This window comes from Rhinolophus hipposideros (genome assembly GCF_964194185.1).
Source record: "Rhinolophus hipposideros genome assembly, chromosome: X".
NCBI classification, from domain to species: domain Eukaryota; kingdom Metazoa; phylum Chordata; class Mammalia; order Chiroptera; family Rhinolophidae; genus Rhinolophus; species Rhinolophus hipposideros.
In genome coordinates, this window is record NC_138046.1 from 88,762,477 (window position 1) to 88,904,898 (window position 142,422).

The 142,422-nt window shown below is 45.7% G+C and overlaps 5 protein-coding genes across 9 annotated transcripts in view; 3 read left to right on the top strand and 2 right to left on the bottom strand.

Annotated features, from left to right (window-relative positions):
• ELK1 (ETS transcription factor ELK1) overlaps positions 1–9,734 on the top strand; it is a 14,185-nt gene extending 4,451 nt beyond the window's left edge. Inside the window, exons 2-6 of one of the 3 annotated variants that reach the window (XR_013992937.1) lie at positions 2,794–3,067; positions 5,096–5,545; positions 6,456–6,637; positions 7,306–7,407; positions 7,492–8,852. Coding sequence is in view for 2 of the 3 variants with exons in the window: in XM_081042523.1 (XP_080898649.1) it covers positions 2,858–3,067; positions 5,096–5,545; positions 6,191–6,637; positions 7,306–7,407; positions 7,492–7,590 (1,308 nt within the window). In the remaining variant the exon portion in view is untranslated. Of the gene's footprint in view, positions 1–2,793; positions 3,068–5,095; positions 5,546–6,190; positions 6,638–7,305; positions 7,408–7,491 lie in introns of those variants that run through there. The other 2 variants (XM_081042523.1, XM_081042524.1) reach the window with 2 other exon arrangements.
• A 3,192-nt stretch (positions 9,735–12,926) lies between these two features.
• Positions 12,927–19,980, top strand: CFP (complement factor properdin). The gene is made up of 9 exons (XM_081042520.1): positions 12,927–13,334; positions 13,413–13,563; positions 14,749–14,924; positions 15,393–15,563; positions 15,700–15,891; positions 16,081–16,254; positions 16,509–16,700; positions 16,852–16,963; positions 18,380–19,980. Exons 1-9 carry the CDS (start codon positions 13,073–13,075, stop codon positions 18,534–18,536), a joined length of 1,587 nt encoding a protein of 528 aa, XP_080898646.1. The 5' UTR covers positions 12,927–13,072; the 3' UTR covers positions 18,537–19,980.
• Positions 19,981–22,786: 2,806 nt separating this feature from the next.
• On the top strand, positions 22,787–68,769 carry SYN1 (synapsin I). 2 transcript variants are annotated; one of them, XM_081042515.1, is made up of 13 exons: positions 22,787–23,305; positions 34,114–34,171; positions 34,274–34,365; positions 35,790–35,946; positions 36,119–36,208; positions 62,881–62,943; positions 63,712–63,854; positions 63,953–64,027; positions 64,123–64,225; positions 65,384–65,524; positions 65,847–65,934; positions 66,029–66,620; positions 67,673–68,769. In XM_081042515.1, exons 1-13 carry the CDS (start codon positions 22,929–22,931, stop codon positions 67,806–67,808), a joined length of 2,115 nt encoding a protein of 704 aa, XP_080898641.1. In that variant the 5' UTR covers positions 22,787–22,928; the 3' UTR covers positions 67,809–68,769. The 2 variants fall into 2 exon arrangements, with proteins under 2 accessions (XP_080898641.1, XP_080898642.1); XM_081042516.1 differs by having other exon boundaries at positions 67,711–68,769.
• TIMP1 (TIMP metallopeptidase inhibitor 1) lies at positions 54,267–58,327 on the bottom strand. Of its 2 annotated transcripts, none has more exons than XM_081042525.1 (6): positions 57,941–58,327; positions 56,944–57,065; positions 56,147–56,226; positions 55,739–55,865; positions 55,402–55,526; positions 54,267–54,541 (listed from the first exon to the last, which is right to left on the bottom strand). In XM_081042525.1, exons 1-6 carry the CDS (start codon positions 58,189–58,191, stop codon positions 54,371–54,373), a joined length of 876 nt encoding a protein of 291 aa, XP_080898651.1. In that variant the 5' UTR covers positions 58,192–58,327; the 3' UTR covers positions 54,267–54,370. The 2 variants fall into 2 exon arrangements, with proteins under 2 accessions (XP_080898651.1, XP_080898652.1); XM_081042526.1 differs by having other exon boundaries at positions 56,944–57,072; positions 57,941–58,200.
• Positions 68,760–79,748, bottom strand: ARAF (A-Raf proto-oncogene, serine/threonine kinase). The gene is made up of 16 exons (XM_081042519.1): positions 79,623–79,748; positions 78,149–78,303; positions 77,889–77,992; positions 77,022–77,124; positions 76,777–76,931; positions 76,567–76,665; positions 74,957–75,098; positions 74,826–74,853; positions 74,601–74,746; positions 74,306–74,508; positions 71,789–71,965; positions 71,644–71,690; positions 71,008–71,126; positions 70,628–70,759; positions 69,534–69,668; positions 68,760–69,335 (listed from the first exon to the last, which is right to left on the bottom strand). The coding sequence occupies exons 2-16, from the start codon at positions 78,242–78,244 to the stop codon at positions 69,201–69,203; spliced, it is 1,821 nt and encodes a 606-aa protein (XP_080898645.1). The 5' UTR covers positions 78,245–78,303; positions 79,623–79,748; the 3' UTR covers positions 68,760–69,200.
• Positions 79,749–142,422: the final 62,674 nt, after the last annotated feature.

The following is a 142,422-nucleotide window of genomic DNA, read 5'->3' on the forward strand; positions in this document are numbered from 1 at the left end:
CCTCAGTGACCACTCTCCCCTAACTACCCTTTCAAAAAGAACTCCTTCCTGCTTCATTTTTTTGCCATAGTTCCATCACCATCTGACATTCTTTACTTGTTTATCTTGTTTCTTATCTGTCTTCCCCACTAAAATGTCAATTCCACTAGAGCACCTGGCTCACAGTAGGCACTCAATAAATGCTTGCTAAATAAATGAGATGAAAAGAGGTAAACACATCTGAGTAAGGCACATTACTAGAACTCTTAGTAGGGGTCAAGTGGGAAATATGATAATAAACAAAACACAAAACCCTGTGTGCTATTGAGCAAACTGTCAGATTTCACCTTCATCGATAGGTTTTGTTGCCACTGAAAGAGGAACTGCTAAAATTGCCTGTCTTCGCCACCAGGAGTCACACTGAACTCTTTGTGCCTCTGAAACAAGCAGGCCTTCGAAATAAACTGAATGAGGGCCCCAGTGACAGGACTCTAATCTGGACCCTCCGTGGCTTTGTGGCTTGTATAATTGCCTAAAATTGTGTCTGCTGAATGAACTTTAAGACAGCTCAGACATAAGAGGGTCATTCGGTATATTTAATTACAGATTAAAGAATCAGGCTATGAATAATAGAGGGAGGTTCTTTGAAACCTGATTTGGAAGGTCTTTTTCTTAACCCAACAGTCCCAGGCAGTGGACAGTTGATTAATGAAAGCTCATTCTGTAAGGAATAGGAAGCTTATGTTTATTTCCAGTTGGCACTCAGCAAAGAGAGCAATTATGGCAGGGGACAGGGAAGGTCCTATTTTCTACGGGACACACTGAGGAGCAGTCAGTGTGAGGGGCAATTTAACCTAATGGTTTAAAAGTTTAGACAACTGCAATCCGACTGCCTGGGTCCAAATTTTGGCCCTGCCACCTCGAACTGTGTGGCCTGTAGACGTCATTTAGACATTTTGTGCCTTGGCTTACTCCTCTGTAAATTAGCAATCTTAAGAGTACCTACTTCCCAGAGTTGTGATGAAGGAGAAATGAGTCAATACCTATAAAAATAGCAGTACAGGTCTGCATGCCCTTATCTGCATGCCCTTGGAGCCAGATGTGTTTCAAAATTTTGAATTTTTCAGATTTTTAGAAAGGTAACAAGGTGCACATACAAGAGGTTACATAACACTCTGAGTGGCTCTGTAATCAGCCACATTCAGATGTCTGCAGCAAAACGCATGAACAGTAACACTAAGTCAGGATCAGTAAAGACCAGAAAGGACCTTGTTTTGTTTCAAATCAGGTTTTGCTGCCAAAAGAGTTACAAAGAAGCCTTCTGTTCTTAGAGCGTTTGGGATTTTGTAATCGTGGGTAGGGAATTATGAGCAAATCAGAAACTAATATTTGTTTAGAGCTTATACCCCAGGCATAGTATATTTAATCTGTACAATAATCCTATACTAGGTGGTATTATTATTATTATTATTATTATTATTATTATTATCCCTATTTTACAGATGAGAAATTTGAGGCACAAAGAGGTTAAAAACAGGCCCAGAGATCACACCACTAATAAGTTGCAGAACCAGGATTCCAGCCCTGGCAGTCTGGCTGTAGCGCCTGGGTGATGGTCCGGTAGACCATATTGCCTGATTGGAACAATGTGTGGCACATATTAAGAACTCAATAAATAAATGGTAGCTATGGCTGTTATCAAGAAGGAGAACATATAAGGACAGTAATAGGTCTGAGGAGTGTGGGTAGAGGGACAGAAGAGAGCAGGCATTCAGTTTCAGGAAAGCTTCATAAAGCCGAGGCCCCTGGGGCTTGGGCTTCAACGATGAGGAAGACTTCTAAGCAGAGGAAGGGAGCCCCACATGGAGTGAACAGCCTTTGCTAGAGGCTGGCAGAGGGAACCTCCCGAAAACTTGACGTTTGACATGGTAGAAGATGCAATTGAAAGCGTTCAGGTGAGGGCCATTATACAAACAGACTTCTGTTTCTGCTGTAACAAATTATCACACACTTAGCTGCTTAAAACAACACAAATTTATGTTACAGCTCTGTAAGTCAGAAGTCCAGCACAGGTCTCGCTGGGCTAAAATCCAGGTGTCAGCAGGGCTGCATTACTTTCTGGATACTCCAGGGGAGGATCCGTTTCCTGCTCATTTGGGTTATTGACAGAATTCAGTTTCCTGAGGTTGTAGAATTGAGGTCCTTGTCTCCTTACTGGCTGTCAGCTGAGGGCCGTCCCCAGCTTTATGAGGCTACCACATTCCTGGGCTCAGCCCGCTTTCATCTTCAAAGCCAGGAATGGCAGGTTGAGTCCCTCTCATGCTTTGAATCTCTCATGCCTCTTCTGTCATCACATCTCTCTGAGCTGCGCTTCTGCCTCTTTCTTCTTTTATTAATAAGAGTTTATGTGATTAGATTGAGCTCACCCAAATAATCCAGAATAATCTCCCTATCTTAAGGTCTGTAACCTTATATTCATCTGCACAGTTCCTTTTGACATGTAGCATAATATACTCACAGGTTCCAAAGATTAGGATGTGGACATCTTTGGGGAGACATTACTTTGTCTACTACAGTCTGCCCTCTGGCTCCCAAAGACTCACATTTGTCCCACGTGCAAAATTCATTCACACTGTCCTAATGTCCCCCAGAAGTTTCATCCCGTTCCAGGAGTCATCCAAAGCCAGGCTGAGGAGCTTAGAATTTAGTTTGAGGGTGTTTAGGGAATGATGACAGGGTTTGGGGGCAGAGATAGAAGCAAAATGGCAAGAAAAGAATCCTCCTGCTGACTTCTGCCCCATCCTGTGTCCACAGCCTCTTGGCTCTGAGCCATCTGCCCTCCAGGTACCCCTGGGATGGCGTGAGCACTCCCCCAGCAATGGACCCCTCTGTGACGCTGTGGCAGTTTCTGCTGCAGCTGCTGAGAGAACAAGGCAACGGCCACATCATCTCCTGGACCTCACGGGATGGCGGTGAGTTCAAGTTGGTAGACGCCGAGGAGGTAGCCCGGCTGTGGGGGCTGCGCAAGAACAAGACCAACATGAATTACGACAAGCTCAGCCGGGCTTTGCGGTACTACTACGATAAGGTAAGGCCTCAGAGCAGGGCTAGAAACCCCAAAATTTGTATTTCATTCTCTTGTCTTAATCACTATAGCTGTAACTTTGAAACCAATATTAAACTTTACCAGTACTTACCCCATCCTCTGGTGCTCTCAGACCAGTGTTGGACCACTGCGTCCCTCCCCCGCCAGACATTTTTCTCTGTTATTTTCTTATCTTACTGCTTTGGCTAAAACCTTCAGTCATGCTGTCCCACCATGCCCCACACAATATTTTGTTTTCTTTCCTTTTTCCTATAACCAAAACTTTTGAAATTGCTGTTAATAATGACTCTTCCTCATCCTGTCCTCTGGAGCCCCTGGTCCAGTCCTAGACTCCCCCCAGTTATTTCATAATCGGCTCTTATTCCAGAATAAGAATTCTAGAAGATTTTTTTTTTTTATCCAAAAGATCCTTATTCCTAGAATCAAAACCTCCATGATAATATCATACTAACCTTCCCTTATCTCATCCTCTGGAACCCTCAACATTTTCATTAATTGTTTTCTTTTCTTCTGTTATTCCTTTAGCTAAAATCTCCAAAACATCATGTAGTATAATACCAGCTCCACACCCCATCCTCTTCAGTTCTCAGAGCAACACTGGTCCACCCCAATATTTATATCAGTTATTTTATAATCTTATTCCTATAGCTAAAATTTTAAATTTTCCTCATCTTATCCTCTCAGACTCTCAGACCAGCACTGGATTCCTCCCCTTCAAGTATTTATACAAGTTATTTAATTTTCTTATTTCTTTACCTGAAACTTCCAAAACAATATTAATGACTATCTCTTTTCGTTCCTTTTCTGCGAACACAAGCCTGTGACTTACCTGACCAGGGTTAAGATGTCCCCAGGCTAACCTCTGCCTCCCCAGATGCCTGTTATCCCCCAGCACAACCCTGGACCTATGCTGCACACCTTTAATCATGTATAGCATGCATTCCATTTTCGGATTTTATTCCTTTAGCTCAAATCTCCAAAACAGTGTTAATAACGAGGCTGCCTCGCTGTGCTCTGAGACCCCAGGACCATCTGTGAAACCCTCCAGACCTATCCTGAAATACCTGAGACATGCTCTGTGAGCCACCCAAGCCAGCCTTGAGGTTCTCCCCCAAATTGATAGCAGTATTTTCATGTTCCTGTCAAGTTGCTATGAGCAGCTGCTATGAGTTGTATCACTCCGTTTTCAAATCGCCTTCGCTTAAACCTGCCCAGAAGAATTAACACGGCTCCTCACCCTGTCTCTCATAGTGACTTTGCCTGTTCCATGTCTGTCAATAGCTCTAAATAATCCTCTCTATTAGTCATTTATCACCACATTCTTTTACATTAATTTAGTCTCTTCGAACATTTATATCAATTACTTCATTTTCCTGTCTTACTACATTAGCTAGACTCCAAAACTGTGTCCCGGCAACCACCCCCAAGGCCTGACCCCGTTAACCCAAGACACCCCTGGTTTTTGGAGCCAGAAGGAAAGCCTGCTCCTGTACCTACTGCCCTAGGTGGGCCCCATCATTGAGAGGAGCCAATGGGTGTGTGTGGGGAGGGGTGTCTGAGGTGGGGAATTGATCGGAGAGGTGGACATGAAGAGTGACAGAGGGAGACTTGGAGGGGGTCAGATTGGAGAGAGACAGAGAAAGGGGAGAAGAGCAGTAGACTAGAGGAAGAATTGTGGAGGGAAAAATAGAAAAGGGGGAGAAACTGGGGAAGAATCCAGAGAGAGGAATAGGGATGGGGAAGAAAGAGAGGGAGATGCTGAAGGAGGATAAGTGAGGAGCCCAAAAATTGAGAAAGAGACAGGTGAGATGTGAAATGGGCTGAGAGGAGGAACACATGGGGGGCAGACATGGAAGCAGGACAGTATCTATATAAAAAGATAGGAGAGGGGCATGAGGGAAGAAAGGCACTAGGAGACCTACCCCTCCACCCCCACAGCCCCAATCGACAGCCTCCTTCCACCCTGGCCCTTTCTTCTAAGGCCCCCTATCCTGTCTCCTCCCTTCCCAGAACATCATCCGCAAAGTGAGTGGCCAGAAGTTCGTCTACAAGTTTGTGTCCTATCCTGAAGTTGCAGGGTGCTCCACTGAGGACTGCCCACCCCAGCCCGAGGTGTCTATCACTTCCTCTGTGGCAAACGTGGCCCCCACTGCTGTACATGCCGTCCTTGGGGACACTGCCTCCGGGAAGCCAGGCACACTCAAGGGTGCAGGAATGGCAGCCCCAGGTGGTTTGGCACGCAGCAGCCGGAATGAGTACATGCGCTCAGGCCTCTATTCCACCTTCACCATCCAGTCCTTGCAGCCACAGCCACAGCCACCCCTGCATCCACGGCCCGTTTCAGTGCTTCCCGGCACCGCCCCGGCAGGAGTCGCAGTGCCCCCCTCAGGGAGCAGGAGCACCAGTCCTAGCCCCTTGGAGGCCTGCCTGAAGGCTGAGGAGGCAGGCCTGCCTCTGCAGGTAAGGGCTGGAATATGAAAATTCAGTAAAAGGAGGGCTGTACAATTCCCAAATGAGGAGGGGTAGGACAAGGGACATAAACGTCCACTTAAAGGAGACATGGTAGAAGGAGGGATAGAGAAGTCCCCTTGGAGAAAGGGTTTGGGGAGGCGAGCGGTGCAGGTACTGAGAAGGAAGATGAAGGGAGCAGTAATTAGTAGTAAGCCCAACTCATAGTAGGTGCCCTGAACGGACGTGTATGTATTTGCTTAATGCACTGGTTCTCTCACTTCACTCATCAGAATGGCCTGGAGAGCTCACAGGTTGCTGGAGCGCACCCCACCCCCAGTTTCTGATTGTGTGGGTCTAGGGATGGGCCCAGGAGTTTGCAGTTTTAACTGGCTTCCAGCTGAGCTGGATGCTGCGGTCTGGAAAGCAAATTTTTTAGAACCACTGCTTTCATGACTTGAGGGAAGTATCCCCGAGAGTCCCCCCCCCCCCCCCCCGGAGGAGAGGTTGCCCCAGAAGAAACCCAGCTTCCTTGGCTAAGCCCCAGTCCTGTTGGAGTAGCTGCTTGGATGTACGAGCAGTACCAAGCCCTGCTTTCCAAGGGAAGTCATTGGCTTCGCTACCCCAGCAATCCTTACACGCCCCTTCCTCTCCCAGGTCATCCTGACCCCGCCCGAGGCCCCGAACCCTAAGTCAGAAGAGCTGAATGTGGAGCCCGGGTTGGGCCGGCCACTTCCCCCAGAAGTGAAAGTGGAAGGGCCCAAGGAAGAGTTGGATGTGGCAGCCAGTGGGGAGGCAGGGTTTGTGGTAGAAGCCGCAAAGGCCGAGCCGGAAGACCCTCCCATGGAGGGCCTGCCGTCACGGCTGCCCACAGTTGTTATGGAAGGTGCAGCGCCAGTGGGCGGCCTCGGGGCTTCCACAGCTTCCAGCACGGAGGTCGCCCAGCCTCAGAAGGGCCGGAAGCCCCGCGACCTGGAGCTTCCACTCAGCCCTAGCCTGCTGGGTGGGCCAGGACCCGAACGTACTCCAGGATCGGGAACTGGCTCCAGTCTGCAGGCGCCGGGGCCAGCGCTAACGCCATCCCTGCTACCTACGCACACATTGGTGAGTGCCCAGGGAGGGGCGGGGCTGGCTCCCAGGAGGAATGGGACTGACGCAGGGCTGGACAAGAGGCCTTAGACTGCGAGGGCCAATGTGGTTTTCTGAGTGAGTGGGAAGGTGCAGCCCACAACTGCGATTGGCTGCGCTGAGCTGGAGGGATGGATTAATGAAGGCCGAGCAAGGCTAAGGCTGAGGGATCAGTGGTCAGAAGGAAGGGCAAGTCAGGAGTTTTGTGGGTGGGGACCGAAGGACCAAGAGGCCTTGTGTGGGAACTGTTTGTGGGTTGGGAGGTGGCATGAGGAAACTGAGCGGGGCTTTTTGGTCTGGGATTTGCTTAGTGGGCTTCCTGTGAGGTATAGGGCTGGGACGGAACAGTTGGAGGTTGACCCTGAGATACTGGGATGACTGTGAAGTTTGGGTGGGGTCTTCTAGGTGGTCTTGCCCAATGAGGCTGAGGTGGGCTCTCAGGAGTTGGGAGGGGTTGTTGAGGTAAAATGGGAGAGATGTCTCGGGCATGGCCTTAGCAGTGAGTTATGGTCTAGGCCCGTGCCCTTTCGGGGAGTGACCTCAGAAGTCTGAGTTGGAAATCTGGTGGCGCTGGAATCAAGCTCCTTCTGTTTTCCCACACCTGCCCTCTGCCCACTTGATCTCCGACCACCCCTTCCCTACAGACCCCGGTGCTGCTGACGCCCAGCTCGCTGCCTCCCAGCATTCACTTCTGGAGCACGCTGAGTCCCATTGCACCTCGTAGCCCTGCCAAGCTCTCCTTCCAGGTAGGATCCCCTCCACCATCTCCGAGAGAATGAGAGACACTAGCATGGCCCCCATCCATGACCTCTCCCTATTTCTGTCCCCAGTTTCCGTCCAGTGGCAGCGCCCAGGTGCACATCCCTTCCATCAGCGTGGATGGCCTCTCAACCCCCGTGGTGCTCTCCCCAGGGCCCCAGAAGCCATGACTACCACCACCACCCATTTCTGGGGTCACTCATGCCCTGAACTTCTTTCCAGCCAGCTGTCTCAAGGAGAAACAGTTCAGCTGACTGGTGCTCTGGTCATGGTGGGGTGGGGATTCTTGGGAAGAAGGATCTCTAACTAACTCTTCCACAGAAAACATACTTCTTTTTTCTTGGTCAGTCCCCCAGTGGCCGCCCTTACACGTCTCCTACCACGGTGGTAGGGGCGGTTTATTTATTTATTTTTTGAAGGCCACTGGGAGGAGCCTGGCCCAACCCTGGGTGGTGAGGACATCTCCCCAAGCTCCACATTTTTTTCCCCAGAGTAAGACTATTGGGGTCTGGCTTGAGAAGGACCTTTCTTTATTTATTTCTCAGCCTGCCCTTGGGGAGCTGAGGGAGCCCTGTCTCCATTTTGGGGTGTGAGTGGAAGAGCTAGCTTGTTGTAGTTTTTTATTCCTGATTATCCCCAAGGGTCCAGGAAGAATTTGTGCCGTTTAACGGTTTGGAAGTCTTGACCAAGACAGACTCACATCCTTGGGAAAGGAATTCCCACCCCCCCAGCCTTTCTCTCAGACAGCCTGTCCTTTGTCAACCACCTTTTTGGCCAGGGATGAATGTCCCTTTTGTTCTTCTCCCCATGAGAAGCCATTCCTGTGTCTGCCAAAATTCCTGGGGTCCTGTCTCTTACCTCCCAATGGAGGGTTTTTTGGGGGGAGTGGTCCCCGTCTGGGGGGCCCCTCCAGCCAGTACTCCAGGTCTCCCTGTCCCCCCACCCCTGCCATTTTGATAGTATAATCTATTTTTAAATGGGGCTTTTCAATAGGGGAGAGGGGGCATCTCTTCCTATATCTGAAATGGGGTGGGTGGGAAGGAAGGGATTTGGGGGGGGAATCTTCCTGCCACCCCCAAGTGTTTATTTTTGATACCAAACGTGTATTTTCAGCTCCCTCCCTCCCAGCCCCCCAATTTCCTGCGGGCGGGTACAAAGGACCCTTTAAGTGTCCCTGGAGTTGGGAGGGAGGAATGGGGGACATAAAGCCTGTCCTGTCTGATTTCCAGGCTGGAGAGGGTGGGTTCAAAGGACTCTTGGATTCACCTGTCAGCATCAGCCCAGTCCAGGCCTAGGGACCTGGAGGTTGGTGATTTGGGGGGACAGTGCTACACCTGTCGCCACTGTTTGTTTTACTTCCTCAAAAATGGATCTTTTTTTCTAAGTCCCAAAGAATGGGGAATTGTTCCTGTAAATATATATTTTTAAAGGTGATGCTGGAGGCTGCTAGCATTTTTTTTTTCCTGAAGCCATGGGGGCTAACCGTGTATGACAGGCATGACTGTGTGTGAAAGATGGTGAGGGCGTGAGATTGACTGTGAGAGAGAAAGCATTATGGTGTGTGTCAGAAACAGTAGTAGAGACTGCAGATTGGTAACCCAGTATGAAAAAGAAACTGTGGAGAGCTCTGTGTGTGTGTGTGTGTGTGTGTATGTGTGTGTGTGAGAGAGAGAGAGATCATGTGAGAGAAGGGAAGTTGTAACCACAAACTTGACATTGTGTCTGTGAGAAATTGTGGTTGTGTGTCAGGAAATCACTGTACAAATGAATGACTAAGGTACTGTACAACAAAGTAGTGCTGTGTGTGAAATAATGTTTACGAGAAGGTAGTGGGGACTGTAAACCAGTCATTGCTTGACAGGCTACTGGTGAGCAAGACAGACTGAGTGATCAAAGCAAGGTGTGAGAGCCTGTGGGGATGAAAGTGTGGTAGATAGAGCTTGTCAGGCACTGTGTGTAGGTGAGAAACTTCCCTGTACGGAAGCAGGTGACTCAGTGTTGGGAGATGAATTGTGTATGAAACTGTTCATGCAAGGCTGTCCTATCAACTAAAGTCATGGGAGCACATGTGTGAGAAGTGAAAATGTCAGTGAAGCCAAATTTGTGCCTGAGACACAAAATATGAGAACGCTTGATTGTGTGTATGAAAACTGTTCATGTGAGACTAGCAAAGACTGTGTGAGAAACTGAGAAAAACCTGGTGGTGCCTGGGAGAGTATGAGAGGCTGTAATTATATGTGTGTATACCTGACAGTAGCGGCAAACTGATTTACAGTTACTACTCCAGTCTAGCCCCACAGGTTCAGGGAGTGTGAAAAGTGTGGGAAAAAATCATGGTGAGACAGAGTGACTGAATCGGTCCACGAGACCGCATAACTGGGGTAAGAGATGGTAAGTAACAATACAAAGTCAGCGCTGTTGATGACTGAGCAGTATGTGAGAGTGTGTGGGTCTGCAAAACATTGCATAAGACTAACTCAGAGGCTGTATGTTTGTGAAAAACTGAGAATGTGAGACTAGAAGACCACGGGATCATTGTGTGTGAGAAACTGGTGAGGCTGTAATTGTGTTTGTACATGATGAGCTGACTGTATGAAGAAAATGATGGTGTAAGATGGGCCGTGAGAGACTGTGTGTATAAAATGTATTGAGAGCCTAGTAGCAATTGTGAATTAGTGACGACAGATGTCAGAAACTGACTGAGGGAAAGTGATCGTGCCACTGAATGGGTGACTGAGACAGTGACTGAGACAGCGATTGATTGTATGGGTCTGTGTAGAACTCTTTGCAAGAGACTTCAATAAAGGCCACAAATCAAGGACTGGTATATTGGAAGCTGCTTGAGAAGAAATGTGAGACTAGGTGACTCAGACAGTGTCTGAGATACTGTGTGATGGTGTATGCGTGTGAAACTCTTAGCTATATCTAAGCAGACTGCGGGTGTGTTAGTAATAAATGGGGACTTGAGTGTGAAGAGGTAGGAGAGATGGTGATTTTGTGTGTGTGCAAGGAATTTCGTGAGAAGCTAGTGGTGGCTGTAACTCAGTGACTATTTGTGTACGTAACAAAATGATGGCCTGAGTGATTGCAACATAAAAAGGTGTGAATGTTTGTGTGCATGTGAAAAACTGATGGGTAAGAGTAAATATTGGTAATACTGGCCCAAATGAGACAGGCTGTAAGACATGACCATGTGTGTGAATTCTTAGGAGGAGAGAGTCGTAAGACTGGGAATCAGTGACAGAGAAAAATGACTCCTTGAGTGAGTGACTGAGAGAATGTCTGAGAGGCCGTGTGGTCAACTATGTATGTGAGCCTGTTCGTAAGAGACTACAGTAGCGGCTGTAAATCCAGAACTGTGTAACTATATTTTTAAAAAAGAGAGAAAATGACCGAGACCAAATGAGACTGCATGAGAGACCAGGAATCAAACGTGCCAGGCCTACGAGAAAGCCCTTTTCTGTTTGTCCTCTCTCTCGGCACGTCCCTCCTCCTCAGGCCCTATGCTCCACTCCTGTTAGTTCTCCAAAACTGGTAATGCTGGACTTCCCCCGGGCTTTGCCTGAGTTCCCTTCCCTCTTCTCACGAGCTCTGGTCCAGTCCCGGTACTTGAGACACTATTTACTCCACCCCTATCATGCCCACTTTTTTACCTCCAACCCAGACAGACTCTTCCTCTTGGCACTTCACAGAATCCCTAAAGTTTTTTTATTTCATTTATTTCTGCATTTAGCAGATGTTTATTGAGCCCTTCAGACACAGCAGTTAACAAACCAGACTAAAATCCCTGCCCTTGTGGAACTGGTATTTGAGTGAGGGCGAGAAACAGATAAATATATCAAACAAGATGGCAGTGCAATAAGTACGTGAGACAAGACTCTCACTCTTTGTTTAAATAAGAAATCTGCGCAGTCATTTTATTGCCCAAACATGTGGGAGAAGATGAAAGTGCGGACAATCCTTTTCCACAGGGAATCCTATGAGTATTTGTACAGTTCAGAAACAAAGAAGATCGGTTATAACATTATTACCAGGGCAACGGTGATTAGATAAAGCAGCCAACCAGAAGTACAGGTTTCTTGAGTTTGTTTTCACAGGATAACACAGCCCTGTTGTCTAACGGCTTTGAATAACAAGACCTCTTTGTTCAAAGGAACACTTTCTGAGACAGGCTTTTGTTATCAGGAAACAACATATCTGAATGTCAACACACCTTATCGTCCATAAAACAAGATTAATATTCTTGAGAAAGTTCTGTTTTAATGTTAAACCTGACCCAATCAATTTCATTTACTTTGTTTTAATTTGCAGAATGGTATTTCTCCTTCCGTGAATGCAGGGGAAATGACATTGCATTCCTACCTTTGTTAGACTCTTTATTGTTATTCTAAAAGTCTTGTTGTAAAATTAGCTCTGGAGTTTCACTCATTAGGGCTTATAAAAAGATAGTAGGTCCACGGAGCTCAGTTTTACCTGCATGGAAAACGGGTTTTATTAACAGTAAAATAGGTTTTCTCCATGAGACCTACAAAGGAAGAGAGGGGTCAGGGACTAGAATGATGGTTCTTAAAGTGTGGTCCCCAGACAAGCAGTGTCACTGTCACCTGGGAACCTATTCAAAAATGCACATTTTGGAGCCCAACCCCAGACCCACAGAATCAGAAATCAGAAATGGAGGTACTGCCCAGCAGTTTGGGATTTAACCAACCTTCCAGATGATTCTGATGCACAATAACGTTTGAGAGCCCTTGGGCTAGAGAGTGATGGGGTGCTGTACATAAAGGGTAGTTGGGCAGGCCTCTGTGAGAGAGGGGACATTTATTATCTCCTTTTAGAGCGTAAGCCTTGAAGGCCAGGATTTGGGGCTGTCTTGTTCTCTGCTCTGTCCAATGCTGAGAACAGCATCTGGCACCCGTAGGTGCTCAATAAATGTTGAATAAATGTATTTCACAAAAAGATTGTACAGCATGCCAGGCACTGTGCTAAGGACTTCAAAAAATCTGAACTCAGAATCTTTGCAACAAACCCTATGATACAGGCTCAGAGATGTCACCTGCCCAAGTTACACTGATAGAACATGACCCAACCGGTGCCTTCCCAACTACCCCCTCCTCAGGCACTGAAGATGTCCCCAGCAGGGCCCCTGGGGACTGGTATCCCCAATTCACTCCCAAATCCTCCACACACTCACTTCCCCTTCTCACTTCCCTTGTGCTGACCTCCCTTCCCCTTGCTGACACAGGGGCCTCCCTTTCAGGAAAGAGGGTGGGTTAAGTCAGGATGGAGGATGAAGCAATTACCTTAACGCCTTCTTCACCCCATGAGGATGGACATACTGAGCGTGCCACACTCATTTCACCCTGTTCAATGTCCCCATGAGATTGACTCTGTCGTGGTAGAGAGTGTGTATTTTACAGGTGAAGAAACAGCCTCAGAGAGGTTCAAGTGACTTGCGTAAGGTCACACAGCTAGAAAGTTTGTCTTGCTCCAAATTCCTTGGCTCCATTTCCCTCAGTAAGAATTTGTACAAAGAGCATTGATTGAATGCTGAAAGGTCGCTAGGTGGGGCTTGGGGTGCCAGGGTTACAGTGATAAACAGCATGATGAAGAGTGAGACAGGAAGTAGGGAGGGGAGAGGAGAGGAGGTGGCTCATGGGCAGACGTGACACGGGAGTGATGGGAGCTGAAGAGACCTGTCCAATGCTCTCCCCTCCCCCCTGCTACCCTTTGCCCTCCCAGTTCCTCCTGCCCCTGGTTCCTCTTTTTCCACTGACTACCAGAATAGGTCAGCTCATAAAGCCAGGCCACCTCTCTGGTCGGGCTGCAGGGGCACTGCTCAATATGCCCGCCCCAGCGCAGGCCTCTTGGTTGCTGTTGCCGCCGCTACTGCTGCTGCTCACCCTGCCATCCACAGGTGAGTAGGTGAGGGTCCAGCTGGCCCCTCAGGCACACCATACCCTTGACCGTGCCCTCCTCCCCTTCCCTGTTACAGGCTCAGACCCTGTACTCTGCTTTAGCCAGTATGAGGAATCCTCGGGCAAGTGCAAGGGCCTCCTGGGGACAGGTGTCCGTGTGGAAGACTGCTGTCTCAACAGTGCCTACGCCTTCCAGGAGCCAGACAGCAAGCTCTGCCAGGCATGCAGGTTAGGGGGAGCCTGGGATTAGGGGGAGGCAGGAAGCATGGTCTGTGTGGCAACCCAGAACTGGACCCTTTCCTTCTCTGGTATTTCTAAGGGTGGCTCAAGGGCCCTGATCATGACCATAGCTCAGGGTTTCTCAGCCTCAGCTCTATTGATATTTAGGGCCAGAAAGTTATTATTGAGAGGGCTGACCTGTGCATTGCACGGTGTTTTGTGGAATCCCCAACCTCCCACTAGATGCCAGTAGTGACTCCTCGCTCCAGTTGCAACAACCAAAATGTCTCTAGAAATTGCCAAATGTCCCCCTGGGGTACAAAATCACCCCTGGTTGAGGACTACCATAGCTTACGTGTATTGAGCATTTCCTGCATACTGCAAGCGTTGTGGGTGGGGTGCAGCTCAAGTATTTCTGAAGGTGGCTCAAGTTCCCCAATTGTGATGACAGCTCATATTGACTGCTTACTGTATACAGATGCATTGTGGAGATGGGAGAGTTTGGGGAATTCTGAGGGCAGCTGCACGCCTCTAATTATAATGACACATCGCATCCATTGAGCACTTTCGGCATACCGGATGCATTGCCGAGGTCAGGGACAGCTGGAGGATTTCTGAGGGTAGCTCTCGTCTCCTAATCATGATGCCAGCTTACATGTATTGAGCGTTTACTGTATGCCAGACATATTTCCTAACTGCTTACTGTATATCACAGATACACCATGAGGCCGGGGAGCTTGGGGATCTTTTTGAAGGCAGCTCTGTGCCCCTCGTCATGTCGTCAGTTCACATCTATTTAGCATTATGCTGTGCAGATCTGGGGTATTTCTTACGGGGTCTCTGAGCTCATTGGGATGATGGCTCCTATTTATTAAGCACTTCCTGTTTGCATGATGGTGGCCTGACAGCAATTCTGGGCCCCTAATCCAAGGACAGTGCACACCTGGCACTGTCCTTGGGGGTACTTCAAAGGGTAGCTCCAGGTCCCTGATCGTGAAGGTAAGTGATAAGTACTTACTGTGTACCCACCTCTCCCCATTCAGTCCCCCAACATCCCTAATAGGCAGGTACCCTCATCAATCCATTCTGCACATACTTATCCGACACGCCCGCTTATGCCTGCCCTTGCTCTGCAGTCCCATACACCATCCTGGCCAACTCGTGCCAGGATGGGACGTGTGTTCCTCTCTACAGGTCCCCACGATGGTCGCTGTGGTCCCCGTGGAACCCCTGCTCAGTGACCTGCACTGAGGGCTCCCAGCTGCGGCACCGGCGCTGCATAGGCTGGGGTGGGCAGTGCTCTGAGAAGGTGGACCCTGGGACCCTCGAGTGGCAGCTGCAGGCCTGTGAGATCCAGCCCTGCTGTCCTGGTGAGGAGGATCAGCAAGGCAGATGTGCACTGCCTGTTACGGGCACTGGGAACAAGCGGGGCAGACGCCCTGAGGGTGGCACTGTGCCTGCTATTGGCGAAGCTCTAAGGAGGAGGCAAGCGGGGCTGGAAGAAAGTGGTGGGCAGTGAGGTCATAGGGGATCTTGATCCTCGTGGGCCACAGAGAGGACGTTGGCTGTTATTCTGAGTGATGTGGGTTGTGGGCGGAGGAATATGTGATCGGACTTGGCCTGTGACCTCCTCGCTGTCAAGAGGACAGACTCTGGTGAGGGGTGAAGCAGAAGGACCAGTGTGAAGGTTACTGCGACAGTCCAGATGAGCAAGGAGGGTAGAACAGGTGTTACAGAGCATGTGGGGATAGGATTAGTTAATGTGGCCATATGAGGAAGCGAGGATCCCTGAATGACACCCCCACCTCTATCCTGTCCCCCTCTCTTCTCTTCCACAGAGATAGGTGGCTGGTCTGACTGGGGGCCCTGGGCGCCTTGCTCTGTCACCTGCTCCAAAGGGACCCAGACCCGTCATCGAACATGTGATCACCCCACCCCCAAGTGTGGGGGCCACTGTCCAGGAGAAGCAAAGGAATCAAAGGCCTGTGACACGCAGCAGGTCTGCCCCAGTGAGTGAGGGCAACCACAGGGCACTGATGCAGGTACCCAGGATGGGTCTGCAGGTTACAGCAGGGAACTGCCAGGGTGGGAGGACTTCAGCACGCATGACCACACTTGGCTTCTCCCTACCCCACCCCATCACAGCACATGGGGCCTGGGCTGCTTGGAGCCCCTGGGGCGCCTGCTCGGGCTCCTGCCACGGTGGACCCAGCGCACCTATGGAGAGACGAAGCCGCACGTGTTCTGCACCTGCACCCTCCACAAATCCTCCTGGGAAGCCATGCCCAGGGCCAGCCTATGAGCAGAGAGGCTGCAGTGGCCTGCCACCCTGCCCAGGTACCCCGGCATGAGGCCTCTGACACTCTGCTCTTGATTCGGGCACAGATGCTCTGCATTTCAGGGGATAGAGGTCTTAGACCATGTGACCATGGAGCTCTTTGTTTGGGGGTGGTCTGCCTCGGGGGTCTAAGGGCTGAGGGGGGAGACTGAGATGGCCTTTCTCCTCACTCCTGTCCCTCTCAACAGTGGCTGGGGGCTGGGGGCCATGGGGCCCTGTGAGCCCCTGTCCTGTGACCTGCGGCCTGGGCCAAACTATGGATCGACGGGCATGTGATCACCCTGTGCCCCAACATGGGGGTCCCTTCTGTGTTGGTGATGCCACTCGGACCCACATCTGCAACACAGCCGTGCCCTGCCCTGGTCAGCACCTCATGATGTACCATTTCCAAGCCTAAGCCTCCCCCCCCCCCCGCCCCCGCCCAGTTCCTGCTGCTGATGCCTTGTTCCTGCCTCACAGTCCTCCATTTCTGGCCCTGATGCCTTGGTTCCACCTCTGATCCCCCATTCCCACTTCTAATCACTCCCACTCCCTCCCCCATCCCTCATCCCTTCCTTCGAACCATGTTGCTGGCTCCCTTCTTTGGTGCGAGCCCCTGCTGCCCTCGTCTCTGCAGTGAATGGAGAGTGGGGGCCGTGGGAGGAATGGAGCACCTGTGTCCGCCCAAAGATGAAACATATCAGCTGCGAGGAGATCCCGGGCCAACAGACACGCTTAAGGAGCTGCAAAGGCCGCAAGTTTAACGGACATCGATGTGCTGGGGAATATCAGGATATCCGGCACTGCTACAACATCCAGCGCTGCCTCTGTGAGTGCCTCCCAGACTGTACTGTGAGGGTGGGCAGCCCATGAAGAGACAGGAGGTTTCTGACTCTGATGTGAACCCCGTATCCCTACAGCTGCTCTCACCACCGCGAGACCACTAATTCTGACTCGGTAAACCCATCCTCTCATTGCAGGGAAAGGCTCGTGGTCGGAGTGGAGTACCTGGGGGCTGTGCAAACCCCCGTGTGGACCCAACCCCGTCCGTACCCGCCAGCGCCTCTGCGAGGCCTCACTCCCCAAGTTCGCGTGAGTCGGGGGGGCAGAGAGCCGAGGAAGGGATCATGATATTGCTATGTCAGCAGTCAGAGTGGGAGACTTGGCTACGCCCAACCAGGGTTTATAGCACTGGCTTAACGTACCTGACTTGCCAAGTGCCACTTCCCAGCTGAAGGAAGAGGGGAGCAACTGAAGAAGCTGAGAAAGAAGATAATGAGGGGAGAGTTAGCAACCACTGTGGCCCTCAGTCACTCATCCAGTTACTCAGCCATTCTCCCATTCACTCCGTTCTTCACGTGTCCATTTGTTCTGCTCTCTGTTACCCGAGCTTTGATTTGCTCCTGCAGTCACTCACTCACTCATGCTTCCATTCACTTTTTCATTCCTTCAGTCACCCATGCCGCCATGGGGGACTTGATGTCTCACTCAATGTCTTACTGCCCCCAAGCACTCTAAGGCTTTTCAGCAGCAGTTGCCACACAGATCCCGTGGATCTCCCGAGGGAACCAGGTTGGCAGGGCCCTGACAGAGAACATATGAGGAATGGTTGATATGTAGAAAAAGGACTGTCACCTCAACTAGGGTCTAGAATGCTGACCAGGCCTCCCCTGGCGGGTAGGGGTCAAAACTGTGAGCAGAGTCCTGGACACAGGTGATCAGCCGCCCTAAGTGATTCCCAGTGTCCAGGGTGGCCCAGGTGTTGGAGAGGGTTAAAACACCAACTCATCTCTTTCTTTCCTCATACATCAAGCTACTAGATTAAGGGCCTGTTACCATCTCATGGAAGACCTATCATCTGGAAAGTGGTCTCCAGTGGTGGAGTTTAGAGTGGGTCCTGAAGATGAGTTAGGGGTGTTAAGTGGAGGCATGAAGGACTTGATAAAGAGAGGGAATGAATGGAGAAAGGGCTTATTGAGAAAATCCGAATTAGAGTGAATGGAGGAGTTGCCTATTGGGAGAAATAACCCAGGCAAAGACCATTCTAGACAAGGGACTGAGTCTTGATAAAGTGAGAGGAGAGAGAGAGATTGCCTTGGGACAGGGATTTGGACCCAACAACAAGGCCTTGAATGCCAGGGTAATACATTTGATTTTGTTCCAATGGGCAATGGGGAGAGATGTAAAGGGTTTTGGCTGTAAGAGACGGTAGCTCATGTGACAATCAGCAGCATTTATTGAGCACTTACTGTGTACCAGATCACTCTGAGCACTTTACCTGAATTAACTCATGTATCCTCGCTCAGCCCAATGAAGTGGGTTATTGTTACTATTATTATTCCCATGTTTCAGATGAGGGAAAGTGAGACACGGGGAAGATAAAGAAATTACCCAATATCTCACAGCTAAAAATAGTGTGGGGCACACAGTAGGCACTCAGTAAGAGCTTGTTGACTGCGTTCTTGCCTTCCCTGAGCTTCTTCCCTCCATTCCCCCCTACCACCTCAGGCCCACTGTTACCGCGGTCGAAGGTCAAGGTGAGAAGAATGTGACCTTCTGGGGGAAACCATCAGCAGTATGTGAGGTGCTGCAGGGGCAGAAGGTGATGGTGGAAGAGAATCGGCCATGTCTACACGTGCCTGCCTGCAAAGACCCTGAGGATTAGAAGCTCTAATACCTCTCTTCCCTCTGACTCCCTGACCTCCCACACCTCAATAAACCAGCCTCTTCCCCAAGAGCGGGGCGATAACATTTTCTAGGCCAAAGGGCACACAGTACCAGCAGAGTCACAGTGGCCTGTTGTGGAAAACAGTATTTTCCACTGTGGCTACAGTTTGGCAGGAGTAAGGCGAGTATTCGAGTATTCGTCCCTTTGCTGCTGCCAGAGCCCCAGTGTCTGCCCTCCACCCCCACCCCACCCCACCCCACCCCACCCTACCCTGCAGTGCTTGGGGCCACCCAGAAAGTCCCTCTGCAGAATTCCGTGTTTAGGGTTTCCTGTTTGGCTACTTGCCTGGGCAGGCACTTTCTGATTGGCCAGTGTGCTTGTTACCCATCTCCCCACCTCCTGAAGCTCCCTAGGTTCCCACCCGTCAAAGCCTCTCTGCTGGCAGATTCCACGTCAGTCCTGAGGTGATTGGGGTGGGCGCCTGGCTGCTCCACAAGCACCTGCACCCACCCACTCCCAACAGCCCAGCTCCAGCGCTGCAGTTAGCTGGGACAAATAGCTCCACGGGGCCGGAGTGGGGGCGGTGGCAAGGAAGTGCCTGTGAGAAGCTAGAATCAGCATCTGCCAGGAGGAGCCCAGACACACCCAGACACAGATTCCTGTTAGCATTGTTTCATTCATTCAACACTTATTAGCGTTTACTGTATACTAGAGCTAAGTCTGAGCATCTGGGGTGGAGGAGGGCTGGTAGAAGGTGAGGACATCTATGCGAGGGAATAGAGTCAGAGTAGGTGATCCTTTCCTTTAAATATTCAACACTTACCAACACCTACTATATACTAACAATAGTCTTAGACATCATGAGGGGTAGGGAAGAAGAGTCAGAGTGGTTTGTGTCTCCACAGTGCAGAGAACATACCCAGACACTAATGCTCTTAGCATTTGGTCATTCATTTAGCACTTACGAATGCTGGGCCCCTTGTAATGAGACAAAGCATAAGAATCATCATAATTATGGTAATAGCTAATACTTAGTACTTGCTTTGTGCCTGGTAGTGTTTTAAGCCTCCATAGCATGAATTTGTTTAATCCACCATGAACCTGTAAGGATCAGTAACGTCCCCATTTACCAAGGAGGAAACCCAAACACGAAAGGTAATAGGCTGGCCATTTCTGAAGCACCATGTCAGGAGCAGAGTTTGGGACTTCGTGCTGTGAATGGAGGGGCATCACTGTGGGAGAGTTCAGGTGGGAGATTTGTGACACCCGGAGTCTGTCAACATGCTCACTTCCCTGGGTTGATTTCCCCTTGTGTAAAATGGGCCAGTTGATGGGTTGAGATGAAGACGGGGTTGATGAATATTTGGTTATCTTGGGAGGAATAAGCCAAAGTGAGGGGTTCTGGTTGCTACTACAGAATACAAGAGAGCGTTTACAAGACAGTGGAAGTTCGTGTGTGTGTGCATTATGCAGCACATATCCTTGTGCCTGTGTGATGTGCAGACCTATGGGTCTGTGCAAGAATTAAGGATGTATTGAGTGTGTGCAGTGTGAAGTTACAACCATGTGTGCACCATAACAAATGTGTGAGTTTAGGGGGGGTGCACATCAAGGCAACATGGATATGTGTGTGTGTGTGTGTGTGATAAACATAGGTACAATACTGATTACAAACATGGCGTGTGGGTTTCATAGTCGTTCACCAGTACACAGCAAAGAAAAGTATTCTTGGAGCCTCTTCTGTACACTCATTCCTGCTGGAGAACATGGAAACAGTGTAGAGGAGCCTTACCTCTGCTTCAAGGAGTTGAGACACCTCTGGGGGGAATGCTCATTCTTCTGCAAAACAGTCTACAAAAAATTAATCTCTGGAAATTGGGCCACCTGGTGAAAGGGAATGACGCTGAGGTCCACAAGTACTAGGAACCTGGAAATGGGGCCCCTAGGAAGAGGCAGTCTAGCAACAGATTCCTGAGAAGCCAGAAAAGTCTAAACCTGCAGTAGTTCCTGGCCCCCAGAAAAGGCACCATGGGTCCAGCACAGCTTGTTTGTTTCAGTTACTGAGCAAAAAAACTGGACAGCACATATTGGAATGTTGGGAAATGCCCAATTCGTGGGGAGTTTCCCATGTGGGGAATGCTGGGATATGGAATGCCAGAAAGGGTGTTGGGAGAGAGGGGAAAAGAATGGCCAAAGCCAAGGCCTGGAGGTTCGACTGAAGCTGTCTGGGATGGAGGAGGAAGTAAAGGATGGTTTGGAAATATTTGACTTGACTGGGAGCCTCAGGGAAGAGGGGATGGAATCTGAGTCCTGGGGGAGGGGACTTCCCAGAGACCCTGGTCACAGATGATCCCTGACAGAGAGGAACAGGACATGCCTGGCAGAAGTCACAGCACATGCAAGGCTAGAGGTGGTCTCCCCCCACCTCCTGCCGCCCCACAGATCGCCTTAGAGGTGAGTCAGGTGATCATTTTTAGTTTGTAGGCAGGCACTCTGCAGACCCCACACCATTACTACCTCATTTAAACAGGCCAATGATTTAATGAATTAAGAGTGGACACGTGAATAAGTGGATGATTCATCTGAAAATCCTGCGGGCGGAAGAGACTCCTAATCTGCCTACTTCTTGCCGTATCTTCTTTCCCCTCAGTTGGTCTCCCAGCATCGCTCACTATGCCCACAAGGGCCTGCTCAATCCTGTCCCTGCTAGCCTCCCTGACCCCATCTCCTGCCAAATCCCCTCCTCTCAATTTGCTCCAGCCACACTGGCACCTCGTCTGGCACATTCTTAAAAAGAAAAACCAATGTGTGGATCACAAATTGAACGTGACCCTTTGGGAATGAATTGGAATTCTTGGGTTCCTTCATCTATAAAATGGAAATGATATTACCCACCCCATATTATTGTTGTGAGGATTGGATGAGACAATACATTTCTCAAAACAGCTCAGTTAAGCATTGGGTACAATCAATCAAGAAATAATTATTTTGAAATGAATTTGTGCTTTCATTGTAGTCAGGATCTCACAGGAGCAGACAGAATGACTTTCACGGCCCACCTCTACCTGGACTATAAAAGTCATTTGCTTATGTGGCAAACATTATTTGGCACCAACTGTGTGCATACCATAGGATGGGTCTGCCTCTGCCTGTAGAAAGTTCTCCGGTGCAGGGGGAGACAGCCATGGGCACTGAATACCAGGTGGTAATCGTGATTTTTGGCAGACGAATGGGGGCGTACAGACGGAGTATGTATGTAGAGGGGGATAGATGGACACACATCAGGGCTAGAGCTTCAGGGAATGTGCCGGTGTGGCTGATCTACGTTCGTTATCGTCTGTGGGTATGCCTTTTATCTGGGTCTGCATACTCGTGTGAGCTTCCCTGGTTCAGTGTGTTAGTGTGGTGCCCGTGTGCGTGTAGGCGTATACACGTGCATGTATGCATGCATGTCCATGTGTGTTACCCTGGGCTTGGGTGTGTATAGATTCCTAGATTGGTGTGTCTTCTCTGTCTGTACATGCCTCCGTGTGTTTCCTTACTTTTGTGTGTGTCATTCCCGTGCGTCTCCAGCCCCCCAGGGCAAGGGTGTGTACCCCGCCCAAGTGTCCAACTCCGCCTGTCTGTTGCTGTCTACGCCACCCCCGCATGCCTCTCTGCCTAGCTGAGCCTGTGTAGAAGTGGGAAACTGATCACGCTGCGGGGTATTGCGTGTGACCCCCACCCCTCGCCCTGAGGGAGTTATTTTTGTACTTTCGTGTCTCTGTGTATGCCTCCATTCCCACGCCCCCATACATGCCTTCTGTGGTGAATATCAACACTGGAAACCAAGTATCTGCGGAGGGTCCTGCCTGTGGATGCGACTGAGTATGAAGACCAGGATGAAGTGGGGTGGGGGGCTTGACTGACCACCCACCCCAACCCTTCGGACAAGCACCTACCCCCGCCCCCACTCCCCAAATTGCGCATCCCCAATCAGAGGGGGGGAGGGGAACAAGATGCGGCGTGGCGCGTGCGCACTGCCACCTTCAGCACCGCGGACAGCGCCTTCGCCCCCGCCAGCCGGCGCGCGCCACCGACGCCCCAGCACTGAAGGCGCGCTGACGTCACTCGCCATTCCTCCACAAACTCCCCTTCCCGGTCGCCTTGGTCGCGTCCACGCCGCCCGCGGCCCTGCCGGACTGCACCACACGGGGCACGAGATAGGGGCGCACGGGCGCGACCATCCGCGCTGCGGCGGCCGCGACTAAGCGCTGCCTCAGTCTGCAGCGGGCAGCGAAAGAGTCGCGTCGTGCCTGAGAGTGCAGCTGTGCTCCTGGGCTCGGCGCGGTCCGCCCCCGCGGCTCCTGACCAGACTGCTCCTAGGACCCCCTGCCCCGCGCCGCAGCCATGAACTACCTGCGGCGCCGCCTGTCGGACAGCAACTTCATGGCCAATCTGCCAAATGGGTACATGACAGACCTGCAACGCCCGCAGCCGACCCCGCCACCACCTGCTGCCCCCAGCCCCGGAGCCACGCCCGGTCCCATGACCGCCACTGCCGAAAGGGCCTCCGCGGCCGCCCCTGTGGCCTCTCCTGCCGCCCCTAGCCCAGGGTCCTCCGGGGGTGGTGGCTTCTTCTCGTCGCTGTCCAACGCTGTCAAGCAGACCACTGCGGCCGCGGCCGCCACCTTTAGCGAGCAGGTGGGCGGCAGCTCTGGGGGCGCAGGCCGTGGGGGCGCCGCCGCTAGGGTGCTGCTGGTCATCGACGAGTCCCACACCGACTGGTAAGCCACTGCCCCAATGTCTCTTCATGGGCCTGGGTCCCCAGATGGTTCCGTGATGAGCAATTATCGAGCACCACTTGTGTGCCTAGCACCTGAGACCCCTCGCCCAAACCCTTTTCCTTTAAATTTTTATGCTGGCCGCTTCCTGTGTACCCCGCCCTTACCCCACCCCAGATTCCCTCCATCCATACAGGGAGAGGTTATGGGGCACCTGCTGTGTACCTCCTACCCAAAAGCCTTGGCTTTAATGTGTCATGTGAACATTTGAGAGCAGAATGTTCCCTGCCCCCCCAATCCTCGCACCAAAGGCCTTATTTATCCTCTAATGGATCTCGTGAGCATGTATCAAGTACCTGCAGTGTGCCTCAACAGGAGCCTTTCTCCAAGGCCTTTGGCTTCATGAATTTTGTGATCATTCGTTGAGAGTTTGACATGTGTCTGGTCCCCTGCAACCCTTGCCCTAAGGCCTTCTCTCTAATAGATCTTGTGAGCATGTATCCAGAGTGAGCTGCGTGTCCGACCCCAGCCCTCTCCTCAAGGACCTTTAAAACTAGTCAGTGAACTTCGAGTGGCTGCTGTGTATCCCACCTCAGCTTCTCACCAAAAGTGTTGCCTTTAATGGATCCTGTGAGCCTTCATTGAATGCCTTCTGTGTGCCCCAACTCCGGACCCCCTCTCCAAGGGGCCTATTTCTCCAAAGAATCTAGAAAGCGTTGATTAACTGTTTGACGTATGCCCCGTCCCCAAACCCCTTTCTCAAACATATCATTTTCCTCAAATGAGCATTTTTCAGCCTTCTGTGTGTGACTCATCCTCAGACTCTCTCCCCAAAATCCTTTTCCTACAATGGCTCTAGAAGGCATTTATCGAGTGCCTCCTTTATCCCCCATTTTCAAGCTACTTCTTCAAAGACCTTTCCTTTGATGGACCCGCCTAGCACTTATCAACCGCCTACTGTGTGAGCCTTCTCTAAAGACTCTTTTCTCCAGTGTAGTCAGCAAGCATTAATTGAGTGCCTTCTATTTACCCCATCCCCAAACCCTTTCCCCAATGCCTTTTCCTCCAGTGGCTTCAGTTTGCATGTATTGAGCACCTTCTGCACGATCCAAACTGAGACCCTCTACATAAAGGCATTTGCCTCCAATTAATACAGTAATCAGCTATCTAGCACTTGCTGTGTGTACTATTTCAATCCCTCTTTCCAAAGACCTTTTCTTTTTAATAACTCCTTGGAGCACTTGTGGAGCACCTGGTGTGTGCCTGATTCTGTGCCTTCTCCACAAAAGCCTTTCCTCCCATAGATGGAGGATGAAGCTTACGTAGATCAAGTTTCTGCATCCCCACTCCCATTCCCCAAAAGACTTGTCCTCCAATGGGTCCAGTGATTGTATTCCCATCCCTAGCCCCACCCCCCCAAGACCTTTTCTCTTAATGGATTCACCGCGCATTTATTCCTTATCTGCCAGGTGCTCAATTCTAATCTCCTTCCCCCAAAGGCCCTTCCCTCCAATGGGTTCTGTCAGCATTTATGGAGTGCCTTCTGTGTGCTCTGTGTTCACTCTTCCTCCCCAAAGTCCTTTTATTCCAGTGGATCCAGTACCTATTGTGTGTAGGGAGTACACCCCACTTCATTACCCCTAGGAGAACCTGCATCAATCATAAAGCCTCTCCCCAGGCTCCTTTACTTTGATAAGTCCAGAGCCCAAATTATAAAGGTTACCCCTTTCCCACTCCCTTCAGTGTCCTTAGGATTCCCTCTCCCAGTCTTAAGTCCATACTTCAAAGAGCCTTTCTTCTATTTAAGCCGCTAAACACGTTTTGAGCACCTACTAACTACGTAAGAGCCATTCCAAGTCTGGAAGTTCTGCCCCTAGCTCAAGAACTCCCTCCCCAAGGGTCTACTTCAGCCTAAATTTATTGAGTATCAGCTTTTTACTGGTTAGATAACCCCTCCCCCCCAGGAGCCCTTACCCAGCATCCTTTCTCTCTTTTCAGAGCCAATTATTTATTTTACAGATACTTTTCATGTGTGAGAGTGGGAGGCATTTGTTAAGCACTCCTATATACTAGGAAGACCCCTCCTTCAGTTTTTCTTCCTTCTAATCCTAATCACCAGCTGGATTCTCTATACCTTTTCTCCTCCATTTAATGCCACAATTAATGAACACTTATTGTTTAATGAACACTTATTGTACACTACTAAGTGTTTAATGAACACTTATTGTACACTACTAAGAACCCCATATTCAAAGCCTCTTCTCCTCCCCCTCTTGTAGCCCTAATTCCCCCTTCAACAGCCTTCACCCTGCCTTCCACACTACACAATCCTAAAAGCTCATAATGTGCACCTACTGTATGCTGGCCAGGTCCCCTCCCCCACTCAGATGGCTATCTTCCCAACCACTCCTTTCTCCCAATTAACCCAATGAGCATTTATTAATCTCTTAGTGTATTCTGTTCAAACAACCACATTCCCATTCCTACATCAGATCCTCCAGTCTTTTCTCTTATCATTCCACAAAGCATTTACTGAATACATGCTATAATTCCTTCACCAACACCCACTCGCACAGATGCCATCTTCCTGGCTAAATTTGCTTCACTGAAGTCAACAAACCTTTATGAGTCCCCTCTGAATATTGGTAACCGTCATCCTTCAGACCCCTTCTCCACTCTGACCCTCCAGGCAGGTTCTTTGCTGCTTTTTCCTTTATTCCTACAAGCATTTATTAATTATCTACTGAATACTAACAAGACCCTTCCCCTTCCCATAATCATAACTCCAGTGTTTTGCATTTTTTCTTCTAATTTGTCCAGGAAGAATTTATTGAGAACCTGCTGGATTCAGTGAAAGATTCTTCCTTCCCCTTCTGCATTGCAGAAGCAGCCCCCTTCCTTTATCCCAGCAGCTGCTCCAGTTTTTTCTTTCAGTCAATTTAGCAAATGTTTATTTAGTGTCTACTATAGGTGGGGTAGGACAGATAAAAGGAGAGTGCTTATATACACCAGCTCAGTGTGGGGACAGAGACCTCTGCGTCACCAACTTGCAGACATTCAGAGCTATGCAAGTTTTAGGGATCTCAGCCTGGAAAAAGAGAGGCGTTGTGCAAACTCTAACGAATTGTACACATAAAGTCTGATGCCTTTCCCACCAAATCTCATTGTCATTCCTTTCTGACTCTCAAGTCCTCTGCAATTGAAAGTTGCAAATTCTGGAGCTGAGGCTCATCTCCCATTTGTAGAGATAATTTAGTTCAGTGTTTTTCAAACTGTGGGCCATCTATTGGCTTGTGACCAGCATTTCATTTTCTTAATGAAGTAGGATGAATGAAAATAGAAAATAACCAAGTATATTGCACATAATAAATGGAATTATTATTTAGCAAAACTGTTAATCCCATATGAAATATAATCAATAATACATGCCATATATTATATATGACATATACTAATAATACATTTATTATATAATGGGTTTACGGTATATAATACATGTATGTATGTATATTTTGCTTCATGAAATGGAATAAAATAGAATAGGAAGTTTCAGACTCTATTGCACATAGTAAGGGTAATTATTTTCTGAAACTTTCATTGTAATTATATATGTACATTTAAATACATACTACTATACAGTCTAGATACAGCTACACATAATATGTAATAAACAATATATTGTATGTTATATATCATATAAGACATCCTATATTATATTATCCAATATTGTATTTACTATATAATATATATGTGTCTTATATAATATATATTATATATGTAGGGTGGGTTCTTATGTAAATATGTATATGGTGGGTTATATAAACTATATTTATTACTGTGGCTTCTTTTCTGAGACTTCCCTGAAAGCAAACCTTGAGACTCTGAGATTTGCATGCATATTTCTTAGGGAGAGCTCTGGGGAACACCTGTTGTGGGGGAGAAGTGGGGGACGCAAGAGTTGGCAGAGGGAAAGGCTGAGCTTTGATGCAGCCACAACAGAGGTCTCAGCCAATCCTCTGGGGGGCTCTGGAGCTGGGATGACCGTCCAGAGCTATCCTAATGGGGGGCGGGGTGGCCAGGCTTCTGCATTCCTGCATCAGTCAGTCATGGGCTACAGGCGGCCCCCTGAGAGGAGGGACAATCTTGGGGAAGGCAGATCAGTGCTGCAGAGGGCAATTCCCAGGGTGGGATGGCACTGTGAGACTTTTAGCAGCAGCTACTCCCAGGAGCGGGGGGGATAGATGCAAAGGCCTGGGGAGGAGGGTGAGGGTCTGGGTGGAGTACACGGTCCACCCCTTGTACTGCTCAGATTCACTCGCTTCTTAGAGTACATTCACCCGATCTGGGAACAGCATTTCCAGGACTGTAATTGGCCTTGTTTTCTGAGAGAAACTTGAAAGTGCATGGTTAGTGAGACCAACGAGAGCCTCCACTGCTGCAGCTGATAAATGTGGCATAAATAAATAATATGTGTTGTCTCCTTCTACTATACATTCTAGATTCCCCTCACCCTCAGCTGGTACCTGTGTTGGTCTCGGTGGCTCACCTGGTGCATGATCCGTCCCCTCATCCTTGAGACCTCCCTGAGCCCTTGGTCCCCATGCTCTCTTCAGGCTGTGGCTGCTACATTTGTCCATGCGCTATCAAAGTTGAGCAAGAAGTACCAACATGTACGCAAGCAGATCACCTGGGTGCCTCCCTGCCCCCCTTGTGTAACAGCAGCCCTGCCTCCTCCTGACGATCAGGGTCATGTGCCAAGACAGTGACTCCTCCTCGTGTCCGTTGGTGTGTGAAACCTTCCATGTCCGGGTAGCAGTCAAAGCTTAGAATGTAATGGGAGGCTTGCTGTGTCCCCTGGTAGCAGTGTTCCTCCTTAAAGAACCAGGACCTTTAACCCTGTAGAGCCCTGAGGGAACAGAAAACACACATTCCAGATGTGGATCACTGGGATAGGTGGTAAGCTGGGCTACTCCCACTTTCACTTCTGGGTTCCCAGACCCATGTACGCACATTGCACCTATTAGAAACACAGCACGAACAATGGTCATTGATTTAGGGTGTACACGGGGTTTTGGAGAATGGTGCCCCATTCTTGCATGGTATCACCTCCAAGCTGGGGGGCTTCGCTGTGGCTACAACAAGTTGTTCCATCACTCTACCAGGCCAACAGCTTCTGGGTAGTGTGGTGTATAATGTCATCGGTTGATTCCACGGTCATGGGCCCACTTTTGCACCTCTTTTGCTGTTTGATGCAATGTTATGTGGGATCCCATACTCGTGGGTCAAATACTGTGTAAGCCCTTGGACAGCAATGCTGGCCAAGGTCCTGCAGTTAGGAAAGGAAACCCCATATATAGAATATTCCATTCAAAATTAGTCATTACCCTTTACGGGATGGAAAGAGCCCGATGTAGTCAGCTTGCCATAGAGTAGCTGGTTGGTCTTCATGAGGGACAGTGCCACGTCAGGGACTCAGTATTGGTCTCTGTTGCTGGCAGGTTGGACATTCAGCAATAATTCTGTAGGCCCCACATGTAGCCTCTGTGTCTGTTACTCTTACCACTTCATATGTGTGCCCGTCTGCCAGCGCTGGGATGACGGACTCCAGAGGCTGGCTGACGTCATCAGCTAACTCATCTGTCTACCTGGTAGCTTAGTGCCGCTTCCATGGCGGTTGCTTGTCTGGTGGGTGTTAGCACACAATACAAAGATCTCTGCTCCTCACTCTACTTCATCTCCACGCCTATATGTCCACCTACATTTTTGTGTCCCAGACCTCCTTGTTCCAGTTTTCCAATCGTTTTTCTTCAAAGCCTCTGACTAATCAGCCAAGCCATTCACCACTGCACATCAGTGAACATATATTCTAATCTTGGGCCACTTCTCTTTCTCCACAAAGTAGGTGAGCAGGTATACAGCGCAAAACTTTGCCCAGTGGGGGCTCTGCCACTATTTTCAAGGCCATTCCGAGTGGGCCGATAGTGCAGCCACGGTCCGCTTTTGGCTTCCAGCAACACACCATGCCAAGCCATTTGTGAAGCAAGCTTCGGCTTTTTCTTCTTTCATCCGCTCGTTGTCAGGAGGCCCCTTAGGGAGCTGAGGGAGGCATGAGCACAACAGTTCGGCTGACATGGACATCTGGGCCACCTGCTCAGGCAGCTTGGTTGGTCCTACTTGGGCACAACCCTGGCTGCTGGACCTGTTTGACTTTATTAGTTGGCAGGCCTGGCACAACCCAGCTGATAATGGGCACTCTGGATGCACACTTGCTAGGTGCCCGATGGTCAAGCATTCTGTCTCTAGCAGGGCCCACTGCCGCGCCAGGATTTGTTGCTCAAAAGGCATGTAATCCTCTGCTGCAGATGGCATGGCCTTGCCCCGGATGCCCAGGGGCCTCCCGCTTGAGCTTCCCGTTAGCTCCACACTGCATCTCTTCCCACTACTGACGCCTCCACTGTCGTAGGACCTGCCGGATCATACGGCCTGAGGGGCAGGGCTGCTTGCGCCACAGCCTGGACCTGCTGTTGAGCCCATTTCTGTTCTGGCTGCCACTCCGGGCTGGCAGCCTTACATGTCACCTGAAATATGGGTCAGAGTAGTATTTCCAGATGTGTAATATGCTGCCTTCAGGATCGCACAAGACATACCAGATGTTGGGTTTTTGCCTCATTGTGGGAGGTGCAAGATGCAATGCATTATCTTATTATTTGGACTGCTGTCCTGGCATGCCTTGGACCACGGAATCCCTAAACATTTTGCTAATGTGATAGGCCCCTGAGTCTTTGGAGGTTTTACCTCCCACCCTCTGGAGTGCATGTGTCTTATCAAGGCAGTGTACTAACCACCTCTTGCTTATCTTGCCCAATCAATATGATGCAATCAATATAGTAATCCAATGTGATTTTCTGTGGGATGCCCAGATGGTCCAAGTCCCTTTGGACTATATGATGACACAGGGTGATAAAGATAACATAGTCCTATGGCAAGACCATGAATGAATGCCATTGTCACTCCCCCTGTGAGTGTAAAACATTTCTGATCCTCTTTTCTGATCAGAAAGGAAAAGAATGCATTCACTAACTCAGTGGCCACCTGCTGTGCCTGAGGTCTTCTTACTCTGTTCTAGGAATGACAGCATGTCCAGTACAGTAGCTTCAACCAGGCCTACTACTTAGTTGAGTTTGCAGTAGTCTACAAACATTCTCCAGGATCCATCCAGCCTCCTCAGGGGCCGAATTGGTTAATTCATTGGAGATATGATGGGACTAACACTGCTGCGTCCGTTAGATCTTTGAGTGGCACTCATTTCCACCATCACCCCTAGAATAGATACAGTATTGTCTTTGATTTCCTGTTTGGATTGGAGAAGCGGGGTGTAGTTTCAGAGGCATCCATTTGGACTTCCCTACTACAATAGCTCTTACCCACAGGCCAAGTAACCCATGTAAGTGTTCTGACAACTACAGATATGTGCGTTCCAATTATGCATTTGTGAACTGGGGAAGTGCCCACCAGATGGGTCTGTGGACGCAATGGAACCACTGTGCACAGGACCTGGGCCAGGACTTCATTTATTACCTACAATTACTGTGCTCCTCAACATGGCTGGTGCCACTCTCACCAGAATCTTCCTCATTGATTTTGTAAGTTGGGTATATCCTCTGGGCCCTCCCATTGAACATAGTCAGCTGGTGAGTTTTCCAGACTTTGGTGGAATATCTACTCTAACATGTCTCCTTCTCTGGCCCTTTGATCCTTTCCTCCACAGTTTACCATAAAGTTACAGCATTTCTGCTTCACTTGGTGTGAGCCGTTGTTTTCTCCAAGTTTCCATAAGCCATCCAGCAGTGTATGAGTAACATCTGCTAGAGTCGTTGTCAAGGTTTTAAGTTCTGTGTCCCAGGAGGGTGCTCCACCTGCATGTTCCACCCCCTGGATTCATCATCCTCAAGATCCCGTCTCATGCATACTTTCCCAGCTCCTGCCAAAACACATCAGCCAGACTCTTCAGCTTCCGTGTATTTTTGCTTTCCTTCCTTTGCAAGCTCACAACCTCTCCAGTCAGGTGCTAGGATTTGACCCGGGTGATGGATCTGGTTGCTGAGAGGGGAAGGAGGAGGGTAGATTCTGAAAGGGGCAAGCATTGTTTTATGAGACACCTGCTTCATTCGAGGCTTCTGCATTATCTTCAAGGAGAGGGAAGGTCTATATTTTAACAAGGAGGAGTGGGCTACTTCTGCAGGTGAATCTTTAAGTTCAAGGAGTTACATTCATCTTCCCAGGTACCCCCATGCCAAGTCTCAGGGCCCCACTCCTGTCCTATTAGGGCCCTGAGTATGCATAGGACACATCCTGGGTGTGAGAAGTCAACCTTCTCTGAAGTTCTACTACACTTGCAATTAAGTCCTAAGCCTGTTCCTCCCCTCTGACTACTCTCTGGTTGCAGAAGCTTGGGATTTCCTACAATGCAGCCAAGGGGGGGGGGGGCGGCCGGTTAGCTCAGTTGGTTAGAGTGCGGTGCTCTTACAACAAGGTTGCTAGTTCGATCCCCACATGGGCCACTGTGAGCTGCGCCCTCCACAACTAGATTGAAACAACTACTTGACTTGGAGCTGATGGGTCTTGGAAAAACACACTTAAAATAAATATATTTTTTTAATGCAGCCAAGGAGGCCCTCTGGCTTTTACATTTTGCTTTGAGTTGGTGATTATTCACCCTGAGCATGTCAGATCTTTCTTCAGCTAATCAATGGTGTTTAGTGAGTAGTCACCCAAGTCTGGTTACCATTTCCCTCAGACCTTTCAATTACCAGGGATATTTCACCAGCTACTGTATTCCTCCTCTCCACCAGCATGTCATTACAGCCCACCATCAGTAAAAGTTACTGCTCCTCCAAAACCGCAGGGGCCTGCACTGTCATTTTCCCACTCGGGAGAATAAACTCCACACTGCATCTCTTCCCACTACTGACACTTCCAGTATCATGGAATCTGCCAGATTTCATGGGTCAGGTGGCGTTTTGCTTGTGTCATAGCCCAAACCTGCTGCAGAGCACTTTGTGTCACTACTCCATGTCAGGGGCTATCTGTGCTCCACCCCCCAACAAGTGATGGCTCCCCCGCTTGTCTGCTGGCTGCTGGGTGACTCAGCTCTAGAATGGCATTTGTGCTTTGACTTCTCTGGCCCACTGTTTTAGGTTGGGTTTTCTGGAAACAGGTTTTGAAACAGTTGCATGTCGGAGGCTTACTGGGGAGTGCCTTTGGATACGAGAAAGACTTTGGTATCAACCCCTGTAAGGAGGGCAGGGTGGGGCAGGAGGAGCTGCTCCACCATGTGGCTGCATCAGTGGCCTCAGCTGTTCCTAGAGGGAGCTCTGGGGCTGGGATGGTCCTTCACGATCAGCCTAGGTTGAGGCAAAGAGGCTGGCCTTCATACTCCCTCAGACCACATATAAGCCATGGACTGCCCGAAGTAGGTATAACCTTGGCCAAGGCAGTTCCCTGCGACAGAAGCCAATTCCCAGTGGGACACAGCTGTGAGCTGTCACCCTGATATTCAGGTGCATTGGCCCCAAAGAGGACATCTGAACAGAGCCCCACAGTACTCACAACCCTTATGGTCAAAAACGTTTGAAAAATAGTGATACAGTCTACACTCATCTCCATTTTATAAATGAAAAATGCAGTTCTAAGAAAGATTCTTTCCCAACACTTGTGAGGGGTCAGTATCAGTGATGGAGAGAGAGAGAGAGAGAGAGAGAGAGAGAGAGAGAGAGAGAGAGAGAGAGAGAGAGAGAGAGAGAGGGAGAGGGAGAGAGAGAACTGTGCTTGAGGTCTTTTAGGTATATCAGTCAAGCCACTAGGGCCCCTTTGTGCTGTGTGTGTGTGTGTGTGTGTGTGTGTGTCCGAGACCCTGATTGTATGTATGAAGGTGACCCCAGGAGTGCCTTCTCCCCTCATCTCCCTTCTATGGGAAAGCTGATTGGGGATGAGCTTCTGTCTGTGAAGAAACCTGTCAGGTAGGAATCCTGAGCCTGGGGGAAGATGTCCCTGGAAACCTGGTCCCGCTGGGGATGGGCCGAGGGACAGTGACATAGCAGTTAGTGCTGTGCCTACGGCTGCTCCTCCTCCTCTCCTTCCTATGGCTTCCCCTCCTCCTTAACTGCATTTCTCCTCACCTCCATTATTGCTGGCTCCAGCTTCTATAGAACCACCACCAGCCTGTGCCCCTCAGTCTGCTCCTCCTTTTCTGATACACGTGCCCACCCGTGGCTGTTGTGTTCCTCATGGCACACAACCACACATGGTGAATGTGCTTCTCCTTGGGAAAGGGCCCGAGAGCAGAGAGATGCTTCAGGCCGCACAAGCGGCCTCAGGCCCTGAGACAAACCCAGACAGACTGCATATGTATGTATTCTTTACGGTTCTTTGACATTTACAAACCTCCGTGCAATTTCAAAGTATGTTACAGTTTACAAAGCACCCCTTATTTTCCAAAGCTTTCCAAAAACATTACAATAGCAGTGTGACGAGCAGACCATACTTCGGCAGTTGCCTGCTTTCTGGGGTATAAGGACTAATTTTAAAGCTTGCAATGGTCTTTGACATTTATACACCTCCACGAGGATTACTTTATTGTTTCTTTATTGTTCACAAAGTATTGTTTGAGTTTTTCAAATTATTTCAACAATCATAAATCACTCTATGGTTTCTCTAGTGGCACCACAGGGACAAAATGGGCAAAGGACGGGCCTGGGTTCTGTCTTCCTGAGATTTGAGCATTGATGAATGTGCTCTCCTTTTCTCTCCAGGGTGAAATACTTCAAAGGAAAAAAGATCCATGGAGAAATTGACATTAAAGTAGAACAGGTTAGTTGGAGCAGGTGGACTTGAGGGTGAACTGTCCAGATTGCAAACCCAGTGGTCATTTTTGTGTGATGGGAGTGAATCACGGATTTTTTTCCTTTCCAGGCTGAATTCTCTGATCTCAACCTCGTGGCTCACGCCAATGGTGGATTCTCTGTGGACATGGAAGTTCTTCGGAATGGGGTGAAGGTTGTGCGGTGCGTATAAAAAGGGTACCTTGGTGTGATGGGAGAGGCCTAAGGCCTCCCTTAGAGCTGAGGCAGAGTCCCCACTTCCCCACCCATCCTTCTGTGAGCAAGAACTTAGGCACAGTACAATGGAATGTTATTCAGCCACGAGAGAGAAGGAAATCCTGCCATTCTTGACGACATGGGTGGCCCTGGAGGACACTATGTTCAGTGAGATAAGTTACCAGAGAAAGACAAGTACTGCATCATGTCCCTTATATATGAAATTGTAAAAAAGCCAAACTCATAAAAACAGAGAGTAGAATGGTGGTGACCAGGGCCTGGGGGATGGAAGAATAGGAGCGATGTTGTTTAAGGGCACATAAATGGTAGATAAATAATCCTGGAGATCTAATGCACAGTATCGTGAATACAGATAGCAACGTTGTATCATAATGATCAAACTTGCTTAGAGGCTAGATCTCAACTATTCCTGCCACAGAAAATAAATAATAGTTATAAGACATGATAGGCAGTGCTCACTAATGCTACAACGGCAATCACATTACAATATATAAATGTATCAAATGAACATGTCATACACCTTAAACTTACACAGTGTTATCTGTCAAATATATTTTAATTTAAAAAAAAGAGCTTAGGAACAGAATATGGAAGATAGCTTCTCTTCTGAAGAAAAGTCAAGGATCCCAGAAGACCACAAGCCAAACTTTTCAGTTATTAACTCAACAGACGTTTCTTGAGCATCTACTGTATGCCAGGTGCCACTCTCAGCATTTGACATTCAACAAACATTTATTGAGCACCTGTGGTACTCCAGGAACTGTTCTACGTGCTGAAGACGTGGCAATGAACAAAAAGACCCCAAAAAACACCAAAAAAAACCCCACAAACCCCTCTGCCCTCATGAAACTTACATTCTACCATGGGATACACACATATATAAATAAATAAAAGAATGAAAAAGTGCTAAGGAAAAATATATAGAAGCAAAGGGATGTAGGGATTTGGGCTGGTGGGCGGGTCTACAATTGGGGTAACAGACATTTGAGTAGAGCTACATGCAGCTATCTAGGGGGGAACTGTTTCAGGCAGAAGGAACAGCCTATGTCGAGGCCCTGAGGCTGGAATTTATTCTGGGCAGCATCCTTTGAGGACAGCTAGTAGCCTGAGAGACCTGACTAGGGAAGCTGCAAGCTGACCTTGTTGAGGAGAGGAGCAGGTAGGAAAGGCTTAAGGGGGAGGGGTTCACCAGATGGGGAAAGGGTAGAAAGGGTGCTTGTAGGGGAGGGAACCACTTGTGCGTGTGTGCTGAGGTGAGAAATCACTTAGTAATGTCTAGGAGCTGTGGAGGTTTAGAAACTTGGTCTTTGTTCTGAGGGAGGTGGGAAGCTTCTAGGGGGACCCTCAACACTCCTACCCCTGAACCCCAGGTCTCTGAAGCCAGACTTTGTGCTGATCCGTCAGCACGCCTTCAGCATGGCGCGGAACGGAGACTACCGCAGTTTGGTCATCGGGCTGCAGTATGCTGGAATCCCCAGCGTTAACTCTTTGCATTCTGTCTACAACTTCTGTGACAAGCCCTGGGTGGTAAGTGACAGGAAGGATGCTATTGGCACAGGGAATATCTCATGCATGCAGGTGGGAGCTCGAAATCACTGTGATTTTGGGGGGACTGAGGAAGTGTGCAAGCTTGGACTCCCAGTTTGGAGACTTCCCCCAGGTGAAGGACTTGCTGACCCGTCTCTCCTGACTCTCATAGTTTGCCCAGATGGTTCGGCTGCACAAGAAACTGGGGACACAGGAATTCCCTTTAATCGATCAGACCTTCTACCCCAATCACAAAGAGATGGTGAGTCTGGGGGAAATAGAATGGGCAGAAGGGAAAAGCATCATGCCTACTGCAATAGTATTGCCAATGGATGTGTTACCAGTGGTATGCTACCAGAGAGCACAGCTGGCATGTGCTTGCAGAGGGCGAAGTTGCTTTGGGAAGGGTGTATTAATACTGTGAATTTAGTTATGTGGTTACAAGTGTGATTTAAATCATTAATCCTATTATATACAGTATGTATTCTCTTACCAGTATTAAAAATTGACTTCTAATGTAAATTAACAGAACTAATATAATGAATCAGATTATATTACATATAGAAATCAAATCATTGTTACTAACATTATCAAATATTCCTTTTGATAGAAATGTTACCAATGTCTCAAATTAGGATTGGCAATAAAAAGTATCAATAGCAATGTTATAAATTAAATTGCTTACAAATAGTAATTAAATTGTAGGTTATTATTATATTGATTATATATATTATTATATTGATTATATATATAGTGATTATATTATCGTAAAATATAATCACTAATTTTACAAATTATCACCAATACTACAAATTTATGTTACTGATATAAATTATGAGTACCAATGTTATGAATTAAACTATAGTTCCCAATACAAATTGAATAATCAGTACTAGTATCATCAAATATTATAACTATTATTACAAATTATTATCAACATTACAAATTATAAATTATCAGTCCCTGTTTTGAATTATATTATACTTAATAATAGAAATTGTATTATTACTAATATCATCAAATTAACTAACGTTACTATTTATTACCAGTGTTACAAATTAAGATTATCAATATACGTGATTAGCACTTATGTTGTGAATTAAGTTATAATTACTAAAAGAAATTAAACTATTAGTAAAACATTGTAAAATGTTGTTAGAAATTATTGCCAATGTTACAAATTAATATTACTAATATAAATTATGAGTATGTTATTAATTATCTTATAGTTACTAATATAAATCATTATTAATATGGTTAACATAACAATTGTTATCATAAATAATTACGAATATTAAAGTTATGATTAGCAATATAAATTATGAGTACAACGGTTAGGAATCAAATTTTAGGTACAAATAGAAATTGAATCACCATTATTAATACCATCAAATTTTACTACTAGTTTAAAATTTTTTAACAATGTTACAAATTACATTTATATAATTTGTGTACGAATAATATATAAATAATCATCACCAGTTTTATGAATTAAATTACAATTAAGTATCAATATTGACCCAACATTACCAACTTACTTAAATGACATTGGTATTAATATTAAAAATTCTTATCTGTATTACAAATCATGGTCACTGATACAAATTGGCAGTGTTATGAATTGAGTTTACTTCCAGATGAAGATCAAGTCATTAGTTTTTAGGAAACCAAATTTGTTTATCATTATTATTATTCCACATTCTTTGAGAGACCACATAGTTGATTGTGATTAATAGTGTGGACTCTGTGGCCAGAATTTCTTTATTGGAATCCTAGCTCCACAGCTCACTAACTTTCTAACATAGGAAACATCACTTAAATGCTTTGTGCCTTCATGTACTCATTTGCAAAATGTGGGTAAGAATAGTTCTTGCTCATAGAATTGGTGTGAGAATTAAATTATTTAATGAGTGAAAGTGATTCCAACAGTGCCGCTAGCATATATGAAGTTGCTACCTATTCCCTTCTATTCCTAGTTTGTTGAATGTTTTTATCATGAGAGGATGTTGGACTTTGTTGAATGCTTTTTCTATGTTTATTGATATGAGCAAGTAGGCTTTTTCCTTTATTCTATGACTATGGTGTATTACATGAAGGGATTTTCATGCAAGTCGAGCCACACTTGCATCGCTGGGCCAGATCCCACTTGCTCTGAGGTATAAACTCTTTTATATGTTGTGGGATTCAGTTTGTTAGTATTTTGTTGAGAATTATGGTAGGTGTATCTATAATCATAAAGCATATTGTTCTGTAGTTTTCTTACAATGTCTGTCTGGTTTGGGTATCAAGGTAATAGTAGCCTCAGAATGAGATGGACAGTGTGTTGCCTTTCTTCTATTTTTAGGAAGAGTTTGTGAAAGATTCGTGTTAATTCTTTTTAAATGTTTGTTAAAATTCACCACTGAAGTATATTTTATCCGTTAGTATAGCCATTCCACCTCCCTTTTGGTTACTATTTGCATGGTAAATCTTTTCCCATCCATTTACTTTTCTTTTCCCCCCTACTTCCGCCTCCCCCCCCCCACACACACACACTCTGGTATAAGCGCTGTTTCTCAGTCTAGTTGTGTAGGACACAGCTCCCTGGCCCATGCTGGTATTACAAGCCTTGCGCTCCCCCCCTCCCCCACCCGCTGAGGCAGTCGGTCACCAGTCGTCCATGGGACGCTCAGGGCAGCTCTCGCCCACTGCTGGCCTCTCAAGGCAGCACTGGGCAGCTTGCGGCTCCGGCTGATCACAGCAGTCCAGCTCCAGGGACAGCTGTTGTTCAGAATCTTAGCTGTAGAGGGCGCAGCTCACTGGCCCATGTGGGAATCGAACCGGCGACCTTGGCGTTAGGCACACCACGGAGCTCCAACCACCTGGGCCACCAGGCTGGCCCATCCAGGCTGACCCATCCATTTACTTTCAACTTATTTGTGTCTTCGAATCTAGAGTGTGTCTCTTATAGAACAGCATGTAATTGGATAATATTTTTCATCCATTATGCCTAGGTCTACCTTTCAATTGGAGTGTTTAATTCATTTACATTTACTGTAATTAGTGATAAGACAGAATTTCTATTAATAATTTTGCTATTGGTTTTCTATATTTCTTATGTCTTTTTCTGCACTCCTCCATTAATGTATACTTTTGAGTTAAGTAGATTTTCTTTAAGGTTTATTGGGATGACAATTGTTAGTCAAGTTACAAAGATTTCAATTCTGTAATACATCATCAATATATCACATTGTGTGTTCACCACCCAGACTCAGTTCTCTTTCCATCACCATATATTGGATCCCCTTTACCCTCATCTACCACCCTCCCTTACCCCCTTACACTCTGGTAATCACTAAACTATTCTCTGTGTCTATGAGTTTGTGTTTCCTCATTTGTTTGTCTTGTCCTTTTGTTGTTTTCAGTTTTGTATACCATATATCAGTGAAATCATATGGTTCTCTACTTTTTCTGTCTGACTTATTTCGCTTAGCATGATAATCTCAAGATCCATCCATGTTGTTGCAAATGGTACTATTTCATCTTTTCTTATGGCAGAATAGTATTCCATTGTGTATATATACCATGACTTCTTTATCCATTCATCTATCGAAGGACACTTTGGTTGTTGCCATGTTTTGGCCACTGTAAATAAAACAACAATGAATAATGGAGCACATATATCTTTATGGATAAATGTTTTCAGATTTTTGAGAGTAGATACCCAGGAGAGGGATTGTTGTGTCATATGGTAATTCTATTCGTAATTTTTTGAGGAACCTCCACACTGCCTTCCATAGCGGCTGCACCAGTCTGTATTCCCACCAACAGTGTATGAAGGTTCCTTTTTCTCCACAGCCTCTCCAACACTTGTTACTATTTGTCTTGTTGATGATAGCCATTCTGACTGGGGTGAGGTGATATCTCATTGTGGTTTTTATTTGCATTTCTCTGATGATTAGTGATGTTGAGCATTTTTCATATGTCTATTGGCCATTTGTATGTCCTCTTTGGAGAAATGTCTCTTCAGGTCCTCGGCCCATTTTTTAATTGGATTGTTTTTTTGTTGTTGTTATTGTATGAGTTCCTTAAATATTTTGGATATTAGCCCCTTATCAGAGGCGTTGTTTGCAAAAATCTTCTCCCATTCGGTTGGTTGCCTCTTTATTTTGTCGATGGTTTCTTTTGCTTTGCAGAAGCTTTTTAGTTTGATATAGTCCCATTGATTTATTTTAGCTTTTACTTTGTTGCCTTAGGGGTCAAATTCATAAAATGCTCTTTGAACCCAAGGTCCATAAGTTTAGTACCTGTGTTTTCTTCTATGCAGTTTATTGTTTCAGGTCTTATGTTTAAGTCTTTGATCCATTTTGAGTTAATTTTGGTACATGAGGACAGATAGCAGTCTAGTTTCATTCTTTTGCACGTGGCTTTCCAGTTCTCCCAGCACCATTTGTTGAAGAGGCTGTCTTTTCTCCATTGTATGTTTTTGGCTTCTTTGTTGAAAATTACCTGTCCATATTTATGTCAGTTTAAGTCTGGGTTCTCAATTCTATTCCATTGGTCTGCATGTCTGTTTATCTGCCAATACCACGCTGTTTTGATTATTGTTGCCCCGTAGTACAAGGTGAAGTCAGAGAGTGTGATACCTCCAGACTTATTATTTTTTCTTAGGATTGCTTTGGCTATTTGGGGTCTTTTGTGGTTCCATACAAATCTGATGATTTTTTTGGTCTATTTCTTTTAAAAATGCCATTGGGACTTTGATGGGGATTGCATTAAATCTGTACATTGCTTTGGGTAATATGGCCATTTTAACTATGCTAATTCTTCCAATCCATGAACATAGGACCCTCTTTCCATTTCTTTGTGTTTTCTTCAATTTCTTTAAAAATGTCTTAGTTTTCAGCATATAAGTCTTTCACATCCTTGGTTAAGTTTATTCCTAGGTATTGTATTCTTTTTGTTGCAATTGCAAAAGGAATTTTTTAAAATTTCTTTTTCTGAGATTTCATTGTTAGTATATAGGAATGCAATGGACTTTTGTACGTTGATTTTGTAGCCAGCGACTTTACTGTATTCCTTCGTTGTTTCTAATAGCTGTTTGGTGGAGTCTTTAGGGTTTTCTGTACATTGCACCATATCATCTGCAAAAAGTGACAACGTAACTTCTTCATTCCCAATTTGGATGCCTTTTATTGCTTTCACTTGCCTGATTGCTCTGGCGAGGACTTCCAACACTATGTTGAAAAGCAGAGGAGATAGGGTACAGCCCTGTCGTGTTCCTGAATGTAGAGCAAAGGGCTTCAGTTTTTCACCATTAATTATGAGATTAGCTGAGGGCTTGTCATAGATGGCCTTTATTGTGTTAAGGTATTTTCCTTCTATACCTATTTTATTAAGTGTTTTAATCATAAATGGATGTCGTATCTTGTCAAACGTTTTTTCTGCATCTATTGATATAATTATATGATTTTTGTCCTTTATATTATTTATGTGGTGGATCACATTGATTGATTTGTGTATGTTGAACCATCCTGTGCCCCTGGCGTGAACCCCACTTGGTTGTGATATATAATCTTTTTAGTGCACTGTTGCATTCGATTTGCTAGAATTATGTTTAGGGTTTTTGCATCTATATTCATCAGAGATACTGGTCTCTAACTTTCTTTTTTTGTGTTGTCCTTACCAGGTTTTGGTGTCAAGGTAATGTTGGCTTCATAAAATGAGTTAGGGAGTATTATCTCTTCTTCAATGTTTTGGAAGAGTTTGAGTAGGACAAGTATTAGATCCTTTTTGAATGTTTGGTATAATTCACTAGTGAAGCTGTGTAGTCCCAGACTTTTGCTTCTGGGAAGGTTTCCGATGATTGATTCAATTGTCTTACTGGTGATCCATCGGTCTATTTAGATTTTCCAGTTCTTCATGGTTCAGCCTAGGAAGTCTATATGTTTCTAATAACTTGTCCATTTCTTTTAGGTTATTGAATTTGGTGGCATATAGTCCTTCACAGTATTCTTGGATGACCCTTTGTATTTCTTTGGCATCCGTGATAACTTCCCCTCTTTCATTTCTGATTTTGTTTATTTGTGTTTTTTCTCTTTTTATCTTAGTGAGTCTAGCCAAGGGTTTGTCAATTTTATTAATCTTTTCAAAGAACCAGGTCTTTGTCACGTGAGTTTTTTCTGTTGTCTTTTTGTTTTCTATTTCATTTAGTTCATCTCTGATTTTTATTATTTCCTTCCTTCTGCTGACTTTGGTTTTCATTTTATCTTCTTTTTCTAGTTCTTTAAGTTGTAATGTGAGGCTATTTATCTGGGATTTTTCTTGTTTCTTGAGATAGGCCTATAATGATATAAATTTCCCTCTTAAAACTTCTTTTGCTGCATTCCAAAAATTTTGGTAAGATGTATTTTCATTCTCATTTGTTTCTATGTATCTTTTGATCTCTGCTCTTATTTCTTCTTTGACCCAGTTGTTCTTTAAAAATATGTTGTTTAATCTCCACAAATTTGTGGGTTTTTCCTGCTTTCTTTTTGCAGTTGATATCCAATTTCAAAGCCTTGTGATCAGAGAATATGCTTGGTTTCATTTCAATCTTTTAAAATTTGCTGAGGCTAGTTTTATGTCCCAGTATATGGTCTATCAAGCAGATATTTTCTAATGCACCATTTTAGTTATCTTCTTTCTTTTCCATGTCTTTTTTTTAAATAAATTTTATTGGGGAATATTGGGGAACAATGTGTTTCTCCAGGACCCTTTCCATGTCTTTTTAAAAATTATATTCTTAGTAGTTTCCCGGGGGATTACAATTAACATCTTAATTTATACCACTCTTATTTAATTGATAATAATTTAATTTCAATAGTATTTTTAAAATTTCTTCTTTATAGCTTTGTTTCCTCGCCCCTCCTTTGTGCTTTTATTGTCATTACAAATTACATCTTTACACATCATGTACCCATGAATATAGACTTATAATTATTGCTTGATGCCATTGGCTTTTAAATTAGATGGAAGAAAAAAGCATTGCAAACAAAAAAATGCATTCATACTGTCTTTATATTTACCTATGTGGTTACCTTTATAGGTACTCTTTATTTCTTCATGTGGATTTAAGTTACTAAGTAGTGTCATTTCATTTCAGCCTGAAGGACTCTCACAGTATTTCTTGTAGAAGTATGCTAGTGATGAATTATCTCAGTTTTCGTTTATTTGTGAACGTCTTAATTTTTGAAATATAGTTTTGAAGGATATAGAATTCTTAATTGACAGTCTTTTTCTTTCAGTGCTCTGAATTTTTCCCACTGCCTTCTTGCCTTCAAGGTTTCTGATGAGAATTCAGCTATTAATCTTACCAAGTATCCCTTGAATGTGATGAGTCACTTCTCTCCTACTACTTTCAAGATTCTCTCTTTGTCTTTGGCTTTTATAAGTTTGCTTATGATGCATCTAAATGTAGATCTCTATGAGTTTATCCTGCTTGAAGTTCAGTGAGCTTCTTAGACGTATAGATTAATATTTTTCATCAAATTTGGGATATTTTTAGCCATTGTTCATTCAAAGATTCCTTATTGCACCTTTCTCTCTCCTCTCTCCTTTTGGGACTCCCTTTATGTATGTATTGATATGTTTGATGGTGTTCCACAAGCCGCTGAGACTCTGCTCATTTTGTTGATTTTTTTTTTAATTTCTGTTTCTCAGATTGGATAATCTCAGTTGACCTATCTTCAAATTCAGATTCTTTTCTCTGCCAGTTCAAATCTACTGTTGAGCCCCTCAAGTGAATTTTTCATTGCAGTTGTTGTATTTTTCAATTCCAGAATTCTATTATTTATAATTTCTGTCTCTTTATTGATAGTCTCTATTTTAAAAAACACTTTCTTATACTTTCTTTTAGTTCTTTAGACATGATTTTCTTTAGTTCACTGAAAATATTCTAAATAGCTGACTTGTAGTCTATCTATTAATTCCAACATCTGGGCTTCCTCAGGGACAGTGTCTATTGATTGCTTTATTTTTCTGTGTTTGGCTCATATTTTATTGTTTCTTTGCATGTCTCATAAATTTTTGTTGATAACTTAACATTTTAAATAATATAATGTGGCAACTCTAGAAATCATATTCTTCCCCATCCCCAGGGTTTGTTTTTGTTGTTCTTTGTGAGGTATTTTTAGTGATATTCCAGAACTAATTCTGTAAAGTATGTATTCTTTGTCATATATGGCCACTGAAGTCTCTGCTCCAGTAGCTTAGTGGTCAGCTAATGATTAGACAGATATTTCTTTAAACACCTAGAACTAGTAAGTCTCCAAGTCTTTGCTGATGGGTTCAGTGTTCATGTGTGTGCATGCTGTTAATGCTCAGGCAGGCTGTTTACAACTTTGCCTTAACTTTACTTCCAACTTGTGCAGAGCCTTCAAATCAGCCAGACATCCTGGGCATGCACACAGCCTTATGCATATTTGTGGCTCTCTAGATTCCTAGGAATATGTCAGAGGTTTTCAATCACTTTCCTACGGAGATCTCATTATCCAACTTTTCCTGTTAGGTTTTGTTCATCAGCTTGTGGTTTGTCCTAATTGTAATCACTGCCTCACACACCTGCTATGTTAAACAGCTGCTGCTGATTGTTTCTGAAAAGTATGACCAGGCAAAGCTGTCCACACCAGATGAACTCTGAGTCAGGTCAAATAGACAAGTCCCAAGTGGAGTTTTCTAGGAAAGTGTCAGACAGTTCAAACAAAGATAGTTCTCTGAGAATGGAATTTTGAGGGGACTCCAACCCTGTTCTGCCTACTCCTGTGGTTGCTAGGTTGCTGGTTTTCATCAGGATTGCAAGGCTGTTGATTTTCAAGGCTGTTTGTTGAAGTGGGGAGAAGGGGATGGAAACAGGGAAAGTTCAAATGCCACAAAACTCACTGCTCTTAAGAAGATTCAACCATTTTTTTTTAATTGTTCTAGACCTTTAGTCCATTTTTAAAGCTCTGACAAAACTGATTTTGACAATTTTTACCAGTATTCTCATTGCTTTTATGGAGGTTATAGGCCCTTACTCTAGCATTTCCACTGATATCACCTCCAGGCATTTCTTGTTCTTTCACTGCCTCAGCCCTAGGATAATGGTATCTCAAAGTCAAGATCTGGCAGCCAGATGTACTCATTGCTACTAGAATGTCCTTCCTTCTTGGCTCCCTCGCTGTACAGAACCAGAAAAAAATACACACACACACACACACACACACACACGCACACACGGTGCCAAAAATTGTATACACATTTTAAGAAAGGAAAACTATATTAAAATTGTAATACTCAATATATACTGGGGGTGCCAAAAATGTATACACATGACTTGTATTCATTTTTTGTTATTGGTATGTATTGAGTATTACAATTTTAATACAGTTTTTCCTTTCTTAAAATGTATATATATTTTCTGGCACCCTCTGTGTGTGTGTGTGTGTGTGTGTGTGTGTGTGTGTCTGTGTAATGTTTTCATACTGATACTTCCAATTGTAATTCAACACATTACACAGTTCCTTCTACCTCTCCTTCATTCTATGTTTATATTTCTCTTCTCTAACAGTGAGAACCCTAACCTCCAACCTCATCAATATACTTACTCATTTGTTCAATCCTACAATACACAGAAAGTATTTTTAGAATTCCAACACCCATACCATTGTGAAAAACAAACCTAGTAAGATAGAGCTTAAGATTTGTTTGCCCTTTTTATGTCTTTAATTGAGAAAATACAGTCAAAGTACTGCATTCATAAGTTACTTGGTTTAGTTCACGTTATTTCTCATTCACCATGGTTATGTTATTCAGTTTATTACAAATGTAGTTTGTCTCTCTTTGTATTAAATTTCAGTTTTTCCCTATCTGTGCTGATTTAATTATATATTTTTTAAATGTAAGACAGCATGATTCCAAATCAAAATACAAAAAGGCATATACAGATACAACTTAAAACCTAAATAAAATGGACAATTTTCTAGGGAAACACAGTTAACAAAAAATGGCCCAATTAGAGCGTAACAGACCAAATAGAGAAAGTCATTAAGGAAATATCCCATTAAAAAGCATCAGGCCTAGCATTATACTCTCTCAAGATCCATCCATGTTGTCACAAATGTTCCGATATCATCTTTTCTTACTCCCGAATATTATTCCATTGTGTATATATACCACAACTTCTTTATCCATTCATCTATTGAAGGACATTTTGGTTGTTTCCATGTCTTGGCCACCGTAAACAAAGCTGCAATGAACATTGGAGCACACATGTCTTTATGTATAAATGTTTTCAGATTTTTTGGGTAGATACCCAGGAGAGGGATTGCTGGGTCATATGGTAATTCTATTCGTAATTTTTTGAGGAACCTCCACACTGCCTTCCATAACGGCTGCACCAGTCTGCATTCCCACCAACAGTGTATAAGGGTTCCTTTTTCTCCACAGCCTCTTCAATACTTGTTACTATTTGTCTTGTTGATGACAGCCATTCTGACTAGGGTGAGGTGATATCTCATTGTGGTTTTTATTTGCATTTCTCTGATGATTAGTGATGTTGAGCATTTTTTCATATGTCTATTTGCCATTTGTATGTCCTCTTTGGAGAAATGTCTCTTCAGGTCCTCTGCCCATTTTTCAATTGGGTTGTTTGTTTTTCTGTTGTTGAGTTTCATGAGTTCCTTGACATTCTTGACATTCTTGACAGTTCCTTGACAGCTTTCTTTTTGACATTTAAATTTTTCATCAGTCTGAAATTGATGTTCTTGATTTTAGCACTCTTACAAACATCCTTATTACATGTATTATTTAACACTTCTCTATATGCATTACAGAATGGCCCTCATATCCATTCACTTACATAACACCATTCTCAACATAGCGAGCAAGGAGCACTCTCACAAACATTTTTTATTTCATGTGTTCATTGAAATTGATTTTCATATGCAGTGTGGTAGGTAGGAATCCAATTTCATCTTTTTCCTTACAGGCAACCCTTTTTCCCCCACTGATCTGGTATGCCACCTGTGTCATATACTAAAAATCTCATTTATGTGTGGGGCAGATTCTGGACTCTCTGCTCTAGTCCACCGGTCACTTTCTCTATACCTGTACCAATGCAGTATTATGTTGAAAACTATATTTTCTCATTAGCTCCTGATATGTAATAGGGCCGTCGCACCTCCTGGCTGTTCTGTAGCTGTGTAGAGTCTATTTTTGTCAGGGACAGAAAGAACAGAACTTCAGAAGCCAGGAAGAAGAAAAAGTTAATGGTGGGTAATGGTGGCGTGTGGTGGAAGAGGCCTTAGACTTCCCACAGGCCAGCTTGCCATCCCTATTTCTTCTTTTGTCCCCCACCCAGAGGGGCAAAACCTCAGCCTGGAATTGTGGAAGCAGTTTTCCCCCACCCTGTACTTTGAAGCTCTGGTGGGAAGGTTGCCCAGCCTCAATCATGTGGTAGAAGACACATATCGGGACTCTGGCTCTGGTACCCCATTTACTCCCATCCAGGATGTAGAGCGTAAGGAATCCTCAGGGCTGCTCAGCTTAGTCAAGGTTAGGGTGCATGGGAGGACTTTGTTAAGCACAGTTTGACTTTTCTGCGGCCCAACTTCCCTAGCCTGGTGATCTGCTTACATCAACCTAATCACGTAGACGTAGGGGTAAGAGGTGCTGTGGGAATAGGAACTTCACCTCCCTTGTCACCTGCACTCCAGGTGATTTGTGGCTCAGCAAATATTTATAGAGGGTTCACGATGTGACAGGTGGAGTCTGATCCCAAGGTTTCTCTGGATCCAGTCCCTCCCCTGGGCCCAAGATTCATGCTCCCTGTGCAGTAAGGAAAAAGAGGGTGCTTTGGGGTGAGAACCAAGAGGGTCAGGGGTGTGGGGACTGTGCAAAAGAGGGAGGGCAGAAGGGAGTTTGGAAGTGAAAAAAGAAGCGGGGAAGATGTGTCATAGGGTGCAGGGTTTTTTTGTTGTTTTTTTTTTGAGGGGCCAATTTTATTGAGATATAACAAGTCCAGAAAAGGGAACATATCAGAAGGATGCAGCTCATTAAATTTTCACAAAGTGAACACACTGCTGTCACCTGCACCCAGATCAAGAAACAGAACATGATCAGATCCCCAGCACAGTTAGCAGTTGGTCTTTGGTCTTTGGGAGGCTCGAGGGGACGGACAGTTGTGGAAGGTTAGTGGGATTAGGGCGGTTTCGGAGCTTCAGGAAGGTGGAGGGTCCCCTGCTCACTGTGGCTGAGTAGAAGTTTGGACCCAAGGCGGGAGACTGTTGTACCTGATGATTCAATAGCAGATACTGAGTCACCAGGGATGGCCACCAAGTTCATTGGTTTCATGTGCTTCTTGCCAGTGCTCAGTCAAGCAGATGTCCCTCCATAGACAGTGCTAGGCTGGGGTTCAGGTAGGTGTTTTTGCAGGGGTGGCAGGGAAGCACCTGGAGGTGGTTGGGCAGAGCATTGTCGCACATGCTTCTCATAATTTGTACTCCTGGAAGAGAAGAGCAGCAATGACTAAGGGTGGGCAGAGGGGGCAGGGTATGGCACATGGTGAGACAGAGAGGAGTAGGGAGCAGAGCGGAAAGAAGACAGCAAGGATGGGGAGCAGGAGGAGGGAAAGTGAGCGGGAACAATGAGAAGGAGCAGGGGACAGGGAAAAGAAGTAAGGACTGGCAAACAGGAGCAGGGAGCAGAAAGAACAGGGGCGAGCTGGCACTGTGGCTGCAGGCATACCTGAGAAGCACACTCAAGACCTAGTGACATCCTTTCCTGTGGATGTTCAGGAAGCCTCCCTGATATACTCCTTCCTGAGCCACTTTCAAAGACACACCACTCATTTCCTGAAGTGCAGGTTTCCATCCCTCAAGGAGCCTAGAGGGGGCAGACACCATGCCCTGTGACCAGATGTCCCTTGGCTAGGACAGACTGTGACTCCCCTCCCAAGTGGTCAGTCCGAAAGATTCAGGACACTGTAGGTCAGGAACAGAATGTGTTGTGGTTGGCTGAAATTAGGAAACTCAGTGTCCTGGGGTGGTGGGTACTTTGTGAGAGAGTGTCCCAGGGAGGGGACACTTTGTTCCCCTCCCTGGGGCAGAGGAAGGCCTGAGGATGAGGAGTCCATGTAAGGTGAAGACAGGCTGGCTGAACTGTGATGAGGAATTCCTAAAGGGGAAGCTCTCCTCATAATGTCACCACAGCTGTTCTTGATGGGCATGCAGACATAACCACATTATTCTTCATTTTCAGATACTTCCATGAGCCAGAGGTTCAGGAACCCTTTAGGAACCTTGATTGTCTGTGAGGCAGGAAAGGGACACTAAGGCTGAGGAGCATTTATGGGTTGAGGGGCTGGGATCTGAGTATCACATCCAGTAGCCTTTGGGTCTCAGAAACCCACCACATTCACTCAGCTGGAACAGTCAGGGACTTGTATTTTAGTGGGGAGACAAGTGTGAGGAAGAGATGGGCAGGATACCCTGGTGATTTGAACTCATAATGCCTCATGGTCTCAGTGAGGAGGATGAGCCCCGGGAATTAAGCCGAGGACTAGAGTTGGGAGAAATGTGTCAGGGTACCCTCCAGGGTTCAAGCATTCAAGATTTTCTCCATTCCCTAAGACTCCTGAAAACAAAATGAAAAGTTTGCAGAGCACCTCCCTGCCAGCCTCTACCACTTCAGTGGGCTTGAGCCACACTTCTGGAACCTTGCTGTGAGCCCCTGTGCTGGGGGCCTCTCTGAGGCCTGCCCAGACTTACCCCTATCTGAGTTACAATAAACAGCATGGGGGTGTTGTTGCTAGTACCTGAAGGGCTACCTAAGGGTGGTCATGGACAAAGCCAGGAGCAAAGCAGGGACCGGCAGGAAGGTGGGACTCATGGCAGAGCCTGAGGGATACAGGGGTGGGGAGCAGTTGAAACATAACCGTTCCCCAGCCTACCTCACTCCCAACCAGGAGAGGATCCATCTAAAACTACTGCTTTCTAGGGGCCTGGGTCAGGAGGAGGCCCCCATGCTGCAGTGAGGGAAAAGGACACTGAATCTGGGTGTCCCACATTGATACCGATGGTCCCACCTCCACCCGTCAGAGCTGTAGCTCCCCACAACAGTTCGGCAGGAGGCCCAGGCTCAGTGGTGGATGGTCAACAACAGGGAGGTACAGCCTGGGCGTTCCTGCCCACATGAACCTTCTATTTTGCTCTTTCAAGAGATCAAAACTTCCGCCTTCTGGGGCAGCCGGATGGCTCAGTTGGTTAGAGCGCGAGCTTTTAAACAACAGGGTCACCGGTTCGATTCCCACATGGGCCAGTGAGCTGCGCCCTCCACAACTAGATTGAAGGACAATGACTTGGAGCTGATGGGCCCTGGAGAAACACACTGTTCCCCAATAGTCCCCAATAAAATATTTAGAAAACGAACAAAGAATAAAAACTTCAGCCTTCTATTGGAGTAGTGATCGGTAGTTGGGGAGGATGTTTGGGGTTCTAATAGCTTCTTATGCAGACTTTCAATTAATCTTTTTCTTAAGTTCCACCTTCACCCCCACATCCACAAAGAACTTGTGCCCTAATCATTTCCTTTGGTGGGACGCTATAGAGTCATTGGAGTTGGTCCTCAGACTTCACCACTACTGGCATAGGAGGTGTCCAGGGCTGGAGAGTGAGACATCAGTGTCAGTTACTATTGATAAAAAGATAGGGCTAGTCTTATAGAAATCTACCTCTTCGTTGGTCATGGCGGGGGTTGACATATGGAGTAATATATTGGGAGCTGTTCCAGCAGGGAGATTTTCCACCTGGAAATATCTAAGGATGGGGAAATGTGTCAATGAGGGTTAAGCAATAAGGGCTATATGGATGGGTGGAATTTTATGAATGGAAAGAATTTCAAACAGGCTTATCAATGAGCTAGATCGCAGTGGTGGATATTTGTGAATGGGAAGATTCTACAAGGGGGCTTATCAATGGGAGTACTTTGGTGAGCATGTATGAATGGGGAGGGAGATTTGCCAGTGGGTCAAGATCTATGAATGGGGAGATTCGTCAATAGAGGTTGTCAGTGGGAGTTATGTCCTAGAAAGATATTTATGAATAGGGAAATTTGTCAACTGGGCCATCAGTAGGGGATATGCCAATGAATGGATAGTTATGGAGAGAGATGTTTGTCACTGGAGTCCATCAGTGGGTGATGGATTGCTGCTGGGTATTTGTGAACAGGGAGATTTATCAGTGGGGGTCATCAATGGGGATATATCAGTGGGGTATTTATGAATAAGGAGGTAGTTCAACAGAGGTATTTGATAGTGGGGTATTTGTGAAAGAATGATTTGTACCGTGAGGAGAGGGGAATTTTCAAAGGAAAGATTGACCAAAGCTTAGAGATTTGTCACCTGTAGTCTTGGCGACAGAAGGGATTTATAGACGTGATGGTTTGCCCACAACGAGGACTGCATAGTAGGGAACTTTATCCCTGGGGAGTGGGGTTGTCCTTAGGAGTCTGAAAATGTTGGTATTTTTCAGTGGGAGGATTTGCACACTGGGAAGCAGCGTACAAGCATCATAGTAATAAGAAAAACAAGTGAGCATATTAGATATGTGTAACACCTCTGCGGGAGACTGTCACATCACAAGTTAAACTAAGGTTTCCAGGGTGCGGTAAATTATTCCTACTGATGTTATATATTATTTCCAATATTGTAAGTTATCATTCCTGCTATTTAACATTATTTGTAATATTGCAAATAATTATTACTGATAAGAATTATCACTACTGTTATACATTAAATTATATTTATCATACTACTAATAACTAATACTCATAAGTGCTATGTGGCTAGCACTGTTCTAGGCACTTTACATGTATGACCTCATTTAATGCTCACATTGTGCCTATGTATTAAGCATTTTTTAATCCCTATTTTACAGGTGAGGAAACTGAGGCAAAAAGAGGTAATGTGATTTCCCCAAGGACACAGAGTTAGTACATGGAAGGGGCACGATTTAAAAGCAAGTGACCTGGCCCCAGCATTCATGCTCTTAATCACTACACTACACTACACTACCTGTCTAGAAATTAAACCACTGTTAGTAATATTGCACATAGAGTTATTGTTATGAGAACTTCATGTGTTTTGACCTGAAAAAATACCCAAGGGGAGAAGACACCCATGGATCACCCTCCAACCCTAGCCTCTGCTTTGGAAGGATACGGGGTAGGGACTGTGAGGCGCCTTTTTCAGGGAGAAGTACTGAGGTTCCAGTGAGGGAAGGACCAGCCCCCAGGCGGTCACCCCCACGTACTTCCTCTCCGGTATTAGTGTGTCTCCCCAGCAGAGATTTACACACAGACACTCCAAATGCTAGAGTGGGGATTAACTCACTTTCCTCACTTTCGTGGATTTTCTAAAAGAGTGATTGGAAGATACAGTGACCCCAGGACTGCAGATATCCTGCCAGGAACTCCTACCAGGAACTCTGGCCAGGGTGGGGGGCAGGCAGCCTTGTACACTGCTCTGGACACTGTGGAAAGACCTGCAGTCGGATAGCCCTGTCCATGAAGCACTGATGTATTGATCTGGGGCACCACCTGTAGGTAGGCAGGTTGGCAGAATGGCCTCCACACTGGGCTCCATCCTTTCATTGCCACTTTCTACATCTCCTTCCTCCCCAGGGTTAAACCAGCTGAGGGCTCAGGGAACCCACTGGGGTCAGGGAACCGCCTAAGAGTGCAGGCAGCTGTTAGTACTAGGATTCGGTGAACTGTCAGGAGCTGCCAAACTCTTGCAGGCAACTGAGGCAATAGTGACATGGCCACCAGGGCCAAAGCAGGGCCCGCGCCCTTCCCTTACAGTTACACCTATCAGTGAAGGCTGCCAGTTAGCCCTTTTGGCGGCTGGGGTTCAGATCCCCCCAGGGCATAACCCAGGAATAGATGTTGATGTAAAAATTGCTAGACTGAGGTGCTCTGCACCGGCAGATGAGCAGTGGGTGTTCAAAATGCACACATCCCGAGCTAGGACATACCTTGGGCCCTGGGGGAACCTCTAGGGATGCAAAAGGACCGGGCCACAGAGGATCCAGGGGCCCCTCTGGAGGAGACCTGGGTTCGTATTGGCAGGAGCAGTGGGTAGTCTGATGGAAGGGAATTGAGGCGTCCTTTTCTCCACCAAAGAAGATATTTTGCAGCTTTTTTTCAAGCAGATTCAGAGCAACAGGTCACTGGAGGGTTCCACGGAATGTTTGCACCAATCTAAATTTCTGGTTCCCAGGGCCCTCAGCTGAGTGAGGACCTTCAGAGTGAAAAAGGCAAGAGCCAGGGACTGGAAGGGCCTGGGACCAGCTGTGGGAGCAGGAAGGCCTAAGGAAGGGAATGTTGGTTCGGAGGGTCTCTAGCTAAGGTTTTATGGGGGAAGATGAGCCAGAAAGGTGAGGCTCCGACCTAGAGGCCCCAGTTTCGGTGAGGGGACAGCTGTATAAGGGGAGGCGTGGGGGGGTGGCTGAGCTAACGTACCTGGTTGGTTCTGATTCTGAACCCTTATCTGCACTTCACTGCTGTCAAAGTTGGTCAGAGAAGTGAGGGAAGGAGAGGTGGGAGAAGGGGGAGAAGGGCAGAGATTGGGGATTTCCAGATCATACCTTCTTCCCATCCTTCCTATTCCCCAAACAACCACTTCCAAGGAGTCTCCTGCAGGCCATGGTAGGGGGCTGTGGCAGGGCCACCCCTTCTTCCAGAGTCCTTGGCTGGGTTATGTGGTTGGGGGGGGAGTCTCAGACCCCAGGGGCGTTTTCCCTTTCATTCAAGTCAGACTCACAGTGTAAGACCTAAGGGTGGGGACAGTAACAGCCACAGACTTGGACGGGGCAGAACGCCCTCACTGGATGGCATCAGGACAGTGCCCGAAACAAGGAGAACTGTTAGCCCATTGACGGGGCATTTGTCAATGAGCCTGTGGACCGGAGGGATTTGTGAACAGGCGAATTTGCCAGTGAGGTAGTGATTTGGCAGCAGTGGGTAATTTATGAACTAGAGAACCTTGTGCAAATAGGAATTATAAATTAATCAGTAAAATGTTTTAAAGTATGGAGTAGAGAGATTATCCAGTAAGTTGTGGTTGGTAACACAGGTTAAATTGCTGACATTGCAGATCACTAATGCTAATGCCAATGTATAGAATTATTACCGATACCTCAAATTTTATGTAAAATATGAAAAGCCAACATTTTACACCGCTCATCCCCTCAGCATTGGCCCCAGGGTAGTCCCACCAGGTCATCTTTGACATAAGTTTGTTCCCAGACACTGCACAGGGACACTGCCTGCTGAGTGGTAGGTTTTTATTTCATTGTCTAAAAGAAAGAAAGACAGGAGTGGGAAAGGGGGTGAATACTGTGCAGGTTTTGGCTTCTGCTGGGGGCAGAATTCAGGCGGTCCGGGGCCGCAGGGACTGCCAGTTGCACATCCCTGGCTCCCGTGGCATGCAGGCAAGGTGACGGCTCTGGAAGCCCTTGTCAGAGCCTGTGAGGATCTGGTCTGTCCACAAGCAGTGAGTGTCACTCTGAAGTTTGCAGGGGATTGATGAGCAGGGAAACACCTGGAAGAGGGAAGAGACGCACATCTCTGAGGGCTTGTCCTCCTGCCCCGCCCTCCCCGACAGAACAGAACTTCCCCTCCTCAGCTTTCAACACTGAGCTGCTGGAGAGACCTGGTATCACTCCACCTGGGTACAGACTCAAGAACAGCCTCCCACTGGGGGAGCAGTCATTGGGTTCGGTGATGTGACAGTAATCTAGCAAAAGGATCCATTTCTTGGTGGCTGGGCACAGACATAAGGGTCAGTCAGGGGGATCTCCTGAGGAACTGTCCCATGGGATGAGGAACAACTGGCAGCAGCAGGGAACAGCTAGCGGGTGGGGAACGTAAGCATAGGAAGGAGCCGTGGAGCTCAGACAGTCACTGGGTCAGCAGACATTCAGGGCCATCAGGGAACAGTCCTGGATAGTCAGAAGGGCAGTGTAACTCGCCCTTGTGTGTGGAACGGTCACAGCTGGAAAGCAACAATCAGATGTTCTGGGGAAGAGTCAGTGGGTTGGGGAACAGCACTTTGGGTTCTTGGAGAACATTCTAGGGAACCAAGAAACAATCCCAGGGGGTCAGGAACAGACATCAGGACTATAGAAGAATAGCAAAGGAGAGTTAGAGGGACAGGAAGCAGCCAGAAGGTCCAGGGAACAGCGAATCCTCAGGTATCAGAAGCCACGCCAAGGTACAACCAAAATGTTAGAGGAACGGTCTCAGGCCTGGGGGAACAGCAAGAGAAATCAGGGGCAGCCCAAGGATTTGGGGAGCAGCCAAAGGGACAAGGAATGGCTAGAGGGAACAAGAAACAAGCCATGGTTTGGGGAAGAGTCCAAGGAGCACTCTCTGGGTAGTGGGCAGGGCCCAGGCACTCACTGTGCATTCCTCACAGCCAGCGGCATAGATCTTGGTGAAGCCCCGGCGCTGAGCAGAACTCAGACTGTTCCAGGGAACCACGAAACTGCAGGTGGTGATGTGCAGGTGCCCTTTCCACAGTTGTCCTGCGTGGGGGGGGGGAGGCAACAGGCAGCTTCTGATTGGCTAGGCCGGGGTCAGGGCGGCGCCTAATTGGCGTCCCTGGAGCACAGACCCGGCTGGGGGCGGTCCCCATTTCAACTGGGACCCTTCCCTCAGAGCCTTGCCGGGCCCAGGATGCCCAGCAGCGTCTGAGGGACGGTTGGGCGTGGCCCAGGGCGAGGGGGCGGGGCCTCACCGGCGATGAGAAACTCCTCGCTGCGGTTCTCAGAACGGTGGAAGTATCCACAGACGCTCTCCATGGCCGGGGTGTAGACGAACCGGATGTCATGGGCATCCCCCAAGGCACTGAACCCCTTGAACATCTGTTGATGGATGAGGGGAAGAGTCTCTTTTGCTGACATAATCCTCCCACTCTACCTTCTTCGTATACCAGCATCCTGAGATCACAGCTAACTTCCTGCTCACCAACCAACAGCCAGAGGCTTCTCTCTCTCCCTCTCTCTCTCTCTCTCTCTCTCTCTCTCTCTCTCTCTCTCTCTCTCTCTCTCTCTCTCACTCTCTCCTTCCTTCCTTCCTTCCTTTATTTTTTTTTTGACAGGGAGAAAGATGTTAGGAACTGCTGAGGAAAGGGTAGTAGGGATACCTTGGTCATTTTGATCTCGTAACGCTGGTATAAGGTGGTCTGGTTGACTTCTGCGGTCCCCACGAACTTGGCCCTGATGACTGCCGGAGAGGAGGGGGTAAAATGAGTCAAATGAACTGCGTGAGCCAATAAAAATTAAACGATCACAACAGTCATACTAACAAAGCACATACTTGGATATCAATCACTGGATGCCAAACAACACACTAACAGTTCTGTGCATTGATTTACTGAGTGCCTACGCTGCCAGGCACTGCTTTAAGCCTTTTTCATATATTCACCACGTGTTCATTCACTCAAATATTCTAGAGTGCCTGCTGTGTGCTAGGCACTGTTCTGGGTGTTAGGGACACAACAGTGAACAAAACACAGAAATCCCTTCCCTCTGTGAAGCTCACATTCTAGCCAGAAGGAGGCAGACTAAACACAAGCAAAAATAGATCAGTCTGTGGGATGTTCGAAGGTATTAAGTATGACCGGGGACTTCAGAGTTGGGTAAAGGGGATCAGGAGTATTAGGGAACAGGAGTTAAAATTTTGAGAAGGTGACTTTTGAGGCAGCCACCCAGATGGATACCTGGGGGGCAGGGGGTACCAGGCTGAGGTAGCAGCCAGTGCAAAGGCTGTGAGCCGGGACTGGGCCTGGAGTAATCGGCACCACCAGGATGCCGGTGTGGTGAGCAGCGTCAGGGCAGGGCTGAGTTCGGGACTGTTCTAGAGGTGAGCCCCGTCGTGAAGCCCAATGGACTGAGGCAGAAACCAAAGCACAGAGCATGTGGGCAGAGCAGGGTAACTCACCAAGGTCGGAGCTACAGAAGGCCATCTGCGGGTGGGGTGGGGCACAGGTACAGGCCCTGCCGGGGGCTGTCAGCCACAGCAGCAACAGGATGCCGGAGGCCAGGGGCGCAAAGGGGGCCATGCTGGGTTCTGCACAGGTAGAGGTAGAGAGGAGGGCTCAGGGAGGCCCCCAGCCCAGCTGATCCTCAGATTTGGGCAGGCCTCCCACCCCTTCCTGTCCCCCCCACCACCAAGCAGCCTGGAGGGGGATGAGGTGACTGTACTTGGGATTAAGGGGTTGGGGAGCTTGGGGATTTTAAGTGGGGGTGGGGATTTGAGAGCCCACAGTTTAGGGGGGCAGGAGTTTCAGAGTTGTGACATTTGAGTGATTTAAGGGACTGGGTGAGTGGGGGAGATTATGGAGCTGTGGTGTTTGGGGATTTAGAGGGGTCGAGGAAGTCGGAGAGTTGAGAGGAGTGGGGTGAGGAATGTGAGGGTTTTGAGCTGGAGGAGTTTGGGGGAGGTTGGGCGGTTCAGAGCTGTGCATATTGAGAGATAGAGGAGGTGGGGGTGTTGAGGGAAGCTGAGGGATTTGGAGGAGGTTTAGGGTTTAGGGAGTTGCAGGACTTGGGGGGTTTAAGAGGGTGGGGGTGCCTGAGGGATTTGGGAGCAGATGAGTCTCCAGGTTTAGGGAGTTGGGGATTTAGGAGTCTGGAGGATTGGGGGGCAATGAGGGAATTCAGGGCAGTTGGCCGCTTAGGAGGCTTCTGTTGTATTAGGGTTTCAGGAGTTTGGGAGAGTTGGGATGGATGTCAGGGGTTCGGAGGAGTTTGAAGTGCCGGGATTGGGGCAGCAGTTCCAGCACCCTCCCCCCCTTTCCATTCACCAGTCCAGGGTCCTGGTATCCCCCCTCCACCCCCACCCAACCAGGCTGAGCAGCCAGGTGTCCGGCAGCCGAGACAGGAAAGCTCGAGCTCTGCTTTAGGCCCTGCTGCCACCCAGGCAGGCCCCTGCCTACCTTCGGTGTAGCTTCTCTGGGCGCTGGGTCTGCGGTGATGGCGGCAGGGCCAGAGCAGCGGAGGATAAATGTCCACTCGAGGGGCGGGGGTGGCAGTAGTGCGGAAACCACAGGCCTCCAAGCTTCCTGGACGCATTACTCATCCGCCCACCATCAGTGGAGGCCAAGGGGCGGGCCGAGGGCTGCCGAAAACGGGCTTCACCCTCCTCTCCCTCCCCCTGAGCCTCGCCCTGGTCATCCCCCTCCCCCATCTCCAAATCGGCCCCAGTCCTTGTAGGCGGCCTCAATGGAGGGCTTAGAGGCAGGATTCCCCCAGTGCAATTCCCTAAAGCTTCCAAACTTTCTCCAAAGTCTATCCAATCACCCACAAACCCACAAACTCCCCATGGCAGAAGCCTGAATTAGTTCATCCTTCAGTGAACATTTCTTGTGCACCTACTGTATGCCAAACACACACAAAAATTCCTCTCTGGAAGGGTGGTCGGTTAGCTCAGTTGGTTAGAGCGTGATGCTGATGACACTAAGGTTGCCGGTTCGATCCCCGCACGGCCGCCGTGAGCTGCGCCCTCCTTAAAAAGCAAAGAAAAAAAAGCAAAAATTCCTCTCTGATACACCCAACGTTCTGGTGAAGGGGTGGGGAGGCAGAGAGGAGGCTAAGTAGAAGTAGTGGAGGGAGATAAAGCAGGTGAATGGAGGAAGAATATAATCTGGGGTAACTGAGGCATGGAGAGATGAAGTGACTTATCCAAGATCACAGTTAATAAGGGACAGAACTGGGATTTGAACTCAGGTGGCCTGGAGCCAGAGCCTGGGTCTTAATCCCTCTCAAAAAACACAGGCAAATAGTCAGCATTTACATAGCACCAACTGTGTACGAGGCAGTCAACATCATTTATCTCACTTAAAGCTCACAATGGGTGGACCTAGTACAAGGTATTATGCTAAGTGAAATAAATCAGATAGAAAAAGACAAATGCCGCATGATTTTACTTATATGTGGAATCTTAAAAACACCACCAACCAAACCAAACAGAAACAGACTCATAGGTAGAGAACAAACTGGTGGTTGTCAGATGGGAGGAGGGATGGGGGGTGGACAAAATAGGTGAAGGGGATAAAGACGTACAAATTTTCAGTTATGAAATAAATAAGTCAGGGGACTGCAATGTACAGCACAGAGATTACAGTCAATAATATTGTTATAACTTTGCATGGAGACAGATGCTAACTAAATTTATCACGGTGATCATTTCATAACGCATAAACTATCGAATCACTATATTGTACTCCTGAAACTAATATAATATTGTATGTCAACTATAATTCCATTTTTTTAAAGCTCACAATAAGCCTCTGAGATGGGTACCAACATTATTCCTATTTTACAGATGAGGAAATAAGAGGCATAGAGGGATTGAAGAACTTTCCCAGGAACACAGGGAATGGCTGGGATTTGAACCTAGGCCAACTGGAGCCAGGATCTTAATCCAGGCTTGGCAAGCAGGAAGATGCCCGTGAATTAATGAGCATTGGGGTGGGGGGAGTTGAATGGTGGTGAAAGAGGCCAGTGAGTCAGGAGAAAACTGATACCCTCCCGTCCTGCCCTGCCCCTTCCCCACCAACCCCCCACCAACGCCCTGGTAGACGTAGATGGTGGGGTGAGGCAATCCCTGCCCAACAGCTTCCAGATGCTGCCTGAATCTTCCCTGGGGTCCTGGGAAAGGGCTCTGAGGGCTGATTAACACCCTTTGTTAGTTCAACGAGGACAGACCAATAATAACAATAATGGTAGTTGTTAGCATCACTTATTGAGCACTTACTGTGTACTGTGCCCTGAAGTCTTTGTGTAAATTCTCTCATTCAATCGCCAATACCCCCTTGCTAATTAAGCTGAATTAACTCAGTCAACAACCAGATCACCACAATAAAAACTACCACCAGCTCTTGAGGAGTGCTTACTGGTTATCAAGCACTGTTCTATAATCTTAGTATTTTATCTCTCAGTCAGTCCTGATTGCCTCCTTGTTAATTAGTGTTGGCTTACCAATAATAGTACCCAGCACTATTATAATAATAGTACCCAGTACTTTTAGAGAATGCAGATTTCCTGTGTGCCAGGTATTGTGCTGAGCATTTTTCACGACAACTAATTGGTTCATCACAACATCCCTGTGAGTTAGAGACTGTTCATATTCTCATTATACAGATGAGGAAACTGAGACACACAAAGGACTGAGTGATCTGCCCAGGAATGAGAGTGAAGAAATTACTCTGAAGTGGGGGCGGAAGTAAACGAGGAATCTGGAGAAGCTGATTGTGAAAGTGGCGGAGTGAGAGTGAATGAGACAGGGGGCTGAGTAAGTCAGTGTCGGGACCAAAGAGAGAAGTGAAAGAAGGGAAAGTCCTGCTGCAGCACTTCACTGACCCAAAGCTGATTCTGACGCCAGCTTTGTGATTCTGAAACATGAGTCAGCACAGAGTTTCGCCGACTGTCTACATGTGAGGGGTTGTGTGGATCTGGTTTATTGTGCAGGTTTTGAAGCTGGTAGGGTTTTGTGGAGGGGTGTCCATGTGTGTGACCATCTAAGGAGCAGGGTGGGGGCTGTGGGGACCGTGGGGCCCACCTGGGTATGCAGAGCGGACACCTGGCAATCCCCAGAGCACACTAAGTGCTTGTGCCTGATTGTACCCTTTGTACAGATCAGGAAACTGAGGCCCAGAGAGGATTAAGTGACCTGCCTAGGGTCCCCCATGGCCTTAGGAGGAAGAGAGGCCAAGATTCAAAGCTAGGGCTCTCTAGGGGATCCCAGAGTGCAGGGATCCCTGCACGCAAATGTGTGGGCACACACAGACACACGTGCGGGCACACACAGACACACATGTGGGCACACACAAACACACGTGTGGGCACACAGGCACACATACACAAGTGTGGGCACACAGACACAGATACACATGTGCGGGCACACACAGACACATGTGCAGGCACACACAGACACACGTGTGGGCACACAGGCACACATACACAAGTGTGGGCACACAGACACAGATACACATGTGCGGGCACACACAGACACATATCCACAGTGTTGTGTTCAGGCTCAGGTCCAGAGGAAATAAGGAGGGTGTAGGAAAAGAGGAGCCTAGAAAAATTTGGGCTTGTGTGTGCGCATTTGTGCACAGCTCTCTGCTGTGTCTCTGCCTTTGAGAGTCAAATGTTTGCCTTTAGGTGGTGGTATGTGTGGTGTATGTGTGGACCTGGGTGTGTTGTGTAGCCCTGTGTGTGTGTCTTGCTTCTAGGAGTTGTGTGTGCCTCTGTAAAGCGGGTCTAGGTTGCACATATCCTTGTGGATGTGTTGCTCCCCTCTGTGAGCTGAGAGTGTTGCCTGAATGCTACGTCACAAATCACGCGCTGCTTCTGCAGTGTTTCCCTGCAACACTACCTAGCCGATCCTCACGAGCCCGACCCAACACGGTTCCTCTCAGCGCCCCATTATGACGACAGTCATTTGGGAAATGAGGAAGGTGGGAGTGCGGGAAGGAGGGCGGGCAAGGCCTGAAGGTCAATCGGTCACCCTGAGCCTGCGGGCTTCCTGTGCCTGTCGGGAACCGCCACCGCCCTCGCCACCCCTCCGGGAATACCATCTCTACGCTGTGGGGCAGCAGTCTGCACAGCAGAGGGAGGGCACGGCCGGCCCCACGTGCGTCCTGTACTGTGTGGGGCTGGGGTCGCCCAACTCAGCTCCCTCTCTCCCGCCCAGGATCAGGGAGACTTGACATATCCCTGTACCTGAATGTGTGAGCAAATGAGTGTGTGTGTGTGTGTGTGTGTGTGCGCACGCCCATGCACACACCCAAGTGTTGTGTGTAAGCTTAGGAGGGATGTGGGTGTCTCTAGCTGTGTGTATGCCTCTCCGTTTGTACACATAGCAAGGCACGTTGTGTGCATGTCCCTACATACTTTTAGTGTGCCCAGGAGTGTGGTGTTGGTCTCCGTGTTATGGGTCTCGGTGGTTCTGTGAATACCTAGAAGTGTGTGTACCTCTGTACGTGGTGTGGGTCCCTCTGTTTGTTGTGAGTTTGCCTAGGAGGGTTGCGTGTGTGTCCGTGAGTGTCGACTACGTGTCCAGTTCTGTTGTGTGTGCCTGTCCGAGTTGTGTGTGCCTTTGCGTTCTGTGGCTGTGCCTTGAGGGTTGTCTCTGTGTTGCATGGGTAATCCTTCATGTTGTGTGTGCCCCTCTAACTGTTGCGTGGATTGGGGTGGTGGGAGGAGGGCTGTGTATGTGTCTGCACCCAAAATAGTTAAGTGTGTGCTGCTGGGCAAGGAGGCTGGCCTGGAGCGCCGGCCCCCGCCCCGCACGCTGAGCGCTGGGCTGAAGGACTGGGTGCCGGTGCAGCTGGAGAGCAACGTGGGCTCTGGAGCCTGTGTGGGTTGCAGGTCTCTCCGTCTCGTGGGTCTCAACCTGCGTGGGCATCTCTGGCTTTGGTCGTGTAGATCTGAGTTCTAGGGGTTTGTGTGTGTGTTTCTATGTTGTGTATGCACGTGGACAAGGCTAACGTGCAAGGCCTGGTTGAAGGGTCCAGTTGCTACATGCTCACCACCACAGCTCCAGGCATGCACACTCACTTTTCTCTCATCCAGTCACTGTATAAACAAACTTTCCCTTTTCCGGAAAAGGCTCCCACCCTTATCCAAGCAGAGGCAGAAAGTCTGGGACTTGGGGGTGGTTGGGGGGGGGCAGACAGACAGGGCTCTGGGTTTGATTTTGAGTTAGGCAGCACTGTGTGAGCCCCAGCTGCTGTATGCCTGTCTCTGACCTGCCTCTTCTGGGAAATGGCTCCTAATGTGGCTCCCGCTGGATGGGCGCCCCTCAGCACCACCCCAACCCTGGCCATCAGCCCTCCTGCCCTGACCGTGCTCTGCCTTTCCATCCTACCAGCTCAGCAGCACCACATACCCCGTGGTTGTGAAGATGGGGCATGCACACTCCGGGATGGGCAAGGTGAGTCCCCAAGTGCGGTGTGTCCATGTGTGTTCGTAAATGGTGTATACTCCTGGCATTGTGCACATGCATGTAGATGTATATTGTATATTCAATGCACATGGGTCATTTTATGTGATTGTGTGTCCTGTGGTGTTTTTATCTATTTGTATCCTTTCCCTCACATCCTTCGATTTTGTTGGCCCAATTTTGTATCATGCACTCAGCCAAGTTTATGTGTGCTGTTGTTTTGTTAGTGTCTGTAGCATTCTGTGTATACGCATGCCTCTGTGCTGAACACACCCCATGTCATCTTTTACATTCAAGCGTCTTGTGGTGCTGTGTGCTTTCTATACATCTGATTTGGTCTCTGTGTATGTAGAAAGCAGACTTGTAATTTTTATGTTGGAGTGTGTCCACGCTTCTCTGTTTGTATGTTGTGTGTACAACTGATTTTGTGTCTGTATGCATATACCGTATATACACACAATTTTCATACAGCTTTATTAAGATATACTTCACATACCATAAAACATACTCACATAAGGTAGACGATTCAGTAGTGTTTATTATATTCACAGAGTTGTATACACCCACCTTTGTGTGTGTGTACATGTAAAAACCAGGAGGCCCAGTATTATGCCTGTGTGAGTGCCTTGGTGTATCCACCAAATTTTTATGTACTCAGCTCACCTGTGTCATTTGTGTGCATACCCCTGCTTGAGGCAGCCCCACCACCCACTGCTGTGCCACCCTGCCCAGGCCCTCATCCCCACCCCACTCCCACAGGTCAAGGTGGACAACCAGCATGACTTCCAGGATATCGCAAGTGTCGTGGCACTGACCAAGACATACGCCACTGCCGAGCCCTTCATTGATGCCAAATATGATGTGCGCATCCAGAAGATTGGGCAGAACTACAAGGCCTATATGTGAGTGGAGAGACTGAGGCCCGAGCAGGGGTCCCCTGCCCTGCCCTGGGTGGCCCAGGTCCCCTTGAGTCTCTGTCCTCTCTCCTTTTGCCCACCAGGAGGACATCAGTGTCAGGAAACTGGAAGACCAACACTGGTTCTGCAATGCTCGAGCAGATTGCCATGTCTGACAGGTGGCTGGCCCGAACTCGGCAGGGAGGGGACGTGAGGGGGGGAGTGTGGCTGCCCAGTGAGGCACTGACAGGCTCCTTGCCCTATGTCTTGGCAGGTACAAGCTATGGGTGGATACGTGCTCAGAGATTTTTGGGGGACTGGACATCTGCGCCGTGGAAGCGCTGCATGGCAAGGACGGAAGGGATCACATCATTGAGGTGGGAGCATCCAGATTTGGTAAGAGGAATAAAGGGAGGAGCAGGTGCACGGCAGAGGACTCCATGGCCCAGAAGGTCCTCAGCAAATGGCAAAATGTGTAATAAACTGTAAAGTGCCTTGTGAGCTGGGACACGCTGGCAAATGGAAAAATACTTAGTAAACTCTAACCTGCTTTGCGAACTTGGACATCCTTAGTGAATAGCAAAATACTCGTTGAACTATAAAGTGCTCTGTGAACCGAGCCCATTTGGTAAATGGCGGAGCACTTAATAAACTTTAAAGTGTTCTGTGAACTGAGAGGTCCTTGGCGAACAGTAAAGCACTTTGTAAATTATACTTTGTAAAGAGTACTGGCTGATACTAAAGCGTTCTGTAACCTGTAACGTACCTTATAAAGTAGGATGTGCTTGGTGAACAGCAAGGTGCTTTATAAAACTATAAAAAAGGAGCTCTGTAAACTGGGACGTCCTTGTTATTCAAGCAAAACACTTTCAAAATTCTAAAGCTCTTTGTAAACAGCTGTGCCCCTGGTAAACAGTAAATGCTTTGCAGAGCACTTTCTAAACTCTAAACATGCCATATATTTCACAGTCCTTTGTAAAGGGCAGGGAGCTTTGTAAACTGTAAAGTACCATGTCAACTACAAAGTTCTTTGTAAAGAACAGAGCACCTCGCAAACTATAAAGCAGGGCTTAGCAAACACTGTCTGTCAAGGGCCACACAGTGCGTATTTTAGGCTTTGCCGCCAAACGGTATCATTGAAGCAATTGAACTCTGCAAAAGCAGCCACAGACAATATGTTAAAAAAAAATAAGGTGGCTGAGTTCCGATAAAACTGTATAGACATTGAAATTGAAATTTCATGTAATTTTCCTGTCATGAAATCTTTCTTTGATTCAAAAAAAAAAATATATAAAACCCATCCTTAGCTGGGGGGCCATACAGAAACAGGCGCTGGGCCAGATTTGGCCTGTGGCTCCTCATTTGATGACTCCGTACCTTGCAGATCAGCCTTCTACACACTGTGCCTCAGTGCCTCTCAAACTGAAGCTCATTTCCGTGGCGGCCACCATTCTTTCTGCCAACTTACTTTGTCACTGTCACCCTCACATGCACCTCCTACTTCTCTCCTCACTCGGTCCCTTTTCCTCCCCAAGGTTGTGGGCTCCTCCATGCCACTCATCGGTGACCACCAGGATGAAGACAAGCAGCTCATCGTAGAGCTCGTGGTCAGCAAGATGGCTCAGGCCCTGCCCCGGCAGCGGGATGCCTCCCCTGGCAGGGGCTCCCACAGCCAGGTCAGCTAGGGGTGGGCATGCCAGCCTTGGGTCATGCTGTGTCACAGAGCACATCAGCAGGCTAAGGGTGTCGCCATTATGTGTGGTGGCAATGACCAATTGTTTTAAAAATTGATAAATAGCTGCTACCCTGACTTCCCCTGAATGCTTCCCGACCCCTCCCCCGGGAAGGAGTCCCCACCCAACAACCTGACATCCCCTCAGCTCAACCACAAACACAGGCAATACCCAGCACACAGGGAACCCGTGTTATTCTGATTGGCTGATGCTCCACTGGCTGGTAACTATTTTTAACCTCTCCTGCTCCACTCCTCTACCGCAGACTTTGTCCCCAGGGGCCCTGCCCTTGGGCCGCCAGACCTCCCAGCAGCCCGTGGGGCCCCCTGCTCAGCAACGACCCCCACCACAGGGTAAGTGAGGGGCCAACTTCCTGGACCCCTACCATTCCGCAGCCCCCCCTGAACTTGCTGGCTTTCACATGTGTACTCTCTCTCTGTCCCTCAGGTGGCCCTCCACAGCCAGGCCCAGGCCCCCAACGCCAGGGACCCCCGTTGCAGCAGCGCCCACCCCCACAGGGCCAGCAGCACCTTTCCGGCCTTGGACCCCCAGCTGGCAGCCCCCTGCCCCAGCGCCTACCGAGTCCCACATCAGCGGCCCAGCAGCCTGTGTCCCAGGCCCCACCGCTGACCCAGGGTCAAGGCCGCCAATCCCGGCCGGTGGCAGGAGGACCCGGGGCACCTCCAGCAGCCCGCCCACCTGCCTCCCCATCTCCCCAGCGACAGGCGGGCCCCCCACAGGCTACCCGTCAGACATCTGTCTCTGGTCAGGCTCCACCAAAGGCCTCAGGGGCTCCACCGGGTGGTCAGCAGCGCCAGGGCCCACCCCAGAAACCACCAGGCCCTGCTGGCCCTACCCGCCAAGCCAGCCAGGCGGGTCCCATGCCCCGCACTGGGCCACCCACCACACAGCAGCCGCGGCCCAGTGGCCCGGGTCCCGCTGGACGCCCCACCAAGCCACAGCTGGCCCAGAAACCTAGCCAGGACGTGCCGCAACCCACCACCGCTGCTGCCGGGGGACCCTCGCACCCCCAGCTCAAGTAAGGGGACCCCCACAGCAGCCCTTGCCTTGCTGCTCCCAAAACATGCTCCTGTACCAGGAGGGCAGCCCCAGCTCCCAAGCTCCACAGACCCAGATCCTACCCAGGGGTCCTGAGAGCTCGCTCCAGTCTGGGCCAGACCCCTCCCATCCAGAGAGGCTCCTGCCCTCCATCCCAGGTCCTTTTCCCTCCATCCCAGAGACACAGCGCCAGAATCCCAGAGAAACCCCTTTCAGTTCAGGCTTCCTAATAGGTCCTGGGAGAGTCCTCTCTCCAGCCCCTCTGGACCCACCGCAAGCACCTTGCTGACCCTCCTTCCGTCGGGCCCAGCCCACTAAGTCCTCCTCCCATCTCAGAGCCTTTGCTGCCAAACTTAGCCTCTTCCTGCCCAGCCTGACCCCTCCCAGCCAAGGCCCCACCCCACCACACCCCACCCCCGGCCCAATTCGCAGTCCTCCCATGTCACTTCACACCCTTTCCAGTTGTCTGCATACTTTTCTTCCAGTCTAGGCTCCTTTCTGCTCCATCCCCAAATTCCTTCTGGTCCTTCTCAGTCTCCTCCCAAATCATGCCGCCGCCCCCCCTGCCTCTTGTGGTCCATTCCTCATATGCCCCCACTTTAGCTCAAGTCCTCACTGCCCCATCTCACTGCTCCCCTGTGGATTGTCCCCTCCCTGCCTGTCCTGGCTGGAACCCCCCCACTCCCTCCTACACTTCTCACCCTTAGCTTGGAAACGGCCCTGCCCCTCTTCACCTTTATGTCAAACCCCTCCCAGTCGGAGCCTAGATTTGAGGAGAAAATTCAGCCCAGGACTCTTCTCATGAGTCCCAGACTTCAACATGGATCCAAGTACTCCCAGCCCTCCTGGGGCTCCCTGACTGCGTCTGACAACCCATCAGGGTCCAGGCCCATGCTGGGGGGGGAGGGTCACAGGCACCGCCCCAGGACCACAGGGGCAGGGCTGGGGCCGGGCCTGGGGTAACGTTGTGTTTCTCTCCCCCTCCTCCCTTCCTCTCCCCCCCTCCCACGCCTCCACCTTGTCTCTCTCTAGCAAATCCCAGTCTCTGACCAATGCCTTCAACCTTCCAGAGCCAGCCCCGCCCAGGCCCAGCCTTAGCCAGGACGAGGTGAAAGCTGAGACCATCCGCAGCCTGAGGAAGTCTTTCGCCAGCCTCTTCTCCGACTGACACCCCACCCTGAGAACCCCCAAATCCCTGGGCAACCCCTCTCTGGGCCCAGAATCCATTTCTCACTTTTGGAATCTCCAACTGTCCTGGTTCACCAAGATCCCTCTTCTCAGAATGCCCAAATCCCTCAAGAAACCTCTCTCCCGGTCCTAAACCCAGTTCTCACGTTTGGAATTCCCAAGACCTCTGGAAGCCCACTCCCGGTCACCTCAAGACCTACTTCTCAGTTTCAGAATCTCCAAATTCCTAAAGACCTCCACCCCTGGTCCCCCAGAGTACGTTTTCCTTCCCAGAAGCTCCCAAACACCAGGCAACCCATTCTGGCCCCAACACCACTGTGTCCCCTCCTGGAGCCTCCCCTCCTGGAGCCCTGAAATTCCCAGAAAACCCTACTCCTGGTCCCAGCTCTCTCAAGCACACTTTGTTCCCCATCAGAATTTCCCAAATCCTTAAGAAAGCCCTACCTTTGAGCCCCCTTCCATGGATCTCCTGTTTCTGGAGACCCACCTCCTCAAATGCCACCCTCCAGCCCCACAAGGATTGCCCTTCACCTGCCCCCAACCCTATTCAACACATTGAGAGCTCCTCCCACTGCTAGGATCCCTCAGTTCCCCAGGGACCCCTGCCCCACTTTCCTGCCTCCGACAGCTGTCCTTAAATATGCAAACTCTACCCATCCTCCCAGAATCCTTTGCACACAGAAGGCCAGTGGTCCCCCACTTCCCCACCTTTGCCGTGATGTCTGTGTCTGTGACTGACGTGGCCTCCTCTTGTGCCGTGCTTGGCATATGTGGTCCTCGTTCATCGTGCCGCCTGTGGTGATGCGTGCAGTGGCGCTGTTTGTGTGGTCCGCACCTCCCCCTAATCTCCACTCCTCGCCTGGACTCATCCCCACCCTCCAGCGGCTCTGAACCCCACGAGAAGAGTCGGGAAGCAAAATAAACAAGCAAAGGCCCAGCAGAATTCTGTGCTTCTTGGTAAAGAAAGGAGGGAGTCCTTGAATGGCGGGGGAAACTGGGGACCCCCAAATCCAAATGGGGTGCTGGGGACCCCAAAATCCAGTGGAAGGCACATCAGGCACAAATTCCAAAGAAGTTCCGAGTGGAATCCCTGCCACAAATCCCAGCCATTGGAGATGGAGGAGCTCCCAAATTTAGAAGTATCCCCAAAACCAAGAGGAAACCAAACTATGGAGGAGGCAGGGGTTTCAGTCTTTGGGGGTCCCCCAAATCCAGAGGAACTGGAAAAGCACATGGAGACACCCTCATCTCCCAGGGCAGGGATGGGGGATCCTGAGGCAGTATCAGGGCAGACAGAACATTGATTGGTTGGTGGGCAGGGCTCCTTGGCGTGGCAGGCTGAGATTGGCTCCCTGGTGGCTGGGGGCGGGGCCTAAGGCACAAGGCGGGCTGCGCTGAGTAGGCAGGCGGGTAACTCATCAGCCTGGGTGCGGTGCAAGGAGGGTTCGGAGGCACTCCGCTCAATCTTGGGGAGTGACCGCTGCAGCAGCTCAATCGTGGCCAGGATCTGGGGGCAGGTGCGCATGAGGAGGGGTGTCCAGAGCCACACAAGTGCCCCAACACCACCAGACCCCATCCTTACAGAGAAGCATACACACACATTGCACACCTCTGAGCCCTGAACACGCATGGTTCACACACCTCGGAGTCTTCCTCCTTCTCAGAGTCCCCTCCCCAAGGTGTCTAGCCCTGCTACCCGGCCTACCTGGGGGAAGAGAGGCCGCTCCTCCCGCTGGAACTTGAGGCAGTCAGACAGCAGACGCCGCATGGCCTTGGGGCAGTTGCTGGAGATTTTGCTGAGGTCCGGAGACAGATAGCCACGGCCCACCATAAAGATAATCTGGGGGTGGGGCACAGGAATGGCTGATCCGGGCTGTGAGACCCAGGGGAATTTGGGGTTTCCAGGGACTTGTAAGGGTCCTTTTGGGGAACTGGGGCATTCTGGGTATTGGGGCTCTGAGGATTGTGGTATCTTGTGAAGCCAAGGATTCTGGGTCTCTGAGGCCTTGGAAGGATTCTCTGCTTGCAGAACACTGGGATTGAAGCTCTGGGTAAGTCAAGGATTGCAGCTGTCTGGGGCCCAGAGGATTATGGATCCACAGATTTCTAGGGGGCTTAGGGACCTGGAAAGTACTGGGTCAGGGGGAAATGTGAACTTCTGGGTCTGGAGGGAGCTAAAGGATACCAGCCCTCAGGAGCTTGTATTGCTGTGGGGCTCTAGGGCCTGAGGACTATGGGTCCACGTAGCCTGTAGGACTATTGGTATCTGGAGCCTAGAGGATCCAGTGTTTCTGAGGGCCTGGGAAATTCCAGGCCTTGAACCTGGAGAACTGGGAGAGTCTGGGCCCTAGAATATTGTGGGTGCCAGGGCCCCAAAGCCTGTCGGACACCCAAGGCCTGAATGATTGTGGGTATCTGTGAGTATTCCAGAAGTACAAAGGGATACTGTTTCTGGGAGAAATGGGATTCTGGGATTTGGGTATTTGCAGGATTTTGAGTACCTGGGCCAAAGGACTGGCAGTTGTCTAGGGGTCCAGAGGGCTTCTGGGTGTTTGGGGGCCTAAAGGGATTCTGGCTATAGGGGATTCAGGAGATTCCAGACTTTGAGGACCCAGAGAATTGTGGATGTGGGGGAAGGAGAGGATTCTGGGTATGGGAGACCCAGAATATTCTGGGAGTTCAAAATTTGGGGTTTCTGGAAGAAGTGTGGCATTTTTGGTCTGTGCAAAGGAGATCTGGGGTTTGGTGGCTGAGGGACTCTCCTAGCCTGGGAAATTGCGGGTAAGGTGTGGGGCTCACCTGGTCACGGCTGCCAATGTGGCTATAAGGCAGGGAGCCGGTCATGAGCTCATACAGCACAACCCCATAGGCGTAGACATCTGACTGGAAGCTGTAGGGGTTCGGGTCCTGCATACGGATCACCTCAGCCGCCTTCGATAGGCCAGACCAGGCAGGGGGACCATGGAGGTCAGCAAATGGCCGGCCCATAGTCCTAGATCCCACTAGCCACACTGGATACAACTCAGAGCCCCCCAGAGGAGGTGACACGTGAGCAGTCCAGACACCCACACCTGGCATTGGCATCCCCATCCCCACTTGGCCCCCCCACATCCCAGCCCTGCAGCCCACATCCCTATATACTCCCAGTCCAGCCCCGGGCGCAGCCTGGCCCAACTCACCATCCACAGTACAGAGCCTGATGGCTGCTCTAAGGGCTGAGCCCCGCTCCACCGCGTCTTCACCGTGGCCAGGCCAAAGTCACCGATCTTCACTGTGAGTCCCTCGTGTAAAAAGATGTCCACCGAGGTCAAGGGCCACTACAGAGACTCCCAATAGCCATGCCTCTCACTCTGACCGGGAGGCTGTCCTTTACGCCTCCACACCAGGCATGCCTCTGACCCTGACCAGAAGGCCCCCAGTGTCACACAAACCCGCCACAACCTTGACTTGAGTGGGGAGCAATTATGAGTGCCCCCTACACTTGGCCCTGGTCACTCCCTACCAGGAAGTCCCCCTCAGGGCGCCCATACCTGCCATGCCTGTGACTGATCAGAAACTCTGTAATGCCCTCCACAAGGTCACCCCTCAGACTCTCACCAGAGTCCCCAAGGACAGCACCTGAACAAGCCACAACTCTGACTCCTGACCAAGAGACCCCCATTACAGGCTCCCCACGAGCCCCAGCTCTGCCGTCTGGCAAAGGCCATGTGACACATGTCCCTCCCTGTTCACTCCCAGAAGCACCCCCCCACACACAGAGCCATCCACCTAAGTCTTCACCCCACCCCAGTCCTTAGACGGGAACAGGTAGATACTGTTCGACTTGAGATCTCGGTGGATGATGTTCTTGGCATGGAGGTAGCTGTGGGGGTGGAAGCAGGTGCAAATTGGCTGGGTGCCACCTCATCTCCCTCCCCAGTACCCCAGCCCCCTCCCTCATCCCTGGGCCGGGAGGCTCACTCCATGCCCTGGGCCGTCTGCCGGGCCACATCTATGAGCTGGACCATGTCGAAACGCGTGTCGGCAACATGGAGGTGGTGGTAGAGGCTGGAGCCCTCACACCACTGTGTGATGATGGCAAACCCAGGCCGGGTCATGAAGCCCATGAACAGCAAGATGTTGACGTGACGTGTCTTCCTGTAGGCAGGGAGGGCGGGATCAGGGCAAGGGTGTGGGTACGGTGGAAGCAGCAGCTGTCACTTTCTGAACATCAGGAATGACACCGCACACTGCTGACTTCTGTCGTCATTTCCACCCTCTTTCAGGAGGCTCAAGGCCAGACTGTGGCCAGAGTCAATGAATTTGTGCGATGTGTTTGCTGGGCTGACTTGACGAGGGGGCGTCTGTCCTGAGCTGCCTCATCCGGGTCTCCCAGCAAGAGCAGGACGGATGGATTAGCGCCCCCACACCTCCGCAGTCCAGTAGCACCTTAACCATCAACACCTGCCACACCCGGCCCTGACCAGGCCCTGGGCCTGTGACCATTTTACAGACAAGAAGGTGGAATGCCAACCTTCTTCATGGTATAGCATCACAATATCGATAAATGCCAGGTAAAAATATCAGTGGTGTGTGATTGTATCCTGTTAATCACCACGAGAGGCTCAGAGGTAAAGAGCTTGGGGTCTGGACTCAAGTTAGCTCCTGTGTTCCAATCCAGGCTTCACCAGGTACTCACAGTGCAACCTCAGGTAGACACTTAACCTCACTGTGCCTCATTTTCCTCAACTGTAAAACTGTGGCGATTATATTAGCTACCTTATGGGCATGTTGGGAGGAGTGAGCAGATAATCTGTAAGGGACTTAGAACAGCACTGAACACAAGTAAGCCCTCTGAAAATTTCACTGTCCTTGTTGTTACTGCTCCTGGGTACCTGGCTCCCTGTCATGTATGAATAGATCCGCCCTAATTTAGAAGAACCGTCATTCCTTAAAGAAGTATTAACTCCAATTATAGCAACACAAATGCAAATAGAGTTGACCCTTGAACAACACGGGTTTCAACTGCACGGGTCCACTTATACATGGATTTCTCTCAATCAATACCTGTATTGTTTTCAGTCTGAGGGTGGGGTCCGTGCATGCAGACCTCCAATGGTATGCACTGATCTACGCTATTTTATATAAGGGACTTGAGCATCTGTGGATTTTGCTATCTGAGGGGGGGGCCCTGGAACTAAGTTTTAGGGGAGTCAAAAGTTATACACGGATTTTTGACTGCGTGGGGAGGTCGGCACCCCTAATCTCTGCGTTATTCAAGGGTCAACTGTACCATCAATGACGCCCTGCCATTTTGTCACGTCAGAGCAGATAATACGGCACATGAGCATTCTTCATAGCAGTCAGATTACGGTTAAAATAGTAATAAAATGCAAATTACCAGCATGTTTAAATCATTGCTATTTCACAGAGAGAAAGAAGTTTTCTTACTGTGGCATCCATTATGAAGATAAATGTTAAAATAGCATGAGGAATGGTGATAACATCAGCTCTGTAACGTAATTGTGCCCATTTGTCAGAGGGGAAAGCCCATGCTAGCAACCCTAGGAATGGCAGTAACTAGAATGGCAAAAAGGGAACACCAGGCTTTCTCGGTGCAAATGAATTAATATAGTATTAATGCTATATTGAGTAACTATAACCCTGAATTAAATAATGATTAAACAACGGTTATGATTATAGTTAATACAGGTGACCTCTGAACAATGCAGGGGTTAGGGGCACTGACCCCCGCCACACACATGCAGTTGAAAGTCCACACATAACTTCTGATTCCCCAAAAACTTAACTACTCATAGCCGACTGTAGACCGGAAGTCTTACTGATGACACAAACAGTTGACCAACACATATCTGTACGTTATATGTATTATATACTATATTCTTACAATAAAGTAAGCTAGAGAAAAGAAAATGTTAAGAAAATCATAAGGAAGAAAAAAATATGTGTACAGTCTTTATTGGAAAAAAATCCATGTATAAGTGGACACAGGAAGTTCAAACCCATTGTTGGTCAAGGGTCAACTGTAACACTGTTCTTTAAATGATGGCAGTTTTATAATTAATGACAAGACTGTAACAATAAACATAATACAAATGATGCAGGACAAGCAGAGAAGGAAGGAAGGCTGCGAGCCTTCCTGGCGATGCAGTTCACTAGCGTGATGCTACTAATGGCGTCGTACGGCCATACCCATTGCACGGCAGGCCAACGAGAAGACCCATGTTTTGGCGGCAGAGCCACTAATTAATATCAGTATTAACCCAAACACAAACAATAACATCATCAGAGGTCCTCTAAATAGACCCATTTCCCAGAGGGGAAAGGCATGCCCTTGATAACCAACTTACGCTTACGGTTATCACACGACACAAACATGGGTGACGTGCAGAAGCTCCCCGAGCACAGCCTTTCCCCAGAGGTGCCAAGGCCGTGCCTGCTGCCCTCGCCCCCCTCCACATACATGGGCAATCTCACCTGAGCACCTGCATCTCGTTCTTGAAGGCCTGCGCCTGCTCAGCTGTGGGTTGGGCCACCTTGAGCACCTTCACAGCCACATCGCCATGCCACCGCCCGCGAAACACGGTGCCAAACGAGCCCGTCCCGATCCTCTTCAGCAGCTGCACCTCACTGGGTGGTACCTCCCAGTAATAGCCCGAGTCCCGGTACCCCAGATTCTTCTGTGGGCCATATGGGCGGCATCTCAGGGGCCTGCCCACTCCCCGTATCACTCAGCCTGTGGTGCCCCCCACAGGTTCTCCCTGGAGCTTACCACTTTCTTCTTGTCATCAGCCACAGACTTCCGCTCCCGCTGTTCTGACGGGGACTTGGAATGTGGGGACTTCCTACCCGAGGACACGCTGGCCGGGCTGGGGCTCCCCCGGGGGGCTCCATCACCACCACCTCTACTGCCAGCAGCTGTGATTGTGGAGAGAATGTCAGTGGACGCCAGTGCAGTGGGGAGGGGGCGCTCAGGATGCAGGCAGTGGGGGCTCACCGTCAGTGTTGAAACTCTGGGTACTGAGCTGGAAGAAGAGGGACAGGGTCAGACAGAGGGCGCTGAGGCCAACAGCAAAGGTTCTCCCCTCTGCCCAGTGGTCCCCCGACACTGCCCCCCTCGACACCCACCTGGATGAGGCTAGAGTCCATGGGGGCTGTGGTGCTGACCATATGGACGTTGGGGGTCGATGTGGAGCGGATGCGCTGGAGCGGGGCATTAGCCGGGGTAGAGAAGGGGAAGTGCTCAGCGTCACGGTGCTGGGTGCAGGAGCTGCCAGGGGAAAGGCTGTGGAATCACTGTCACATGTACAGAAGCAGCCACGCCACCCTCGTGCCGTCCTAAACATGTGTTTAGCTCACAGAGTAAATATCCCGTCATTACTATTATTCATTTGTTCTAGAAACATTTATTGAGTGCCTGCCATGTGACAGATACCATGCTTGGTAGTGGAAATAAAACTGGGGGCAAAACAAATAAAGGTTCTTGCCCTCATGTGGCTGAGTTCCAGAAAGGAGAGAGAGAAATTAAAAAAAACGAAATATTTAATCTGTCTGATCGATTCAATAAAGAAAAAAATAAATCAAAATGAGGAGACAGAAAGTGTCACTATGATGTGAGGAAAGGCTTCTTTCTCTAAGGATGTGATGTTTGAGCAAAGACCTAAAGAAGGGACAGTGAGCCACACTGTGGGGGAAAGAGTAATATATATCATACTTTATAACAATATGTACTATTCAAATATATTATGTACTATATAATGTATAAAATATGCTCTATACTAAAATGGCAATGTTTCAAAATATACATATTATAATGTTATATATGTTCTACATACATGTTCTACATATACATAATGTTACAAAAACTTTGTTTTTTAAGGAGGGCCCAGCTCACAGTGGCCCAGGCAGGGATCGAACAGGCAACCTTGGTGTTATTAGCACCACGCTCCAACTGAGCTAACCGGCCACCCACAAAAACATTTCTTAATGTTCCCTTCCACTATTCTGAAATTCATCATTTAATTAATTCAATTACATCCCCAATTAAATATAACATAATGCCCTAACTTTAGTATTTTATATATTGTATGAAAATATATGATGCTCTACATTATACAAAAATATTATAAATATAACATATGCTACATTAACATATACCGTACAAGTATAAACATTATAAAATATATAATATAGACATAGAAAACACATGTTTTATAAACTTATGATATATTAGAGCAATAATCATTTTAATATAGAAATACTATATAGTCTTATAATACTTAACATAAAGGAGAAATAAAAGGGAATTTATGACAAAATATATATATTTCAAAATGGGAAGGCCTGAGCATGATTATACTGGAAGAATTAATAAAGTAGTTAGATGCTTTGATGTACATATACATACATACGTATATATTTATAATTAATAAGGAGAACCTTTATACTCTGTATCAGATCTTGTCCTAAGCACCTGACATGTCTTAACTCACTTAAGCCTCACCAGAACCCTATGTGACAAAAAGTAACATTATCCCCTCTTTACAGATGAGAAAACTGAGGGCCAGAGAGATTAGGTGACTTGCCCAAGGTCCCACCGCTCCATGCCCTTACTCATACTTGTAGGTGTCCAACAAATGTTTGTCAAGTAAATGAATGAATAAAGAATGGCTTGTGGTCTACAGGGGCCTCCAGATCTTTCTCTCCCGGCAGCAGCTCTTCAGCTAAAGTATCCCTACCTGGGACCCTGGGGGGTTAGCGGCTCATTCAGGGGGCGGTTCAAGAGAGTCTCATGCTGTCTGGAGCCTCCGGACAAATCCTGGACACTGTGGTAGAACCTTGAGGACATTAAGGGCATAGAGCAGGGGACAAGGGTCAGCTCTCTGTAACAACCTTGTGGCTGGGCATCTGTCCTCCCGATCCCCCCATCCACCCCAGGCCAGGCTCACTGTCGGCGGTTGGTACTCATGTCTACACAGACTGTGGGGACCTTGGAAGAACAATGCTGGTGGAACTTGTAGCCACAGGTTTGGCAGCGGAAGCCATGGAACAGAAACTTAAGGCAGAAGTCACAGAACGCCAGGCTGAAGAACGTCTTCCGTACCTGCTGCCACAAAGCAGGGAAGGTTGAGGCCTGGTCAAGGACCCTCCCCCCACGCCCAGGGTCTGCACCCACTATCCACCCTGCACTCACAAAATTGTGCATGGTCAGTGGGACGTCTTCAAGGACCTCCACAATGAGCTCCTCGCCATCCAGGGGGGCAATGGCAGTGTCCCAGGAAGTGACTGTCTTTCGCCTGCAGGAGGTATGAAAGGAGTGAGTGGGAGGGTGGACAGGGCCTCGGGGAGGCAGGGAACCCCTAAAAGTACCTCCGAGTCTGCATCCACGGAGCAACATCTACCATGTTTCATTCCCATCACGGCAACCCTAGGAACTAGCTACTATCCTTACCCCCATTTTACAGATAAGGAAGCTAAGGCTCAGAAGGATAAAGTGACTTGCCCAAAGCCACAAGGGACTATGAGTAGCAGGACAGTGTGAAGAGGCCATGCTCTTAACCACAAGGTGAGAAGCAAATGAGATGGTGAATAAACAAGTAAATCTCAGAAGTGCTAAGGAAGCCCCTGAAAAAACAGCTGATGAGGCATGAAAACAACAAATACATAGCAATGTGTGAATTGAAAAAAAAAATTAAGGAACCTCAGAACAGAAGAATAAATGGAAGGTCAGCAAGGCCCAACTCAGCAATGGGAAAATGGAGGTAGCACAGAGCTAACAAATTGATGAAAAAGTGAAAGAACAAAAGAGATGAACTCTGGGAGGAGGTGATGGAGCAGGGTGGAGACTTGGGGGTCAAAGAGAGAGTGAGATGTTAACCTTACAGGCCAATAAACTAATGAAGTAATGAAACAAAAGCTGGATGGACTCACGAATTCACTGAACTAAGGCAAGACTAACAACAGAGACTCCACAACAGAGAGCAGGAGTCGGATGACACTGAGGAGGGGCTGGGAGGCTGGGCACCCGGCAGGCAGAGGATGAGGTGTATGCCACACTTACCCCTTGATGAGCCGGTAGACCACGCAGCAATCCTGATTGAGACCCCGCACCTTTAGGGCCTTGTCTAAAGAGTCGTAGACACTCATGCCATCCCGGACAGTCACCTGTGCAGATGTGGGGGATCATTGCCCAACAGGGGCCCCAACTAACTCTCCCACCCCTCGACCAAAGCCTCCTCCCAGCCCCAGTTACCCTTTTGACCCAAGATTTACAACTGGGTCCATCCACACCCCTGCCAGGTTTGCTCCCTTCAGACTCACTACTGTGCGTTGCTTGTTGGGCAGGTATACTTTGACAGTGCCCACTGCCCGGGACGGCTCGGCCCCGTTGGCAGGGGGGCCCCGTGGTGGCTCCATGGAGCCTAGGACTTTGTCAAGACGGCCTGAGGCGGGGCTGGGCAGGTGCCATGGGGCTCCTAGAAGACAGAGGAGGAATTCAGAGGTCCAGTAATGATAGTCTGGAAGCACAGTGGCAGGAAACAAAAAGAATTTCAACCTCCAGGCTCCACGTCACCCCCAGTAGCCTAATTTCCACACAGCAGCCCAAGGGAGCCTGTTAACACTTTGAAGCCGATCCAGTTCCTCCTCTGCTCAGCCCAGCCAAGATCTCGGATTCACTGCATGGGGCCAGGTGGGGGTGGGACGACACAAGGAGAGACAGCACACACTGTCCTGGAGGAAACAGGAGTACACAAGTCTGTGCTGGGGGCTAATGGGGAAGGCAGCCCACGGTGCACTGGGGCGTGTCAGGTACATAATAGACACGAACAGTGTCCCAGCTTTTTAATGGATAAGGGGGTTACCAGACACTGTGCTGAGGGAGGAGTCACAGACAGAGTGAAGGGGAACGAATGGAAGATCATCAGCTATTGCCCTTAGTTTGGGGAATATGGGGATTGCACCAAAGAGTGTTCTTAAGGGTACTGTGGGCACCCCTAAGCCCTGGCCTGCCATAATGATGGCAGGCTCACAAACACTGTTAGGTGGCTAATGGGAGTCACCAGACTGTGACGGAGATCACAAGGCTCAGCAGACATTATGCTGAAGGAAGATGTAATAGAGATCACTAGAGACTGTAATGGGGAGAAGAATGGATAAGGTGGTCACTGGACACTGTCATGGGGAAAAGGAGGATAATGGTGAATCATTAGTCATTACTGAGGTGAGATGAATGGAGGTAAAGCAGGGAGGCTCCAAAATTCTCGTTGACAACTAGAAGGGGTGACAGACATATTTCTGGTGATAATGGAAGGAGGCTGGTGAGGGTTAAGGAGTAAGGGGGTAATCCTCAAACATTCTCCTAGTGGGTCAGACAATGATCCAGAAGAAGCAAGCGAGTAGTGAGCCGCGTCCCCATGCATTCCCCGTTGTTGGTAAAGAAGGGTCATCAGATACCTTAAGAAGGTTTACAGGGGATCTGGGAACAACACACCACAGCCCTGGCCCCATTCAGCCCTGCCCCGCCTACCGAGTGCCTTCCAACTCTGCGCAGGCGTGCTACTATACGCGACGGGCGAAACCATCCCCCGCAGCCTTGCACCCCTATTCCTGTCTACCCACCACTACCCCCCGCTGTCGACGATGGTCTCGCCCCGGGTCAAACCACTCCTCCGGTTCCGGGCAGGGGGCACCGGGGCCCAGGCGCAGCCACCCTGGAGCTAAGCTTTCCGTCCCGGCTCCTTGCCCATGCCTGGCGGTCGCTCCAGAAACCTAACCCTGCGGGGCCCGCCCTCACCTGTCAAGCTGCAACGGCCGCAGCCGCCTCCATCTTGGGCCTGTCTTCTTGTTTCCTCATAGAGTCCGCCTCCACCGCCCCTCGGACTTTCGCCATTGGCTCCACAGGACTCAGCCCTCTATCCTTATTGGATCAGGGTCACGCCTATCAAGGCGAGTTAGGCGGAATGTGGGTCTTGTTCCGGATTAGGAGGGGCTGCCTGAAACGTCAGGGTCTGGGGCAAATTCGCAAGTCCGGAGTCGCGCAGGCGCAGTCAAGAGACCTGCGTGCCAGGGGCTTTAACCCAATCGTATCGTGGCAGAATAAAGCGGGGCTTTTTTCGGTCAGTTGGGTCTGACTTTAGGGCTTCCTGAATCTGGGCGGAGGATCCTTAAATGCCCCTTTTTGTTCCAGTGACCCGGAGGCCTAAGTAGCCGGTTGGGAGTTTCCTGGGTCTCCGTTTTACCGTCTTTGAAATGGGTTGGAATCAGATCAAATAGCAGCAACGTTTTCCAATTCTGAAAGACTGAAGTCCTAGCCTTAGATAACAGCGGGTCTCTAGTGTGGGGGTCTGGCCCTAGGAAGAGCGGCCTGCTGTTCCGAGAGCTGTCCTTTAGGAATGGGGTTGATAAGTATTTTGTGAGGCTAGTCATAGATGGCCAGGTGAAGAGGGGAGGGAAGTGTGGACCTGGAATGGGACACAAGTGCAGGGAAATGTATGGAGGAATTAAGGGGTAAATACAATTTTTTAAAAGATGACTTTTACCTGGTGTGAAAAGTGAAAGAGACTTTCCACCCTCCCTTTTCTTAGAGCATTTCCTTTAGAAAACTTGTAAATTTTTTTGTCCCCTCGAGATGTATGTAAATCTTTTTACAAGCTAAATAGGCTTCCTGCCAGTTTTACAACCCAAGGATGTTGTGGTCATCTCTCTGAAATGTAAACATCAACAAAGATAGCGCCCCATCTCCGTCAGGTAGGAATTTGACCAACGCGTCTGGCTCCAAGTTGTTAGCTGCTTGTCAGAGAGATAGGTGTTTTATTTTTTCCTTTGGATAAAGACAGATGGCTACCCCAGTTACCAGGTAAATTTGAGATGAACTGTGTAGCAAAAGGTACTGTCAAGTTCTCTTACTTAAGGACAAGTTATTGCCTTTCTTGAGAACATGTATGTAATGGCTTGTATCTCCCCAGCCATTTAAAGGATGAGGTTTTACTGTCCTTACAATCTCTTTAGCGAATTGCTTGTGATGCACATTGCAGTCTGGTTTTACACTTTTTGATAATACAGTGCTACGTCGCTTTCGTAATGTAATCCGTTCCGGAAGACCGTTCGAGTTCTGAAACGTTCGAAAACAGCCGACAGCCAGGCATCTGGATCCTGCACTCAGAGGAAGCCGCGGGACATGTTCGACGTGTTTGAAAACCGAAGCATTTACTTCCGGGTTTACGGCATTTGTAAACCGAAATGTTCGTCAACGGAGACGTTGGAAAACCGAGGTACCTCTCTATAACTATGTAATTCTTTTCTACCTCTGCGGGGAGGATTCACCGGTTGGCATGAGATTTCACTTTTAATTTTTTGAACAGCCTGTTGTTTGAAGTGACTACATTCTCCTCTTTGGAGCCTCAGCATCCCTCTGATGAAGTGGGAAGGATCAGAGAAAGGTCATTAGGTGAGGGAGCCTCAACATACTTCAACTTGTATTTATTAAGTGCTTTCTCTGCCTATAAGGAAAGAGACAAAAGTTCTGCTTACTAGGTTGTCATATGACCTCTATTTCCCATCGTTTCTTTTCTATTAGGATCTTCACCATTCAATGGCTAAAATGAAAAATACTGCGAATAAATACCACATATTTATGAGAATGTGGAGCAATAGAAACTTTCATGCATTGCCCTTGGGAGTGTAAAATGGTACAACCACTTTGGAAACAGTTTGGCATCTTCATATAAAGTTAGACATACACATACCATGCAATCTAGCAGTCTCATTTCTCAGTATTTACTCCAGAGAAATGAAAACATGTCCAATGGCGTGCTCGTAAATGTTTAACAACCAGCTGTCCAGGAAAAAAGCTCTAATTTGTAGTGTTTGCCAACTAAGACATAAACACTCCCACCATGGCTTATTTCAAGCTACTAATATGACACCACTGAACCAGAGTTGAGATTTGCAAAATTGGCTCTGGTGAGCCAGGCACAGCGTGCTACTGCAATGTACCCACACAAAAATTTGTACTCCAATGTTCATATTAGCTTTATTCATAATAGCAAAAAAACCCCTGCAAACAGACCAAGTGTCCAGCAACAAAAGAACTGACAAAGAAACACAAAAATTGGATCCTGGAATACTACTGTTAACCTAAAATTAGAAGGCCAAAGAGAGAGGCAACGAGCATTGATTTGAGATCCAAAGAAGAGCTATTTGGAAAGCACTGATTCAGGCAGAAACCCAAATAGTGTTCCCATTAGGAGGCAAGGCAAGAAGTATTTATGAGAAAGCGATGGGGAACAATTACATCAATAGAAGGAAGGCATTTCTGTAATTGTGAATCAGCTAACAGTGATGCTAATGCTAAAGAATGTTTTGAACTTTTCAGTCCATTAGTCATAGTATCTGCTTTCTTGTTATCTTTGCAAACAGTTTTTTGGGGATTCCATGTTGCTTTAGGTCCAGTCCAAAGGTTATTTTGCCCAGTTTATGAATCCCATAGGTTTGAGGCGTAAGATGTGCAAGGCAGTTCCTCTGGGATAGCAGCTCTGACTCCATTTTAAAGTGGCTCCGTTTATATTATTTTTCACACTACTCAGCAATGAAAGGCAACAAACTACTTCATGTGTCTATCTTGCAGACATAAGATCGAGTGAAAGCAGCCAGACACAAAAGAGAAATACTGTATTATTCCATCTGTATGAACGTCTAAGCCAGGCAAAATTAATCTATAGTGAAGGAAAGCAGAGTAGTTGTCTTGCGGGAGAATTACTGAGAAGGGCATGAAGGAACTTTTGGAGGTGACTGGACAGTTCAGTATGCATTTATCAAAATTCATCAAACTCTGTACTGAAAATGGGTACATTTTATTGTATGTAAAATATACCTCAATTTAAAAGAGCATGGCAAAAAAGGGGCTTCAAATATAATGTTGAATTCTTACAAATTCTTAGTGATTAGAGATTTTTTTTTAATTCTCTTTTCTGATTCGAAGCCCTAGAGCCGGCATCCCCATCTCCCAGTGGAGCAGCCCTGGCACCACATGGGGTCAGAAACAACTATTGGAGCTCAGTGAGGGGCTCCAAAAGGAAGAATAATGTCGGGGGTGGGGAGTGCATTTTAAATTTCATTTCATTTGAATATTATTTAATTTATTTCAGAACTTTAATTTCTAGGCAGTATTTGAAGACAGACTTCTGGCTCCGTTGCACAACGTTTACAAAAAGGTAAGCAAAATTCGACATGCTGTGCCAGAAAGGAGGGACATCCGGAGGGTGGAAGAGGGTCATGGCTCACTAAAGGGCAAAGCTTTCTCCCTCAAGGACTCACTCCAAACCCATCCTAACTGGCACGACTTCAGCCAAGTACTTCACAGGTAGTTAACAAGTCATGAAGGCCTTTAAAGTGATTTGGGTTTTTATCATCATCATCATCATCATCATCATCATCACATTAAAAACCATCAAGCGCACCATATATTAAAACCTGAAGTAGCTGATTATGGTTTTTCTGACATTCCCCTTGAAATTATCCACCTAGAAATTTTAAAAGATTTTAAAATGGTTGTTGGTTTTTATAATTGTTGATTTTCAATTCTTTGAAACATGTCTGAAAAACATACAAAATCTGAAGTGTTCACCAACCACTGTTGTAACCCTACCCGTTTCACAGTTGAGCGAATTGAGGTTCAGGCTGCCCTAACCGGAAGGACAGAGGAGAGAGAACTCCAGCAATTCAAGTTTGGTAAAAAGTGTTTGAACAAGGGTGTAGGCCAGGGACACGCCCCTCTGTAAGGAATCTTGGATCCACCCCAGCAGTCCAGCGTGCCTGAGGCTCTCCTCTAAACCAGCCACTCCCATTTCCCACCTTCACCACCCTCACCCGCCCTGCCGCCGCCTGGAGAATGCCACATCCGAGAGCCCATCTCAGCCTCCCGCTCAGCTAGCTACCCGTGTCGGGAGAGGTGACCACGCACAGACCGAGACAAAACTGAGTGCCTCACTGGCCCAACTGAGCTGCCTCAACTATCCGCTCCGCTAGGCCCCCGAGGCGGTTTGGAGTGAGACACTCAGTGCTCCAGGTCCCCGACAGGCAGCGAGGTCACCCAATAGCGGTGCAGTGGAGGGCGGGCTTTGGGATGCCATAGGCATTGATAGGCTCTACTTCACCCTAGCATTTAGAACGAGAAGAGACTGGACTTTGAGACTCCGAAGAGCCACTGGCAGACCAATAGCTACGCAGAGGACGTGGGCTTTGGGTGTCCCAGCCAATGGGAGTAATTGTCCATGTAAAGCAGAGTATGGAAGTTTCCACTTTTGAATATTCCTTGAAGAGATTTTTAATACACAATCCTGGGGTCAAAATGTGGAAAATTTACAAGTGAACCTAAACATTCCTTTTAACAGTCCTTATAAAAAGTCTTTCTTAATCTAAAACTATTCTACAATAAAGGTTTATTTTTTAAAGTAAAAAAAAAAAAAAAAAAGTCTTTCTTAACAAAATGCATTGAGCAGTAATTTGAATTTGTGGTCACTGCGATCCAAATTGGTGAAAGTCACACTGTTAAACCAACAGACAGGGTTCTTTTATTTTCGATTAATTTTTTAACAGTTCATTATATGATATATATGATATTTCCATGTGTTCATAAAATTAAACAAGTGTGCAGGTTTGTATATTTTCAATTTCCAAACCCAAGGATCAAATGAATAGAAAAAAATTATTGTCAGTTACCTCTCAATAAAGGTGGGGGGGGGAGAAAAACTAATAATTAAACCAAATAACAGTCCTGTAATTTTTTTATTAAAGATTTACTCTGATGAGGAAATTCTGTGGTGAGTATGATTATTTCTTATAAATAAAACAAGGCTCAAGTATGAAAATATTTAATAGTCAAGCAAAATGATCAATATAAACCTACAAGCTGAGCAGTGAAACCCCCTTTGAGATGTAATGGACAGTGACAAACACCACTGGTCCTCCCAGGTAGCTCCTTTGGTAGGAATAATAATCTGATATGGTCCTTGGTAATTTTTAAATTTTTAATTAATTAATTAAACTGACAACATTTACCCAAAGGAAGTGATTCTGAAATGTCTACTTTCGGTTTTCATCAGCAATGCATTTGGTACAAATTTTCTCAGAGTTAACATATTTATTCCAAGCACATATAGACTGATCCACAGTCCCATCACAGGTGGAAAAAAAAGTTTCATATCTGTTGGCTTACCTCACACATATTTGATAAATCTCTATTCAATTTATAAAACCACTGTAAATGAGATGTCAGACCAATGTACTCCAAGTAAATTGTCATTATTTCTGGATAAATGACCCACATGTGTTCTTTATATCATTCTTGACACAATGCACGTTATATATAATCCTTTGTATATATAAAATAATTCCTTATATATAAAATAATTCCTTATAGATTTTTTCACTTTATATATGTTTATTTGTATTTTTAAAAAGCATAATGGGCCCCTCCTCTGTGCCAGGCACTGCCAAGAGATTAAAAAAAGACATGGTCTCTACCCTCATGGGGTTCCTGAGCTAATGAGGACTTCAGCCGTAGGGAGAAAGTTTCTAACAGGCTCTGCTGAAGGGATATTGGATGCTGTGGATCCCTGAAAAGTCTTCCCCGAGGAGGGAGCATCTGCGCAGTCCTGAGTCTACAGCTGCATTGGCAGGTGGGGGTGTCTCTGGCCAGTGGGTACAGAATCTGCTCAAGAGTAAAGTGGCCACTTCTAGCCATGGTACCTGGAACTCAGGGGAAGAGAGGACAGGCCTGAGTCAAGTGGCCTTGGGATGGAGGAACCGCAAAGGGTCAGGCATAGGAGGCAGGGGAACATGCATCATTGCCCCTTATCCTCCCCATGGACGCCAGGGCTTCTACTCCCAGGGTGGGGGTGAAATTGGTATCCCAATGTGCTCAGCTAGGTGTCAGGGGTACTCCCAAAGACAAGCTGGAACCTGGGCCTCCTCACAAGGAGACAGGCTTGAATGACTGTCATTGGGCACATAAAAACCTTGGGCATTGTGTCACGTCCTGATGGTGGATGTAGTAGCCCTGCCAGTATGTCTGGGGCCAGGCTCCTTGGCAGTTCAGGTCCAATCCCCCCAATTCCAGTTTAGGGTGAGCATGCCAGGCACGTCAGAGTCCCTCTTGCAGGCTCAGGGCAGCATATCTCTGCGGCGGGACACCCCTTCCACCTCGGGCTGGGGAACGATGAAGAGAGTTAGCGGGAGAGAGGTCCCGCTCTTGTCCGCCCCCCCATCATCTCCACCAGTATGATCCCGCACCTCCTGGCACCATCTCGTCCCTGGGCTCCATCTTTAACCCTCTGACCAATTCGTTACACTTTTTGTTCCATGTAGATGTTGTGTACCATCATGTGGTATGAGAAAATCAATTCTGAAGTTACCCAGAATGCCTTAAGACTTGACCACTGTCTGGAGTGTGTGAGTATGCCTATGTCCTGCTATGTAAATGTATGACCTTGGATAAGTTGTTTCCCCTCTCCGTGTCTCTGTTTCCTATCTTTAACATTTTTAAAAGTACTTCCATCATAGGCTTGTTGTAAGATTCTGTGAACTAATCTATATCAAACTTTACACAATGCCTGATACACAGTGACGACGCGATAATTTTCAGCTATTTCTGTTATCACTATCATCACCATTAATATTATTAAAGTATCAAAGCAAAGATCTATGTCCCTTGGCAGAACTCGTTGGCTGATCCAAGTTCAAGGATGCTGCCCAGATTACAAGTGATCAGATTACACGTGATTAAACATCCCCGGTAGAAACCAGTATGAAGGCTACTTTCATTTCAGAAGGCTCAGTCCCAGCGTTGACAGATGTTTTAGCAATTCTGGTGACCTGCAGGTACCCAGCTCAGCCAGTCCTATGTCTTTGAGGAGGTCTGCTCCTTTCCTTCACTTCCTTCCCGCTCCCCCACCCTCCACAGGTACCCCTTAGAAGGTTTATGAAGTTCCCTTTTATCCTAATTTTCTGGGAATTCCTTTTTTTTTTCTATCAAGAATGAATGTCACATTTTTTTGGTTTGTTTGGTTTTTTAGATTTTTTATTGGGGAAGGAGAACAGGACTTTATTGGGGAACAGTGTGTACTTCTGGAACTTTTTTTTTCCAAGTCAAGTTGTTGTCCTTTCAATCTTAGTTGTGGAGTGTGCAGCTCAGCTCCAGGTCCAGTTGCCGTTGTTAGTTGCAGGGGACGCAGCCCACCACCCCTTGCAGGAGTGGAGGAGTCCAACCGGCAACCTTGTGGTTGACAGCCCGCGCTCCAACCAACTGAGCCATCTGGCCACCCAGGAGCTGAGCTGCAGCTCATTGACTTTATTCTAGTTGCGGATGGTGCAGCTCGCTGGCCCTTGTGGGAATCGAACCAGCAGCCCTGTTGCCCAGAGCTAGTGCTCTAACCAACTGAGCCACCCATCCACCCCTGAATGTCAGATTTTGGGAAATGTTTTTCTGCATCTATTTAGATGATCGTATGGTTTTCTTTTTTAGTTTGTTATTGTGGTCATTGTGATGAATTACACTGATTGATTTCCAAATGTTAAACCAATTCTGCATCCCTAGGATAAAACCCACTTGGTATAAGATATTATAATGTATAATATAAAATATTTTTTAAATATGTTATGGAATTCAATTTGCCAAAATTTTGTTTAGAATTTCGCATCTTTGTTCCTGAGGGATATTGGTCTGTCATTTTCTTTTCTGGTAATGTCGTTGTCTGAATTTGTTATAAGGGTAACACTGGCCCCATAGGATGAGTTGAGAGGTAGTTCCACCTCTCCAATTTGGGGGGAACATTTGTGTAGACGTTATTATTTCCTCCTTAATATTTGGTAGATTCACCAGTGAAGTCACCTGGGCCTGGAGTTTTCTCTGTAAGAACATTTTAAACCACAATTTCAATTTCTTTGGTAGATATAGGGCTACTCAGGTTATCTTCTGGAGTGAGCCTTGGTTCAATTTTCCCATTTCATCCAAGCTGTTAAGTGTATTGCCATAAAGTAGTTAATAATGTACCCTTATTATCATTTTTAATATCTGAAGAATCTGTCATGTCACCCCTTTCATTCCTGATTTTGGTAAGTGGTGCTTTTTTCCCTCATCAGTGTGACTAGAAGTTTATCAATTTTATTGCTCTCAAAACAGCTTTTGGTTTCATTGGTTTTCTCAATTGTTTTTCATTTTTCTGTTTCATGGAGCTCTACTTTGATCTTTATTAACTCCTCCCTTCTGCTTACTTTAGGTTTAATTTGCTCCTCTTTTTCTAGTTGCCTAATGGAGAGGCTGAGATCATTATTTGAGATCTTTCTTCTTTCCTAATATAGGTCTATTTCTTAAACACTACTTTAGCAGCATCCCACAAATTCTGATATGTTATATGTGTGTTTTCATTTAATCTAGTTTTAAGATTTAAAAATTTTCCTTTTGATTTCTTCTGTGATCCATGGGTTACTTAGAAGTGTGTTCTTTAGTTTCCAAATCTTTGGGGATTATCCAAGGATCTTGCTGTTACTGGTTTCTGCCTGCTGGATCTGTCCATTTCTGAGAGAAGGGGTGTTGAAGTCTCCAACTATGATAGTGGATTCATCTGTTATTGATTTCTTACTCGATTCATTTTGGTCAGTGCACATACTTTGTATGACTTTAATCCTTAATAAATTTATTGAGATTCTTTTATGGTACAAACTATGGTCTATATTGATATATGTTTCATGTGTACTTGGGAAGAACATATTCTGATATTGTTGGGTGGACTGTTCTATAAATATCAGTCAGGTCAGGTTGATTGGTAGTGTTGTTAAAAACTGAATTGTGGGGCAGCCGGTTAGCTCAGTTGGTTAGAACGTGGTGCTGATAACACCAAGGTTGCTGGTTCAATCCCCGCATGGGCCACTGTGAGTTTCACCCTCCTTTAAAAAAAAGCAAAACTGAATTGTGTTCCCCCCAGATTCATACATTGAAGCCTTAACCCCCAATATGACTATATTTGGCAATAGGGCCTTTAATGAGGTAATTAAGGTTCAATGAGATGATAAGGATGGAGCCCTAATCCAACAGGACTGGTGTCCTTAGAAGAAGAAGAAGAGATACCGGGGATGCACACACAGAGAAAAGGCCGTGTAAGGACACAAAGAGACTGTAGCCATGTATAAACCAAGGAGAGAGGCCTCAGGAGAAACCAAACCTGCCGACACCTTGATCTTGGACTTGCAGCCTCCAGAACTGTGAGAAAATAAATTCCTGTTGTTTAAGCTACCAGTCTGTGGTATTTTGTTAGTGCAGCTTGAGCAGCCTAGTACAGTATTATTCTACTACTACCGTACATCCCTGTTGGTTTTCTGTCTACTTATTCTCTCAGCTTTTGCAAGAAGGATATTGAAATCTCTATTTCTTCTTTCAGTTCTATCAGTTTTTGTTTCATATATTTTGAAGCTCTGTCATGAAGTACATGCATGTTTAGAATTGTTATATTCTCTTGATTAATTGACTGCTTTATCACTATGAAATGACCTTACTTTCTTTGCTCTGAAATCTACATCGTGTGAATTCATATAACCACACAGTGTTAGCACAGTGTATCTGTTCCTATTCTTTTACTTTTCACTTATTTCTGTGTGTTTCTTTTAGGCAGCATAGAGTAGTGTCTTGTTTTTGTTTGTTTGTTGTTTGTTTGTTTTTATCCTATCTGACAATCTGTGCCTTTTAATTTAGGTGTTTAAGACCATTTATGTTCAATGTGTTTATTGATAAGGTTAGGTTTGAGTCTATCATCTTGCTATTCATTTTCTATATGTCCCAGCTGTTATTTGTGCCCCTTTTCTCTTTTTCTGCCATTTTTGGATTGAATAGTTTTATGCATTGAAATTAAGGAGGCAACTAAGGAAGGTTACTTGAAGGTGGAAGAAAGCAAGGCAGGGATTGGCTTACAGGATAGTTAACAAGGTTATGTGCTTTCCTGAGGGTGGTTATGCTTACTTCGAAGGTATATTAACCTAGAAGCACAAAAACAATGACAGGGCTTGCTTAAGGCAAAGATAAACCTTTTACTTTTTACTAAAAAGGTTGTATGCCTGGGGCAAGACTACCTTCTGTGACCTGCGCAGTTAAGAATTTATGATTAGATCACCCTGTAAGGTTACATCTGTAGAACCCATTTTTCATTATTATATTATATTATTTACTAACATATATATCTATATGGGTAGAGATAGAGAGAGATATGATGTGTGGATGAAAAAAAGTTCTATGGAAAGTAACCTTGCAAGACGATCTGATCATAAATTCCTAACTGGATAGGTCATGGTGGGTAGCCATGCCCCAGGCTTATAACTTCTTTAGTGAAAGGTTGGAAGCCAGCCCTGTCCATTGTTCTTGTGCATTTAGTTTAACACACTTTTGAAATACCAGCAGAAATACCCCTCAAAGGTTCTATTAACCCTCAAGAGAGCACATAATCTTGTTAACTATCCTGTAATCCAATCCATGCCTTACTTTCTCCCATCTTCTTTAATGCCCTTCTTAATTTCAAATTCATAAAAGGAGCTGCAGAACTATTATTCTCAGGAGCATTTGAGATCTTACTCCCTGTGTCAGTTTGGCTCCAATAAGCTCATGAAAATTCTCTACAGGTTTGATGTTTCTTATGTTAACAGATGAAAGAGAGAGAAGGATAAAGCAAATAGGAAAAAATGTTAATAAGTGAGGAATCTGGATGAAGGGTAGACAGGAGTTCTTTGTACTATTCTTGCAATTTTTCTGTTGTTTGAAATCGTTTCAAAATAAACATTTAAAAACTGTAAAATAAAATATAGTGGGAAAGAGAAGAAATACCCCATCTTTGAACTAGGGAATGCTTACAGACCTACTTATTCTATAAGTACAGTCCACTTATACATACGTGGGACTTCCATGTCAGGTTTGGCTCTAGAGTTCCCTGACCCTTCTTTCCTCCTGTCACGGTCCAGTGGAAAACATGGTGTCTGCAAAGAGTTTGATGAGGAAGCAAATGCGCAAAGGACAAAAGCCAATTGGGTAGGGGGAGATGAGAGGGTGTCCTTGAAGGATAGTTGGACAGCTAAAGAATAAAGGGGTTTAGCCAAGGGACATCTGGGCTTGGGGAGATAGAGAATCTATCTAGAGGGGATGAAGTTAGTAACAGTGCTAGTTTCCTGATAAGAAAGCCTCTTGCGATCCAGATTAGGCAGGCAAGCTTTTTGAGGGAGAGGGGTGGGGGGAGAGTTCATTGTTTGAAAAGTGCCTGGCACATAAAAGGAATCTCTAAATATTTGTGGAAAAAGTGATCTTTTAATTCAAAATATACTTTAATGACAGAAAGTCATCAGACAGGGTTTTTTTCCTCCTTCCTTGAAATCAAGATAAAAACAACAGCACTTCATGGTGCAGTTTGTAATATTTGTTTCTGGAAAAGAGATCCATAGCTTCTGCACATAAGTGGATTCTTCCACTTTGCTGAAAGGATAAAAATGACTAATTAGATGAAGGCTAAATGAGTCATTTTCACGTACATTATTTTATACTGTTCTAAAAATTCTTTTAATAAAGATTTTTTAATTGGTCCAAATGTTTTGAATCTTTTTGATAAGCATGTATTACTTCCTTTCTCTTTCCTTTTCATTCTTCTTTTCTCTTTTTGAAAATGAAATATTCAAAACAAAAGAACTGTGCTAACTGTAAGATCTGGGAAATAAAATCATGTAGCAAAATAGGCCATGCTATCTTCAGTAATAACCGCTGTTTATCATTGTGATGTATTTTTTAATGTATTTTTCCTGAGCATTTATGTTATATGCATATGTCTGTATATCTTTCAAATACATTTTTAAGTAAGAATAGAAATCTAAGGGGACTAGAACTGCAATATAAAATACTTGCATGGTAATTCACATGATGGGGATATTTTCCCAAGCCACTAGTTATTCTTAGAAACCATTTCTTCTGTCTCCTTGATTAAAAGGAAGTGCAGACGCCGTCTGTTGTTAGCCGAACAGCTGTGACTGGAATCTGATAGCCCTGTGGGTGGAGTGTGGGAGGTGAGGAGCCCTCATTCCTGATTTCCTAACTGGTGTCTGCGTGTCTTCTATGTATGCCTGATTGTGGGTGGCTCAGAATACAGGGCCCTCTGCTGGGGTATGTGCAAAATTACATCCAGGGAATTTTCTGGAAAGAAATAAGCCATGTAGAATGTAGGAGAAAACTGAGAACCAAAGAAAACAACTAAGTATTCATTTGATTTTGTATACAATTTGGGAACTGCTTGGAAGATACAATATTTAGATAATGAAATTACAAAGCTCATTTTTCCTCTCCCCATATTAGCAACAGCTGAGATATATTGATGTCTTAAGTTTATTTTTTAAAGTTGATTACTAAAATGAGGCCTTTTATCATCACTCTGGAAAGCAAAGCTATGTAATTTTCAGCATCCATAACTTTGTTTTCAGAATCTTAACTACTATTGTTTTATAAAAATGTTAAACTTCATATCCACCTGGAGGCGGGATAAAAAATATGTTCTGTGACTCTGAGCATTTTTTTTTTTTTAGAATCACCTATCTCCAGCTACACATTGGAGCGGGGGGAGGGGGGTCACAAAACCATTGGATTAAATGCTTTAAAACCCTTTGATAAAAATCTCTAGGCATTATAAGTGTTGGTGTAAGTTTACTTTCTGCTCCTCCTATAACCTAGTTAGTTAAGGTATTAACAAAAGAGAAGAATACAAAAAATTTCCATGTAATGAGATACTTATATATCCATTAAAATGAAGGCACTAACTTGGAAATATACCGTTATTTTATTGCCAAGTGAGTAAGTTGCAGAGCAATAAGCATTCATTGTTCTCATTTTTATTTAAAAAAAAATATGTTGGTATAAGAACAGCAAAATATTCAGAAGTACAAACAAACAATTATATTTTTAGGAGGCCTAATTTATCAATGTTTTCTTTTCTTTCATGACATCTGATTTGTCAATTATAAAAACACTCACCCTTGTTTTAATGTAATACTTCCAAGGGGTTTATTTCTTTAGTTGTTGTTTTTTTCAACATTTAAAACTTCTATCTAGATGGAATTTCTTTGGGTATAAGGACTAAGATAGATACTGAGTTTTCGTTTTCCCCCCAAATAACTACTAGATATCCTGGAAATACTTGAAAAGTATGTGGATTTGCAGGAAAATGGCATATAAGGAAAATGGTGACAACTTTTAATGGAGGAAATTTTTCAGAACCCTTTAAATATCTGCAGTTTTATAAGTAGTGAGCTGTAGAGAAAGAAAATGCTATAGAACAGGCAAATAAACTAATCACCACCCAAAATAGAACCATGTCAGGACATTACTTGAACAAGGAAAAGCCACATGGAAATTTTGATACATGCCATTTTAGCATAAAAATCTCCAAGTTGGTAAGGCAGAAAAAGGCTTTCATTGCCTTCATCTTAAGTTTATAAGATATGAGTAGTTTAAAGTAATTAATAATACAAGTAAATTTTGCTCTGTGGCTTTACACCAATAGAATGTAAAGCAGCTAACTGAAATATGTGTTTCCTTTACTCATTTTTTGGGTAAAAAAAATATTGCCAGATATACACCACTCACAAAAATTAACTCAAAATGGATTAAAGACTTAAATTTAAGACCTGAAACCCTAAAACTCCTAGAAGAAAACAGGGGGAAAGCTCCTTGACATTGGTCTTGGCAATGGTTTCCTAGATATGACACTAAAAGCACACGCAACAAAAATTAAAAACTGGACTACATCAAATTAAAAAGCTTCTGCACAGCAAAGGAAACCATCAACTAAATGAAAAAGCAACCTATGGAACTGGAGAAAATATTTACAGTTATGTATATGATAAGGGGTTAATATCCAAAACATAATAAAGAACTCGGACAACTCAATAGCAAATAAAACAATCTGATTAAAAAATGGGCAGATGAAATTAACAGAGTGTACCAAAGAAGACATACAAATGGCCAACAGGTATATTAAAAGGTGCTCAACATCAATAATCATCATGGAAACGCAAATCAAAACCACTGTGAGATATCACCTCACAACAGTTAGAATGGCTATCATCAAAAAGATAAGTATTGGCGAGGGTGTGGAGAAAAGGGAGCCCTAGTGTACTCTTGGTAGGAATGCAAATTGGTGCAGCCTCCATGGAAAACAGTATGGAAGTTTCTCAAGAAATTAAAAATAAAACTACCAAATAATCCAGCAATCCAACTTCTGCATATTTACCCAAAGAAATTGAAATCAGGATCTTGTAGAGATATTTGTACACCCATGTTCATTGCAGCATTGTTCACAATAGCCGAGGTAAGGAAGCAATGTAAGTATCCATCAATGGATGAATGGATAAAAAAGATGTGATATTATTCAGCCATGAGAAAGAAGGAAATCCTGCTAGTAGCGAAAAGTTGGATTGATCTTGAAGGCATTATGCTCAGTGAAATAAGTCAGAAAAAGAAAGACAAATACCGTATGATCTCACTTATATGTAGAATCTAAAAAAAATAAAATAACACAAACAAACTCGGAAAAACAAAAAGTAGAGTGGTGGTTACCAAGGGCTGGGAGTGGGGAAAATGGGGAGATATTGGTCAAAGGGTAAAAATTTCCAGTTATGGGAGGGCCCGGTGGCTCAGGCGGTTACAGCTCCATGCTCGCTCCTAACTCTGAAGGCTGCCGGTTCGATTCCCACATGGGCCAGTTGGCTCTCAACCACAAGGTTGCCGGTTCAACTCCCGCAAGGGATGGTGGGCTATGCCCCCTGCAACTAGAAAAGGCAACTGGACCTGGAGCTGAGCTGCGCCCTCCACAACTAAGACTGAAAGGACAACAACTTGAAGCTGAACGGCACCCTCCACAACTAAGATTGAAAGGACAACAACTTGACTTGGAAAAAAGGCCTGGAAGTACACACTGTTCCCCATAAAGTCCTGTTCCCCTTCTCCAATAAAATATTTTTTTTTAAATTTCCAGTTATAAGATGAACAAGTTTAAGGATCTAATGTATGGCATGGTGAATATAGCTAATAATACTGTATTGTATACTTAAATGTTGCCTAGAGTAGATCTTACATATTCTCACTACACACACAAAAATGGTCTCTATGTGATGGGATGGAGGTGGTAGCTAATGCTATGATGGTAATCATTTTGCAATATATAATGTATCAAATCAAAACATTGTACACCTGGCTGTTATATAAATGGAATCATATAGTAATATGACCTTTGGCAGTGGCTGTTTTTTACTCAGCACAATGCCCTGGAGATTTATTCAAGTTGTATGTAGCAACATTTTGTTCCTTTTCATTGCTGAGTAATATTCCATAGCACGGATGTACTACAGTTTGTTTACCTGCTCACCTGTTGAAGGACATCTAGGTTGTTGTCGGGTTTTCACATTACTAAAAGTTGCTATGAACATTCATGTCCAGGTTTCTGTGTGAACATAAGTTTTCATTTCTCTGGGATAAATGCCCTAGAGTACAATTGTTGGGTCATATGGTAATTATATGTTTATAAGAAACTGCCAAACTGTTTTTCAGAGTGCTTGTACCATTTTACATTCCCACTTACAATTTATGAGTGACACAGTTACTCTGCATACTCACCAGCATTTGGTATTACTATTTTTTATTTTAGCCATTCTGATAGGTGTGTAATAATAACTCATTGTGGTTTTAAGTTTTGTTTTCCTAATGGTTAATGATGTTAAACATCTTTTCATATGCTTATTTGCTATTGTATCTACTGTTCAGTGAAATGTCTCTTCATACCTTTTGCTCACTTTTGGATTTTGTCAAATGCTTAACTCTCTGCAAGTTAGGAATCGAGGGGATTACCTCAAGCTGATAAAGACCATCTACAACCGTGTTTCCCCCCAAATAAGGCTTTCGTAGCCAGACCATCAACTCTAATGTGTCTTTTGGATCAAAAATTAATATAAGACCTGGTCTTATATTGTGTTATATAAGGACCGGTTTTATATTATAGTAAAACAAGACCTGGTATATTATATTATATTATATTATATTATATTAATTATATTATATTATATTATATTATATTATATTATATTATATTATATTATATTATATTATACTAAAGACCCGGTCTTATATTATAGTAAAATAAGACTGGGTCTTATATTAAGTTTTGCTCCAAAAGACACATTAGAGCTGATTGTCCGGCTAGGTTTTATTTTTGGGGTAACACGGAAGATACCTATGGCTAACATCATACTTAGTGGTGAAAGACTGAATTTGTAATTGCTTGTTGAAGCAGTTTTAGGGTGTCTGCTTTAAAATCCTTGAAAGACAATCTGAACATATGGTTTAGCTCAGTGTCAATTGTCTTTTCTCACTGAAGTTGTTGATTTTCCTGGTTCTAGGTATGACAAATGATTTTTTTATTGTATTAAGAACATTTTGGATATTATACTATTCAATCTTCATTTTGGGATTTGCCAGTAGTCCCCCTGTTGAGGTATGGCATGAGAGGGGTGGGATGGGTATGTAAGTTCAACTTCCAGCTGGGCCCTTCCCACGCAAACCCAGCAAAGGTGGAACACTTACCCCACGCTTAATGTGGGTGGGTGGGGTGGAAACTCATCTTCCCCGTCCATCTGCTCCCACCTTCCTAGCAAAATTAGGGCACAGATTGGCACCATCTCCTTGTTCTGTTTTGGGGGTATGAGCTCACCTGCTTGCTGGGCCCGGCTGGGCCCTGCTGACACCAGAGGTGAAGAGAATGTGGAATCCTGATTAGACCCAACTGGTATTGCCTTCATTAGTCTGTTGCTGCCAGTGGGGGTGGAGGCTCAGGTCATTTCCTCCTGCTGAGGGGTGGGGTGGAATATCAGCTCCCTGCTCCCCTGAACCCTGGGATTCGGGTGGATGGGTGTTCCGTTGGTGTTTGGTTGGTGTAGGGCTTGTATTACCTAAAAGGTTTTCTGTTGTTAGGCCACGCTTTGCTCTGGCCTTTGGCTAAGGAGAACAGGCTTTCCTCGTAGCATTTTTTCTCTTTATTTTTCTCTCTCCTCTCTCTCTTTTTTTGGGTTGTAGGCTTTTGGAGCCCCTTGCCCAGAACTTATGGGCAGCAATAAGGAAGCTGAGGAAATTCACTGCTGTGTTATTCCTCAAGTCCCGAGGTCCTGAGTCAGTCTGCCTTCTTCTTTCCATCTTTCAGAGTCTTCCTATGCCTGTTTGTTGCTATGTAAAGGGGTTGTTAGTTGTAAGAAGGGCTTGGGAGGAATGGGGAAAGTCCATCTCCACTGGAATTGGGAGTCCTGTTATTTATTTTGGTGCTCAAATTGTCCAGATTTGGTGCAGTGAGAGCCTCCTCAAGCTGCATCCTGTATCATTCTGATATGTCTCCATCATTCTCTGAGCTCTCCCTTACTTTCTGGCACAAGATGTTCCAAGCCCATCTTGTACTTTCCGTGCTCCGACCCTAGAATAAACCGTTTCTCCAAAGAGCCCTGTATCCTTAAGTTGAGAGTGGTATTTAGAAACCATGACAGAAGCTAGCAGACACCCTCCTCATCCGTCTGAGGCTCCAACACTTAGCTTTTGTTGATTGAAGCTGTGTGAAGCACAAGGTTACATGTGCCTCTAATCATGGTAAATTCTTTTGCAGCACCTGAGGCCCTGATTAGGCTCTCCGATGACACTGACATTGGTCACTAAGAAGGTATCGGCTTGGCTTTGGGGATAAGCTTGCATTTTGCTAACTTAGCTGGAGGGTTCGGGGAGGATCTAAGGGCTGAACCAATGAACGCCTTAGTTTGCTCGGGGGCCGGGATAGGTTACGTGATGAGCAAGGAGCCTGCTTGCATGATTGGTGCCTTCCTGTTTCGCGCAGTCAGGAGCTCATGTTCCATTAAGTCATTGCCTGGTGTTAGGCCCAAGGGGTGTGACTTGGAACAGCCGAGAACCTATTCCCGGAACCTGCTCCCGCCTTCGGTGCCACGTCGCCCCCTTCAACATCACCCCCTCTCTCGGCCCCTCTACCATCTCTCTCTCCCAGCCTCTCGGGTCTCACCCATCATCTCCACCGGCTGTTCATGTTGCACCCCACACCTTCCTTTCCAGGTCTCCCCTAGCCCTCCTCGATTCCCCGCCCCTTCGAGTCTGTGAGCATCTCTCATTGGTGCCACCTGCGCCGCGGAGACCGGCTGGCGCGCGCCTGATTACGCATCGCGAGAGACGCCTTTTGGCGCTTGTGCCCTTGGGGGTTGCAGAGAGCTGCGGGGACGGCGAGTTAGTCCTTAGCTCATAGTTAACAAATAGGAAAGTATTAAGGGCTCTTGCTAAGTGCTAGGTACTCACCATGTAGGCTGCGGATACATGTTCGGTCCTTTAAGACCTCATGAGGTCTCATAATTATCTGGATTTTCTGTTTTTAAAAGCCGTACTGAAGTATAATTGATATACTAAAAATGTGCATATTTAGTGTATACATCTTGATGAGTTTGGACATATGCAACACCAGTGATATCATCACCACAAGCAAGATACTAAACATATTCTTCACCTCTAAAAATTTCCTTCCGTGCGTGCGTGCGTGTGTGTGTGTGTGTGTGTGTGTGTTTGTGTGTGTTTCGGTGATAAGAACACTTAGTATGAGATCTGTCCTCTTAAGACATTTCAAAAAGTACAATATCTTATTGTTAACTACATAGAGTACATATAGTTAATGATATATTGAAAGTATGTTGTACAGCAGATTTCTAGAACTTCATTTTTTTTTTTACTACTCTACAACTATACTTAAAATCCTATTCTGTGCTGAATTAAAAAATATAGATGAGCTGTTAGTGATAGGGTTACTGGTGAAGAGGGTGTGGATGACTCAGAGCAATTTTTTTATAGCTTTTGGGGGAAATAAACCACAAAATAACATTTTCCATTGGTAGCTTATAATATGGAGCTTAATATTTATTTATTTTATTTTTATTTTTTAGTTAGCATACAATATTATATTAGTTTCAGGTTATATACAATAGTTACTCAACATTTATATATCTAAAGAGGTGATCACCGTGATAAATCCAGCAACCATCTGACACCGTACCACGCTATCACAATATTATTGACTATATTCCCTATGTTGTACATTACATCCCCACAACTTACTTTTTTATACCTGGAAATTTGGACCTCTTATTGCCCTTTACCTCCCCTCCCCCTTTTTAATTTTTCAATTACAGTTGACATTCAATATTATTTTATATTAATTTCAGGTGTACAGCATATGGTTAGACATTTATGTAATTTAACAAGTGATCCCCCTGACTAGTACTCACCTGGTACTATACACAGTTATCATCATATTATTGACTATGTTCCTTATGCTTTATTTTACATCCCCATGATTACTTTGTAACAACCAATTTGTATTTCTTAATCCCTTCCCATTTTTTACCCACAACCTCACCCCCCTTCCCGTCTGGCAACCATCAAAATGCTCTCTGTATCTATGAGCCTGTTTCCGTTTTGTTTATTTTGTTCTTTAGATTCCACATACAAGTGAAATCACATTGCATCTGTCTTTCACTCTCTCACATACTCCACTCAGCACAGTACCCTCCAAGTCCATCCATGCTGCTGCAGATGGCAAGAACCCTTTCCCTTCCCAGGCTGAGCAATATTCCACTGTGTATATGTACCACTTCTTCTTTATCCATTCTTCTATGGACAGACACCCAGGCTGCCCCCACATCTTGGCCATTGTAAACAATGCTGCAATGAACACATGGATGCACACGTCCCCTCAAAGTAGCGTGTGGGTTTCTTCAGATAAATACCCAGAAGTGGGATTATTGGGTCCTTCTTTGTCTCTTGTTATAGCCTTTGTTTTAAAGTCTATTTTGTCCGGTATAAATATTTCTCCCCCAGGTTTTTTTTTTTTTTTCATTTCCATTTTCATGAAATAACTTTTTCCATCCCTTTATTTTCAGTGTGTGTGTATTTTGTGATCTGAAGTGAGTCTCTTATAGACAGCATATGGAAGGGTCTTGTCTTCTCATCCATCCAGGCACACTGTTTTTGATTGGAGCATTTAATCCACTTACATTGAAAGCAATTGTTGATAGATATGTAGTTATTGCCATTTTATTATTCATATTTTTATCTTTTTTCCATCTTACAGAAGTCCCTCTAATATTCCTTGTAATACTAGTTTGATGATGATGAACTCCTTTAGTTTTCTCTTGTCTGGGAAGCTCTTTATCTGTCCTTTAATTTTAAATGATAGCCTTGCTGGATAGAATAATTTTGGTTTTATGTCCTTGCTTTTCATCACTTTTCATCACTTATTTTGTGCCAATCCCTTCTGACCTGCAAAGTTTCTGTTGAGAAATTAGCTGACAATCTTATAGGTAACTAACTGCTCTTCTCTTGCTGCTTTTAGGATTCTCTCTTTGTCTTTAACCTTTGGCATTTTCATGATGATGTGTCTTGGTGTGGGCCTCTTTGGGATTCATCTTGTTTGGGACTCTCTGTGCTTCCTGGGCTTATATGTCTATTTCCTTCACCAGGTTAAGAAAGTTTTCAGTCATGATTTCTCCAAATAGATTCTCAATCCCTTGCTTTCTCTCTTCTCCTTCTGGTACCCATCATGTGAATGTTGGTACACTTGATGTTGTCCCAGAGGTCTCTTAAGCTATCTTCATTTTTTTTTTAATTCTGTTTTCTTTTTGCTGTTCTGATTGGGTGTTTTCTGCTGCTTTGTCTTGGAATTCGCTGATTTGATCCTCTGCTTCATCTAGTCTGCTGGTGATTCCTTGTAGTGCATTCTTCATTTCAGTTATTGTATTCTTCACTTCTGACTGGTTCTTTTTTATGGTCTCTATGTCCTTTTCTCTGTTTGCTATCTCACTAAGTTCCTTGAGCAGCCTTATAACCACTGTTTTGAACTCTGTATCTGGTATGTTGCTTGCTTCCATTTTGTTTAGTTCTTTTCTGGAGTTTTCTCCTGTTCTTTCATTTGGGATGTATTTCTTTGTTTCCTCATTTTGGCTGCCTCTCTGTATTTGTTTCTATGTATTAGGTAGAGCTGCTATGTCTCCCAGTCTTGCCTGGTAGCCTTATGTAGTAGGGGTCCTACAGAGCTCAGTGGCACAGTCTGCCTGGTCACCTGAGTTGGGTACTCCAGGTCCCTTGTGTGGGTTGCGTGTGCCCTCCTGTTATAGTTGAGCCTTGATTGCTGTTGGCATGTCCTTGGGGGGGTGTTCATCCTCAAGCTGACTGGCTGTGGGGTTTGGCCATGTCCACAGCTTATGGGCTGCTGTTCAGGGGGGCTTACTCCATGGAGTTGGATTCTGTTGAGACTGCCCTTTGGGCGTGTCGCTTGTGGGCTAATTGGATGGTGCTCTGCTGTGATCTGAAGCCAATCTCCAAGCACTTTGTTTCTGGGGCCTCTTGGAGGGTCTCCATTGCAGGCCCAGGTCAATCCCTGCCCACTGCCTGTGACTTGCCAGGGAGTACCTGGTAGGAGCTACGAAGAGATCCATGGTTGGTCACTGCCTTGCTGTACCTGGAGGTGCGTGGGAGAGGCCACGCTGTGAACTGAGGATGGCTGCCACCAGTACTGAGTATGGGGTAGCTTTGGAAAAATCCAGGACACACCAAGGCCTGCTGCGACCTGCCAGCTCCCATAAGGTTCAGCCACTGATAAAGCCTCCTGTGGTATGCAAGTTGGATGAGGCAGGGTCTCTGTGAGTCAGGAGGGTGGAGCAGTGGAGCTCACCAAACCAATTAAATTAGATTTGGTCTTGGGGCTGGGCTCAACACAGGAAAGATGGCGCTTGCCTGCCAGCTGCATTGAAGGAGGGCCCCACACAGAGATAATGGGGAATGTCCTTCAGTTCTCACCTGGAAGTTATACAACTCAGTCTCTCCCCTTATGGTTCCGATGCCCCCAGAGTCACCGCCCCTCCACTGGCGCCCAGGGTGAGTGCCTGAGCGGGCCCTTTAAGAGGATGTCTGGGTTTCCTGCAGCCTTCCATCCCACCCAGAAGGTGGAAATCAACCACCATACTTGGGTGTGGGATCAGCCCATTTCACATCTCCACCCCTCCTACCAGTCTCAATGTGGCTTTCTCTCTATATCCTTAGTTATAAAACCTCTGTTCAGCTAGACTTCAGGTAATTCTCCAGGTTGATTGTTCTATAATTTAGTTGTAATTTTGATGTGTTCACCAGACGAGGCAAGTGCAGCATTTATCTATTCTGCCATCTTGAATCTCTCTAGAACCTATTCATCTTACATAACTAAAACCTTATACCCATTGAGCAATAGTTCCCCATTTCTCTGTCCCCTAGCCCCTGCAACCACCATTCTATTCTCTGCTTCTATGACTTCACTATTTTAGATACCTCACATAAGTGGAGTCATGCAGTATTTGTCCTTCTGTGACTGGCTTATTTCACCTAGCCTAATGTCCTCTAGGTTCATCCATATTATTGCAAATGGCAGGATTTCCTTCTTTCTTATGATTGAATAATATTCCATTGTATACATATACCACATTTTCTTTATCCATTCATCTGTCAATGGGTATTTGGGTTGTTTCTGTATCTTGGCTATTGTGAATAATGTTGCAGTGAACATGGGAGTCCACGGATATCTCTTTGAGATCCTGATTTTAATTCCTTTGCATAAATACCCAAAAGTGGGATTGCTGGATCATGTGATAGTTCTATTTTAAATTTTTGAGAAATCTCCATACTGTTTTCCATAGTGGCTACACCATTCTACATTCCCACCAACAGTATACAAGGATTCCGATTTCTTCACATGCTCGCCCACACTTACCATTTGTTTTTTGCTAATAGCAATCCTAACAGTTGTGAAGTGATAGCTCATTGTGTTTTTTATTTTTTAATTTTTTATTGGGGAACAGTGTGTTTTTCCAGGACCCATCAGCTCCAAGTCAAGTCGTTGTTTTTTTCAATCTAGTTGTGGAGTGTGCAGCTCACTGGCGTATGTGGAAATCGAACTGGCGATCTCGGCGTTAGGAGTATGGCACTCCACCACCTGAGCCACCGGGCTGGCCCACCATTTTTTAATTGGTTTTTTGTTTGTTTGTTTGTTTGTTTTGTTTTGTTGCTATTGAGTTGTAGGAGATTCTTTTATATTTTGCATATTAACCTTTTATCAGATAGATGTTTTGTTAACGTTTTCTCCCATCCCATAGGTTTCCTTTTCACTCCATTGTTTCTTTTGCTGTGCAGAAATTTTGTAATTTGATGTAGTCCCACTTATCTATTTTTGGTTTTGTTTCCTGTGCTTTTGGTGTCAAATCTAAGAAATCATTGCCAAGGCCAATGCCAAGGAGCTTTACCTCTATGTTTTCTTCTAGGAGTTTTATAGTTTCAGGTCTTGTGTTTAAGTCTCTAATTCACTTTGAGTTGATTTTTGTGTATGGTGTAAGATAGGTATCTAATTTCATTCTTTGGCATGTGGCAATTATTTCAAAATGAGGAGACAGGCTCACGAATTTGGCCAAAGTCCTGCAGTTCCTAGTAAAGCCTGGCTCAGAAGACCTGACGATCAGGTGCTCTGGCTGTGCACAGGGTGCCCCAAAATACAGCAAGCTGTTCTTGTGCGCTAGATGGGGAGAGAATTTGGGAGGACAAGAAGGAGCAAAGTCTGGGCCAGAGTCACCCAGGCCTCTTTTCCCCCAGCAAGGTCAATGTGGCTCCACATTGTCCATCCCTGGGCCTTCCTAGGTGGCCTATGACAAAAGAAAGCCCTGAGGAACCTGGGCCTGCCAGGGCTGGGGGTTCGCAAGGGGCTGATTCCATTGGTGGACACCCCCATACACCTCCCTGGATATCTGCCTAAGGAGGCGCATTCCAAGGAACAGACTTACCTAATATAGCTGCTGCTTTCTGCACTCCTTTTAAAAATACTTTTATTAAATACATATGAATCCCTGAACTTTGAGTATTTCTTGAAGTATTTAAACTTTATGTAAATGATGCCAGTGCATGTGTTCTTATGCACTGTACCTTATTCTTCTCAATATAATTCCTGGAGATTACTCCTTTCTCAGTTTCAGTGCAAATAACTTTTAACACTGCATAAATTGTATTATTCATTTTTAACGATGTATTTTGATTAACAAACATTTTTAAATTGAATATATATTCTTTCCTATATAGTTTGTGTGCTTGTATCTAATTTAAAGAATTCATTTCTACTCTAAGTTCAGAAAGCTATTCCCTTGCAATTTCTACTATATTTTTAAAGTTTTGGATTTCACATTTATATTTCAATTCCCCTACAATTGATTTGTATGTAAAGTGTTAAGTAGGGATCTGATCATATTTTTCCTTCATACGGATACCTGACTGTCCCAGCTGTTTATTAAAATACCCATCCTTTCCCCACAGATCTGCTGTCCACCTCTGTTACAATCAAATGGATCTAGAGTTCTGTTTCTGGACACTTTCCTTTATTTGGGATGTTTGTATTTCATTTTAACAATATCACACTGCCTTGCTTACTACATGTTTATAACAAATCTTGAAATCTTGTGGACAGTTTCCCCCATACCATTGTGTTTTAAGGCTGTCTTAGACCATTACACTTCCATATAAAATTTAAAGTCTGCTTGTGGAGTTCCTCAGGAAACCTTTATAAGATTTTGCTTGACATTGCATTGAATTTAAAGTTGATTTGGTGAGACTCAGCATCTTACTGATACTGATTCTTCCTGTGGATGAATGTGGTGTAACTCTCCATTCACTTTGGGTCTCCTTTTTTGTCTTTCCGTAAATATAATTTGTCCATAAAAGTTGACTCTGGAGACAACCGCATAGGTCAAATCCTGGCTCTGCTCAGTTATTTGATGGCGGGAAAGTTGCCTAACCTCAGTGCTGTAGCATACTCACCTGCAAATTGGGGATAGTAGCATTGCTTATTTCATAGGACTGCTTTGAGGATTTAATGTATGTAATGTACTTGGGGTAGTGCAGAGCACACAGGAATCACTATAATTATTTTTACAATTTTTCCCAGGTTCATTTTTACATCCTTATTTTTTGGCTGCTATTGTAGATGCTATATATTTTAATAGACTTTATATTTTATAACAGTTTTAGGTTCACAGCAAAATGAGGGGAAAGTACAGAGAGTTCCTATTTACCCCCATCCTCACACCCGTAAAGCCTCCCTATGAAACATCCCCACCACAGTGGTACATGTGACAACTGATGAACCTACATTGACACATCATTATCCATAGTTTACATTAGGGTTGGTGTTGTGCATTTGATGGGTTTAGATGAACGTATAATGACATATGCCCCCCATTAGTATCATACATACTAGTTTCACTGCCCTAAAAATCCTTAGTGCTCCGCCTATCCATCTTTACCTCTCCCAACCTTGGAAACCACTGATCTTTTTACTGTCTCCATAGGTTGTCCTTTTCCAGAATGTCATATAATTGAAATCATACAGTAATAGCCTTTTCAGATTGGCTTCTTTCACTTAGTAATATGCATTTAAATTTCTACCATGTCTCGGGCCGGCCCGGTGGCTCAGGCGGTTAGAGTTCCATGCTCCTAACTCCGAAGGCTGCCGGTTCGATTCCCACATGGGCCAGTGGGCTCTCAACCACAAGGTTGCCAGTTCGAGTCCTCGACTCCCACAAGGGATGGTGGGCTCCGCCCCCTGCAACTAAGATTGAACACGGCACCTTGAGCTGAGCTGAGCTGCCGCTGAGCTGCCGCTGAGCTCCCAGATGGCTCAGTTGGTTGGAGCGCGTCCTCTCAACCACAAGGTTGCCGGTTTGACTCCCGCAAGGGATGGTGGGCTGCGCCCCCTGCAACTAGTAATGGCAACTGGACCTGGAGCTGAGCTGCGCCCTCCAAAACTAAGACTGAAGGGACAACAACTTTAAGCTGAATGACACCCTCCACAACTAAGATTGAAAGGACAAAAACTTGACTTGAAAAAAAGTCCTGGAAGTACACACCGTTCCCTAATAAAGTCCTGTTTCCCTTCCCCAATAAAATCTTTAAAAAAAGAAAAAGTTAAAAAAAAATTTCTACCATGTCTCTTTATGACTTGATGGCTCATTTCTTTTTAGCATTGAGTAATATTCCATTGTCTGGATGTACCACAGTTTATCCATTCACCTACTGAAAGATATCTTGGTTGCTTCCAAGTTTTGGCTATTATGAATAAAGCTGCTATAAACATTCCTCTGCATGTTTCTGTGTGGATGTAAGTTTTCAGCTTATTTGGATAAATATTAGGAGTTCAATTGCTGGATTATATGGTAATAGTATTCTTAGTTTTGTAAGAAATTGAATAACTATCTTTCAGAGTGGCTATACCATTTTGCATTCCCACCAGCAATGAATGAGAGTTCCTGTTGCTCCAAATCCTCACCAGCATTTGGTGTTATCAGTGTTTTAAATTTTCACCATTCTAATAAGTGTGTAGTGGGATGTCATTGTTGTTTTAATTTGCATTTCCCTGATTACATATAATGTGAAGCATCTTTTCATATGCTTATATGCCATCTGCTTATTTTTTGGTGAGGTGTCTGTTCAAATCTTTCACCCATTTTTTTTATCGGGGAATATTGGAGAACAATATTTCCCAGGACCCATCAGCTCCATGTCAAGTCGCCGTCCCCCAATCCAGCCATGGGGGGCGCAGCTCAGCTCCAAGTCAAGTTGTTGTTTTCAATCTAGTTGTGGAGGGCGCAGCTCACTGGCCCATGTGGGACTCGAACCGGCAACCTGGGTGTTATGAGCACTGTGCTCTAACCACTGAGACAACCGGCCGCCCCTTTTGCCCATTTTTTAATCGAGTTGTTAATTTTCTCATTGTTGAGATTGTGTACTTTGGATAACAGTCCATATCTGCATTTTTTTGTTTTGCAAATATTTTTCTCTCAGTTTGTGACTTGTCTTCTCATTCTCTTGAGATGCTCCCTATTTTTTAATTATGTTTTCTAAATGTTTGTTGCCAGTGTATAGAAATGCAATGGATTTTGGTATATCTTGCCTATATTACAGCAACTTTGCTGCAATCTCTTATTGTTTCTAATTCTGTCTTTGTTGAGTCTTGGGTTTTTTATATAGATCTTCTATATAAATCTTCCGATAAGGACAGTATTTTTTTCCTTTTTTCCCTATCCTTACAACTATTATATCCCCCTTTTTTCTTCCTGCCCTAGTTAAGAATGTTGGATGGAAGCAGATGATAATGGTTACTCACATGTTTGTCAATTTCTTGCTCTTTATTCTTCCTTTCATCTCCAACCTTTCTTGTGGTAGTACTGTCACTCTTCCTCACCATTTAGGAGGTAGTTTAGTGATAGTCTGTTGGTAATAAACTTGCTCTGACTTTATTTTCTGAAATGTTATTTTGCCTGCATTTTTAGTTGTGTAAACACATCTTTTAAAAAATCCATCTTTTTTTTTTTTAGAGATTTTTTTTTAATTGGGGAAAGGGAACAGGACTTTATTGGGGAACAGTGTGTGCTTTCAGGACTTTTTCCAAGTCAAGTTGTTGTCCTTTCAGTCTTAGCTGTGGAGGGCGCAGCTCAGCTCCAGGTCCAGTTGCCGTTGCTAGTTGCAGGGGGCGCCATCCTTGGCGGGAGTCAAACCGGCAACCCTGCAGTTGAGAGGACGCATTCCAACCAACTGAGCCATCTGGGAGCTCCGCGGCAGCTCAGCTCAAGGTGCCGTGTTCAATCTTAGTTGTGGGGGGCACAGCCCACCATCCCTGGCGGGATTCGAGGAGTTGAACTGGCAACCTTGTGGTTGAGAGCCCACTGGCCCATGTGGGAATCGAACCGGCAGCCTTTGGAGTTAGGAGCACGGAGTTCCAACTGTCTGAGCCACCAGACCGGCCCAAGAATGATATTTTTGGTGTGAGGTATGGTAGAGGTGATAGAATCACTCCTGTGGTTCCTGGGACACTGAGCTTTTGATTTTTCATACACCTCTCCGAGTAGCTCATTCAGCATTTTATTCATCAAGTAACTATTGGAAAGCTACTCTGTTCCAGGCACTGTTACAGGTAGTTGAGTGCATAGCAGTGAGCAAATCAGTGTCCCCTTTTTTGTAGATCCAACAGTCTCATAGAAGGTAGCTCCTCCTTGGAATTTTTAATTTACTTCTTATGCTAAGTGCAGTCCTTATACCTGGGGTTCTCTAGCATTCTGTTCTTGACCCTCTGTCTTCTCTCTGCCCACTTTCCTTGGGCAATCACCTGCTTGCTCATTATTTTAAACTTTTACTTAAATGCTTCTCACTGCCAAATGTATGTCTGCAGCTCTGATCCTGCTTGACCTATGGGATATTTCAAGCTCAATATATCTAGAATGATCTCGTCACCTTACAGTCCGATCCCCCTCTACTCCCCTTCCTCATCCTCCTTCTCTGGTACTAACACCCAAATAACTATGAAATGGAAGTATTCCAAACCTGGAAATTGAACTCTCCTTCCCCCACTTTTCATGAAACAGCAAGACTTGTGGATTTTATATTCTCAAATGATTTCTATTCTAGTCCTCCTTTGTGTCTGCTCCTCGTGGCTTTAGTTCAAGTCCTAAACTCCTAATTTATTTTCCCTCTTTGTTATGGGCTGAACTGTGTCCTTGCAAAATCTATACGTTGAAGTCCTAACCCCCAGTACCTCAGAATGTGACCTTATTGGGAGATACGGTCTTTACAAAGGTAACCAAATTTAAATGAGGCCATTTGGGTAGGCTCTAATCCAATATGCTTGGTGTCTTTATAAAAAGGGGAGATTTGGACACAGAGCAGCACACAGGGAGAACACAGGTGAAGATGAAGCCAGAGATCAGGGTGATGCTTCTACAAACCAAGGAACGTCAGATGGCCAGCTAGCCACCGGAAGCTGGGTGAGAGGCATGGAACATATTCTCCCTCACAGCCCTGAAAAGGAATCAAGCCTGCTGATACCTGATCTCGGACTTCTACACTCCAGAACTGTGAGACAATACATTTCTTTAATTAAGTCTCCCAGTTTGTGGCACCTTCTTACAGCAGCCCTAGGCCACTAATAGGCCCTTGTATTTTGGATCTCTCTCCCACTCACTCTCAACACTACAGTCAGGGGACTCAAATCTGAAGACAAATATTCCCATGTCATTCTCCTGCTAAAAGCCATTCATTCAATAAGTCTTCCTTATCTCCAAAAAGTGTTCCAAACTCCCTCATGTGCAGTTCAAAGCCATTCCTACTCTGGCCGTTCCTAACCCCCAATGCCTGATTTTTCAAACCCTTCTGCTCTCCCACTCCAGTCTTACGGATCTGCTGGTGGGCTCTTCACCACCTAGTGCTGTTCTTTCTGCCTGTGAATTCCTCTGTGCTTTCTTCTATTGGTTCATTCTTATTCCTTCAGTACTCCGCTGCGGTATTTTCTTTCAGAGGAAAGTGTCCCCCTTCCTTGGGCCTGATGCAAACCCCTGCCTTACATGGTACTGAAATAAATGTTCTCCTTAGGAACACCACGTTCCCATGAAGAATGTCATCTGAAGGGTAAAGGCTGTGTTGGCTTCATCTCTATGCTACAGTGGCCCTGCAGAGTTCATGCAGGACACAAATTATGGACTCATTAAAAGTTAATTTAATTGGACTAAAAATACCAGGAGATACCCCAAAGATAAAGTGACAAAGGGCCTGAACAAACAAGTATTAAGGTGATTAAAAGCTGTGGGAAATTTTTCATCTAACTAGTGAAAAAAGAAATTAAAATGAACACAACCAGAAAAAAAATCATTTTCAAATATCAAAGTAAAATTAATTAGAAATAATGATACTCAGTGCTGAAGGTGGAGTATAATTCAGGTTGGGAGTATAAAACAATGTATTTAGAAAGAAAGAAATACTCGCTTGGCAGCTGAATAAGAAACCTTAAGGTGAGTTACACCCTTGGGCCTAGTAATCCTTCTCCTGTGGCCATAGAGCTAAAGGGAAAAATAGAAACACAGGAAAACATTTCCACATGAAAGTGATTTGCTTCTACTCCATACTGCAGCGTCAGTGTTCATGTCCTAGCCTGCCCTGCAGCACCCTGACACGCAGCCTTGGGCACATAAAAGCTGAACTCTTTCTTCCCTGTGATTCTGAGAGCTGGAGGGCAGAGCCCCAGAAGGCAGGCACATACCATCTTCCTGTCACTGAGACCTGAGCCAGGAAGAGCCTGAGCTGGGTGCATAGGAGTGAGACCGTCTTGTCTGAAGGCCCCCAGGAGAACACCTGGGAGTCACACCAAATGTTACATCAGCCTTCTCTGTTGGGTAGTGGATCAGGGAATATACATGGGATGGTTAGGGGGACCTTTCTTTTTAATTGTGGAGGGCTGAGTAGGGAAGACCCCAGGAGAGAGGCCCGGGATGAAGCCCCTCATGTTGTCACACTGCGCCAACTTCACTAGTGAGAGCTGGGAGGGGCTCAAGTACCAGCTTGTCCCTCGGCTACGGTGGCTATGGTCTCACACAAAGCCCAGCAAAAGCCCAGCAAAAAGCCAGCAAAGCCCAGTTACAATGGAGGAGTTCTTAGCAGGGGTGGGGAGGTCCAACCCCCATCTCCTCTAAGCTGGGCTGGGCTATGAACTCTGGGTATAGCAGTGCCAGAAGCTTCTAGTTGGGCAGGACTTTCTCCCATTCCAGCCTGGGACAATCTGCTGGACTATTGGAGAAGGAAGCAACCAATTTATGGGGGCTTTCCTCCTCCTTGCAGAGATACCTGGCTTTCAGGAGAGGAATCTCAGAGTGGGCAGGTGCTGACTTTGAGGCCTTAATCCTCCAGCTTCCCCAGACGGGACCATGCACTTCTCACCTATGTTCTCAGATGGGGACATGGCTGCCTGCAGCAAGAGACACTGACTCCATCAGACCATCAGCAGGAGGACAGATCTACTGGACCACCAGCTCCTTGAGGACAGGACCCCACTTTTTACTGGAATATGCTTCCGGAACAAGTCTCAGTGGACTGCATGCAGTACACACTGAGTACATGATGCTAAAGAAATGGCTCTGAGAGATGCACTCTCACCCTTGAACATCCCCTCTCACATTGTAAACCATAATTTTGGAGTGGAAGATGTCCTAGACTGGAAGGTGTGTGTGTGCCGGTGGTGGGGGGGATTATGGTGAGTCTCAGCCGGTTTCGTACTCCTGCACTTACACTTCACTGAAGAGACGCTGAGGTTACTGAGGCACGTGGGTGAATCCAGGGAAAGAGTTGCGCCAGAGACCTAAGAACCACCCTCAACCTCCCTCTCCTCCGGCAGAACCCCTGACAGATCTCCCCTCCCTTTGTCTTCCTTCTTCCTTCTCTGGTTCTTCCTCTTCCTCAGCCTTTCTCTTTCCCTCCCTTTCTCTCTCTCCCCCTCTATTTTCTTCATTCCTTTCATATTTTGCCTCTGGACCTCATTCTTTCACGTTATTCTTCCTTTCCCCCTCCCTCTTTTCTCTCCTCTTTCTCCTCTTCCTCCTTTTCTTCCTCCTCCTCCTTTCTTCTCTTTCTTCTTCATCTTCTTTCTCTCCCCCTTCCTCTCTTCATTCCATCCAAACCTTATCTCTACACGTCATTCTTTCTCCTCTATCCCTTCTTTCCTCCCATCCATGCTTCTTTGCATTATCCCCCGTCTTCCCTCCCTTCTTCCTCCCTCCTTCCTTCCCTCTTCCCCTCCCTCCTCCCCTCCCTCCTTCTCTCCCTCCCTCCCTCCCTCCTTTCCTTCCTTCTTGTCTGCCTTATGTCCTTTCTAAATGAGGGGACACAGACTCCTTATGCCCCATAGATAGCTCGAGGTTGCCTTGCTATATAGAAGACCACAGTCATGTGAAGAGGAGAATGCTTGAGTTATGGGATATTATAGTCTCTGCCTCCTGTTTCCCAACGTCCACTCAACTCCCTGTGTTGTAAAACTTGAGACTAGAGTGAGACTTTTTCTGAGAAGAGTACGTGGTTGGATGAATTTGAGATGGACATGTGGTTGGGAAATTACCAAGGTAGGGCAAGGGGCCGCTAGGGCAGGATGGTGGGAGTCTGAGAACCTCTCAGAGAGCAGGCAGAGGGCCCCACAGCAACCCCCACCCTTGGACAGAGCCCGTGAATGGCGGAAGACGAATGGTATGACTAACTTGAAAGGAAGACTGCTTGGTAAGGGTGTGTCAGCCTGACTAACTAGGTCACTTCCTGTGCTCCCTTGCTTCCAGAAGCCTTCCCCAGAGCTGACAAGAGCATGGCATCCCTTTGAAACCTTGCCGTAGTATCAGGAGCCAGAATAAGGCCTTCCTCCTGGCCAACACTCACAGAAAGCATCCATAGGCCTGCTTTCTGACAGAATTTGCCCCAGGGAGGGGAAGGGTGGCAATCTAGCACTTATTTGACACCTCCTGTATGCTCCATGTTGGCTGTTTTCCTCTAGCTTATCTAATTTCAAGTTCACAGGAAGCTTGCAAAGGGAGTATTATATTTGCCTCACCGCACTTCCTGCCTTAATTCAAGTTTTCATCCCCTGTCACTTTGATTATGATTTTCATTTCCTATGCTGTTCTCTTTGCTTTCAGGCTTTTGTTTTATTTTGTTTATTTGTCTTTATAGGCAAAGTCACAATATTTCAAACTTTATTCAAACACACCAATGGTAGCAAAGAGCACTAACAAGTGACAGGTATGGTTCCTAATATCTGGATCAAAGGCCATGAAGGAGCTTGTGAGTGTCCTTCTTTTTCAACTTGGCACATTCCTTCTCACCTCTCATAGCTTAGTTCTAAAGTAACTTCTTGGGAGCAGCATTTTCTGGCCCCTTCCTGACAAATTCTTCCCAGTTTACCATGCACATGATCCCTGACTAAACTTAGCTGTAATGCAATCTTCCTTCCTGCCTCCTCTGTGTTCCTTATTCCCCTTTGCACCACAACTGCCTGGGAGCTCTACACATATTTGGTGAATGTATGGATAGAAGAATAAATGGACAAATGTGTGTAGATTCTTGGGCTTTGTGAGGTTCGTTCACGTATCTAAGCTCCGAGATCTATGTTGTGTGAATGAATCAGTGTCTGGGGTGGAATCACTGATGAAGTCTAGTGTTTGCAGTTGCCCTCTTCCTCCTCCAGGCAGCTCTCCTGGTGAACTGGCTCTTCTTGGGAGGTGTATGGGGTCGCTGGGGCAGCAGCTGGCTGGATCCTGGAACCAACCTTCATGTCTGGCTGCTGGGAGTCATGCCCTACCTGGAAACCATTCCTAGGTGGCTTGGGTCAGGCCATCAGGTACCCAGTCTGGCACAGCAGATAGCCTGGCCCAAACACAAGAGGTACACAAAAGCATGTAAGTGGGGATTCCGGGTGAGACGGGATGCTAAATGAACCCCAGCTGTGGTAACTTGACACTGGGTTTGTGGAGGGTCACTGAGGTCCCTCCTAGCTCCACATGGAATGACTCAACCTGGGGGCTGGACCAAGAGAAGGCCATTGGGCCAGGAACTGAGTTCAGATTTGAGGTTATTCTGAATCAGGGAGGGGAGAGTGTCAATCCGAGGCAGCCTGAGCTTTAGAAATCTGCAAAGGGCATAGGAACGTGGCTGCCTCCCGTCCCCCACAAGACCCTGCCCCACTCCCGAACAATTGTCCTGTGGTCTCGAAGTGTCACTATCAGGCATTTCCAGAGTCCTGGGCCAAGGAGTGGTGACAAAGATTCTTTCCTTGACCAAACTCTACCTGGGCTCCCCTGAACTTCTCAACTAGGCCTTGACTTTTAGACTTCTTTGTTGCTCCCTGCATTGTCCAATTTTAGCAAAAATCCCGAAAAGTCAGTTTAGAGAGAGCCCCCCATCCTCCATATTTGATTGGGTTTCTCATCCTCCACCCCCCCCCCCAGATGATGTCTGATCACTGGCCTGCCTTCAGCAAGAATTATTTTAGGTCAGTTTAACCAGAATCTCCTTTACCCCTTATGTTCCTTCTTAGTAATTTTCCATCCACTGACACTGCCCCCACCCCCTATAAATTCCCAACTGACTGCTGTATTCAGAATGGAACCGGGTTCCACACTGAGATCCCTTATCCCCTATTTCAATAGTCCTGAATAAAATCTGCTTTTACCACTTTACCCACTGCCTAGCTTTGGGTTTTCTTTAACAATGGCAGTTCCCCACCCCAGAGACCCTGTGGGGAGAGAACCCCAGAAAGCAGTTTCCAGGCTCTCAGCCTCACATAGAAAGGTGCTGGCTCGGGTAGTAAATGGCCATCAACTGTGATTGGATGGCCATCAGCTGTGGCTAGTTAGCCATCAGCTGTAACCAGTGAGCCATTGGCCACTAATATAACTACCATGACTACGCTAGCAGAAAGAATGGGGGCTAGCAAGAAGATGGTGGCTGGCAAGCGTGGACCGCTATTAGGACGGCGGGTTGCAGATTATGTAGATCCTGCTTTCTGTGTCTCCAGCCCAGCTGCCAGTAAGAATATATTGGTTTGACTCCCCTATCTACGGCTCCGTGGGTGATCCTTTTTGGCCTCACCATGTCCTGTGTTCTTATGTGGGGAGCGGGAGCAGAGACCCCGCAGGCCGCCCCATTCGACACATGGCGTAGTCGGCAGGATACGGTGCCTGCCAAAGCCCTCCGAAGGGCAGTGGAGCAGTTTGTGCGTATGAACACTCACTCTCAGGAAGACCAGGAGGAGCAGCTGCCAGAGAGCTGGATCCCCGTGGAGGGGTGGAAAGATGTGGATGGTTCCCCAACCAGCAGAGGCCGGAGAAAGCGAAGGACATTGCGGCCCTGTGGGCTGGGAAGTGCTTGCTGAGGCAGCCCGGATGCAGGACTTGTCCCGGGAGGAAACGCTTGCTGAGTCCTCCTTGGGAGATGAGGGTGAGGTCAAGGTCGTCCCTTACCCCCAGGACAGCCCTGGAAAATGACTATGGACTATGGGGAATTGCCTTCCGTCCCTAATTTAAAGGACCGCTTGACTGTTTGCTTGGGACATACCACCATGTAGTGGGACTGGCAGATGTTTGCTTTTGTGTCTTGACCGACCGCCATGAGAATATGTAAGCACCTTGACTGTGAGTCACTGTTGTTCCAGCACCGTACCCTGAGAGGCCCAGAGAGAGAGTGGCAGTGCCCTGAGAGCCCTGGCTGAGTCCAGGAAGTCTGGCTGTGCCTAGAGAGAGTGGCAGTGCCCTGAGAGGCCCTGGCTGTGCCTGGGAGGCAGGTGGTACCCTAAGAAGCCCAGGAAGTCTGGCTGTGCCCAGAAGTACTGGTGGTGCCCTGAGAAACCCTGGCTGTGTCTGGGGAGACTGGTGGTACCCTAAGAAGTCCAGGAAGTCTGGCTGTGCCCAGGAGTACTGGTGGTGCCCTGAGAAACCCTGGTTCTACTCAGAGTGCCTGGCTGTGTCCAGGATTTTGCATTCATCTCCAGGCTCGTCACACAGGGACCCTCGCGGAAGACGCTTGTCGCGTAGATTGTGAGGTGAGACCCTGTAGGAGTGGAGTGTGGGGACAGAACCCCAAAAAGCAGTTTCCAGGCTCTTGGCCTCACGTGGAAAGGTGCTGGCTCAGGTAGTAAATGGCCATCAACTGTGATTGGATGGCCATCAGCTGTGGCTAGTTGGCCGTCAGCTGTAACCAGTGAGCCACTGGCCACTAATATAACTGCTGTGGCTACTCTAGCAGAAAATGGGGACTAGCAAGAAGATGGTGGCTGGCAAGCATGTACTGCTATTAGGACGGCGGGTTGCAGATTATGTAGATCCTGCTTTCTGTGTCTCCAGCCCAGCTGCCAGTGAGAATATATTGGTTTGACTCCCCTATCTATGGCTCCGTGGGTGTTCCTTTTTGGCCTTACCGTGTCCTGCGTTCTTGTGTGGGGAGCAGGAGCAGAGACCCCGCAGGCCGCCCCGGACGACAGACCCTAAGCTCTGGGGCCCTCATGTTTCATTTCCTCTGCACTCTGCTCACAGGAGGGGACTACGAGGGTCCAGGGCTTTGCAGTCTCCTTCGCACCCCAGTTTATGACATTTTTGGCACCTCCTCCCAGGAACAGAGAGAGCAAGAGACCAGGGACAGCAAGGAGGGGGTCCTGGGCCAGGCGGCAAGTGGTCCCGGCTCAAAATTAGCCCCTCTCTGGTTGCAGCCCTGGGAGAGGCCTAGTCGTAGGCTGTCCCCCCCTGCTCGGCCCCCTCTCGGCCTGCTTATTCCCCTGGGTCTAATGACGGCAGCCAGTTCTGCAAGGAACTCCTTGGGCTGGGACCCCTAAATTAACAAGCGGACGACTAGAAAGGGACCGGGGAGAGAAGGATGAGAGAAAAGCAGTGAAGCAAAATGGAGGAGGAAGAGGAGCGGGAAAAGAGGACTAACAGCAGCCGCCCCTTGCAGGTTTACAGTATTAACGTCAGGGGGCGACAGAGACCGCCTGAGGCCAAGGCCAAGTGCCACTGCGGCAAGGTGCCCGCCCCGTTCTCCGCAGTATGGAGGGCTGGCCTCCGCCTTCGAATTCAGGGCTTCTCCGCCCAGTTCCGCAGCCATTGCCTGGGTTGGTGACAGTCCTGCTCACTCCATGCTCCGCCCCCGGGACCAGGGTGCTCAATGTGAAGGAGTAGCTCCCCCTCCCTTATCCCCGCGCCTCCCCTCCTCCATCTTCTCGTCCATACTCATCTTCTTTTGCTAGATGACAGAGAGAAAGAGTGTGTTATAAAGATATTTATCCAAGCTTTATTGGTGAAAAGGGAAACATTTGAAAGCACAGTTGGAGAATAATAAATTAAGGAAACCCGGGTAGATGGTCTATCTAAAAATATGAAACCATTTATTGTTTATCAAGACTATGTAACATCATGGGAAATGGTTTTAATACAATATTAAGGTTAAAAATGCAAGCTACACAAGGATCTCCAGGTAAAAATGTTAACTACATTTTTACACACAGAAAAGGAATGGCAACAAAGACTCCCCCCAAATATGAATAATGTTTTTCTACAGGTATGGCAATGTTTTTCCAGACCTTTCGCATTTATAATGTATAAATTCATACTAAAATGAAGTGCAGTCTTCTCCTTTTACAAGTAAAGGAAGCAAGCTGCATCCGGGGCTCGGAGCTGTGGCCGGGCAGAAGGGGGAGCCTGGGCAGGGCTTGAGTTGGGCAGGAGGACTCATCAGAGATGCCACCGTCGGCTGTCCCCAGACTCTTGGGTGTAGACCCTACCGTCTCTGAAACCCACAGTTCTCTGCTCCTCTCCCCCTGTGCCCAAGTATTTCTTATCCTTAAGATTACACACACACACACACACACACAAACCCAAAATCTTATTCCACAGGCTTCTTGAAATAATCTCCTCTTAACATTTTTCTGCTCAGAATATTTAAGAATTTCTCAATTGATTTAATGAATTGGAAAAAAATCTATCCATCCATGCCTGGCGTTACAAGCATGCACATTTTGGCCCCGATTTATAGCTTCCCGGTAATTGCTATTTTCTCCATAGGTTTATGTATCAGGCATAAATGGAGGCAGCATTCCATTCACAAATCCTCACCTCGCTGATGGTGCTCAGGGCAATCCATGTCCCTGAGCCCTGGGCCCTGAGCCCTAATGGGGAGTGCAGAGCACCTGGATGTGTTGCCTTGGGCCCAGAGGCTTTGGTGTAATAGATGTGATTGAAGTAAAAACACAGAGGTAACCTGTGTTAAGTACACATTTGGTGCTCAATACATCTTTGTGGCATACATTAAATGGCCACCAGAAGAAGTTAAAATACTGGGAAAATGACAAGAAAGGTTTTAAAAGACATATTTAATTTCATAGTATATAGTATACTTTATAGTTATCTTCAGGCACTGCCCAGGCTATGGCCCCATAAAGTAAATTCCACTTGAGTGTATTGGGCCCAGGATGGCAGGTAAACAATGCACATTCAGGGCAGCAAGATGGCTCAGTTGGTTAGAGCACGAGCTCTCAACAACAAGGTTGCCGGTTCAATTCCCTCATGGGATGGTGGGCTGTGCCCCCTGCAACTAAAGATTGAAAACAGGGACTGGACTTAGAGCTGAGCTGCGCCCTCCACAACTAGACTGAAGGACAACGATTTGGAGCTGATGGGCCCTGGAGAAACACACTGTTCCCCAACAAAAATCTTTTTTTAAATGTTTATATTAAAAAAAAAAAAGAATTCACATTCAGCCCTGACCCAGTGCTCCCCAGATGGGTGCAGGAGAACAAGCTTGGCACCCTTTGCAAGTTGGAAGGGGTGCTCTGTCTTGGTCCTTCCAACCCACTGGGACAGGCAAACAGGGGTCTCATGCTGTGTGCAGGACCAGATTTACAGCTCTGGCTACAGGAGGGTGAGACATAGCTCCTGACCTAGCTGCTGAAAGAGCCGCATTTTTGCCCAAAACACACCTGCCAGCTGGACCTGGGCTCTTTGGAGGATGGGGCAGAAGTGGCTGCAAATTAAACGGGGGGAGGGGTGATGAGAAACAGAAGCCACTCCTATCCCAATCTCCTCACTCCCTTTCTGCTTAGTCAGATCCTCTCCTCCTGTATTCTCTGCGCCTAATGTGTCCCTTCTCTTTCAACTTGTCACTGTGACTGGAATAAATGGAGGGATGAGTCAGGACCTGGCATTGAGGGAGGAACTGGAAGAGAGGGGATGGGCCTCTGACTCTAACACTTCCTATTATAAATCTGATCCCTATCTTCAGCTGCTAGATAGGTGGCTGGCAAGAGGGTACCCAGTGACCATGAGTCAACTTTGGTCCTTTTTCCTCCCCCTCCCCAACTGTCTTTTGCTGATATTTCCTTTTCCTTTTTTTAATTATTTTTTTTATTAGTTTCAGGTATACAAAACAATGTAATAGTTAGACATTTATCATTTATGTCCCTCACAAAGTGATAACCCCTCTCCCCCCCATCCACTATCCCTCTGACATCACACACAGCCATTACATTTCCACTGTCTCTATTCCTAATGCTGTACTCCACTTCTTGTAAATATATATATATATATATATATATATATATATACATATATATGTGTATATATATATATATATATATATATATATATATATATATAATTGTAGTTAACATTCATTATTGTTCAGCTTCAGCTTCAGGTGTACAGTGCAGTGATCAGGCATCTACATCTTCCCTGAGGTGGTCTCCCTAACGAGACAAGTGTCCATCGGATACCCTATAAAATCTTTACAATATTATTGATTACATTCCCCAAATTAATTTTCATAACCCTGTGGCCATCTTGTGGTTACCGACTGTGATTTCTAATCCCCTCACCTTCCCCCTTATCTCTATCTCCCAGGCCGACCTGACACCTCCTCTCACTGTCCCAGCCCCCACCAGGACCTCCATCTCCACCCCATCTACTCTACATCAGATTCTGAGCCAGAATATTATTAGGATGTAAAACATATGTATCTTGGAATCAAGAACACATGGTACTTTTCTAATTGTCAAAGTTCAGATTGAAATGGCATTTTGAGTCCCATCTGTTTAAGAGAAGGAATCTAACATTTTAAATTCTCTTATAGCCACTTTATAATAAGTAAAAAGAAACAAATGAAATTATTTTTAAGAATATATTTCATTTGATGAAAACAGAAAGTAGAATGGTGGGTGCCAGGGGCTGGGGGTGGAGCATGCCAACATAGTGAGAGAAAAGGAGAATATATTTCACTTAACCAACATGAAAAATAATATAAATGGAGCCACTTTAAACTGGAGTCAGAGCTGCCATCCCAGAACAACTGCCTTGCACGGCTTCCTCCTCAAACCTTTGGAATGTTAAAACTGGGCAAAATAACCTTTGGACTGGGCCAAAATCATCATTATATTCCAAACAACTCTCTGTTATGACTACTGGACTGAAAATTAAAGACATTCTTTAAATTTAACATCACTATGTTAGCTTATCTGCATCTATAGAAATTTCTTCCTTAATAAAATGCACATAGAAATGCCTTCTTTCTATTCATGTAATTGCTCTCCTTTCCTTTTTCATAAATACCCCTTGCCTTCACCTCCTAATCGGAACACTATTTGGGTTTCTGCCTGAACCAATGAGTCCTGAATAGCTATTCTTTTGGATCTTAAATAAACATTCGTTGCCTCTTACTTTGGCCTTATATTTTTTCAGTCAACACCCAGTATGTCCTCAGTTGTATCATTTCAATATGTAATCAGTCTGAAAATGCCACAACCATGCACCACTTAACTAAGGGGATATGTTCTGAGAAATGCATCGTTAGAGGATTTTGTTATGCCAACATCACGGAGCGCACTTGCACAAACCTAGATGGTAGAGCCTACTACACACCTAGGCTGTATGGTGTAGCCTATTGTCACGCGGGGGGAGGAAAAATAATTTCCCCTTTACTGTTATGGGTTCTTAATTGAGACATCCCTCTAATAAAAGACAGATTAACAGGAGAAAAACAAAGAAAAGTTTCATAACATGTTTACCTCCTGCATACATGGGAGAGACCTAGGAAAACTGAGTAACTCGCCAAAATGGCTGAAGCCACCACCTTAAATACCATCTTCAGCTGAAGACAAAAGAAGATGTCGGGGGTAGGGGGAAGCCAGTTATGGGAGGTTACAAGAAAAAGCACAGGAAACAAAGATGAGGTTGTTCTGCCATGTAGGTTTTCTCTTCTGCATTGATAAGAGTTTCTAAAGATAAGATCGTCTCCCTCTTCAGTGGTATAGCCAAGGGAGAAACCCTTACAAATGGCGATTTCCCTAACAAATGTAAATGTCTTTCACAAAGGTAACCTCTTCTTGGTTTTTAGAGCTTCTATGTCTGCTGTTTCTTAAAACTAACCAGTCTAAAATAATCCTTATGCCAAGTAGACATATTTTGGGGTGGCAAATTCTGTTCCCCTATAGCTCCTAGGCTACAAACCTGTACATCATGTTACTGTATTGGATACTGTGGGCAACTGTAACACAATGGTAAATATTTGTGTAATGCATTAAACAATGACATTAAGATGGCTATGGCATCACTGGATGACAGGAATTTTTCCGCTCTGTTATAATCTTATGGGACCACTGTCCTATATGTGGTCCGTCGTTGACCTAAACGTCTTTATGCAGCACATGGCTGTAATGAAATATTGTACATTCTTTTTTCATACTAAATCATAGAAATCCCATATGTACTTTACATGTCTCAGCCCCTGTGGCTAGCGGCTACTGTACTGGACAGTGCAAGTCTATGAATTCCTCATTCTTTTATAGGCAAGATGAGGAATCTCGCGTTAACCTAATTTGAAGATGAAATACTGACATATGTTCAACTATGTCATATTAGAGAATAAGCACTTTTAGTCACAGAGTCAAAATAGTTGCTGTTTTTCTGTATTTCATAGATACGATGTGGTGAAACAAAAAGTACCAGATGTTTATGAACTATGTCAACTATATCTGTTTTATTACTCATCTTAATAATGATGTCCTCTCCTCAGCTTATGTGTGTTTTATGGGCCTTCTGGAAGCACATCGTTAAGAACATGAAGCTCTGGAGGCAGACTGTCTGTGGATTAATTGTGATTCAGTCTTTTATTAGTTGTGTAACTTTGAATAAGGGCATTGACCACTCTAATCCTGTCTTCTCACTCGTAGTATGGGGACAATAATAATGCTCACTGCATGGTTGTTGTGAGGATTTGATGAGGTCATTCTTGTCAAGACCATACTCCATTGCCTGGCTCAGGGGAGCCCCTCAATGAAAGTTCACCTGGTACCATTTTTATCCTACTCAGTCCTCATGACAACGTCAGGTACGTATTATTACTTCTAGTTGAAAGGTGAGGAAACTGAGATTAAGTAGCTTTTCTAAGGTTATAAGAGATGTTAGACAATGAAACTAGTTTTTAAACCTGTTACCCTGACCCAGAATCCAAGGTTTTAACTCCCACAATACCCCCACCCCCATCTCAACTCTCATCACAAGCTACATAAACAGAGACATTGGTTACATATGATTTGGGATCCACACTACACAGAGGTTTCTTACAAAGTTTTAATATGAAAACTGAAGATAAGTAATTGTAAAGCCTTTGGAGAGCAAATGACTCCAGAAATTAAATAGAACACTTATGAATAATTTTTGTTGGCAGGACTTTTAAATACTTTTTTTAAAAATGTGAATGGCTGTATATCTTTTTCTGTTCATAAATTGATTTTGATTAATTATAAATATTCAGAGTAAACAGAACAACATAAAACATTTTTAAAAGGCACCTGTATTCCCATTACCCCAATAAAATCACCAGACTTTTTCTCCTAGATATTTGTAGGCTGACAACAGAGAAACAGACCAGTAGAGAGAGTAAATATAGAGATGGAACTGAAGAGATGAAGTGTGTATGAGTGTGTGTGTGTCTGTAAATATTTAGTGTCAGGGCCAGAGGATTCTGGAAACTGCCCTCCTGCACATCATGGTTGACTTGGCACTGACCAAACCAAGTTTGGAGTTAAATCAAGTGACAAAGAGTGCTCAAAGCTGAGGGGTTAGCCTGGAGTGGGGAGTTGATGGGAAGGGCAACCAGGCTATTGGGAGGGCTGGGCTAGTTTGGGTCTGGCTGGGGAGCAAATGGTGCTTGAGGTCCCCATGTGTACTTTGGTATCTGGGGACATCACGTCCTTGTGGAATGACCCGTGCTTCATGTGTTCACATTCCCAGTTCTTGGCAGGCAGCCGTTGACTCCGCTTCTCTCCACTACCCCCTACAAGCCATAGGCTGATGATCTTTAAGGTCTTGGTTTTCAGACCCAAGGTACTACACACCCTCTGTGACTTCCCTACCTCTGCCCACACTTTTGCCATTTTCTTAGTTCCCTTGAGTTACCCAGCTTGAGAATGCCAATCTGTTTTCTGCCAAGACCCTGGATGAAAGGAAAGAAATATCCTAAAAGTATTTTTATTATTCACATTCTCTCCTCATATGCCTTCCACATACCTATTTTGGAATATTGTGTTGTCATGATGCAACTGATTTTTTCAAGTTCTACATTTTCTACTGCATTATCTTAATGTACAAGTCCATAGTTTACTTTGGGGTTCACTCTATACATTCTATGCATTTGGACACATGTATAAAGACATGTATCCAGCATTACAGTATCATACAAAGTAGTTTCACAGCCCTAAAAATCCCCTGTGGACCATCTATTCATCCTTCCCTCTCCTCATGAAACTCTGGCAACCACTGATCTTTTTACTGTCACTATAATTTTTAAATGTTTTTTATTGTGATAAAACAAACACATAACATAAAAATTACCATCTTAACCATTTTTGAATGTACAGTTCAGTAGTGTTAAGTGTATTCACATTGTTGCATAAGAGATCTCAAGAACTTTTTCATCTTGCAAATTGAAACTGTACCCATTAAACAACTCTTCATTTCCCCTCCCCCCCAGCCTCTGGTAACCAATCTTCTACTTTCTGTTTCTATGAATTTGACTACCCTAGGTCCTTCAAAAAAGTGGAATCACACAGTATTTGTTTTTGTAACTGGCCTATTTCACTTAGCATTATGTCCTCCAGGTTCATCCAGGTTGTATCATGTGACACTATTTCCTTTTCTTAAGGCTAATAGTATTCCATTGTATATACACTGCGTTTTGTTTATCCATTCATCCATCAGCGGATGCTTGGGTTGCTCCCACCTCCTGGCTGTTATGAACAGCGCTGCTGTGAGCGTAGGTGTACATGTCTCTATTGTTTTGCCTTTTCCAGAACGTCATATAGTTGAAATTGTATAGTATATAGTCTTTTCAGATTGGCTTCACTCATTAAAGACAATATGCATTTAAGTTTCCTTCATGTATTTTTGTGGTTTGATAGCTCATTTCTGTTGCTCCATTTCTTCATCAATATTTGGTGTTGTCAGTATTTTGGATTTTAGCCATTCTAATAGGTGTGTAATGGTAGCCTACTGTTGTTTTAATTTTTAATTTCCAAATGACATATTATGTTGAGCATCTTTTCATATGCTTATTTTCCATGTGTATACATTCTTTGGTGATTAGTATTCTGTGGGGGATAAATGATGGGAATCTGTTATTAGTGGACGTCATAGTTCACTGTGCAAGGTTCTATGCAGTTATTTGCTGGCTGTTGTGTTAGAGGTAGGAGTTCTTGGATGCCAGGTTTTAAGTGTCTGTCGGGTCAATGATTTGAGATCTGTTGATGTCAAGGGTTGGAGTTATGTGAGAGTCAAGAAAATGGACTTCTGTTGCTTAATGCAACTGAAGGTGTGTGAGAGTTGTTGATTGGGGAAAATGTGTAGGTGAATGATTGAGAGGCCTATAGAAGTCAGGGATTATGGTTGTCTGCAAGGTAGTGATTGAAGGGAGTCTGGGACGTGGATGCTCTGGGAGTCAACGGTTAGGAGCTGTCTGACTAGTGACTTCAAGGCAGCTTATGTTCTGTGTGCTCTGTCTGGGGCCTCAGTCTTCTGAAATCTATTCCTCTGAGTGATTAAGTGTCACCAATTATGGGGTTTGGGTATCAAGCAAATAGGTTTCCTGGAGGACATAGATGGAAACAATTCTGGATCAGTATTTGTTAACAAACCCCAGATTCCGGGGTCAGTGTTGCTAAGCATGTGATACAGTGGTTAGGAGGTTCTGGAAATCGGCAGATGGGTATTCTTGGTGGTCATTGATTGGGTGTGTGGTGGGTCAGTGATTCACAGCCCAACAAGGTCAATGACTGCATTCCTAGGAGAAAGCTATTGAGAAATAATGTACATAACCCCCGAACATCTGGAGCAACTTCTTTGTTGTGGGAGGCCATACTGCGCCTCGTAGGCTGTTTAGCAGCATTCCTGGCCACTGCTGATTAAATGCCAGGAGCATCATCACTCCCTCATTGTAAAAAACAAAAAAGTGTCCCATACAGTGTTGAATGTCCTGGGGCAGGGGTACAAAATTGCCCCTTATTGAGAAACACTGGTCTAGAAATAAGGCCAAAGAATTGCACTGCATATAGATGATTAAACTCAAATAATAATGATAGAGAATCTCAGATTGGATACAGAAATGAAATACAGCTATATCCTGTCAGCCCAATAAACTTCAATTTTTAAAAAATACAGCTATGTTCAATTTAGAGTGGAAACACTTGAAATGGAAAGGCTGACAATAATACAATGGAAGAAGTTTTTTTGTAAGCATATGGGGTCTGGTTCTGCAGTTCTCCGTTACCCTGCACACTCTAGTTGAATTCAGTTCTGAAATACAGAGGAAGATAATGTGAGGTGTCATATTCAAGAAGAGCGTGTGGTTGAAGGGAAAGTGTGGAGTCTTAATCATGCTGTTAGCAGGCAGTAGATGTTTTGTTTTGAGGATGTCTGCAAAGAGACAAGCATCCTTGCCCCTGTGAACTGTCTTGATTTTAATCTGAGGTATTGATTGGTGGCAGGTACACTGCTTTCTTCCATTATGTTTGCTTGTATAAAACTTGAGGCAGACTTTTGCTTCTGGCGTGATGGAGTAAGGAGGCTGACAAATCCTTTCCCTCAAAAGTAACTCTAAAAGCTGGGGAGGTGGGAACTGTCAAAAACAACAATTTCAGTACTCTGGAATTAGACCAAATGCATACCTCAAACTGAGAAGTGCTTTATTCATCAAAACTGCTCAACTTTGGCTCAGAGCAGTTCAGTTTGTGTTTTTGTTTTTTTCCAGTGTAGTTCCCATCATTCCTCCAGCGCTGTTGGTGCAGTATTTCAACTAGGGCAGGCCAGGAAAATAGCAAGCTTCCCCGCAGCTGTTGGAGATGGCTAACATAATTTGGAGCATGGCCAGTTTAAGTGACTATCTCTCAGCAGCAAGGAAAGGAAAGGGGGCCAGCAGAGTCATTAGCCAGACTTTACAGCCTTTTGGGGTCTGCAATGGCCTGGTCTGTCAGGAATTTAACGTGGAGATCTGGGAGGTGAGATATTCACAGGGGATCTGATAAACTCTCCCTATGTCTTGGGCAGACTGGAGCCTTTGTGCATATATAGCAGAGATCAGAAGAGACACAAACCAGCCACATATCTCTGGCTTACTTATGCACAGAGGAGACACAAACAAGCCTAGTGAAAACATAAAGGCCCGGACAGACTCGTAAAAGTCCTAAGGCTTGAATATACCCTCCAGCACTACAGCAAGTCAAACGTGGCTTGACATGTTTTTGCATAACCTCTGATCATTCTTTGGCTGAACACTAAGCTGTACAGACATGGGGGTGACCCCTCAGAAGCAAGCCTTAAATGTATATTTTTAAAAAATGACCTAAGCAGAGACACCAGTAGCTGTACATTGCAGGGGGAGAAAGACTTCACAGATTTAGCTCAGGTATAAATGCATGGACCAGCTATTTGAGGGCTCTGAAAAGTAAATAGTGGCAGGAGGACTGGGTAAGAAGACCAGAATTTGAAGTTCCACTTACACGGTGGTGAGTTTTCCACTTTTTTCCTTCAGTATTCTCTAGATTGAACTAAATGCAGGTTGAAACCAAAAGTGAACACTGTGGTTCAGACAGAGATCCAGGAGAAGCCCTTTAGTTCTGGCTTGAGGAATAAAAAAAAGAATGCCTAATGCTCCGAGAGAGTGTGGAAATCCCCACTACTTTTATTTTTATTTTCTCTAGTCTTCTGTGCCCAGGCCCCTAAGCAGTCTCATGATAGAATCGGCAGTGGCCAAAGGAAACCTCATAGGAGCCAAAACTCTGAGGGAGGAAAACCTTCCTCTCCAATAGGTGGAGCTGTGGTTCCGGGAGGTGAGACCTACCTCTCTTCCTAGAGAAAAGACTTGGTAAAGTGACCCCATAAAATTGTTTATGAATTCCAAGGGTCAGTAAAGTTTCCTGTAAATGGCCAAGCAGTAAATATTTTAGAGTTTGGGCACCACACAGTCTCTGTCACAACTACCCAACTCTGCCGTTACAGCAGGAAAACAACCCACACAGGAACAAATGAGTGTGGCTGGTTCTAATAAAACTTTATTTACAAAAACCGGCAACAGGCCAGTTTTGGCTCATGGACTGTAATTTCCTGGCCTCTGCTATAGAGAAACGAAAACTTCTGTGCTCACCAAAACCTATACACGAATGTCTATAGCAGCTCTATTCATAATTTCCAAACTGGAAACAACCCAAATGTCCTTCCATGAGTGAATGTATAAATAAACTGTGATACATTCATACAATAGAGTATACAAACAATGCTGAGTATCACTGCTTAGCAATAAAAAGGAATGAACCATTAATATATGCATCAACATAGACGAATCTCAAAATATTATGCTCCAAGAAAGAAGTCAGACTCAAAGGTACTGTAACTTGAGCAGATTGAGCAGATTTTTTGATTTTCCTGATGATTCCACTTATATGACATTCTAGTTTATACACACACACACACACACACACACACACGGAGAGAGAGAGAGCAGATCAGTGGTTGCCAGGGATTGGGATGAAGAGGAGTTTTGCTTATAAAAGAGGAGCATGAGGGAGTTTTTTGGGGTTATGAAACTGCTCTGTATACAGATTTTGGTGGTGGTTAAGTTAATCAACTTATGTGTTAAAATTCATTAAAATGTACAGTAAAACAAGTCAATTTTGTGTATGCAGATTTTAAAATAATATTCTTGAATAAGGAAAATAAAAAATAGATTCCAGATGGACTAAAATACTGACTATAAAAATGTTAGAAGACAATATCGAACATTACTAAATAATCTCAGATCATAGAAGGCTTTTTATAGTAAGATATAGAATACAAAAATCATGAGAGAGGGCAGCAGGATGGCTCAGTTGGTTAGAGCATGAGCTCTGGACAACAAGGTTGCGGGTTCACTTCCCTCACGGCATGGTGGGCTGCGCCTCCTGCAACTAAAGATTGAAAACGGCAACTGGACTTGGAGCTGAGCTGTGCTCTCGAAAACTGGATTGAAGGACAACGACTTCGAGCTGATGGGCCCTGGAGAAACACACTGTTCCCCAACATTCCCCAATAAAATTTATCTAAAAAAAAAACATGAGAGAAAACATTGACAAATATTACTACATCTAAGTTCAAAATTCCTGAACAATAAAAGATTATAAATAACATAGAAAGACAGGCAATTAAAGTAAAATGAAAATTAATATCCAGAATAAAGAATTCTAGCCAACCAATAGAAAAAAGATTTTTAAAACCCAATAAAAAATGGGTAAATTATATGAATAGGCAATTTATAGAAAAAGAAATGTCCAATAAAGTTAAGAAATTGTGATCAACAGTAGAGAAATGCAATAGTGTTTTGAGACATGCAAATTAAAACAAATATACGATTTGGTTTTGCTTGCTCTACAGATTGATAATATCTCACACTGGAAAGAGAATGTATAATTGGCAGGTCATCCACTCATAAACATAAGCTGGTTCTGACTTTTGGAGGATAATGTAGGCAGTTTTATTAAAATTAATAGTGCCCATTTTTGTCCTAGGAATTCTATTCAAGGTATCCATTCTTCTAATAAAGTATTCACATGTGTACCCATAGAATCACATACCAGGGAATTTGCTGAGCATGCCAGTAGAAAAATTAGAAGTGACCTAAAAGTTCACTAAAAGGGAAACGGCTAAATAAATAATAGCGACTCCTACTGTGGAGTACTGACAAGGTAGTGGTTAAAAGTGATGACGTAAGATGTTAGCTTCTTGTTCCTGCCATAAAAAATGACCACGAAGTTTGTGGCTCAAAACAGTACAAAGTTATTATCTTACAGTTTTGAAGGTGAAAAGTTCTAAATGGGTCTCACTGGGCTAAAATCAAGGTATTCACTGGGCTGCATTCCTTCTAGAGGCTCTAAGGAAGAATTCATTTCCTTGCCCTTTCTACCTTCTAAAGGACATCTGTATTCCTTGGCTTATGGCCCCATCTTCAAAGGCATAAGCATAGAATCTTCGAATCTCTGTCTCTGTCTCTGTCTCTGTCTCTCTCTCTCCCCCCCCCCCCCCCGCCTCTCTCTCTTTCTGGCTCTGAACCTTCTACTTCTAAGGACCTTGTGATTACATTGGGCCCACCCAGATAAACCAAGATAATCTCCCCATTTTAAGATAATTAATCATATCTGCTAAGTATTTTTTGCCATGTAAGGTCACATATTCCTAGGTTTCAGGGATCAGAATGTGGATATTTTTGAGGGAGGGGTCATTATTCTGAGTACTACAGGTAGATTTATATGTATCACTATGGAAATCTCTCTAAGCCATGTTTGTTTCAAGCTATTTTTTAATTGGAGAAGCAATACCAATGTTACCAATAAATTTAATTTCAAAAGAATATTCCTATAAAAGGAAAAATACAAACTACATATTTTTCTATGTACAATATATGTGTGAGTGCATAGAAAGTGGTCTGGAAGGATCTCCAGTAAACTGACCCATAGCAATAACCTCTGGCATGGTTTCTAGGACTGGAGTGGGTAGTCAAGTGTAGGACAGTCAGTCCTGATTGGAGCAGGTCAGAAAGCTGCAGTAGCTATTTCTTCAAGCAGAAAGAATGAGTAGCCTACTTTTATTATTTAAAAGAATGGGCTCTAGCCAGACTGTCTGGATTCGAATCCCAGTGCCACCACTTGCTATCCTGTGGTTTGGGGTGATGTGAGATAATAGAGAATATATATTGGTCTCTGCCTCTGGTTCCTGGTAAAGAGCTGTGAAAACTCTTGTAATTTCCTAAGTAATAAGAGCACTAGAAGCATCTTTTGTTCTAACATTTGGTCTTTGACTCCAGTTCCTGACACAGGGCTCCTGAATGAATCCCTTGTAATTTCCCGGGTGATAGGAGTGTCTTTTGTTCTAATGAGGTTACTCTGGGTGGGTGCCTGGATGGCTCCTGGATGGGAGCTGGTCACCAGAAAGACCAAGCCATGATTAGAAGCTTGGAATTTTCAGGTCCCACCCCCATTCTCCAAAAAGGGAAGAAGCTTTGAAATGGAGTTAATGATCAATCATACCAATATGGAAGGGGTGTTCAGGAAGCCTCCATGAAATCCCAATAGTATGGGGTTTGGAGAGTTTCCAGGTATGTGAAGGTGCTGGGAGAGAGAAGGATCTCCTCTCTCTCAGCATTGCTGCAGGGATAGTCACAAAATGTCAAGACAAATCATCCCTGATGGGCCCAGGACTCTACCAAGAAGCCCCCAAAGACTTACGAGACCCAGTGCCACCAGCTGACAGGCAAAGCCTGGCACCACAGGGAGTGAGCCCCAGAACCAGGCCCAGCCTAGGCTACAAGGACCTGTCTTGTCTCCGTTAGGCTGTCCCCATAACCCAGCCCACGCCAAGGTGATGACTCCATAGCCCAAAGTTGGGGTGCCAGCATTTCTCACTGGCCCGGGTCTTGGACCCCAGAAGGAGCAGGCGGCTGAGAACTGGCCTCCCATCAGGAGAAACCTCCAGAGCCAAGTTTGGGTCATTGTCACGCAGGGGATCCTGCTCGCTGCGCCATTTGTCGTGCAGGGTCTCAGCTCCCACTCCCTGCCCAAGAACGCAGAACACGGTGTGGGGACAAAACCCCAAAAAAGCAGTTTCCAGGCTCTCGGCCTCACATGGAAAGGTGCTGGCTCGGGTAGTAGATGGCCATCAACTGTGATCAGATGCCAGCAGCTGTGGCTAGTTGGCTGTCAGCTGTAACCCGTAGGCCATTGGCCACTAATATAACGGCTGTGGCTACGCTAGCAGGAATGGAATGGGGGCTAGCGAGAAGATGGTGGCTGGCAAGCGCGGACTGCTGTTAGGCAGATTATGTAGATCCTGCTTCCTGTGTCTCCAGCCCAGCCACCAGCGAGAATATATTGGTTTTACTCCCCTACTTATGGCTCCATGAGTGTTCCTTTTTGGCCTTACCGTGTCCTGCGTTCTTATGTGGGGAGCGGGAACAGAGACCCCGCAGGCCGCCCCGCCGGACACCCCGCACGACACACGGTAAGGCCAAAAAGGAACACCCATGGAGCCATAAGTAGGGGAGTCAAACCAATATATTCTCGCTGGCGGCTGGGCTGGAGACACAGGAAGCAGGATCTACATAATCTGCCTAACAGCAGTCCGTGCTTGCCAGCCACCATCTTCTTGCTAGCCCCCATTCTGCTGCTAGCGTAACCACAGCCGTTATATTAGTGGCCAATGGCTTACGGGACAGCTGACGGCCAACTAGCCACAGCTGCTGGCCATCTGATCACAGTTGATGGCCATTTACTACCCGAGCCAGCACCTTTCTATGTGAGGCCGAGAGCCTGGAAACTGTTTTTTGGGATTTTGTCCCCACAGTCATCTTCCCAAATATATACCCCACTCAGCCGTCATCAGATTTGTGAAACTAAGTGCACTTGTGATTTGTTTGTCCCTGGCTCTGATGCCACACGCCAAGGCCAGGCTTCTGAGGTGGTGGAAATGGTCGGGGTTGGGGCAGGTAGGTCCATCCTCACTCTCCAGCAGTTTTCCCTGTGGGTATGAAAAGGCAGTGGTAGATCTGGGCCCCCTAACTAAGGGTGAAGACCAGTGTAACCACTAGTAGAATCCAGAGTCCACCTGCTGCTCTACGAAGCGGGCAGCTGGGGAAGGTGGGTGAGCAGTGCCAAGCTCTGCCCTTTCCGCTGAGACCTTGTGCGTGTCCCTTTTTCTTGGCTTCCTTGGTTTCCTCAGCTGAAACTGAAATGGAGGAAGCAGACGAGTTGTGGAGCATTCCCCATCCCCAAACTTGAGCAGTTTCCCCAGGCTTCCAGCAGCTCCCAGACAGAGCCCAACAAAAGAGAAGTGATTAATCTTTTTTTTTTTTTTTAAGTACAATTCTACTGGCTTGAAAGTGTGGCCCTTTGAGAGCAGACTCCTCAGGAGGCCAGCTGGTGTTCTTCTGCAAGGGCTGCCATTTCTTCATGCTCCTTTTAGATAGATTTTCAGGTACAGCTTTGGAGCTGATGAAAACAAGCCATGTCCCTCCACTGTCCCACCTCACTTCCACACCCTGCTATTCCCCTGACCGAGGAGGACAGTTGGCAGAATACAGGTCCACCTTTTACAGGTAGGTGTGGTGCCAGCAAGGACAACCAAAGCAGGCATTGGACCTGCATCATCCCCCCGCCAACCACCACTTACTGGTTCCTTTGATTCAGGGGCGGGAGGACAGGAATTTTGGGTTGTGCCCTGGTTAGGGGAGTTGTGCTGGGCCCTGACAGTAGGACTGCAAAGGGGAGTGAAATGTGCCTTCAGCCCCTGAGAAGCTCTCGGACCAGTGAGCGAGACCGCCAAGGTGACAGGACAGTGCTGCGATGGGGGCACAGCTGCAGGTTGTACCCAGCCCTGGGATGTGGGAGGGCACCTGACGGACAAAGAACAGAGAGCTGGTATCTGCAAGGCAAAGCCTTCCCTTCCACTCACCCCATGCAGGGCCTGCCAAGAGCAGCCCCACCTCACCATTGGTCAGGCTCAGTTGGGCTGTGCCTAGGTGTGGACGGGCTCTCTCATGTGCCACCTTCAAAGCCTGGTACAGGTCTGAAGGCCACACCTGGGCGTGGGAACTCAAAGCTTGGGGCGTGGGGCTGGGAGGCCCCATGACCTGGTTTCTTAGCTCCTTCCACCTGCTCTTCCTGCTGCCTTCCCATATGCTAGGAGTGAGTGACTCTGCTTGGGTGTCTCCATCCTGGGCAGAGGGTGGGGACTGTTACCAGGCCCTCCAAATGGTGCTGGTACTCAGCCCAGGGTAGCGAGTGTGAGCCTCGCCCTCACAGGCCCCTGTGAGCAGAACAGAGCTGGACCCCGGGGGGATTAATGAACACAGCAGGGCTTGGGTTTCAATCTTGGCTCTGCTACTTGAGCACTGTGTGAACTCTTCACTGTGCTGACCTCTCTGGGTCTATTTCCCCACGTATAAGACGACATAAAACACCTACCTCTTAGGGCTGCCCAGAGGTTGAAATGAGACCATGTGCATGAACTACTTCGCATAGCACATGGCATTCCCAGGTTTGTCTTTAGTGTGTGTTCACGTTACTGCTGTTTGCTGAGACATCTGACTTGGGTCTCTCCTCCCACTCACAATGACACGGGGTCATTTACAACTTGCACCTACAATTTGTAACATTTACAAGTATTAAGTTCTCATCCACTCTCAAAAAAAAAGATGGATGGGGGATAGAGTGACAGAGATGGAGAGCAAATATGGCAAAAAGTTATGGAGATAAAGCAAACTATTGATAAAATAAATATAGCAAAATGTTAATTATATAATCTAGATGATAGGTATTCACTGTACCATTCTTTGAACTTTTCTGGATGTTTGAAAATATTCATAATAAAACATTGGGAAAAAACTCTAATAAAAATAATTCACGCAGTATATGAAACAAAACAGCAAGTTGATGATAATTGTTAGAGATGGATATCAGTTCGTAGGAGCTCATTATACCATTCTTTTATTTTGTATATGTTTGAAATTTTCCAAATTACAAGAATTTTTAGAAATTTTACTGGGATGCAACTTGAGGACACTATGCTAAGTGAAATAAGCCAGTCACCAAAAGGCAAATACTGTATGGTTCCAGTTATATGAGGTACCTAGAGTTGTCAAATTCATAGACAAGAAAGTAGAATGGTGGTTACCAGGGGCTGAGGGAGGAGGGAAATGGGGAATTTGTGTGTAATGGGGACAGAGTTTCAGACCTTTAAGATGAAAAAGCTATTGGAGATTGGTTGCATAACAATATGAAAATACTTAACACTACTGAACTGTAAGATCAAAAAGGGCAAAGATGGTAAATTTTATGTTTTGTGTATTTTATGACAATTAAATTTTATTTTTTATTTTTTAAACTTATTGGGCAAATGTATTGTGGGGGCACTTGATATAGGCCACAGTGCTAGATACAGTATACAAAGTTCAGTAAAACTCAACTCTAGATTTCAGTCATGATGAAATACTGGAAATACCATGAAATTCTGAGCAAAATTAATGAGTTTCAATTCCAGTTCTTCCTCTTTTTAGGTGTGAGAATAGAAAGAAGTTATTTTGTTTTCACTTATTTTATCTTAAAGATGAGTATGAAAATTTCTATCAGTCAATGCAAAGATACTTTAGACAAAGAGTATAGAGAATTTACCATCACTGTTCTGGGCTTGAGGAAAATATGCAACAGAATTCTTTAACCTTAGAACAGAAATTTCAAAATAGGAGGAAAACAATATTGAGCCATGACTCTTGCAACATATGCATAAAATGAAAGCTAAATGGATGTTGACTGGGCATTTAAGATAAATATTCTCTGCTATAAGGGGAAAACCAAGAATAGCCTAGGACTTGAATATTTTTATTAAGAAATAAAATATAGATGCAGAAAGCCATATATCACAAAAGTGTAGCTTAATGGGTTATTATAAGGCAAATCCCCTTGTAACAACTACCAAATTCAAAAAAGAACTTTACCACTCACCCTAGAAACCCCATCCAATTTCAACTCACCAACCATTACCCTAGCTTTATAGCAATTACTTTGTATTTCTTGATCATTACACCCAGTGTATATCCCAAACATGATCGTTTAGTCTTGCCCATTTAAAAAATTGTTAGATTTTTAAGTTTCTTTATTCTCAAGTTTCTCACTCAAGTCTGGATTTTCCACAGCCTAGATTTGGGTGATTGCATACATGTGGTGCAGTGTATAGAAATCCTACACTACTTCCTCTTGTGTTTCTCCTTTATTCTCACACTACTACCACGCTCATAACACCTCTGACACAAAATGTGCGTGGGATTTCCCCACACCAAGCAATTCTCTATAACACCAGCGGGGTGTCCTACAATTCAGTTCAATTCTGATTCTATCTACCTAGAGATGGTATCAGATTCCACAGGTTAAGGGCTCAATCCCACAAGACTGCCCTCCCCTACTTCAGACACCAATCGCAAATCCAGGTTGTCACCTGTGCTTCTGATTGATGGGTTATAAACCAGAGGTTCCCATAACCCCCGTTCTTGAGTTCAAGTAATTTACTACAGCATCTCATAGGAAACCAGTTTATTTACTGTTTATCAGTTTATTATAACAGAATATGATAAAAGACATAGGTGAACAGCTAGATGGAAGAGATGTCTAGGGCAAAGTATGTGGGACGCGCCTTCCCTGCCCTGTCCGAGCACGCCTCTCTTCCAGTACCTCCACATGTTCACCAACCTGGAAGCTCTCTGAACCCCAAGCTATTGGGATTTCATCTAGGCTTCATCACGTAGACATGATCAATAATTAACTCCATTTCCAATCCTTCTCCCTTCTTAGGAGAATAGGGGGTGAAGCTGACAATTCCAAGCTTCTAATCATGGCTTGGTCTTTCTGGTGACCAGCTCCCATCCAGGAGCCCACCCAGTGTCACCTTATTAAAACAAAAGACACTGCTGTCACCCAGGAAATTCCAAAGGATTTAGGAACTCTGTGTCGGGAACTGGGTTCAAGGACCCAATAATTAGAACAAAAGATGCTCCTAGTGCCTTTTTAGGAAATTACAAGAATTTTAAGAGTTCTGTGCCAGGAACCAGAGGCAGAAATAGATAATATAGATATAGATACAGATATAGAGATTATCTTTTTCTATTATTTCACAAGCCGTTCAACATATTTCTCTGTACTCCATTTCCTAAAAGTTGGCAGCTGGATCCAGAGCCCAGATCTGGTTCAGGTTTGATTTCTTACAAAACTACAGGTAATGGCATGCCTTCTCATTGGGGGTTACATAACGCGCTGTGTCATTTTGTGTGCGTGATGTTAGCAGCTGAGATGCTCAAGGCCTAGATCCATTCGTTGGCTGTTGCAAAATGGTGATATTCAAATCCTAACAATTCTTTTTCATTTATTAATTGCAATACTTTTTAAGAGAACCTTTCACTCATTTATCATTTGGTTACTGATGCTACAGTTCATGTAGGAAAGGCAGAATGCTTGATTCATTTCCCTTTATTTGCCAGTTTTCAGGAAAATGACTTGGTTTCCTATCATCCTCCAAAAGTTACTAGATCATTGTGAACTCATTAATTTAAACAGATGGATTCAATCAAATTGCAATTATTTTCTTGAAGCTCAAATTGTCTGATCTGTGGTCAGTGGGAGACTCCCGAAGCTGGCTTTCAGGTCATTTAGCCACGAAGCTAGCAGGGCTTGACAGCTTCCTCACAATCTGTTATGATGATAAGTTTCCAGGGTTATCTTTACATTTCCCGTTCCAGACCTGGAATCAGTCATTTCTCCAAAAAAATGCTGGGTTTTTTTTATTTTTTTATTTTTCACAAGGAATGGTATTTCAAGGCCACAATCTGGGAGCCAGAGTCGGTCATTTTGTCTAGGCCTCTTCAGCAGATAGGGCTAGAAAATGCACGCATACACGTGCACACACACATTCTTTTAAAAAAATAAACTATCTTATGAGATCATACTATTTCAAATTCAGGAATATAGGTTGTTTCTTTTTTGCTTAACCTAGTCTACATTGTATCTGCATTTTCTTCCACCTCAAAAACACAGATTCTCAAAGACAACAGAGGATGATAAAATTAGACTATCTCATAATTATTCACTTACTTTATCCCACTGTGTTAGGGTTCTCAAGACCATCTCATATTTGGTGACTCAGTAAAAGGAGCAATTGAGCATATATCTGTATTCATAGCTAAAGTTTATTACAACAAATGGATGTGTGATGGAATCAGCCAGTAAAAAAAAAAAAAAGGCAGAGTCTGAAGGATGCCAGGCACAGGCTTCCTTATGTTGTCTCCCTCCCAAGATGAGTAAGGCAGAGCTCACTGTTTCCTAGCAACGAAAATGCAGCAACAAGTGATGTTTCCGACAAGGGAAGCCATTAGAGACTCAGTGCCCAAGATGTTTATTGGCGGCTGGTTACTAGGCACTTTCTGCCTAATGTATACCAAAATTCCAGACTATTAGAAGGAAAACAGATGATCAGCATAAACCACACTGTTTGCACAAACTCTGGGCACAGTGAACCACCTTTATCACCTGCTCATTCTGCTGCCTTCCCACGTTCTAGGAGTGAGTGACTCTCTTTGCTTGGGTGGCTCCATCCTGGGCAGAGGGTGGGGACAGTTACCAGGCCCTCCAAATGGTTCTGGTACTCAACCCAGGGAGTCGAATCCGGCAACCTTGTGGTTGAGAGCCCGTGCTCCAACTAACTGGGCCATCCAGGAGGCAGCTCAGCTCAAGGGGCCGTGTTCAAACTTAGTTGCAGGGGGCGCAGCCCACCATCCCTTGTGGGACTGTAGGAGTTGAACTGGCAACCTTGTGGTTGAGAGCCCACTGGCCCATGTGGGAGTTGAACTGGCAGCCTTCCAAGTTAGGAGCATGGAGCTCTAACAACCTGAGCCACCGGGCCGGCCCTTGAACTTTCAATTTTTTTCAGAATGGGTTTATATAACTTCCCACTTCTTTGGTCCTGATCATTTCCCCTGTGAGCAATCTAGAAAAAAAAATCAATCCTTTGCTGCGGATAGTTGCATTTAATAATCAAACACCTTACAAAGGTGTGTGTAGCAACATAGAGGCGAGGGGATTGGAATCAGGCTCTCAGTTCATTGGTACAAACTGCAAGTAAAGTCGAACACAGCAAGTCAACAGCAGTGAGACACCTCCTACAGGGAGTCGTGAGTCCAGTCTGTGGGGAGTGGGTGAAGGGGTCACATTCCCTGTGATGTCTTCCCCCAGCTTGCAGCATTCAGCAATAACCACAGGTTAGCCACACAATCAGTTTCCGTATCAGAATTATAAAGCCGATCAGCAACTCAATTATAGACAACAAGCCCTTTCTTGTCGGCATTTGTATGAAATTCAAATATCTTATTCGCTCAGCATCCATGATATTTTTACAGTTCATGGCCCCGTGGAGGATAAGTAGGCAACTGTCTCATAATTTGAGTTCTGTTCCTTGAGATGCACTTTCAGTAGAGAACAGCTCCCAGTGAGGCTGAAACAGCTGCAGAAGACAGTTTCAGGTTTCAGCTCAGAGTCAGGCCTGGGCAATTAAGATCTGTGAATCCAGGGTTTTTTAAAAGCAAGAGGCTTTTCCTCAATAGACGATTGGATAAAGATATGGCACATATATACAATGAAATATTGCTTGGCCATAAAAAAGAATGAAATCTTCCCACTTGCAGCAATATGGATGGACCTAGAGGGTATTATGTTAAGTGAAATAAATCAAACAGAGAAAGACAAATGCCTTATGATTTCACTCATATGTGGAATCTAAAGAACAAAATAAATGAACAAACAAAAGAGAAACACTCATAGATACAGAGAGCAAACTGATGGTTGCCAGATGAGTGGGGGTTGGGGAGCTGGGTGAGAAAGGTGAAGGGATTAAGACGTACAAATTGGTAGTTACAAAAGAGTCATGGGGATGTAAAGTAAAGCATAGGGAATATTGCAATAACTATGTGTAGTGCCAGGTGGGTACTAGACTAGTCAGGGATCACTTCGTAAATTATGAGGTCAGACACTTAAGTTCACGAACTCATCCTTGAAAAACTGCTACATACCTCACTGCTGAATATCACTATGGTCACCCTTGAAGTACTCCCCTTGGGAAGCTATGCACCAATGCCCGCACCTAGTCTACCCTTCAAAGCAATTTTGGAGCTCTTTTTCTGGAATGGCCATCAGAGCTGTCATCGTATTACCCTTGGTGTCCTAAATGTCATCAAAATGTCTTCCTTTTCAATATTTCCTTTGTCTTTGGATAAAGAAAGAAGTCATTGGGGGCCAGGTCAGGTGAGTAGGGAGGGTGTTCCAATACAGCTATTTGTTTACTGGCTAAAAACTCCCTCACAGACAGTGCCCTGTGAGCTGGTGCATTGTCGTGATGCAGGAGCCATGAATTGTGGGTGAAGTTCAGGTCGTCTAACTTTCTCACGCAGCCTTTTCAGCACTTCCAAATAGTAAACTTCGTGAACTGTTTGTCCAGTTGGTACAAATTCATAATAAATAATCCCTCTGATATAAAAAAGGTTAGCAACATCACTGCAACAAGTTCGCAAACTTAATTGTCAGACTTCATATATAAATGTTTAACCACTGTGCTACTCACCTGAAACTAATGTAAAACAATATTGAATATCAACTGCAATTGAAAAATAAAAATATTTTCTTAAAAAGCCAGTGGTTTTTCTTCAGTAGCAGCAAAGCCAAGACTAGGAAGGGCCCGACATCTGTGTTCCCAGCCCAAGTGACAAGCAAAGCTTTCCTAAAAGCTTTTTTTATCTTACCAGTTTTAGAGTCCAAACAGACTCACTCAAAAATATGTATATGTGGATGGAAAACCAGCAGCCTCTACAGGCCAGGCATTTCACTTCAATAAGAGCACATTAGCAAACTAAAAGCTGGATTTCAGGGGGCCAGTAGGTTAGACCACAGTGCTCTTAACAACAAGGTTGCTGGTTCGATCTGATCCTCGCATGGGCCACTGTGAGCTGCGCCCTCTACAACTAGATTGAAACAACTACTTGACTTGAAGCTGAAGGGTCCTGGAAAAACACACTTAAATAAATAAAAGTGTTTTGTTTTTTTTAAAGCTGGGTTTCATATCTCTAAAAGTTCCATTTCTATCTGGAAATTGTCTCTCTTTCATGTTGTCCCCCTCCTTCCAGAAACTCCAAGAGGCAAAACTCATTTGTTATGGAGTCTTGTTCTGTTTCCAATACTCGAAGAGTTTAAATTGCAATCTGTCCAAGGCAAAAAGCAAGGGAGATATGATCCACGAATACTTTTGTTTTCCTTTGCAGCTTTCTCTATCAGGATGATCTGTCTAGCACTGATGAAATGAAAAATATAACATTTTACATCAATTTTTATCATATGCCCAGATGCAGTAGCCATAAAATGCAAAGCCTTTCTTATAAGATTTCCCTCTTTTTCCCTCAAACTCCTAGCCCTAAAAGCAGCATTTATAGGGTTAATGTTACAGATGCCAGGAGATCCAAGCAGCAAAGTAAGGAGGGGCTGCAGTGAAGCTGAGGCAACTATCACGTTTCCCCGAAAATAAGCCCTAGCCAGACAATCAGCTCTGATGCGTCTTTTGGAGCAAAATTAATATAAGACCCGGTCTTATTTGTGGCTAGGGTTTATTTTCGGGGAAACGGGGTACTAAGCTGGACAGAAGGCTAGACTGGTTTTTTGTGGTTTTCTTTTTTTAAAAATCTGATTTATTACTTTATAGCTGTGTGTGCACACATGATTTTCCTTTTTTTTTTAAATTGGGGAATATTGGGGAATAGTGTGTTTCTCTAGGGCCCATCAGCTCCAAGTCATCCTTCAATCTAGTTGTGGAGGGCGCAGCTCAGCTCTAAGTCCAGTCTCCGTTTTCAATCTTAGTTGCACAGGGCGCAGCCCACCATCCCATGCGGGAATTGAGCCGGCAACCTTGTTGTTGAGAGCTCGTGCTCTAACCAACTGAGCCATCCAGCCACCCACATGGTTTTCTTTCTGTAATCCCCTTTTTCGCCCGCTCTGGTTTATCTAAAGCCTTGCTTCAGCCCTGGAAACCGATTTAGCTATTTTCCTTTGACTTGGAGGAGAGAACAACACAAACTTTTAATAGTTTTAGTCCACTCAAAGCCCACCTTCAGGAAATTTAGGACCCTTTCCCCTCCTACCTGAAGGAAAAAGCAACTACAAATTAATTTTTATTGTCTTTAGCTCATACAAAGCTCATTTGGAGGGCGGAATATTTGGGCCTTTTCTCTTCCCACTTGGAGGAGTGAACAAAAACCAAAGCCATCAGCTGAGCTGCTCTTTTTTCTCCCTTTAGCCAGCACAGCCGAGGGCAGTCAGGGCATCCAGCGAGCCAACTTGCCTATGGTTGGATTTATCATTTTCAAATTCCGTAGGGAACTGTTACCTCTCACAAGAGATGGCAGCTCAGTTGCTGTTTAACACTGTAGGTAACTCCATAGCCACCCACATACCAGGATTTTGTCACCTTTCATCCCTTTTCTTTCTTTTTCGTCAGTAATGCTGTAGCCATGTTTTAGTGAGTCAGGGTTGTTCATTGCATCCCACCACTGCCACCACATTCAGTGATTCACAAGGACTCACCGGACTCAGCGTATAGTTATATTTATAACTAAGGTTATAACAGCAAATAGATATGTGATAGAATCAGCAAGGGGAAAAGGCTCAGGAGGATGCCATGCGCAGCCTTCCTTATGCTGTCTCCCTCCCACAAGGGGTCACACAGAGTTTGCTGTTCCCCCAGTAACGAAAGCAATAACACATGTGTAATGTTCCTGCCCAGAGAAACCTATTAGAGACTCAGTGTCCAAGGTTTTTATTGGGATTTAGTCACTAGGCACCCTCTGCTGAGCACATAGCAATAGTCCAGAGCCCCGAAGGAAGCAGATGTTCAGCATAAACCACACTGATTGCATAATGAGCCACCCTTATCAGGTAGGGAATGGTGGGAACCCTCGTGAAACCCAAGTTCTCAGACTCTAGTCGAGGGCAAACCTTGTGAGCACGTTTGCCCTTTCAAAGGATAGCAGTCTCAGGCCTGCTATGGTAACCCCTTTCTGGGCACCCACGTTATTCAGTCTCAGAACAGCAATACTAATACCACCACCAGTGATGTAATTACTAAGAATAGTTTAAAAACGTGAATATATTCTCCCCGTTCTCTCCCAATTTTCTTTTCGTGATTGTACTATATCTATATTACCCAATCCCTTACATACTAAACCCTTCCTTTGAACTGTTATTTAGTCGTATTTTTAGTTCACTGTTTACCACCAGTTCTTAAGACAAAGACTCTCTAGTCATTTTGGTTTCTGAAGCTTGTTTTTTAAATAGATCCCTTAGGGGGCAGCCAGATGGCTCAGTTGGTTAGAGCGCAAGCTCTTAACAACAAGGTTGCTTGTTCAATTCCCGCATGGGATGGTGGGCTGCGCTGCCTGCAACTAGATCAGAAATGGCGACTGGACTTGGAGCGGACCTGCGCCCTCCACAACTGGATTGAAGGACAATGACTTGACTTGGAGCTGATGAGCCCTGGAAAAAATACAGTTACCCAATTAAAAAAAATTTTTTTAAATAAAAATAAAATAGATTCCTTAGGAAGGACTTATGAAAACAATATTCTTTGAGTTCTTACATGATGATAACATTTTGCCCATCTCCTTTATAGTTGAAAGACAGTTTTTCTTGGTATAAATTTCTGGGCTCACATTTTCTTTCCTTGTGTATCTAAATGTTGCTTTACTTTATTCTGGCATAAAGAGTTGTTGTCAAAGTCTGCCGATGATCTAATTTTCTTACCCTTAGATCACTTGCTCTTTTTTCTAGATTCTCAAAACATTTTTTTCTTTATTTTTTAAAGTCCAGTAATTTATGAAACTATGACTTGATGGTGGTCATTCTGGGTAGATATTCTCAGGTACACAGTGTGCTCTTTCAAATATCTTTTCTATCCCTCTA

What these genes read in the sequence shown, in the direction of transcription:
- ARAF (XM_081042519.1), bottom strand. Translation starts at nt 78,244, where the DNA reads ATGGAGCCACCACGGGGCCCCCCTGCCAACGGGGCCGAGCCGTCCCGG. An exon ending in CTGATGACAAGAAGAAAGTG is followed by an intron (nt 74,509 to 74,600) that starts GTAAGCTCCAGG and finishes TATGGCCCACAG; the next exon opens with AAGAATCTGGGGTACCGGGA. An exon ending in CCGAGATCTCAAGTCGAACA is followed by an intron (nt 71,127 to 71,643) that starts GTATCTACCTGT and finishes TGACCTCGGTGG; the next exon opens with ACATCTTTTTACACGAGGGA.
- TIMP1 (XM_081042525.1), bottom strand. Translation starts at nt 58,191, where the DNA reads ATGGGGGAGGGGGATGACCAGGGCGAGGCTCAGGGGGAGGGAGAGGAG. An exon ending in CGAGGAGTTTCTCATCGCCG is followed by an intron (nt 55,527 to 55,738) that starts GTGAGGCCCCGC and finishes CCCCCCACGCAG; the next exon opens with GACAACTGTGGAAAGGGCAC. An exon ending in CTGGCTGTGAGGAATGCACA is followed by an intron (nt 54,542 to 55,401) that starts GTGAGTGCCTGG and finishes TCCCTCTTCCAG; the next exon opens with GTGTTTCCCTGCTCATCAAT.
- CFP (XM_081042520.1), top strand. Translation starts at nt 13,073, where the DNA reads ATGGGCAGACGTGACACGGGAGTGATGGGAGCTGAAGAGACCTGTCCA. An exon ending in AAGCTCTGCCAGGCATGCAG is followed by an intron (nt 13,564 to 14,748) that starts GTTAGGGGGAGC and finishes TCCTCTCTACAG; the next exon opens with GTCCCCACGATGGTCGCTGT. An exon ending in GCCTCACTCCCCAAGTTCGC is followed by an intron (nt 16,964 to 18,379) that starts GTGAGTCGGGGG and finishes CTACCACCTCAG; the next exon opens with GCCCACTGTTACCGCGGTCG.
- SYN1 (XM_081042515.1), top strand. Translation starts at nt 22,929, where the DNA reads ATGAACTACCTGCGGCGCCGCCTGTCGGACAGCAACTTCATGGCCAAT. An exon ending in TCTGTGACAAGCCCTGGGTG is followed by an intron (nt 35,947 to 36,118) that starts GTAAGTGACAGG and finishes TGACTCTCATAG; the next exon opens with TTTGCCCAGATGGTTCGGCT. An exon ending in CAGAACTACAAGGCCTATAT is followed by an intron (nt 63,855 to 63,952) that starts GTGAGTGGAGAG and finishes TTTGCCCACCAG; the next exon opens with GAGGACATCAGTGTCAGGAA.